At 40.8% G+C, this 144,179-nt stretch overlaps 1 protein-coding gene across 5 annotated transcripts; it reads left to right on the top strand.

The window, feature by feature from the left end:
• Nucleotides 1-27,537: 27,537 nt before the first annotated feature.
• Nucleotides 27,538-129,398, top strand: MBNL3 (muscleblind like splicing regulator 3). 5 transcript variants are annotated; one of them, XM_032843352.1, is made up of 10 exons: nucleotides 27,538-27,716; nucleotides 69,742-70,606; nucleotides 105,520-105,684; nucleotides 116,588-116,779; nucleotides 117,867-118,103; nucleotides 121,385-121,535; nucleotides 122,991-123,026; nucleotides 125,737-125,831; nucleotides 126,772-126,845; nucleotides 128,630-128,718. In XM_032843352.1, exons 2-9 carry the CDS (start codon nucleotides 70,430-70,432, stop codon nucleotides 126,826-126,828), a joined length of 1,110 nt encoding a protein of 369 aa, XP_032699243.1. In that variant the 5' UTR covers nucleotides 27,538-27,716; nucleotides 69,742-70,429; the 3' UTR covers nucleotides 126,829-126,845; nucleotides 128,630-128,718. The 5 variants fall into 5 exon arrangements, with proteins under 5 accessions (XP_032699243.1, XP_032699245.1, XP_032699244.1 ...); XM_032843354.1 differs by lacking the exon at nucleotides 126,772-126,845 and having other exon boundaries at nucleotides 128,630-128,738; XM_032843356.1 differs by lacking the exons at nucleotides 27,538-27,716; nucleotides 69,742-70,606 and adding an exon at nucleotides 97,527-97,623.
• The last annotated feature ends 14,781 nt before the right edge of the window (nucleotides 129,399-144,179 follow it).

Raw genomic sequence — 144,179 nt, 5'->3', positions numbered from 1 at the left:
ATTGCCAATATCCTCTGGGTCAGAAAGGCATGCAAAGTTGCCCCCAGTTCATAACCACTACCTCAGAGTAAACCCCAGTTCCTTACAATGGCCTGTACAATCTTCCCCGAGCTGAACTTGGCTCACCTCCCTGATTTCAGTGTGGATCATACTTCCTTATGCTCCCAATATTGCAGCCACAATAACCATTTGTTGTTTTTGTTCCTGCAATGGGCTCTAGCCACCAGGCTCTTTCCTCCATAAAGGCTAATCCTTCCTTTTGAAATGCTTTCCCTGAACATGTCCCCATCTTGTACCACCTTGGCTTACTTAAAATTTATTCATGCTTCAGATTTTAATGCAACAAAGAATTTCTTAATTCCCTAGATGGGCCAGGTTCTTCTTATGTACAGTCTCAGGTCCCCAGCACATATTCTCCTCAGGACGGTTCTCAGTGTGTGTCCCATGAGGGCAGGGACCATGGCAGATTCAGCTCATGAGTGCATCCCCAGTGAGGACTCTAGGGTCGACTGCCTGGGTACCCGCCACCCCCACCAATTTGGGTGAGATAGAATTACTATACAACATTGTATAGGTTTAGCATGTGCAGCGTAATGTTTTGCCTTACATACATCATTAAATGTTTTCCGCAGTAAGTTTTGTTGACATCCATCATCTTACATAAATACAAAAAAAGAGAAAAAGAAATTTAAATATATATTTAAATTATATATATATATATAGATATATAGATATATATATATATGAGAGAGAGAGAGAGAGAGTGATGAGTGATGAGAACTCTCAGGATTTGCTCTTTAAAAAAAAAAAAAGATTTTACCCACTTATTTGACAGACAGAAATCACAAGTACGCAGAGAGAGAGGAGGAAGCAGGCCCCCCGCTGAGCAGAGAGCCCGATGCGGGGCTCGATCCCAGGACCCTGGGACCACTACCCGAGCCGAAGGCAGAGGCTTTAACCCATTGAGCCACCCAGGCGCCCCAGGATTTGCTCTTTTAACAACTTTCATATCAATCATATAGTAGTGGTGACTTAAGTCATCAGGTTGTGCATCACATCCCTCCTAGTACTTATTTGTCTTATAACCAGAGTCTGTGCCTTTTGATCACCTTGCCCCAATTCCCTCTTCCACCACCCCTTGACTCTGGTAACTACAAATCTTCTGTATTTGTCTTTCTTTGACTTATTTCACTTTGCATAACACGTGCAAGGTCTGTCCATGTTGTCGCAGGTGGACTCCCTGGGTTCTTGACCCAGCTCCACCACTTGTAAGTGATGTGACCTTGGATATGTCACTTGATTTACTTAAGATTTACTTTCCTCCTCTGTAAAAGTGAGGCCTTCATAAATAATTACTGCATTGGATTATGTTGAAGATTAAATAAAAGCCCTTGGCAGCATATTTCCCATGACAATAATTCAATAAATGCTCACTACTATGATCATTATTACCAATCACTATCATTATCTTTGCCTCCAGAACACATGATCATAGGTAGCAACTCAGCTATAACTTTCCAAATAAATATTTCTCTTTTGGCCTGAGAGGACTAGCTCTTTTCCCTTCAAAATAAATAAATCAATTATTTCATTTTCTGATTAGTTTTTTAAAACATATAAAAAGTAATTTGAATATTTTATTGTTAAGAACAAAATAATAATAGTCAATTCAGCATGGTCCCCGCTTGGGTACAAAGTTGATTTCTTAGATCTGACTTCTCCTAGAATTTACTGTCTCTCCTTAGTGCTTATCTATCAGTTCTTTTCCTTCAGCACCAACATTAGAACAGAAGGTAGCAATTAGGTAATACTCTAATCATTTCTTATTACGGAACACTCCCAAATTCATTTTCCAAGGCCACCATTACCCTCATACCAAAGACAGATAAAGCCATTAAAGGGAAAGAAAACCCTAGACCAAACTAAAAACTTTCTGCACAGCAAAGGGAAGAATCAACAGAAGGACAATCTCTGGAATGGGAGAAAACACTGGCAAACCATAGATCGTATGAGAAGTTAAGATCCAAAATATATCAAGAAGTCATACAACTCAATAACAACAACAACAACAACACCAACCATGAAGCAACCAACTAAAAAATGAGCAGAGGACCTAAATAAACATTTTTCCAAAGAAGATATACAAATGACCAACAGGTAAATGAAAAGATGCTCAACATCACTAACTAGTAGGGAAATGAAAATCAAAACCACAATGAGATATCACTTCACACCTGCCGGGATGGTTATCATCAAAAGGACAAAAAATAGCAAGTGTCAATTAGGATGTGAAGAAAGGGAACCATCATGCACTGTTAGTGGGCATGTAAAATGGTACAACCAGTGTAGAAAACAGTAGGGGGTTGCCTCAAATAATTAAAAATAGAACTACTCTATGATCCAGCAAGTTCACTTCTGGGTATATATCCAAAGGAAATGAAAACAGGATATTGAAGAGATAGCTATACTCCCATGTTTACTGGAGTGTTATTCACAATAGCCAAGATACAGAAACAACCTCAGGGTCCATTGGGGGAAGAATAGATAAAGAAAATGTTATTTATACATATACACATACCAGAATATTATTGAGTCACGAGAAAGAAGGAAATCCTGGCATGTGCGACAATGTGGATGGACCTGGAAGGCATTTTACTAACTGCAATAACTCACATAAAGAAATACAAATGCTGTATAATCTCACACGTGGCATCTTCAAAAGCCAAACTCATAGAGAGAATAGAACGGTAGTTACCAAGGGCTGGAGGATGAGGAAAATAAGTATAAGTTGGTCAAACAGTATTTCTAACTTGCTGTTAGAAAATGTTCTGGGGAATCTGAGGTACAGCATTGTGTTTATAGTTAATAATACTGTATTATATACTTGAATGTTGTGAAGAGAGGAGATCTTAAATGTTCTCACCACAAAGGAGAAATGGTAATTATGTGATGTCATAGAGGTATTAGCCAACTACAGTGGTAATCAGATTGCAATCTCTAAGTGTATCAAATCGATATGTTGTACACCTTAAACTTACACAACGTTATATGTCAATTGTATCTCAATAAAGCTGTAAAAAAAGAACAGTCTTGATAAAGTGTAACAAAATTTTAAAATCTAAAGTTTAAGTTTGAAGCTAATATAAGACTATTTCTCATCTTGTGTCGATCAGAAAAATGTTACCATATTCATTTTTTGATTCTATAGTAAGTGAATATTATAACCTCTAAAAAACCCTTATGCTAAAAAAGCTTTGTATTGTCATTAATAATTATTTTAAGCTTAAAAATAAGAGGTTATGTAGTAGACAAAATAAGCACCCCTCCACTTGCCCAAATATCTCCAAATTCTAATCATTAGAACCAATGAATATGTTGCTTCACATGGCAACAAACTTTGAAGACATGATTAAGTTAAAGATCTTGAGATTGGAAAATTATTCTGAACTGTCTGGGTAAGCTAAACTATAGGGGTCCTTATAAGAAAAAAAGTTTACATGACAGAGGGAGACAGAGAGAGAGGAGGAGAAAGAGAGAGAGAATCTACTCTGTCAGCTTTGAAGATGAAGGAAGGGACCAAAAGGCAAGGAATTCAGGTGACCTCCAGAAGCTAGAGAAGGCAGGAAAGGGATTCTCTCCTATACCTTCCAGAAGGAACCAGTCCTGTTGACATATTGATTTCAGCATATCAAGAGGCATTTCAGACTTCTGACATCCAGAATTATAAAAGAATAGATATGTATTGTTTTAAGCTACTAAATCTGTGGTAATTTATTGGCGGCAACAGATTAGATTAAGCCTACCTTTCTGGGTTAAAATGTCAATGTACTTGAAATTTGCAGATTGAACATTTTGATTACTAAGATTTTAAGTTTTATTTTATTTTGCTTATGAAAAATTTTAAATACAGAAATTAAACAAAAGAACATAACCACCTAGGTATCTACTGTCTAGACTTAACAAGTGTTAACATTTGGCCATATTTGCTCTAGACTCTCTTCTGTTTTAAGAAATAAAATATTACTGGAAAAGTTACAGTTATACTCCCCAACTTCCCCCCCTTCTTCTCTGGAGTTTGAGATATGCAATTATAATGTATGTTGTAACGCTGTTACTATACACATATAGATTCATAACCACTTCATTTCTATGCTCAAACCTATGTATCCAGCTCTGAGCGGCACATTTCCACTTAGATACTCAATTGCTGCTCAAAACATACATGCCGAAAACACAACATAGCATCTCTCCTTCAGAATGTGCTTCCCTCATAAACTTTCCATTTCTATTTATGGCTCGAGTACACTGTCAGTTAATAGAGACCCAAAACCATTCTTTGCTTTGTCCTTCCTGACCACTCAGCCACCAAGCCACACTGATTTCAATTCTTCTGTTAAATTAATGGACATCTTTGATTTTAGTTACCACCAGTACTATTTTCATTCAAATCTTTGTTGTAACATGCCAGGATTAATCAAGTGGTCTCCTACTTACTTTCTTTCCTGTAATTTCTCCCATAGCCTTATCATGACTACACAGAGATATCAGATTTTCTCTTAAGCTCCTTTGACCATGTCACTTCTCTGCTCACAAAGCTTCAAGGACTTTCTGTTGGACAAAGTACCAACCCTCTGAGATGCAGTCATGTCCCTGTACTTTCTGGCCCCAACCTACAACACTTTGTTCACACCTCTATTAGAGCCCTAATTACACTGTTGGGTAATTATCCACTCATGGGCTTGTCACCCACACTGAACTATGAGTTCCCAGAGACCAAAAATGGCTGTATTCACCCTTGCTGCTCTAGGCCTGGCTTGTATTGGATGTTCAATACACAAAAGCTAACTTGAATGAGATCATTGTGATTTTGCATCACAGAAGTCCATGAGAGTGGGGTGGGTGGTGACAGGTTCGGTATGGTGCTCGTCCATTGTATCCAAGAGCCCCCCACCCATTTCCCACCCTTCTCCTTCTCTTGCTTTCTCAAATTGAAAGGAAACTTTAAAAAATTAATTAATTAACTAATTAATTAATTAATTAATTAAATGACTTTAAAATTACCTCTAGGCTTGGCTTTTGCTGCATTCCATGAGTTTTTGTTTGTTATGTGGTCATTTGTATTCATCTTAAAATACTTTGATTTCTAATTTCACTGTTTATTCAGTGTGCATTTTTTTCATATATTTGTGGTTTTCCCAAATGTTCTATTATTGATTTCTACTTTCATTCATTTTTGTTGGAGAATGTATTTTGTGTGATTTCAATCATTTTTAATTTTTGAGACTTGTTTTATGGTCTAGCATATGGTATATCCTAGAGAATGTTCCCTGTGTTCTTGAGCAGAATGTATATTCTGTTGTAATAGGGTGGCATGTTCTATAGATGTCCACTTGGTTTACAGTGTTGTTCCTCCCCTACTTTTTGTTGATCTATCCACTATTATTCTATTGATCTATCCTAGTTGTTATATCCATGATTGCAAAAGGGGCATTGAAGTCTCCAACTATTATTGAACTATTCCTCCCTTCAGTTCTGTCAATTATGCTTTATGTATCTTAGGCCTCTGTTTTTAGGTGCTTATTAAATCTTTTGAAGAATTAGCCTCATATATCATTATGAAATGTCCCTCTTTTTCTCCAGTAACAATTTTTGTGTTAAAGTCCATTTTGTCTGATATTAGGATAACCATTCTGGCTCTCTTTTTGTTATTATTTGCATGATATATCTTTTTACATATCTCTGGGAATTAACACAAGGCTTTTAAGAATCTGGAGTTCTGAAAAAGTTAATTCTTAAAGTTTTTGCTAGTTTTTTCGGTGGTTTTAGGAAAACCATTTCAGAGGTTCCCACTCTGTTATTTTTGCTGATGTTACTTCTTGATTCATTCTGTAAAGACATTTACATTTTTCCCTAAGTATCAAGTTTTGAGAGAATATTTTTATTAATTTCTGACATTATTGCATTAGGATCTGAGCATCTATTCCATATGAATAACTTTATTCTGCTAATTGATGGACGTTTTTCTTTTAATTTGGTATTTTAGAATTAGAAGAAACTGTAGTTAACTGTAGTTAACTGAAGTTTAAATGGAAGCCACTTTCCATTTCTGTTGAAAATATTTCTTATGTATATAAACTAACAACTTTCATGGACCACTCAGGACATAGACACTAATGTATGCAGTGGTAAATTTCTCTTTTGGCTGAGGATTTTTGCAAGGTTCAAGGGTTATCATTCAGATATGTGCTTTGATGTCAAAAGGATCTGGATCTGTGACCTTGGACAAGTGGTTTATCTTCACGTCCTTGGACAAGTTACTTAACATCACTAATCCTCAGTTTCCCCATCTATAAAATTAAAACATATGGTCTCTTTTATAGGGTTGTTGTCCAGATCTTTAAAAAATGGTGGATGCTTAGAATGGCTAGAACAGAGGATATGTGAAGGAAAAAGTGTTAAATGTTAGCTGGGGCCAGATAACAGAGATGAGCAGATAGAAGGTGTTTCATAAACCTTCAATGCTTTCCCTGTTTCCTTACACATCTGTCAGAGGAAAATTGTAGGAAATAGGGCTCAATATAAAATGAAGACACACTCTTTTCCAGAAGATTTGGTAGTATTTGTTAACTAAATTGCTTCCCCATTATTTGCTTTTTTGTTATTTGCTTCTCTCTGAGCAAAAGTTAATGACAGCAACATTCCAGTAATGTGAGAGTTCCAGTTGTTTGAGTTTCAGTTAACTGAGTTTTTACCTACCATCAGTAACTGAGTATTGAGTTAAACTAGAGAAATAGCCTCGTGATCTTTTGAGTACATAATTTTGAAAGGAAAAGAGAAGCATTAAAACTAATCACTCGCTCAAAGGTCAGTGATAAATTCCATATTTAACTTCATTTTAAGGGTCTTGAGTGGCATCAAGTATTATATTTCTGAAAAAGAAACTCATCTAGGAAAATTTTGTTCAAGTGAACTAAAATTAAGCTTCTCAATTCGTTCATTAACTTCCTTTGATTAAATGTGTTTTGTGTTGAAATTCCAGTATAAGAATAATAAGAATAAATCTTAAGTCAATTTGGGAGTAATTAGGTACCATTAGCAGTTACTGAGAATGCCTCTTTCTTTGTATTAAATGTAGTCCTGTCTTCAGAGGGTTTAACCTTTTTTAAATAGCGCCATTTGGCATTAAGAAAGAAAAAGTGAATCATTAGGAAAATTCTAGCCACCTTATTTTACTTATAATTCTGCATTCACCTTTCTGCTCTTTTAATCCATCTGAGCTCAACTATTCATCCCATGCATTTCCATCCTCTTTAGCTCTTCATCATGTTTGCCTTATAGATAAAAGACAGAAATACAATAGCATTAATTTTATGTAATGTGTAGATATGCAAATACTTAGGCTTATTTTTCTACATGACCAGACATCTTACTCTTGAATGTCCACTTTGGGGAACATAAAACGTATCCATCTACCTCATTTATTTATCACAACAGTCCTTTGTAATGACTGGTTTTTATCCCCATTTTTATCCTTAGAAATGAGAAAGCCTAGATTTTATATCCACTTGAAACTCAGATTTCTTACCCTTCCCCATTATTTAAATAACATTCCATATTTTAAACATAGAAATAAGTGTTGTCCCCTTAGGGCCGCACACTTATTCCAGTGAGATTCAGGGACTTCCAACATTTTGACCATTCTCTTTGGGGACTGACTGTCTTTGCAGCGCATTCTTATGACTCTCAGTGGTGTGAAAGTGTGGTCTTTTGAGAGTGTATTTAATTTTTGGAAAGGGCATATAATCTCCAAGAGCCAAATCTGATGAGCAATAGGGGATGGACCAAACTGAATGACACTGTTTTTGTTCAATGACTAGGTGTGGATCTGAAGGAATGGGTGTGCTTTTCTTGTATGACTCAGATACTGGCTTTAAAGGCATCTCTCCAGGGGCACCTGGGTGGCTCAGTTGGTTAAGCAACTGCCTTCGGCTCGGGTCATGGTCCCAGAGCCCTGGGGTCGAGTCCCATATCGGGCTCCCAGCTCCATGGGGAGTCTGCTTCTGCCTCTGACCTCCCCTCTCATGCTCTCTCTCACTCTCTCTCTCTCTCTCTCTCAAAATAAACAAATAAAAAATATTTTTTTAAAAGGCATTTCTCCAGGAGGAATTCCAAAATGTGACGTACTGACAACGAAGAGGCTACCTTTGAAAGATAAAAGCCACTTGGATACTGTACATGCTGACAGGTTTATAGAATCAAAATAGTCTCATTGCTTTTTAGGCAGGCAGAGTTATTCGAGGGTAGAGGACCAGCCTGTTCCCTAAATATTTAAGTATCACTGTACTTTCATTGACCACATCTTTGGCACAATGGAGCCTTCAACCACTGGGCAGGAGTCTCTCATTTTGAAAACTCTAGGCCCTACCTACTTAAATAACACTTAGCTTCTCGGTCCTCTTAGTAAGCATTCCTTTAGGATCAAAATGAAGAATGAATTGAAGGTCTTACTGATGTAAGAAGCATCTTCATGAAGACAAGTACCTCTATTGATTGGAATGAGGAACCTTGAAAGTTAGGTGAGTTACCTTATCTCTTCCAAAATTGAAGACCTGGTTGCACACAGGTTATATTGTGCGAATAATGATGGTGGCTCGGTTCAGGATCAAGAAATTCATGTCATTGTTAACATTCAACATCCCTTTAATTCCGGGTGGCCACGGTGTTAAAAAGGACTTTTAAACAAGGATCCAGTAACAGAACCATGCTGAAAAATACATAATGGGGTTTAGGAGAAATCATACTCAGGAGTATCAAGGAGTAGTCTTGGTTCTGTGGTATCTCTCTTCTTTGCTACTAAAATGCAGCCAACTCTTGGTGGCAGGGCACAAAGCCCACTTGCACATAGCACAGGGCATAGTAGGAGCGGGACAAAGAGAAGGAGGGGAAATGTCAATGTCTTTCCAGAAGGCTTCCAGGTTTCCATACTCTTGTGGAGAAACCCTGATGTCTCTTCTTACAATGCATTGTCTGGCAAGAGCGAGCATCTGAAAATTGACTTTGGTTAGGGTTCTTGGAAGCTACAAACCCAAAGCTGTCAGCTTTGGGTTTTTCCATTGCATTATGCAATGACACAGTCAGGAGTTCAGTTCTTGGACCCATATCCAGTAAAAGAGCACACAAGTACATCTCAAAGGATGACCACTTGTGATGAGAGTTTGCTGCTGGGGCATATGTTTCCTTAAAAAATGGAGAGCCCTGCTGAGGGATGGTACTGGCCAGAGAGGGTAAACATCAGTGGGTGTTTTGACTTTTGACTTTTAGAGCCAACGCTGGACTGCTCTTCTCCTTTTGGGCTTCAATCTAAGCCTTAGTCATTCATTACACATCATTGCAAACCATCGAGTTAAATTCCATTGCCTTTCCTCATACCTTTCTCCTTGGTCTGCCTTTCCAGGTTCATTAAAGGAATTATTTGATAGAAAACAGTATTAAGAGAAACCACAGTCCTTCTATATTTCCCTATTCTCCTCTTTCTCTGCCCCTTCTTCTCTCCGTCTCTCACTCTCACCACCCCCTTTTTAGTAAAATCACTTGCATTACCGAGCTTTCTATTTCTGCCTAAGTGTTTGGACCTCTCAACTTTCACATAGGTCCAGAAATACATAAGAAAAGTAACTTTGGTAATGTACCACTTAAGTATAATTTGTTTTTAAAGTTGCTTTTTCTTCTGGCCTTCTGTAAAATGTAAAGGTCTTAACAGATTACAGTCACACTCCCACTTAATTGTCACCAAGGCAACCAGAATCTACAAGCAACTGGCAGAAGCTGCAGTCACCAGGGAATCTAGGGAAGTCTATACTACCCAGGAGGCCTACACTCCAGAGCCAGCCACCTAAGCCTTCCCGCATAGTGGGAAAGGGGTTGAAGTTGCGGAGGAAAAATTCGTGTATGCTAATTGTAGCCATTGGTGGTATTTCAAAGTGATGGGATTCTGTGGCTCTGATCCACTGGCTGGGGTCCATTTTTGTTTTTTGTGCATCTGGAAAGGATGCAAATTGCAAGTTAGTTTAAAGGTGCTGCATTTACCAAAAAACCTGGCACCAATCACCAGCTGTCTTTAAGGAGTTAGAAAGGGTTGGGGAAGTTTTGTTTGTCTATTTAGTTGGTTGTTGTTTAAAATAAACAGTGGCATAAACTAATGGAGAACTGTCAATGTCAAATTTTTCTCTCTTTGTTTTAAGAAGCAGAAGAGCACGTCTTAACCTACAGGATGAAGGAGACAAAGACAGGGAAATTGGGAAGGGGCAGCATATGAAATACAAGAGATTAGTGCATTCACCTACAGTTTTCTAGGTTCTTCTGAAGCATTCTATGATCTATTCTTGACTCTGTACAAAATTCAGTTTTAATTGAGATGGGGAGGTATCGATTCAGCCTATAGTTGGGGAGATCTTGGAAGACATCTAGTCTAACCCTTTTCACTATTGTTTTATTCTTTCATTGTTCTTTCCTTCATTCATTTATTCATCAAAAGTTTTTGCATGCTCACTAAATTCAAGGGGCTAGTGATACAAACATAAGTAAGACTTAGTCCCTTTTGTGAAAGAGTTCACACCCTAGTGGGGGAAGGCAGAGATGGAACAGTGCATTAGCAGACAGAGTAGAAAGTAAAGGGACTGAGTCATGTCCAGTGTCCCGAGAGGGCACAAAAAGGGAGGATGATCACGTTTGTTGAGTAAGTTTAAATAGTAATAATCCAAAGAGCAGGTGACAGCATTCCTAATGAAGAAAACAAGGCCTGGAGAGGGGAAGTGAGCTACCTATTGTGTGTGTGGAGGGAGAATTGGACACCGTCTTCCCTTTAGCATGAAGGAATTTGGAGTCACACCACAGCACAGCAGTGACGGGTTGGCCTTGCCCCAGCAAATACTTAAAAATACCTGAACCATTTACTCAAAGAACTCCACAGAAAGAAAAAAGTCACACTCTCCCGTGGAACATGGGATGCTAGAGAGAATGATCAGAGAGAAAGATTCAGTGCTCCATCACCTTTCCTCAGGCTTCTTCTGCTCTGCCCAAGTCATCCAAGACAGCCAGGACTTTGAGTCTTCATGAGCCTCTTTCTAAGTGAGCTGTCACCAGGATTGATGGTCAGGGGGGTGGTGGGTAAAGGATTAGATTTCTAAACATCCCTAACCGAGAGCTTAGATCAATTGGTGCATATGTCACCCTCATCTGGGAGTAAGAAGGAATCGACTCTGTTGGGGCAACATCGGGAAGGACCAATTTTATTGCATACCGGGGGAAAAAAAATCTTCCCTTGTCCCCCATTTCCCAACCATGCCACCTTCTGGAAATGTTACCAGAGTTACTTACATGACCAACCTCAAAGGACTCCTCTTTAAAGGCTTCATCAGAAGTTTTATTTCACAAGGCTTGAACATTAAGAAAAATAACAATAACAGACCCAATCTGGTAATCTGCTTTAATCATTATTTGCTAATAATAAAGGCAAGGGTAAGGAATAATTAGTTCACCTCTTTCCTTGAACATTTAAAGCATATTTGTGAAATAGGATCATATTTTTTGAGAGGTAAGATATGAATATCAGAGGGAATAAGAAGGTGAATGATTTATTTAAGAATATGCAATAAATTAGTAGCAGGGAAGACAATGAAAGAGACTCTCAAGCCAGGATTTAACTTCTTTGGGTCACATACAGAAAGTAAAACAATATAATAACATACAATTAAAAAGTAAAAGTGTATAAGATATGGAAATGCACGGCACCTGGATGGTTCAGTCATTTAAGCATCAGACTCTTGATTTTGGCTCAGGTCATTTTCTCAGGGTCGTGGGATCAAGTCCTACATGGGGCTCCATGATTGGTGGGAAGTCTGCTTGAAGATTCTCTCTCCCCCTCCCCCTCTCCCCCTTCCCCCTACATTCTCTCTCTCTCCCTCCCCCTCTCTCTCAAATATAAATAAATAAATCTTTATTAAAAACATATGAAAGTGAATATGTGTCACCAATCTATATTTTATAGGAGGCCAGTGAGAGGAATACTGTACAAAAGTCTCTTTTTACATACTGTCACTTAAATGGGAATGCTAGCAGTAGAAAATAAAAGATTATGATAGTATTTATAAGGTTTCCTTCTCATTTTTAAATATTATATGGTAAACACTTTTATTAAGCTTCCTACATGCTTAAACAGATTTCTAAAACTTCTAAAAGTTGTAAACTCATTGAATCCATACAGACCTGTTGAGGTACATAACATTATGTCCCTAATCTATAAACATTAAACGAGTTTATTTGAAATTTAAATTTGTTAATAAAGGAAAGAAGCAGTTACACATTGATCTCCCATAAGTGTTTAAATGGTGTAGACTCATTTCTTCCAATAAAAATGGTTATATTCAAAAACATGTGAAAATTAAGCAACCCTCTTTTGAACAACCAAGGGGTCAAAGAAGAAATCAAAAAGTAAATAAAAAATATCATGAAAATGTAAACACAATATATCAAAACTTATGGCATGCAACAAAAGCAGCTCTAAAAGGGAACTTAATAGCAATAAACACATTAAGAAAAAAGAAAGATCTCAAGTAAGCAACCTTACTTTATATCTTAAGGAATTAGAAAATGAAGGATAAATTAACCTCAAAGTTAGTGTGAGGAAGGAAATAATTTTAGAGCAGAAATAAATGAAGCAGAAATTAGAAGAAAATGATAGAAAAGATCAATGAAACTAGGAGGTTTTTTTTTTTCAAAAGATAAGCAAAATTGTCAAATCTTTAACTAAACTAAGAACAAAAGAGAGAAGACTTGGATGAAATTATAAATGCAAGAAGAAACACAGAAATACAAGGGATCATAAGAGACTACTATGAAAAATTATCTGCTCACAAAGCAGATAATCTAGAAGAAATGGATAAATTTCTAGAGACATCTGACCTAATAAGACTGAATCATGAAGAAATAGAAAATCTGAACAGATAAATAACATAAAAAGTAGAAAGACTGAATGAGTAATCCGAAACATTCCAACAAAGAAAAGCCGAGGACCAAATGGCTTCACTAGCAAATTCTACCAAACATTTAAAGAAGAATTAATACCAATCTTTCTCAGACTTTTCCAAAAAATTGAAGAGGAGGGCACACTTCTAAACTCATTTTGCAAGGCCATCATTACCCCAAAACCAAAGCTAGATAAAGAGAGCCTGTTTCTCCCTCTCCCTCTATTGCTCTCCCTGCTTGTGCTCTCTCTGTGTCAAATAAATAAATAAAATCTTTAAAAAAAGAATGTGAAATACCAGACCGTTATCCTTAATGAACATAGATGCAAAAATCATCAACAGAATTCAACAATGTATTTAAAAATTTAAAAAAATTATTTAAAAATTAAAAATTAAACAATGTATTTTTTTTTAAAGAGACAGATATTATGGTCAAGTTGGATTGATTCTTAGGATGCTTGAAATCCTAAGGATGATTCAAATCTACAAATAAGTCAATGTGATACACAGCATTAACAGAATAAAGGTTAAAATCATATGACTATCTTAAGAGATGCAGAAAAAGCATTTGACAAAATTCAACACCCTTTCATGGTTTAAAAAAAAATCTCTCAACAATGAGAGTTAACTCTCGACTCTAAAATTATACTCAGTGGTGAAAAGGTAAAAGCTTTTTCCTCTAAGATCAGGAATAAGATACGGATGCTCACTCTCAATACTTCATTCAACGTAGTATTAAAAGTCCTAGCCAGAAGGGGGCCTGGGTGGCTCTGTGGCTAAGCATCTGCCTCAGCTCAGGTCATGATCCCAGGTTTCTGGGATGGAGCCCTGAGTCAGGAATCCCTGCTCAGTGGGGAGCCTGTTTCTCCCTCTCGCACTCCCCCTGCTTGTGTTCTCTCACTCTCTCTCTCTCTCTCTGTCGGTCAAATAAATAAATAAGATATTTAAAAAAAAGTCCTAGCCAGACCAATTGGGGGTTGGGGGAGAAATACAAGGCATCCAAATTGGAGAGGAAGAAGTAAAACCGTTTCTGTTCATAGATATGATTTTATATAGAGAAAACCCTAAAGACTCTACCAAAAGCTATTAGAATTAATTAATGAATTCAATAAAATTGCAGGATACAAAGCCAATGCACAAAAATCAGTTGCATTTCTATATACTAACAATGAGCTATTTAAAACATAAAGAAAACAATCCCATTTGCAAAAGCACTGAAACAGTAAAATATTTAGGAATAAACTTAACCAAGGATGTAAAAGCTCTGTACACTTAAAATTATAAAATGTTGATGAAAGAAATAAAAATAGACACAAATAAATGGAAATATATCCCATACTCATAGAATGGATGAATTAATATTGTTAAAACATCCATGCTACCCAAAGCATTCTATAGATTCAGTGTAATCCCTATCAAAATTCCAACAGCAATTTTCACAGAAATAGAAAAAATAATCACAGAAATATAAAAAAAATTACATGGAACCACAATAGTTCCTGAGTAACCAAAGAAATCTTAAGCACGAAGAGTGAAGCTGGAGGCATCACATATTCCTGATTTTAAATTATGTTGCAAAGCGACAATAGTCAAGACAATATGGCGCTGTCATTAAAAGCAGACACAGAGACCAATGGAACAGAATAGAAAAACCCAGAAATAAACCCCACAAATATGGTTCACTAATGTTCAACAAGAAACCAAGAACACACAATAGGAAAAGGAGAGTTTCTTCAGTAAATGTTGTTGGGAAAATTAGATATCCACATTCAAAAGAATAAAATTGGACCCTTATCCAATACCATACACGAAGATCAACTGCAAATGAATTAAAGACTTAAACTTAAGACCTGAAGCCATAAACCCCACAGAAGCAAACAAAAGGGGAAAATTTCTTGGCATTGGTCTTAGCGATGATTTTTGGCTACAACACCAAAAGCAAAAAAAGCAAAAATAAACAAGTGGAATTGTATCACATTAAACAGCTTCTGCAAGGTTAATCAATAAAAGGAAAAACAATCTATGGAATGGGAGAAAACATTTGCAGACCATATGTGTGATAAGAGGATAATCTCCAAAGTATACAAAGAGTTCATACAGCTCAACAGCAAACAAACAAACAAACAAAAACCAACTAACCCAATGAAAAATGGTCAAAACCTGAACAGACATTTTTCTAGAGAAGACAATACAGAAATTTCCAACAGAAATGTGAAGAGGTGCTCAACCTCACTCATCATCTGGATACTAAAATCAAAACCTCCACCTGCCACGGTGTGCTCTTATTAAAAACAACAACAACAAAAGGTAACAAATGTTGGTAAGGATGTGGAGAAAAGGGAATCCTGTACACTGTCTGTGGGAATGTCAATCAGTACAGACATCATGGAAAGCAGTATGGAGGTTCCTCAAAAATTAAAAATAAAACTACCCCACGATCCGACGATGTCATGCCTGGTTATAGATTCAAAGGAAACAAAACTAGCATCTCAAAGAGATACATGCATTCCCCATGTTCATTGCAACATTATTCACAAAAGCCAAGACATGGAAACAACAACCTACTTGTCCATCGACAAATGAATGGATGAAGAAAATGTGGTGTATACATTCAATGGAATATTATTCAGCTTTTAAAAAAGGGAAGGAAATATTGCTGTCTGCAATGAGACAGATGACCTTGGAGGCATTATGCTGAAGTAAAGTAAGCCAGACAGAGAACGACAAGCACTACGTGATACCACCTATATAAGAAATCGAAATAGTCAAACTCACTGAAGCAAAGAGAAGAAGGGTGGTTTTTCAAGGAGACAAGGAAATGGGGAGGTGATGGTTAAAGTGTGCAAAGTTTCAGCTTTGTAAGTAAATACGTTTTGGAAATTCACTATAGGCGTAGTGCCTAGCGCTCCAATCCTGTATACTTAAAATTTGCCAAGACAGTAGATTTTATATTAAGTGTTCTTACCACCAAACAGCAACAACAATAGCAATAATAATAAAGAGGAAACTTTGGGAATTGATGTATATGTTTATGCCCTTGATGGTAGTGATGGCTTCACAGACATATCCCCAAACTCCTCAAGTTGTGTACAATTAAATACGTACAGCTTTGTATGCCAATCATAACTCCAGAATTCTTTTTTTTTATTTTGTTAAAGATTTTATTTATTCATTTGTAAGAGAGAGAGCGAGCACACACATACAGGGGGAGCACCAGACAGAGGGAGAAGCAGGCTCCCTGCTGAGCAAGGAGCCCCATATGGGACTCAATCCCAGGTCCCTGGACTATGACCTGAACTGAAGGCAGACCCTTAACTGACTGAGCCACCCAGGTGTCCCTGGAAGTCTTTTAAAAAAACAAACCTCTATTACTTTCACAATAATAACAGGTAAAAGAAACTGACTAAGAAAAATAGTCCATTTCCATTTTTCTGGGAAATCAGTATCTATGGTCCACGATCCTGACTTATCCCCAACCTTGTCCTTCTGTGTGACAATGAAAATGAATAATCTTTGGCTTTTGGAAGTAACATGGTAACTGCCACATAATTACAGACTACGAGTCAGGAGCAAAGTGAACCTGGGGTTTCAATACTCCCACTGTCGTTTTGGCTACTTTGAGTTGTGTGAAGGAGGAAGACGGATGGATCCAATTGCCAAGGCAGACAGAGTGTGGACACGCAGTGCCAGGTTCATGCCGTAACCGGTGATCACACCTCAGTAGAACCTTGCAACACTTCTTGTAATCCCAGCTGGGCCTCCCCTGAGCAGAAGCAGCAATTACGAGTAGTGCTTTTCAGAGGTAAACAAATGTTCATGGGGGACTGACTTAGAATCAGCCAAGTCATTTCATTGATGGCTTGCATCAAATTGGAATGAAGGTCTCTGATCAGGGAAACTTAGCATATTCATTTACTGTCTCAGCGAGTGTTTTTAGAACTCAGGTACATTTTTCTTCTCCTTCAAGTGATGACTGTACAGCATATTTAAGACTCAGAAAGCACTTTAGAAATGATCGTATCTTAAAAATAACTCTACATTGCCTTTTGTACTTAGCTCAAGTACACCATTGTGCATTTGGCCATTTTCCATTGCTATTATTTCTTCTGACCCAGTGCCATGTGCCTGGAAAGGGACACCATAGAAAATTATGTTTTTATGGGAACTTTGGAGGTACCATATTGCTTCTCTATCTCTCTGATTCTATCTCTTATAAACTAAGCTTCAGCAAATGCTTTAAAATGATAGCTGAGAGGATCATACAAAAAAAAACCTAGTGAAAAGACAAGATAGAACTCCATATAGAATGAATTAAAAACCATAATATCATGACTTTCAGCCATTGGTTAGTGAGAAACAGAAGCTGTGACTATGAATGGACAGATGTGGAAAATGTGGGCTACGTCCCAAACCGGCACGGCCTGTGGTATGCTTGTCCCACTCAAAAGTCTGTAAGACCACCAGTCCACTTAAGAGCTGTGGGCAGGATTTCAGTTCAAAACACAGAGAATTGCTAGGCACTCTGGGGTGTGGAAACAAGTTAAGTGAAGTCCTTAAGAAGAGGCATCCAAGCTGGTTTGGGAAACGAAATAATGTGCAGGAAAACAATTCAAATCATTAGGTCTGCAGTCTGTGACTGGGTACGAAGCTGTGAATTTAAGTAGCAAGTGGTCAAAGAAAGTTCCCTGGGGATCTGAGGACCTCAAGGAGTTCTTGCAGAGAAGGGAAATTGGGACTCCTCCGTGGAGAAGTTAGGAATTGTGTTAGGACTGAAGGATTTGGCCTCAGCCTCAAATTCTGCCTCTTTCTCATACTCACTGCATAACCTTGGGCAAGTTTATTTGATTTACTTTCACAAATAGTCATAAAACATTCCGTATGTAGCAGACATTGTTCCAAGTGCTTTGTAAATACTCATTTAAGCCTTATAATAATTCCATGAAGTAGTCACTATTATCCTCATTTTTACTGTAGAGGAAACAGGAACAGGGAGGTTAAGTAACTTGCCCAAGACCACACAGCTAATAAGGGGCAGAGTCAAGATCCAAACCTAGGTAGTTCAGCTGCTACACTATGCTCCAATCTGCCTAGCTTTTCTGATGATCCGTTTTCTCATTTATGAAAAAAAATAGAAAAATAATTCCTTTTGGCCTTTTCATGAGCAAGAAATTAGAAAAGGTCAGTAAAAGTACCCGGTGCACAGAAGACACTCGATAAACAGCTGCTGCCTCTCTTAATTTCCTCTTGCTTTGAAACTCAGCTTTTTCCTGGCTCTTGGAATGAATCCTGCCATGGATCTTCTACCCCTGCTTTGATTCTCTCGTGCCCCTCACTATATCCCACTTATTTCTTGAGTACTTCCTTAGTACATGCTACGTCCCAGCCTCAAGCGCCTGCCTCACCCTATGCAGGAGGTTAATAGAATACTTCCCGGTCGGCCATTGTAGAGCTATACCTAGTTGTGTTCAAGATCACACATCTGGGAAGCAGTTGGAGACTTCTGTCCACTCTAGGCACTTATTTACCTAGCGGGTACTTCATAAATGTCTGTTGATTGTGTGCCTGGCCTGGTGCTATGGGATGTATGACAGGTGAAAAGAAAGGGAAAATGCAACAGGACAGAGAGGGTAGGGAGGACAGCAGGGGTGGGAGTTTTAGGGTTAGGGTTAGTCCTCAGTAGCCATCAGGCTGCCCCTAGGTGCCCCTTCTCTCTTCCTTCCCTCTTAATGCCATTTACCCATCCTGCATCTGCTGTTTTTTGGGGCCAGCTTCTGGAAGCTAAGTAACCTGATAAAAGTAATCTGTGCTAAAGTGTTCATTCAGCTAGCAGGTTAATGTGGTATTCTATCTAGGTAATTTGTTCATTTTGAGAGGGGTTTTTTGAAGACATTAAGCATGATGGCAGAAAATTTCAGGTCTCACTGCAGCCCAGTGAGGGAGAGAGTGCCTCCCACGACCCAGGCTTTCACGATTAGCTTCATTCTGGTTTCTGTGGTCATTTGCAAAGTCTCCCTGGTGCCAAAGCCGCTGTCGTATGGTTTTTTATTATGTCCCACTCCTGCCAAGAACGGCTCAAAGAGGAAACGCATGATCCGCCTTAGGCGTCCTCCCTGGACCCAGGAAGAAAATTCTCCTGATCGCAAGAACAGCTGAGAAATGGGCTATTTGGACAGTGATGAAAACAACTGCACTCATGATCTGGTAGGCAGCGCTCTTGTTAAATTCTCACCACAAACCCCATGAAGTAGGTACCATCTTCGTCCCTTTTCAAATGAAGAATCGGGACACAGAGAGGGTAAGTAACCGGCTCAAGGTCACACTTTACACTCGTGGTAAGTGAAAACAGGCAGTGTAGCTCTAGGATCTGTGCCCTTAATCACTATACTATACGCCTTGGTACCTCAGGTTGAAGTCCCCTCTTCCCACGGAGCATCAGCAGATAGGCTAGACCCAGTCATCGGCTCACAGAGACTCACCAGTGGGGCACACACTCTCGTCCCACATCCAGGATACTGCAGCCGTACCCCCGCTTAGCAGAGCACACACAGCCCACTGCTGCGACACTCCGACGTTGCTAATAGGAGCCTAAGCTACTCTTGAGCTGATAGCACCTTTTTCCTTCTTCCGGGTATCAATCTGTGTTGCACAAGATTGATAAGGAGCTACCTTGAAAACCCTCCCTTGTCCCCTCTACCCCAAAATGGAAAGGAATGCCTCACCCGTGTGGCTGCTCTGAAGGTTTGATAAGGAACACCCGAAGGGTGACTAATCCTATTTTCTAAAAGGAAAAGTAAGATTTGCCAAATTAACCCTCCCACAGTGCTACAGACAAGCCCGTCTCTTCTATGTTCCCAATATGCCGTCTGAATTTCTGCCTCTGAGCCAGTGTGCGCACCAGGCCTCCAAACCTGCCATGCCCTTTACCTTCTCTCACTAATGGGGCACTTGCTATGTGCCAGGCACTATAAGTGGTTTCAAAATCTTGTCATATGTAATCCTACCATATACACTACAAGGAAGATTCTAGAATTACCTGCATTTTATATAGGAGGAAATGGGGAGAGATTAAATGACTCACCCAAGGTCACTACATGACCAGTAGACAATTTTTAGCTTCTTGCCCTTTCCCAGCATCGGTTCATTACCCTTCAGTTTCTTCTCTGGTTCTGTGATTAAGGGTACCTATTCATTACCCAAATTACATTCACAATATCATAAATGCAAAAGACAATGAGATCATAATTATTATACCAACATGTTGCATGGAACTTAGAGCATGTTTTGGCATGACTGAAAGTCAAATATTTGAAAATGGGGCAATTGGAAGAGCAAGGGTTTCCTATACATGCAAACATGTATCTTTTACATTAATGTTTGTTGTTCCTTCTGTGGTGACAAATCTAATGGAATTAGGATATGAAGTGCTTCCCACTTGACATAGTTTAGGGCCTTGCAGAAGCATTCGATTTGGCCTTGGCCATGCATAAATAATTAAAACACAATCCAATTCAGGTGCCTTTTTAAAATAATGAATTCAGCTCATCCACTTTTAAAAGGAACAAAAGCAGTGTTTTCTTCGATAGATAAATACATTTCTGTATGATATTTTAACCATTCCAAGAACAGAAGCACAAATAGAGCTCAGTCTAAAAAGAAGAAAGGTGGAGTAAGGGGGCCGATGAAAGAGAAGAGAGAGAGATAGCTGGAAGAGAGAAAAGGGCCACAGAAATATTCATGGACCAGAAAAGAGCAGTTGTTGAGAAATGCAGGGGAAGATAGAAACAAATGGCAGAAGGTGAGAGAAATAGAAGTAGTTTATTTGAGAGGTCTAAGTCTCACACTGAAATAATTATTTCTCCAGTTTAATAGTGTTTTATTAGACAGATTGCCAAAATTTAAAAGAAAATCTTTTAAATGTCCCCAGTATTAGCTTTAAAAAAAAACCTAGATACAAAGCTTATCATTATCCTTATGAATACTCATGGATGCAATCAACGGGAAAATATAATTTTATTTTTATTTTTATATTTTTATATAAAAGTAACCTTTCATTAGTGTTATTTCCTGTACAATTTTCTGTTTTTCTACAGTGTTCAAGTAATTTTGCTGCATTAATATATAATAAATAGCTGAATCATTCCCCTATTATTGGATATTTAGGTTGTTTTAAGGCTTTTTGATATTAAAACAAAGGCTGATTTTTTCTTCTTCTTTTGAATAATTCTGTTAGGACAATTTCCCAGAATTGGGCTCCTTGGTTCAAGGACTATGAACATTTTTATGATTGTTGACCCATTTTAAAATGCCATCAGCTACTTGAATGAGTGTTTTCTTCCAGAGCCTGTACAGTTTCAGGTTTTGTAAAATTATTTTTGGCGATTACCTCAAGTACCGAATGATGCCTCCTAGTTGGAACTGCATATATTTCTTCTAGGGAGATGATACTCTTTGACCCTTTGTTCCATTGGGATCTGGTAATGGTCTTGAAATTATAGCACCTTTGTATATAGTTTAGATGCTATTCATTTATCCAGCATCTTCTTAGCATTTCCACCACTTAATCTTAGTTTTGATAATGGTTTTACATTTTTGTCTTATGTTGTGCTCTCTGACCAGTCTTTCCTTCGCAATGTTTTCTATCACTACAAAACTTTAAAAATTCCTGTATTTGGGGCGCCTGGCTCAGTGGGTTAAGCCTCTGCCTTCGGCTCAGGTCATGGTCTGACTCCTGGGATCGAGCCCCGCATCAGGCTCTCTGCTCAGCGGGGAGCCTGCTTCCCCCTCTCTCTCTGTCTGCCTCTCTGCCTTCTTGTGATCGCTCTCTGTCAAATAAATAAAATCTTTTTAAAAAAATTCCTATAGTTGAGTTATACACTCTAATCTATGGTTAATTTTTTAAAGTTTTATTTAAAAGTTTAATTTTTTATTCAGGCAGAAAGAATCATTACATATGGTAAGAGATAAAGGCTTATGTTATTTTCTCTCCATATTTACCACCAGTTACCCCAGGTGAATTTACTAAATAATCAGTGCTTTCCCCCATTGTTTTGTTAGGCTTTGTTCATCAAACGTTCAGTTCTTCTGTCTGTTGTAACCTTTTCCTGGTCTCACCACGGCCTTTACTGATGGATATTTCTGATTTGTGTCGGAATTCTGCCATTTTAACCGGTGTTAATTTATAATCCATTCTACTATTTGCTATTTCTGCTAGACATCACTTTCACTAGGATAGTCATGTGCAGTTGTTACTGAAAATTAATGTGGTAATGTTTTTGAAATAAGAGATGTCTTTATTTGAATTGTTTGCATCTATAAATCAACCAGTGAAGAAGTATCAGCTTCATACTACTGACTTCTCATTCAGAAATGGAGTGTGACTTTACTTACGTTTTTCCTGATTTCTGCCATGATGATGTCATATTATGTCTTTTTCTCACATCCTTGTGTATATTGACTTTTCCCCCAAATACTTCAATGTTTTTGCTTTATTATAAATGTGTTACTTCTCCTTTTTGTTGGCTAATTGATAGATATTTCCAAGATTACTTATCTTGTATTTTGTGAACTCTGTATCCCTGTCTAAAGGCTTCAAGTTAAGTCTGTGGCTTTTCTAGGTATATTCTAATGTTGTCTAAAATGTTCTCTATCTTTAATTTCTTCCTTTCCAATATTTGCCTCTAATTTGTTTTCATACCTTATTACCAAAATAAGAATTTCTCAGAAACACTGAACTTATAATTGAATAAAAGCTCCCTTGTTTTGGTCCTGTTTTTATAGGGACTGACTTTGTTTTTCCAACTGGTAGGAGATTAGTTCTTTCCTTTTTGAATTTACATTTTTTGTGGCGTTAAGAAGGTAGTTCACTACTGTTGTACTTAAAAGATGTTGACCATAAAAAAGAAGTTGGATTTTTATCAAATACCTTTTTTGCATTGACTGAGATGGTTATGGAGTTTTTGCCATAATATTGATTTTTTAAAGATACATTTCTTTATCTGAGGCAGGAGGGACAGGCAGAGAGGGAGAGAGAATCTCAAGCAGACTCCCCACTGAGTGCAGAGCCCGGCATCTTGATCTCAGGACCCCAAGGTCATGACCTGAGCCAAAACCAAGAGGCTGACACTCAACCAACTGAGCCACCCAGGTGGCCCCATAATATTGACTTTTGCCGGAAGTCGTCTGTACCTTCCTGGGATAAACAATACTCGATCCAGGCTTACATTTATTTTAGTAAGTTGGTGTATTTTAGAAGCAGCATTTTGATTAAAACGTCCACATTTCTTGGATCGTCTAAACCTTTCTGACAACCCAATTCTGCTTTCCACCCACCCTCCCCACCACTTATTAGTTGGAACATTTGAGTGAATCACAAACCCCGATTTCCCGACTCTAAATGAAAAAGATCTCCAGAAATGGATGAATAATCAATGTCTTGTAACTATTCACCGCCCCCCCCCAAATGGCCAGAGGTTTCTGTGTGGAGTGACCACAAATGCTGGTGTGAGGCTTCAGCTGGTCGAGACATTGCAAGAACAGAGCAGCAGCAAAGGGACTCAGCTATTTGCTATTAGTACTAAGCTGGCGAGCATAATTCTACAGGTTCAAAGGAGGAGGGAAATCCTTCACCTTCTGGGCATAGCATGACTCTGCCCAAATGTCCAATAGTTTCCATTGACAATCTTTTAAAGGGAATAATAAATAAGTTCTATGCCTTGACAGAAGTGAAAGGGTCATTTTGGTAGGATAGACTGAGAGTTCAAGAACCCCACCCATCCAGCATCTGCGGAAACACAGCAACATTCCTTAGGTTGTGGATTATACCAATCCTTCTGTTTCTAAACCGTTATGTAAATTTGAGAATTCTTTCCCGCCTCGAAGTTAATGGCATTTATTGGAAGAATGTGTCACTCGAGAGGCTGCTATATCCTATTCTGGAGTTTTAGCCTTACATCTGTCTGTGTAAAGGTCTATTACTTGATGCTCAAGCATTAAGACGTAGTGAGAGCACAGGAGCGTGTTCCCTGAGTATATTTAAATGTTTGCTTTACACACCTCTGTTTGACTGGCTGGGGCAGAGGGACAGGACTGAAAATTTAAATCCAGGTGTTGGGAGGTGCTTACCATTGAAGATCCCCCAGGAGTAGTGGTTCCGAGACTAGCCCAAAATGCAATGGGGAACCAGGGAAAGAATTCAGAGAATAGGGGCACGTGGGTGGCTCAGTCCATTGAGCATCTGCCTTCGGCTCAGGTCATGATCCCAGGGTCCTGGGATGGAGTCCTGCATTGTACTGGACTCCCTGCTTAATGGGGAGCCTGCTTCTTCCTCTGCCTGCCACTCCCCCTCCCTGTGGGCGCTCTCTCTCTGACAAACGAATAAATAAAATCTTAAAAAAAGAAAACGAATTCAGAGACTATAATGTATATACATTAAGAAGTCATCTTGTTCTCAGTCAGTGCACAACTTGATTGTTCCCAGGTCCTGCCCCCAATCATGCCTAAGGGGGAAGAAAAGAAATGTTAGGTAGCTCTAACTACTAAAGTGGAAAGTAATTCCCAAGGTGAGTCCACCCTAAAGAGCAAATAAGCCCTTTTATAGTGCTGAGGGGAGGCGACAGCAATTTCCCACTGTCTTAGAGAACACTCCCCAGGGGCCTGGTGACATGGAAATTTGCCTAGCTTCATTTACGGAGGATGTACCAGCCTGGGTACAAGGAGGACAATTTAAGGGGCTAAAATTTGTTTACAAGGCTGTCTTCCTCTCCAGTGTGGACAAGAGAGAATAATAAAGTCTCATTTGCAACTTGTGCTGGTCAGACACAGCCAGCAAAAGAATAGGTTGAAGCTATGCTATCCCTAGAGCTAGCAAATTGACCTATTTATGACCTTACGCATTTATAGTAAAACAATTATGTCACCAATGCAGTAACAATAAAATCGAGCCAGCTTGTGTGGGATCAGGGAAACCTGGAGTGCCCCACAGGAGATGTGGTTTGCAATGGTGGACAGAGGTAAATGCACTGGCGTTGACCCGGGTTATGTTCAGTATAAAGACTACTTTGTTGACTCACTGTGATAACAGTTCCTCATTTGTTACATCACTGGGTATAAAATTATATAAGTCAGCCTTGCCCTTCTCTCCAGACTACTGTGGTAGCCAACACCTCCTACTTTTAGTTATGGTAGTTCCTGGACTGCCAAAGCCACTTCCTACAGGGCAGCCAAGTTTGACTTTTAGAGTAGTGCAGGGTAATTGGCAAGCCCCGAAAGAGGTGGGCAGGGGGGTTAGGAATTAGTTTTTTCTTTTTTTTTTTTTTTCAAATAACTAGAAACTCCTGCCTTCTGTTTGACTTATGCTAGGATTCTACCCATGACTACCAAAGTATCAGACACTGTCCCGGCGCATTGTACATTTCACAGGGCTTGCCAAATGCCTTGCGGGGGGGAGGGGTGTCTCAATTATGTAAAGGGCAGTTTGTGCCAATGTTCTCCTTCCAACCATTAGGATCCCGCTCCTACTATTATCTGGCATTTAACAGACAGACATTGATTTCTTGCCTAAAATTAGCTGGGCGATTCTACCGGGTTCAGTCCCCAGAACTAAAAAATATAATCAGCCTGAGAATTCACTACGCTCTTCAACCTAACTACAACTTCCACGGCTCCTGTGATGTTTTTCTGCACTTTCTGGAGCGCACGTAGATCTCTCTATTGGGGTGAAGCAGTTCATGGCAGGAGAGCAGCCCATGAATTGCTATGAGCTTGTCACCGAGGCTCTCGCATATGCGTATGTTAACTACAATTGTCCTCATAAAATTAAATAAAAGCACGCGTTTATTATTGTGGCGCTCCAATTAAGGGACAGCTGGTGTTCCTATTACACTTGCATTAGATCGGAACTGGTAATTTGGCTGTCCAGATGCACGTATTTTAATCAAAATACAAAATTTCATCGGCTTTGTCCATTTCCCATTCACAAGTATCTGGGACCCTACATTAGGGCTCTTGCTATCCTTCAAACTCCGTAGAAAAAGGGGAGCTATTGGCACGGATCAACCTTTCCCTGTCTGGGGTTCTTAAAGGGAAATAAAGGATTGGGGCTTTTATAGAAGGGAAGTCCCACGAAGGCAGCTGGTGAGTATTTATTTATTTATTTATTGGCCTTCGGTGAGCCGACACATTTATTGACTAAGGTCATTTTTGAAATTACCTGTCTCACTTTGCCCGTATCTGCAGTGACTCTAAGCATACAGCTGTGAACCACACTGCATTTCTCATGGGCACTCCAGTTTCTGAAGCTCCAGAAACTTTGCCGCCTCCCAGCCCCCTCGCCAGGGATGTGTGCGAGCTCTGTTTGTTTTCGCTTTTGTAAAACCTGAGCGTTATGATTTGTCCTCCGTTCCCTTAATAAAGAATCGACAAAGAGCGTTTGCAGCGGGGGCTGGGCCGCCGGGTTTGGGGGGCGAGGCGCCACACCCCCTGGGAATAAAGCCCGCGCGGCGCTCTCGGAGAACCACGCACGAATGAACGGAGCACACAAAGAATACATTTGGAGACCGAGCGGCGCCCTGCAGGAAGAAAGTGCCCGCACTCGGCTCGGGAGCGCGACTTTTGGCGCTCTTTGGGAGCGGCGGGAAGGAGGCGAAGGACAGGCGCCGGTGGGCGCGGGAGCGGGGGCGCCCGCCGCCTGACTGCCACCGGGTCCGCAGCGGCCAGCCGGGGCCAGGAGCCGCGCGCGGCGAGCCAGGTGAGGTTGGCGGCGCCCGGCCCCGGGTGAGCGGGCGCTACCTGGCCGGGCGGGGCGGGGCCGGGCTGTCGAGGGCCGGCCCCGCGCTCCCACCGCCCGCGCGCCGCTCCACCGGCCGGCGGAGTTGCGCGCGACTTGCCGTTTGGGCGGCCGAAGCCCCCTACCCCCCGCCAGCGGCGCGGCTGCCGCGGCGCGTCCCGCTGGCCGGGCGCGGGGCGCGGGGCGCGGGGCGCGGGGCGCGGGACACCGAGGGGGCCGCAGGGGGAGGACCGGCGGCCGCGGCGGCGGGCTCGGCCGGGCGGGGTTGGGGCCGGGGTTGCCATGGCAGCCAGCTAGCCCGGGCGGGAGCCCCACGCCCGCCGCAGTGAGGGAGCCGGGAGCTCCGAGGTGTGCTCCGCGCGCGGACTGAACCAACAGCCCGGGTGGCGGAGGGGGGGGGTGGCCGGGCCGTGTGCCCCAGCGCGCCGGCCTGCCCTGGGTTGGGACCCCTCCTCACCGACCCCCTGCGCTGAGGAGCCAAAGAAAATCTCCTGGCCTCGGGGGCCTGAGGGGAGGTTCGCGGGAGCCCGGGAGCGGGGGAAAGCGGAGGGGGGGAGCGCAGGGATCGTCGCCTCCGTCCGGGAGTCCCCGTGCGCGTGTCTCTCGCCTTGACGTTTTACACCCCACAGCGGCGACTCGGAGCAGGGTTGCACGTCCCAGCCAAGAAGTTCTGTAGGTGGGACGGGCTTTAATTTGCTTATATCTAATGATTTCAGGAGGCTCGCTTTAAAATGGCGGCATTCAGTACGCACCCCTGCTAAAGGCTCTCCCGGCACCGGGGCCACCTCGCGCAGCGCTGCTTTTGCTTCTGCCTCTAACAGATGGCATGTGCCGCTGTCGCTGCTGCTGCCCCCGCCACTGCCGCTGATAGCAGGACCCCTTAGCTCCTGGGTTTGCGCTCGCAGCAGAAGGTAAGGCTGGAGAGGAGTTGGGGTTTGCGAGAGTGGCTGCCTTCCTAGGACGCCAGCGAAAGCAAACGCCTTTTAAACTTTAGTTTTTCAAGTGGCAAGTAGAAGGAAAAGTAATCCTGCAACTTTGTTGCAATTTTAGGGCTTTGATCTTTCTTCTTCTTCCCCTTCTGCCGTTTTTCCTTTCTTCTACCTTTCCCTGCATGTTCTTCTTCCTTTATATATATATGCATTTGTAATTTAAAGGAATTTCTTGCGTGGCATATCATCAGCAAATGCTTTTAACGACTAATTTCCCCATGTTCATGCGCTGTCGTGAGCAGCGCCGGAGCTTCCTTGCAGAACGGTGTCTTTTCCCGCTCTGGATGGACACATTTGGCATCTGAAGGGCATGAGGATAGATCTTAGGAGACTGGTAAAAGGGGGACTTTATTTTTAGCATTCACACACCTTTTATGGTAAGGAAACGCCATTAAATCAAGAGGAGTAGTGAAGCTTAACATTCAGGTGATTGATTTGTGCGGTGTTAACATCACGGTAGTGGACCTACTGTGTGCTTTTCTGACTACTGTCTTTTGATTGATATGTATAGCCACAACAGTGAGAGTGAACTTACTGCATTGCTGTAATTAAGGTAGTGTGTTTTAGAGAAGTTCTTTTTTCCTAGATGTTCCTGAATTGCTTAATTGGGCTCGGATCCCCACATGTGGAATAACGCCACAGGAAAGTATCAATTAAAACAAAATTATTGCAAGATTTAATTTTGAAATGACTGCTATTATTTCACTGTGTTGACCGGTTTAATCGATAAGTCTGGGTGATTACTGATGTAATGGTTGGAAAGCAGACTCTTGAAATAGCCATGCAGGTGACTAAGCATCCTTAATACAATTCATCCAAGGTTTTTTTTTTCCCCCTTCCTATAAAAGGCATATTGACAGGCTTACCAGAGACCTCAGATTTCTCCGATTATATTCATATTTTGTATTTTCCTTTTTGCCTATGCAAATGTTTAAATACTTTTTAAAGTTGTTTTTAAAAAATTTTCCCCATTATGCAGTACCTTTGAGAGGTGCCTTGATGTTTATGGAAACTTCCCTAAACATAGTGTAAAAGGGCTTTTGCCCATAGCCAGCTGGTATTATTCTGCCTCTGTCCACCTTTTACATCTCTCCAAGCAGTAGAATCCACTTGCCTGGCAAGACTCTCCTGCTATTAAATTTAGCCAGCTTCTGGGAAGGGGAGAAAGAGATTGTTTTGCACCTATTAAAGAGCAATGCAGTTTTCCTGCCCAGGTGATGCAGTGTGTCTAGAAAGGAAGAACTGAACTGTTTACAATGAAATTTACTATATAATAAATTTTGTATCAGTGTTTGCAGATCATTGTTGAGAAAAGTGTGTGGGAAATTCATTGCTCCAGGTCGGAAAGGAGAGCTCCCGCAGGTAGAGCAAATAGATAGCTGCATCCTGTGTCCCACCTGCCCGGGGAAGGGGGTTGAGGGTGACCACAACCAACTTCTCCTATTTTTCGTGCTTAGAGACTTAGACCCCCAGTTCAACAAACTTGGCCTCCTGATGAGCTGCCTTGTTGACGAATGACTTTGGACCAAACGCATCCTTAAAAAACAACAACAACAACAACAACAGCAGTGCAAACACTAAACCTTGGGGCCAGAAGAGACCAGCTAAACCAGTGTCAGAGGAATTAGGAGGAAATTTTGTCAGTTAGCATTCTGCAGCTTTATACAGTGATGAGATGGGAGACCCTGTGTGAAAACATCAGTGAAGGGGTTTGCCAGAAAAAAAAATATTTTGAGAGAGAATTGATACAGTGAGAGGCTAGAGGTGGTGACTGCATGTTTTGCTCTACTTCTGAGAGCTACTTCATTTCTCTAATTTCCTTTGCTGCTTTAAGCGCTCATAATGATTCCCAGGACTATTATAAAGTACCCTTTCTCCCCCTCAACTGTCTACTGCACGCATTTGACAACAGCTGCTTTTTCAGGGGGATAAAAACCTGTGATTATGAGCTGGTATCCTAAGTATCTTTGGTATTCCCTTGTGCCCACCCTTTACCTAAGCAAAGCCTCACACAGAGTAGATACTTAAGAGATACTGAATCAAAAAGAAGAATGAATCATTTGTAAACTCGCAAAGGAGCAGATTCCGTGCCCAGCTTTTAACTGCAACAGTATATTTTGGCGTACTTGCAGGAACCGAAAAATTTGGTAGTGTAGATGAGAGGGTCTGCATTCTGTTTGCTTCTCACCGAACCTCAATATTGCATTTTGATTCCCTGATATAATGAAGGTAAATAAGGTGCACACGGAGCACTTGGCCTTCTGTGGAAGTAGAGGTGTAATTCATTTTTCTGACCAGTAGGTGTTTGATTATTGGCCCAGCTCTACAGTAGGAAAAAGTAACCACAACAGCTTGGTGGGGGGTGGGGGGATGGTTTTGTCTTTAGAGGCTCTACTGCACTGCACGTGCTGAAACAGTGACAGTCTCTTGGCTGCTGTGCAGATGCTGACAGTGTAGTCTGAAATTCAGTTTTGCTTTCTACCCAGCTGTCTTTACATGTGAGTTGGAGGGGATGGGCAGAAGGGGGCAAGAAGCCATCAAGTGACGAAGATTTTCATTCCTAAAATCGTGGGTTTCTCCTACTTAATAGCACAAGACATTCAGGAAGGGGGTGGGATTTTTGTTTGGAAATAAATAATGTTGTCTGATAGGATGGCAAACAGGGACCGGGGCACAGCAGACAAGAGTAAGTTACAATGCGTGTTTGACAAGTAATCTGATCATCTAATTAAAGGTAGATAATGGTCACTGCCATGTGAAGACTATCAAGTGTCTGAAAGAGCACAAGGCTGCGGTCACCTTTCCTTCTTCAGAGTTCTTCCATGCGAGCTGTTGTGTTTCCTTAAACCACATCTCATAGGCTGAACAGGTGGATTCCCCCCACCACCCCTGTTCGCGGTGTAGGTAATGTCAGAAAACAGAAATCAGAAGTTGTGTTTCTTTGTGGGCTCTTTCTGAGGTGTGTGATACGCCTGTCACTTTGAAAATAGAAAGATATTTGTGCCTCAGATAAAACGAGGTGGCAGTTTTCTTCTTTTTTTTTTTCCCCCTCTAGGAAAATAAACTGTGTTTGGGAGCAAGGAGTTTAATTTTCATTACAAGCCAAACAACAAACAAACACAAATTATGACCAAAAAGAAACCAATTAGATCTGTATTCATGTGGGCTTTCAGATCTGAAGGAAACCAGATGCTTCCAAGGCACCCTCCTCTTCCTGAATGGTTTTCTATCGCCTCAAGACAGCCAAATGACAGTGTCAGAAAGACGACTTTGAGAATTTGGATAAATAAGATATCTATTCCATTACCAAGTGTTAATTACATCCATGTGACCTAAAAGGGATCAGATAGGTGTTTTTTTTTTTTTTCCAGCTCATTCTAGTAAAAACACAGCATCAATCTTATCATTTATTTCTACTTCGTATGAAGTGGAGTGACAGTGTTTTTAAAAGATTGGTGGGAAGCCTAAGGCAGTCTGGGAAGAGGAACCTTAATTTTAGGTGAGAAGTAAAGGTGTTCCCAAGTTGTCTAGGCACATCCACAGAAGCACACATGTTCGTGTGTACCCAAATTAGTTGTCACTTTAGAACAATTTGTACAGCTATGCATTGATTTCTGCCTGGCAGATTATGGGAAAATACCTATTCAATTCCAGGCAGTTAACTTTTGGAAAAAGGATACTCGAGAGGAAGGAAGAATGAAAGAAAGCTTGATTTAAATGCACGTGTGTGTGTGTGTGTGTGTGTGTGAACATAATGCGTATATTCACATGCATACATCTATGACACACATATATATTCGCCCTCTGTATGTACATGATGCTTTTCAAGAAACTCAAGCACAGTCATCCCAGAACTCGATAAGAGCCGTGAGAACAAAGCGTTAAGGGGAAGAAAGGAGCCTGGTTAGAGATTTAGGAATCAATTAGGCATGCTTGTTAAATACTATGTCCTCTCTCAAGGCCCACTTCCATCAGTGCTAAGTTGGCTTATGAGTAGGAGTGATTTGTTTCCCATTTTAGGCAGGAGTTTGTTTTACGCCTGCACAGTGGGTGAAGTCAGAGGACCCGGGAAGAAAGGGCCTCCGATTGAGAAAGGCAGTCTGGAGAGAAATGCGGGGGGGTTGACGCTAGAAACTTCCGACAGTCTATTTGATCTCCTGAGGCCATGGGAGCGTCCTAGAGCCTGGCAGCTTGCTGGCCCTTCTTTTCCACTTTGGATCATTCAGATGGCCTCCAAATTGTCCTCATCGGCTTCTTTGCACCCTGAGCCTCCTGGCTTCCCCTGCACTTGGTGTGAACGTTTGAGAAACATTTCTTTGGGCTTATGCAGGGGTCCCTGAATGTCCAGGTCCCTCATTAGACAGGTGGCTGGGTCTTCTGACCTCACATCCTCAGTGCCTGGCACGTAGTAGTATCTCCATCAAAGTTTGTTAAAGAGAAGGAAGTGTGGATCAGTCTTTCTAACTTGTCCTTAGGTTTGGTGAACACCTCTCCTGTGACTTCAGGTAGCATTATCTCTATCTTTAGGGTCCCCCCCCCACATGGGTAACAACAGCAGCAGACATGCTGAAGCCTAGGTGGAGTGTCCTTTGGCGGCCACAGAAGTAACTGGGATGGGTTCAGCGGAGAGCACGCAGTGGCTGAGTCCTCAAGGAGCAACCTACCAGCCCACTGCTGTGTTTTCTGTCACCTGCGGTGGCATTTACCGTCCCCGCCTCCCATTCCAGGGAAATCTGTCTTCAGCAACGAGTTCTGCAGAAATGGTTCTCCAAACCATTGCACCAGGTTAAAAAAGAAAAGAAAAAAGCTCACAATGAGAAACACTGGGACTCGATGCATTGTGCCATGCATGGTTTAGGCAGTGATGAAGTCACTGACAAAAACCCAAAGGACACTGAGAGCTGTCTCATTTGCAGTTAAACCCTGATTGCCTATTTGGAGGTTGAATTTGCATAGGTGTTTATTTACCAAGATACAGGTATGAATAGCGCCTCTTTTTACTGGCTCCGGAAAGCACTGTCTACACGGTACAAGAGACAAACGAGCTGCCGTTTCAGGTCTCCCACAATCATCTCTTGTGCCCGGAGGATCATCAGCCTTTAGGTACAGTCTTTGCAGTCACCCCTTATGTGGCAATATGAAGAGACCAAACAAGGGGGTAAGGTTTTGGGGGGGGGGGGGACGGTGGCTTATTAGCAAAAAAAAAAAAAGTGAGTAAAAGAACCAAAGAGCTTGCATTTCACCTTTTGTCTTGCAGTCTTCAACCTTCGTGAGGGAAAACAAAACAATGCAAAAGAAAAGCACTGTGTATAATATTAGCTTGGGCATATTTCCCTTAGTATAATTACTATTTTTTGCTTTACAAACCGAGACAGCAAGGTGGACACATCCTGTTGAGGTGGCTGCTTTATTGCAATTAGATGTAGGTACCATATAACACTTTTTCTGAGTTGTTAAAAAATGTATGGAGACCCATTCAACGAGACCCACAGCAAGTGGAGGTCACTCGTGTCCTGGAGAAGTTGGTGTTCAGGAGATGGTCCAGTTGCAGGTGCTGTTTGGTTACCCAGCGCAGTGACATTATTCAAAGTGCTTGCTATCTGTGATGGATGAGGGTCCCACGGAAGAGGCACGGATTCTTTTCCGAAGGGATTTTGAGAACAGTTTAAACTCTTAACTTGTTTATGCGAGCATTTTCCCTAAGTAATTGGATAGCACGAAAAAGACCTTCTTAGCTCATCCAGAAGTGTGAAGTGGACAAATTGTATACATGATAAGGTCACATTTTAGGTCTAAGGGCTTCCAAATGCAGAAAACATGGGATGGGGGTGCCAAGTAACCCAATCTGTTTCATGAATGCCCGTGGCAGTGGCCTCAGATGGAGACAGAGGCCACGGTCAGTAAGCATGCTGCCAGCTTCCCGAGAGCCAGGGTCTGGGCTCTGATTGACAGGCACCCCGAGAGAGGGCCTTTTTGAGAAGGACCTTAGGTTTGGGGTAGGGACTGACTTTTGCCTAGGCAACTCCTATGAATCCACTTCTTGAGAGTGCTAAACCTGGTTTTGCTGGGGGACTCATTTGTGTGTACTAGGAGCCTCAGCGTAGTGATAATAGGAGGGCAAAATGATTTTACTTTCTGGCTAAAACTCCTTTGTGTTGAGCTCCTTTGTATTGAGAAGCTGACAGGCTGGAACAATGTGGCATGGGGCTTGGCATTTCACACCGCTGGAAAAAGACAAGAACACGTCCACGTGTGGCAAAGATTGTGATGATGAGCATAGTAATAAAAGCATCTAAAGTGTGATCCCTTTGGAAAGCTCTCATCCACGTGCACTTCGACATCCTTGTCGGGTGGGGAGAGAGAGAGCCAGGGCAGAAAGACTGGCTCTAAGAAGTGAGTTCCTCTTCTCTGGGATGCTGGACTCTGCGGTCCTCTCCCTTACTAATAAAATAGTGGTTCTGGAAATTGATCCTAAATGAACAGGAAGCAATGGGGATAGCTAATGTCCGGTTCCAAAGGCTTATTTTACTGATGTGGTCCATTCCTATAGTCCTCAAAATGCACACGTTCAAGCGACTGTCCTATGACCTGCACTAAGTAAATTTTGGGGGGGGAGGAGGTAAATATCACATTTTTTCACTGTCAAGACTCCTCCTAGCCTTCCATCTACCCCCAAAGAAATTTCCGTATTTTGAGCCATCAAAGAAAACAGTTCAGACAGAGGCACTCTGAAACAGTGACAAGCAATGACAGGAAATGCTGGTTGCACCCCGGTCTCCTTCATAACTTCGCGAGACCACAGCTGCCTGATTTGTTTTCAGCTTCCTGTTTGGGGGGCCCTTGGGGTCAAAAGTAGCAGTGTTTTCCATATAGATTTTTTCCCTCTTTTTTGCTTTATTCTGTAAAGCCACAATAAATCTGTCACTGGACTGCATGTTTTGTATATTTTATGGACTGTATCATGTGGTTTGAGTTTAATTTGGAAGGCAGTGCTTTTATAATCAAGAGTTCCCTCCCCCCCAACACACACACGTGCAGCTTTAGGGGCTGGGACTGCACGGGGCCTTCTAGAGTTTATAGCTCTATTTACACAATAGTGATTGCCAACGAGGGCATTTCCTGCCAGTTAATGACCGGTTGGAAAGGCCAAAAGTCCAAATCCAAGAGGAGAGGACCGTTCATTAAATGCCACTAAGGGACCAGGGCTCTTTTATCAGAAGGTGGTGAGGAGAAAGTGAAACCACATTCTGCCCTTTGAAAAGCCCAGAACCTCGTGGGCAGAGGCCCCCAGGGAGGCAGAGCCTGGTGGTCTGGGAAATGGAGCCACTTTTCAGGACAAGAACCAAAGACCTGGCCCCCAGATTGCCAAATCAGGACTCGGGTGGGTAGGGCATTTCCTTTTGGTTGACAACCCAGTGGAGAAGGGACACATAAGGAGGAGGGCCCCGAACTGGCCCACGTATTAATTAACGGGGAAAATGCTCAACTCGCAGGTATTAGAGCTACCTTGAAAACCTCCAAGATCCCATGGTTGACTTTCCTAATTCATTGAATAACGGATCGTTGCTAAGGCGGACGAGAACTTGGGGATGGAAGGGATGATCTCTTTTCAAGGTCGGTTTCACGGGACACCAATATTGCATTTTGATTCTGTGATACAATGAAGGTAAATAAGGTGCACACGGAGCACTTGGCCTTCTGTGGAAGTACCTTAGAGGCTGAGGGCTGTAATATTAACCGTTGAACCTGAGACATTCCCAGGAAGCGGTTTTGTCCCCAGTATAATTCCTGCCTGCTGTAAAGCAGCTGAGGTGTGAAGAGTTTGGCATTGATTTAGAGCAAAAACAGAGTCAGACCGAGATTAGGTTCGCATCCAGGAATTCTGGACTTCCTGGCCTGTCCTTCACTCCTTTCGCTTCCTAAGCCTCCAATTTGCCCAAATGTTAAATGTTCACGAAAGATAAACATCTGTTCCCAGTTCTTTAGTAAATACCGCCGCACAGGGGAGGTTGTGTGACACCCCCACTTCTGAACATGGCTTGATCCTTTACCTTGAAATTTTAATTTCTTTCATATCTTCCACATTGTCGGGGGGGAGGGACTGCAGGGGGTAGGCTGGACCTCTAAAATACAGGCCGTCATTACAGGCCAGACCCCTGGCTTTCTTCATGGGATTGGGTCATCTGTCACGTGCACAACAAACCAAATATTAAGTTTCATTTTGGGGTCTGGCAAATGTCATTATATGCTTTTTTAAATATCCAGTAATCCAAGGATTTCTGGTCATTACCAGCTCACAAAATAGAAGAGATTTCTGCAGTTTAAAACACTCTACAAATGTACTGTATACCCATTATTGTTGTGGCTATGAGATGAGACCTCGAAGAGATTTATAAAGAGTGACTGGATGACTCCAAAATATATTTTTTTAAAGTGATTTTATTTTTGAACATTCTTGAGTTTGAATGTTAAGATATGCTAAAATTTTGCTAACTCAGGTTAAAAGCAATATTCTTGTCTACAAAATATTTTGGACTGAGAACAAACCAGGTTTTTCTTTTTTTTAAAGATTTTTTTTTATTTGACAGACAGAGATCACAAGTAGGCAGAGAGAGAGGGAGAGGGAAGCAGGCTCCCTGCTGAGCTGAGAGCCCGATGCGGGACTCGATCCCAGGACCCTGAGATCATGACCCAAGCTGAAGGCAGTGGCTTTAACCCACTGAGCCACCCAGGTGCCCCCAAACCAGGTTTTTCTAAGCAGATACTCTATTGGCCTGAAAATGAACACTCATTTATAATTAGCACAGCTGCATTTAAATAATGATCCAAGAAATGTTAGAAATATCTCATTCCAAGAGGTTACGTATATTCCATCTTGACGTTATTTTGTTTAGCAGACACTTTATAGGTTATTTAAAAATATATTCAAAAATAGATTTTTGATATATACCTCGCTCAGGTAACTACCATAGCCTGTCCCAGTAGGGTCAAAGTTAATGAAAATTTACCCTACTATATAATATATATAGGGAGCCAACATCACCTCGTGGTACGGGAAAAGTCCACTCATTCTGTTGTCATAGGTTTTTTTTTTTAAGATTTTATTTATTTGACAGAGATCACAGGTAGGCAAAGAGGCAGGCAGAGAGGGACGGGGAAGCAGGCTCCCTGCTGAGCAGAGAGCCTGATGCGGGGCTCGATCCCAGGACCCTGAGATCATGACCTTAGCCAAAGGCAGAGGCTTAACCCACTGAGCCACCCAGGCACCCCTGTCGTCATAGTTTTTAAGTGGTAGGCAACAACTCATTAGCGCATGATGAAATCCGTGTAGTAGGTTGTGACTAGCACTTTTTTAAAACAAAATTGAACAAGATAGTAGGAAAATATCAGAATATATCATGTAGGAAGGTTAGATATTTTTGGTAAGACTTTTTCACATCTAGACACATACGCACTTAAGATGTGAAATGTGTTTCTTACTGTTGCTGGCAAAAAAGTTGAAAAGTCAGTGCTCTAGTGGATGTTATTTCAAACTGGGTCGGTAATGTTTTGTCATCTGTATTTGAGGGGAAGGTAGGGTTCTGACATACTAAGCAAGGTTCGTTCACTACCTTGACAGTCGCATGTCTGTTTTGCAAACTGCGAAATGAGACATATTGCCGTTGGAATGCCTTAAGGTTTAACGTCTGTGGATTTTTAGTCCTAAGGAGATGCACTTTGTGTATTATGTATTTACCAAGTGGTATTCCTAAAACATGAGACACAGAAAAGAGTGCTAGCTGGGAACCCAAGGTAGAAAAGGACATCTTAAGGGTAAAAACACACTAAAAATCTTGGGATAGTTGGGCCTGAGTTTCTTCTAGTAGGAAAAGAATGTCAAGAAAATTTAAATGAGGGAAAAGCCCACTTTATTTTAGGATGAGTTAAATGTAAGTTAAAAGAGTTCAAAAATTTCTTTTGACTTTTTAGAAATCAAAAATGGTCCCATCCAGAGAGAACATATTTGCAAGAAGAGAGCTGATTTTTAAACAAATATAAATGTACACATTTACCATAGATTTGGAAGAAAACCTGAGCATGGTTATTTTTTTCTGCAACGAACAAACGCACACACTAAATGAATTTGAAAATTGTGGGCGGGAGGCAGAAGCCAAGCATCTGTTAAATATACCTAGGATATTGATGCAAATAATTATACAAATAGAGAAGACAACAGTCACATAGCCTTTCTCATTACTATTTTATACTAATGAGAATTAAGCCCAGTAGTAGAAAAGAAAAAGATTTACTCACAGGAAGTACTAAGTGGGGTATCTTAGGAGATTGGAAACATCCTTAGAAGCCTGGACAATCTCTGCATATTCCTTTGACTTAAATAATTGTTAGAGGGGAGGAAAATATTGCCTTCCGGGGCACTTGGAGTCTCCAGTTGGAGCCTAAGGATCTTGTCTTCACCCCTTACCCTCCTGATCCCCTCCACGCCCCCCTCCGCCGCCCTCAGCTGCCTCCCAGTGTCACTGTATCTTACTACTGCTTACTCAACTCTGCGTATCTGAGATGAAATTAGGCTTTTCATCATAGACATTTAAATGTTAAACTCAAGTTACCGCTCTGAAAATAAAATACAATCTCAGTTCTAATGAGTTGGTAACTAAATTCTGTCATTGTAAATGAGTCCTCCTCTCTCTCTTGAGATACACCCTATTTCAAACTTAAGAATAGAAAAAGACTTACACAGCTAATGGTTGTGTAATTAGCAATCAATTGATGAAATGAGATGTAAAACAAATTAAGCACAATACTAAAGTGTTACTCCATTATTCCCGCCCACCCCCAAAAAAGAAACCCACCGGAAAACCTGGTTACATACATTACTGTATTGACAATGAAAAAAACCAACACAACGCTGTTGGGTGAACCTGCGAAAATTTCCAGATCCTGGTAGTGACAGCTTTTAGCAGCTTCTTATTCTGTTCATTAAAGCTCTTTAGAAAGCACAACTATGTATGTTTTTAGGCTGGAGAATAACTTGGTTTACAGCATCGATTGCTCCATAAACAACATTTACAGAGTAGCCTGGAGTAGGTGTAATAAGGTGTGAGCATCTAGAGCATGAGTTAGTCAGGATTTCCCGCTGCAGTAAGCATATGGTTGGTCGTGTGTTTCAGGCAAACAAAATTAGTCATTGGTCTGGGGTGTCAACTCCTTTTTTTTTTTTCACTTTAGCCTTCTGGGTTTTTGGTTCTGGAATACTCGGCAAATGATTAGTGATAAGAAAAGGCTATGTAAGAAGGTATGCGAAAGCCAACTAAACCCCAGGTTCTTGTTCACGTCACGCGGCGTTCTCCCATTTCTCAGTGTGTCTGTGAAATATTTTGATCCCTCACATGACACGTCCGCCAAATTACCTTTAAAACTTTGAAGTAGACAGAGGATTCAAGACCTTCAGCGGGCGAGTTCCTTTCATTTATAGTGAGCAGAATTTTCCCTCAGAAGGCATTGAGACCATGAGGGCAAACAGACTTCTAGAACGAAGAAGGAAGATGGAAAGGAAGAAAGAAATGCTAGATTTGCTAGTCTTTTTTTTTTTTAAGATTTTATTTCTTTATTAGAGAGAGAGTGCACAAGCAGGGGGAGGCAGGCAGGGGAAGAGGGAGAAGCAGGCTCCCCGCTGAGCAGGGAGCCAGATGTGGGGCTCAGTCACAGGGCCCTGTGATCATGACCTGAGCCGAAGGCCGGGGTTTAATGACTGAGCCACCCAGGCGCCCCTAGATTTGCCAGTCTTTTGCTGGGATAATCCCTTATCACGTAGTCCTCATTTTTGTGGAACCGTATCAGCCAGAAGAAAGGGAAGACGTTGATACCGCTGTTGGCTTATCCATGAGGAAAATCCCTTGGTCTGAAGCATTGCCGCCATTAGCCGGAAGCCTGCCATGATTAGGCAGAAGGAAAGCAAAAGCCTGGTCATCTTAGTTCGAGGACAGGAGCCAGGACAGGAGCCCCAGCTCCTACTGTTCCTTCTGGTTGGTAACAATTCAAACCCAACCCAACCCTCCTGAAAGGAGAGGTTGGTTTGTTTTTAAGCGAAAATCAGCTGGGTCTCCTTGGGTTCCTATAAAGACAATAGTGTGAAGTACGCCTCCAGACTTCTGAGGCGGCCTGCTTTTAGCTTCCTAAAGCAAACCTGGTTTAGGAAACAGGAAGCCAGAAAATCAAAGCAACGACTATTGCTTTCTTTTGTGGCACTAAGGGTCCCTTTCTGATATGCTCAGGGGGAACAGTGGCAGACAGCGTCACCAGGCGACATGCCAAGGGCCTGGGACTTCCCTGGACATGTCCTCATGCTGGCAGGCCCAGACGGGGTGACACAGGCTCTCGGACTTCTTGAGTGGTGGCTTTTACTACCACCTTCACCTCCAGGAATGTCTTGGACTTTTAAATCAATCTTAATATCCACAGGCAGGAGTTTATATAGGAATAAAATTTGAACCCCCATTTTCACACCCAATAAAAAATCCTATAATAGGTGTTTATTTAGAGTCAGCTGACATTTATCAAACAATTACTATATGCCAGATGCTCTGCTAGGTGCTTTCTTTCTGTTATGACGAAATTTCCTTTAGCTCGGAAATACCATGGTTTCTAACCCGGCAAGGACTCTCCTTGGCATCTAATAGTAATTGGGCTAAAAATAGCACCTTCAGTTCCTTGCTCACTTTTCAATACCACCCCCCCCCGCCAGCACATGATCATTTCTTCTTTGTCCCTGTTCTCTTCATCTACTCCGAGTCCCATGGGCAGCCTCTTCCATCAGCGAAGGCATTTGTCTCCTGGATCTGGCACTCATCCCTGTAGAACAAAAACACTGGTTTTGCTCTCTGGTGGCTGGTGCCGCAGCCAGATAGGAAGTGTCCGGGGATGAAGAGTTAAGACATCAGGACAACTGGGGCGCCTGCGTGGCTCAGTGGGTTAAGCCGCTGCCTTCGGCTCAGGTCATGATCTCAGAGTCCTGGGATTGAGTCCCGCATCGGGCTCTCTGCTCAGCGGGGAGCCTGCTTCCTCCTCTCTCTCTGCCTGCCTCTCTGCCTGCTTGTGATCTCTGTCTCTCAAGCAAATAAATAAAATCTTAAAAAAAAAAAAGACATCAGGATAATTATGTTGAGTGAAACAGCGTGTAGAAAGCCCCAGAACAAAGTTGGTTCGAACTTGTGCGCAAGGTAGAGAAAGTAACCCAGCAGCCATGGGAGTCCCTCTCTCACCTCTAGGAGTGGCCAAGGCAGCCTAAGGAGGAACAGGAGGAGGAGGAGGCGGGAATTGGGGCAGGGGAGGGGCGGGGGGTGGGGGGAATGATAGGGAGGAGGAATCTCTGTGATTAAGGAAAGAGTGCTGTTGTGTGGTTAAGGCAGGAGTGACTTAGATCATGCTTACTGGCTGGCAGGGAGACGGAGGTGAAGCAGAATTTGATCTTTGATCCTCCTTTCGTTCATCAACTATAGAACATTAATATAGAAGTGTCTGTAAATGGCTAGATATGTATAGCATGGCCCTCTGCTCGTGCAGCGCCTGTGTTAATAAGCCCAGTAGTACTCGTGCAGCTGGATTACGCAAACCATGAGGAACTCTCGCATTTATTCTTTTTGCCCTTAAGGTATAGGATTAGGCTTATCACCAAAAATAAATAAATAAATAAATAAATAATAAAATAATAAAAATTTAAAAAATATTTTAAAAAACTGGGATGGGGTGCCTGGGTGGCTCAGTGGGTTAAGCCTCTGCCTTCGGCTCAGGTCATGATCCCGGGGTTCTGGGATGGAGTCCCGCATCGGGTTCTCTGCTCGGCAGGGAGCCTGCTTCCTCCCTGCCCCTGCCTGCCACTCGGCCTACTTGTCTACTTGTGATCTCTCTCTCTCTGTGTCAAATAAATAAAATCTTTAAAAAAAAACTGGGATAGGTTGGAACAAAACAAAACAAAGACAGCAGAATTCAGCCAAAATAATAGATAATAGATAAAATCGTTTTTAAATGTCACCTCTCGGTGCTACTGAATTCATGCATATGTGACTGACATCTTTCTTTCTATAGGTGGGGCTCCGGGAAAATGAAAGTCAGGTGGGGAAAGCTGTAAAGAATAACAACGATTGGACTATAACTGCCAAGATTGTGCTTTCCCTGTATGATTTCCTTTTAGACTAGGATCCCGTGTCAGTTCTTCATAAAGTTAGAAATTTCAACACGGGCAGCAACTTCCCCGTGTTGTGTCTGGCAACTTCCGGTTCTCGTGAATTTTCTCTTTTACCGTGTAATTCAAAATATAAGTCTCGGGTCCAGTTTCAGTTCTCCTTACTGTGGCCACCCTCCCCAATTTCCCTTTCAAAACATATCTTATTCTTTCTTTCTCAACAGCTGATGGTTATTGGTGCAAAATATCTTGAATGTAAATCTTGTACGTAATGTCTGGGTTGCTGTTGATTCTAGTCAGAGAGAGGGTTGTTGCTTTGAGGTTCTGCAAATGCTTTTTATTCTAAAGGAGAAATGATGCAAATTTGGCAACATGTTGAAAAACTTAAATCTTTGAAGTTATTGTAAAGGTACTAATTATCTAAACCCGCATTCCCCAATCTGTGCTTATTTTGCCACATGTTCCAGGTAAAAAGAAAGGGGGGGGTATTTCTTAGGTGGGATGCCTGGGAATTGATGTTTAAAATGAATACCACATCCCAAGGATTAAATTGCATTAAAGCTATACTCCCTACCCCTCTCAAAATGTGTAAATAGACACAAATGTGTATGTGATAGTGTATGTAAATATACGTAGATATAATTTTATAACTTCAACTTTTGTTTTTTATACTAAATTTCAAGTCACTGGGCAAACACTACTTGTTGATAAGAATTTAAGAATATTCTATCAACCAGCATCAAAATAGTTGCATCACATCTTCCTTCCAAGAGAAGATACTGCACAAAATCACCAGTAACTTAGATTAAAAGACACTCCTCCCCAGGAAAAAAAAAAAAGTTCATTAAATAGATTCCTAAAACAACTGGGAAATCTTTGCTTTTACTTTCCTGTTTGTGATTTCTAGTTTAAATGTCTTCCTTACCATTTAACACTGGAGAAAATAGATATCTAGAGTATCCTAAATGAAGAAGCAAGCCAGATGATTTTACATTTAAGTTAGTGAGGATATCTTTGTACTTCGTTCAAGTAAAAACATTCAGCAGATCCAAACTTAAAATGATAGCATGAATGGGCTTATTCAGTCCGTGATCAACAATTTTCAACTCCTTGCTTAGTAATTGGAAGGACTGCACAGGAAGGCAAGTTCATATGGTTGGTTTAAATTAAGGCTATTGTGTTGAGGGAATCAAACAGCTTGGTAATCAAGCTGTGAACTCTGTGCCTCTCTTAACTAATTAATTGAGTCTGATACCTCTTCAAAGGTCTTGTTCCATGTTACCAATTAACCACACCTCTTAGGTATCTCACCTCTTCCTCCAGGGTCTGCTCTCTGGTTTATTATTATTAAAATTACTTACCGGATTCAGTAAAAAAGTTGGATTTGCAAGTGGGTCCTTTTTGGGTTTGATTAGTATCGGTGATAATACCTTCTCAGAGTCCTTTTGCACAGCGAAATTGTATTTTTTTAAACAGTGAGGCTTGCACACTGAAGTTAAAATTAAAATTATTGATAATTAATATGAAAATAATTAAAATGAAAATAATCTGGAAAAGTGCCTGCTTCCCAAAAGTCAGTACCATGTTATCTTTGTGCGTATGTATGATTAACATTGTAATAAATACCGAAGAAATGATGACTTGTTTGTTGAGCTTACAGTGGGGAAAATTTCCAGCAAGGAAGACAAAAGTGAGTGATGGGAGAAAGCCTTTGCCTCCACTTCTGCCCAGCTGTGTTCTCTTGGCAAGAATTCGATTCTTTCGGTATTTGAATTGAAAACTGTAGCCTTCTACATGTAGAACTGTTGGCACAAAGGGGGAAGGAGGCCAATTTATCTGACTCCAGTCAACAAGCTACACAAATTCATATTTTTTTTAAAAAAAAGCAAATCTGCAAAAAAATACACGGGGAGAAATCAGGTATACCCATTGTGTGTGACTTTTACAATTGACTTCCTATAGCATATCAACCCTGGCATCCCTCCAAAGCAGGCTTTGACCACATGATTGCTATACCTATAACCGTGGAAAATTGCTTGGGCAATAAAATGTATCAGACATCATGTCTTCTTTTGGTTTGGAAAGCATATTTACAGGCTACGTGTTTATTAGTTTATTATAGGGCATCCTAAGTGTTCAGTGCCTTCCCTCTGACACATATGCACACAAACACACACACGAACAGTTTTGACATTCATTCATTCCTTCCTTTATAGTTCTGACTTGTATTTAAACCTGAGTTCTGTAGTAGATTGCAGTGGTGTTATAAATCTCTAACAGCTGTGGACCTTTTGCAGTTATATCGTCCCATATAATATCTGGCCTAAAATCAATCAATTATACCTTTTTATTTAAATTTAATGTGAGGTGCGCCTGGGTGGTTCAGTGGGTTAGAACCTCTGCCATTGGCTCAGGTCATGATCCCAGGGTCCTGGCATGAGCCCCGCATCGGGCTCTCTGCTCGGTGGGGAGCCTGTTTCCCCCCACCCCGCCACCACCTGCCTCTGTGCCTACTTGTGATCTCTCTCTTTCTCAAATAAATAAAATCTTTAAATTTAATGTGAACCATCACCAGTTTTTAGTACCAGAGCAGGCCTCACTATAGAATAATCTACTAGGGCAGGAAAAAAAAAGGAAAGGAGTATTAAAAAGTGATAGGAAGAGATGATATAATCTTGTGCTCCTTTTTAAAAGTTTATTTATTTATTTATTTATTTATTTATTTATTTATTTATGAAAGCTCTACACCCAACGTGGGGCTCCAACTCACACCCCCGAGAGTCACATGATCCACTGACTGAGCCAGCCAGGCGCCCTGTAGGCTTTTCTCATGGAGACAGTTCCTACTCCGTGACAGGCACTGTGATAAGCACTTTGCACACATCCTCTCATCTCATGCTCACTGGGACCCTGTGACGTTGGTGTTATTATTTATCTCCTTTTTACAGAAGGGGAACCCGACGCTCAGAGAAGTTAGTAGCATGCCCAAAGACATTCTGCTAGTAAATAGCAGTGTCAAAACTTGAACTTAACCCTGACTCCACAGTCTATGCTTAAAGTCTCTGTGGTTATATTATAGAAATATTTTTTTAAAAGATTTCACTGGGAAGTTGAGTGTGCCGTCTGTGTCTTTTACAATGCATTAGTGACCTTAGACTGAGCGCTGGATAAGGACAGTGCTTCTGGAATGAAGTAAACATCTGGAATGACCCAAAGCTGCAGACTTTCCAAGTTAGAGAACCATAAACTGTTAGAAGTGGAGGGGAGAAAGCATCATTCAATTAACAGCGCCCTTGTGCAGGAGAAGTCTGCTCCACACACCACTGTCGGTAACAGTAACCAGACTTCTAAAAGTCATATTATGGTGAGATATACTAGTATTCAATAGTGGCGGTGCCTGATATCTTTATAGCAATCTTTCGTTTAGGAGATTTTAATGTAAACTCTGCTGAACGCATGCAGCGATCACAGAATATTTTAAATCCTGGCTTGATTTTTCTGTTCTTTGACCTCCCAGGACTCTTCTGTTTCACTTTCCTTCCTATCCCACTTATTGCTTTTTTTCTGTCCCTGACTTTCACTTTCCTTCTTTTCTTTTCTTCCTTTCCTTTCTTTCTCGCTCTGCATTGGTTGCATAGTCAACATACCCTTACTGAGCACAGTCCATGAGTCATCTGTGTTTCAAGGTGCCGAGGATAGAACCCTAAGCAAGTATTCAAATAAGTTGTAATCTTAAGGTAAAGAACCTAGAAGTTATTCTACAAAGACTTTCAAATGTAAAGTAACAGCTAAATTCAGGGGGTTGTGGATCTATTTTCCAAGAGAGGCAAAAATAAATAAATAAATAAATAAATAAATAAATAGAGGCAATGGCTTGAGACAGCTTTGGACTCCCACTAATTCTGTCACCTTTAAGGAGGAAGTTGATTTCTTGCATGAAGACCCACACTCACCATCTCTGTTCTTTGTGGTACCTCCCTTAGTGGTCCCACCATGTACTGGGCACTTTGCCATGGCGCCCTGCATGGAGACCAAATCTTTGTTTTCCCACCAGCTAGCTCAATGTCTTGCATACAGCAGGTGCTTACTACTTCTGTAGTTTAACAAGTATTTGTTGAGAATTTAGTACCCATAAGGTATTGAGCCAGTGACAAGATGAATAAGACATGTCCCTGAGGTGCTCACGGTGAAGCAGACAGCTGATCTCAAGTTCTGCTATCCCATGACAAGGGTTGATCTGGACATGAGCAGACATGTTTGATGGGGATGCTGAAACCCTGAGCAGAATTCTGTGCTGGATCTAATTTATGTGCTCATCTGATATGCACATCCCTTCTGCGACATTGTCCCCTGCATCTGAACCCATCCAGTAAGAAGGTACTCATTTCCTTTTTAACAAGACAGGGAAGTTAATCTGCATTTTCCTGATCTCTAATGTCTGCATACTTGACTTCAAATCTATGAATACCATGTAATTATAGATTTCATTTGTAAATAAGACTTAAGTGGAGCTGTTGTTGATAATGCTTGGCACCTCCAGAAATTATATCTTCATGGAACTTTGAATAACCTTTACAATGATTTATTTATTTAGTAAGCTCTACACCCAGCGTGGGGCTTGAGCTCAGGACCCCGACATCAAGAGCTGTATGCTCTACCGACTGAGCCAGCCAGGTGCCCCAAACTTGACAGTTTTTTAAAAATTACTTCAATTCATTATGTGCCCAAATCCCTAGTAACAAACCTATAACTCTCAAGTGATGTTTATGCATTTTTGTGCCCACAGGAGGCAGGACAGAGTGGAGATGGGCAGCAAGTATTCTGAATTTGATCTCCGCTTTACTACTCAGCCACCGTGTGGTCCTGGACCAAGTTATTTAATCTTTCTGTGTCCCAGTTTCCTCATCTGAAAAATGGGGACACTAGAGGTGCTTGGGTGGCTCAGTCAGTTAATCATCCGACTCTTGGTTTTGGCTCAGGTCATGATCTCAGGGTCATGAGATCAAGCCCTACAATGGTCTCTACACTCAGCACGGTGTCTGCTTGTCCATCTCCCTCTGCTCCTCATGCTTTCTCTGTCTCTAAAATAAAGAAATACAATCTTAAAAAAAAAGAAAATGGGACAATAACAGTACCGGCCTCACAGGATTGTTATGAGCAATAAATGAATTAATGTATGTGAAAAAGATAAGATTCGTGTCAGACACATAGTAAACACTGTGTACATTTGCTGTTATTATATTTTCAGTTCGACTGCAATTACACGCTCTATTCTATTTTTCATAAATCATATATACTCCTCTTTAAATGGCATACAAATCACTGGAGATAGATGTGAAGGTTTCTCTTACATGGAGCCTCTAGTCCTTTGAGTCTTTCCATATGAAGAGCCAAGTAAGTTCACAATTCTGTATACTAAGAAATGAGAGGCCAACTTTGACATTCTTTTCTGCTCCTGCTCCATGGCCATAGAGTTTGACAATAAATTACACGACCATCTCCTATCGGCTTGGTAAAATCTCCTTAGCTCACATGTTATCCCATGCTAAGGGATCAGTGCTTTTCTAAAGTTCGATGTGTAGCTTAGAAGCTACAAGAAATAAAGCACACAACAGAATTGGATTTACACTTCTTGACTGCATCGATGCCATGCTGTTTGCCAGCCTTGTGATTTATGTACCTGTTTCTTTAGTCGACCAGTAACATCTTTGGCAGGATGCTGTCTGGGGGCCAACATTTAATGGTGAGTTTCAGTCTCCTACTGATGGTAACTGTTTTTGGCAGTGTTCCAGAATTCTGCATGGCCAAGACAAATTGACAAATACAAAGTCATTTAGAATAACAATGAATTAACACTGAGATTACTGTTGGCCTTTCATCTTTCTGTATTGTTTTCCTATTTATTATTTCCAGGGCAGTGATGATACAGTCATTTTCAGGATTAAGCACAGGAGAAAAAATGCTGAAAATGGCATGGAGCTGTGAAGCCTATGCTAAGTGCAGCTTAAGTAAGCAGTTAAGTTGGGTTTAGAAATTCACCAACAGGGGCACCTGGGTGGCTCAGTGGGTTAAGCCACTGCCTTCGGCTCGGGTCATGATCTCAGGGTCCTGGGATTGAGCCCCACATCGGGCTCTCTGCTCAGCAGGGAGCCTGCTTCCCCCTGCCTCTCTGCCTACTTGTGATCTCTCTCTCTCTGTCAAATAAATAAATAAAATCTTTAAAAAAAAAAAGAAAAAAAAAGAAATTCACCAACAGCCTTTATAACCTACTGTAATTATCCGCAGAAATCAACATGTGTTCAGTGACTAACTCTCCAGAGCTTTTATTAAGATAAATAAACAGAAGCAGCACTAACCAGTTCCCTTGCATTTCCTAATCTTTGGCATGCCTTTTGGTCATATTTTAGACTTAAGGAGGGCTCTGTCTCTCCCGAGGAATCCAAACTATGCCTTCTCCTCTTTGGCTGGCTGGAAAATTTAAATCTCCCTCTCGCTGATCAATTTCAGTCCCAAGCTTGTCTATATCCCTTTACATTGTGCATATGTCAAGGGATCTGAACATGTGGTATGTGTTAGCGAGCACCTCGCACAAAATAACAGTGTGATAGTCCAACAGTATGCTCGGTAGATTAAGATACTTACCGGGATACTGCCTTACTGGTTGGAACATAAACACTGACCAGAACACCCTTTCCACCGCACACTTCCGGACAACCCCCCGCCCCACAGATTCAGCAACAAAAATGTAACCAAGTGCCCAACATATCCTTCAAGACATGACTGGTGTTTCTAACCACAACCCAGAATTATTAGAAAAAGCATTTCAGAAGAGATCTACTGAGCCTGATTAAAAGAGACAAATATTAATGTTTAAAAGTTCTGGTTTTTGAAATCTCATTTTTATTTATCCCCTCCTTGTCTGACTGTTCCAATAAATGAGGTGTTAATATAATAAGACCTCAATGTGAATTTATGGACTTTTGTAATATTTTCATAGGCCAACAGTATTAATAAAAATTACTTGTCATTGAAATTATGGTGTTGAGCAAATATATTTTGGGATCAGAACCAGGATTGTAAAAAGGTAGATACTTTCAGTGAAAGTACTTCCAAAGTCATAGAGTTGGGGGGCAAGGGAAGAATATAGAATATTAATCTCCTGTGTTCTCTTTTTTAATGAAATCTGATTGAAGAATTATTTTCTCACCTAATAATAGTCTAAGGGAGTCTGGTGTAGAAGAGTCTAAAAGGAACAGGCACCACCACTGAATTTTTGCATGCACGCCTTTTTTTATTTCATAAATATGCATTTGTATCTGGAGGGAAGTTATTTTCTTTCATCAGTATCCTACATGCTTCAAAATACTTCTGCATTATTTAGAAATAGCAATGTAGACCAAACGGGTGAAGATGAACACTCTAAAATGTTTTTTGAAGTTCAGTTTGCCAGTGGAAATTTTTCAAATAACAGTAACACTTTGCTTATGCTGCAAGGATTTTCAGTTGGCATGTGGCTGCAAATGTTCGCGGCTACCCTGTGTTAGAAGTTGTAGTCTCCTGAAAAGAACACTGTTTGAATGGGTATGTTGCTTGTGTGTGTTAAGGGAAAAGCTACATCATTTTCTTCGGAAGCATGGCTTTAAAAGTTAAGGTCAGCTCCCTACTGTTCAGTGTAATGAACAACGAATATTCTAATTTATTTAAAAGAGTTACCACCATCTTGGCAAAATACAGAGTAGCTTACACAATGTGCCCCAAGTAGAGTTTTCTACGTGCAAATATATACACTTAATTTACTTGAGGGAAGCTTTTTAATAGGCTCCATATTTGAGTCTGATATTTATGCTAACATGTATTTTTGAAAACCTACTATGTACTCAGCCCTGAAACTGTTTTGGTTCCCTTTTTTCCACATTACTCCTTTTCCATTTGCTTGGCAATCCTCTTTTATCATTTCAGCTCCTGTGAACTTTTAGAAAATGGCATTTCAGGTGTATCAGATGGTTTTTAAAGCATGCTCTTCTTACCCCTGCTTAGCATAACGAGTGTGTTTGGATAACAAACGCAATAGGACATTTTTTGTGTGATTTCATCTTTAGCTGAGACACTACCATCCCACTGATGACTAATGGTTTTCCCGATTTTTCTATTGACACAAATAACCTGGTAAAGAAATGAGGTACGGAATTATCATTTTCCTTGGGTTTGTACTCTCATTTCTGTACTCTCACTTCCACTAAATGTGAAAATGGAGAATCCCTCCATTCTTTATCTTACCAACCTTTGCAAGTGTAAGAAGCAGGCTTTCTGGATTTTAGCTAGGTGTATAAGGTATACTTAATTTGGGATTTCTATTGGAGCATCATCTTGTTTCATTTACTATGAGTTGCTGACACAGTTTCTCAAATACACTGAAATAGTAATTAAATGGAACTCAACTGTCTGATACCCATAATCAATAAGAACATTTTATCTGTATTCGATTGTTATGAGAAATGAAATATGAATTTACCAGGGATTAAATATAAGAAAAAATAACCTGTATTGTAGCCTAAGGTCAATTCATATTGAAGCCAAACCCCAATAGCTTCTATTAACCTTAATAAGAATTGATGTCCAGGGATGCTGGCCTTAAGGCACTATAATAACTCTAGTAATGAGATAAAGATTAATTAGGGTTATTTTATGTTGTTTGGTAAAACAAAAACAGATGGTATTGAGAAGATTTCTACTAAAAGTAATTTCTGGTTACCACGATTTAAAAAAAATTCTCCCAGTAGTTTCATTAATTCAGTATGTTTTATATGATCTACTGATTTTGGACAACAATGTGCTTTCTCTTTTTATAAAACCGATGAAGGAAAACTATGTCTTCTCATGCATCCAGTCATTATGTTCGCAATCTCATGCCACATTCTTCTTCTCTTATCCCTTAAAAAAATTCAGCCAGCCTCTTTTAGTACAGTGAAGGCTGAAACTTTGTTAAATTTGCTATCTATACAGATTATATTTGATTGATTATGCGTGAGAAATCCACTCATTTTCTAAACATTATCCATTGTTACGGATTGATATGCAATTGATTCAGCTCTAATAAATAATCTATATATTTTAAATACGACCAAGGTGAGAAAAGCATGGTTTTAGCTATTTGGAGAGATTTTATAGGGTACATATTTCTTTTTTTTTTGTTTGTTTTTTGTTTTTTGTTTTTTGTTTTTTGTTTTTTTGTTTTTTGGGTTTTTTTTGGTTTGGTTTTTTTTTTTTGGATTTGATTTTTTATAAACATATATTTTTTTTCCCCAGGGGTACAGGTCTGTGAATCGCCAGGTTTACACACTTCCCCACACTCATCATAGCACATACCCTCCCCAATGTCCATAATAACCCCATCCCCCCCAACCCCCCTCCCCCCAGCAACCCTCAGTTTGTTTTGTGAGATTAAGAGTCACTTATGGTTTATCTCCCTCCCAATCCCATCTTGCTTCATTTACTCTTCTCCTACCCCCTTAACCCCCCATGTTGCATATCCTCTCCCTCATATCAGGGAGATCATATGATAGTTGTCTTTCTCCGATTGACTTATTTCGCTAAGCATGATACCCTCTAGTTCCATCCACGTCGTCACAAATGGCAAGATTTCATTTCTTTTGATGGCTGCATAGTATTCCATTGTGTATATATACCACATCTTCTTTATCCATTCGTCTGTTGATGGACATCTAGGTTCTTTCCATAGTTTGGCTATTGTAGACATTGCTGCTATAAACATTCGGGTGCATGTGCCCCTTCGGATCACTACGTTTGTATCTTTGGGGTAAATACCCAGCAGTGCAATTGCTGGGTCATAGGGTAGTTCTATTTTCAACATTTTGAGGAACCTCCATGCTGTTTTCCAGAGTGGTTGCACCAGCTTGCATTCCCACCAACAGTGTAGGAGGGTTCCCCTTTCTCCGCATCCTCGCCAGCATCTGTCATTTCCTGACTTGTTAATTTTAGCCATTCTGACTGATGTGAGGTGGTATCTCATTGTGGTTTTGATTTGTATTTCCCTGATGCCGAGTGATATGGAACACTTTTTCATGTGTCTGTTGGCCATCTGGATGTCTTCTTTGCAGAAATGTCTGTTCATGTCTTCTGCCCATTTCTTGATTGGATTATTCGTTCTTTGGGTGTTGAGTTTGCTAAGTTCTTTATAGATTCTGGACACTAGCCCTTTATCTGATATGTCATTTGCAAATATCTTCTCCCATTCTGTCAGTTGTCTTTTGGTTTTGTTAACTGTTTCCTTTGCTGTGCAAAAGCTTTTGATCTTGATAAAATCCCAATAGTTCATTTTTGCCCTTGCTTCCCTTGCCTTTGGCGATGTTCCTAGGAAGATGTTGCTGCGGCTGAGGTCGAAGAGGTTGCTGCCTGTGTTCTCCTCAAGGATTTTGATGGATTCCTTTCTCACATTGAGGTCCTTCATCCATTTTGAGTCTATTTTCGTGTGTGGTGTAAGGAAATGATCCAATTTCATTTTTCTGCATGTGGCTGTCCAATTTTCCCAACACCATTTATTGAAGAGGCTGTCTTTTTTCCATTGGACATTCTTTCCTCCTTTGTCAAAGATTAGTTGACCATAGAGTTGAGGGTCTATTTCTGGGCTCTCTATTCTGTTCCATTGATCTATGTGTCTGTTTTTGTGCCAGTACCATGCTGTCTTGATGATGACAGCTTTGTAGTAGAGCTTGAAGTCTGGAATTGTGATGCCACCGACTTTGGCTTTCTTTTTCAATATTCCTTTGGCTATTCGAGGTCTTTTCTGGTTCCATATAAATTTTAGGATTATTTGTTCCATTTCTTTGAAAAAAATGGATGGTACTTTGATAGGAATTGCATTAAATGTGTAGATTGCTTTAGGTAGCATAGACATTTTCACAATATTTATTCTTCCAATCCAGGAGCATGGAACATTTTTCCATTTCTTTGTGTCTTCCTCAATTTCTTTCATGAGTACTTTATAGTTTTCTGTGTACAGATTCTTAGTCTCTTTGGTTAGGTTTATTCCTAGGTATCTTATAGTTTTGGGTGCAATTGTAAATGGGATGGACTCCTTAATTTCTCTTTCTTCTGTCTTGTTGTTGGTGTAGAGAAATGCAACTGATTTCTGTGCATTGATTTTATATCCTGACACGTTACTGAATTCCTTTACCAGTTCTAGCAGTTTTGGAGTGGAGTCTTTTGGGTTTTCCACATATAGTATCATATCATCTGCGAAGAGTGATAGTTTGACTTCTTCTTTGCCGATTTGGATGCCTTTAATTTCTTTTTGTTGTCTGATTGCTGAGGCTAGGACTTCTAGTACTATGTTGAATAGCAGTGGTGATAACGGACATCCCTGCCGTGTTCCTGACCTTAGTGGAAATGCTTTCAGTTTTTCTCCATTGAGAATGATATTTGCGATGGGTTTTTCATAGATGGCTTTGATAATATTGAGGTATGTGCCCTCTATCCCTACACTTTGGGGTACATATTTCTTAAATTACTCTTGCAAATGTAGCCTTAAGCCGGGGAATCCACTATGCTTGCAATTCTGGGAGTTGCCACCAGGCGGCACAATTAACACCTTTCTCTCACCATCTTTGTTATCTATTAACTTCCCTATAGTCTGCTTTGTAAAAGCAGGCCATTACTCTATTTCTCCTGAACATTTGACAGCATTAATTTCAGCTTCCCTGAAAGCTGATAATAGTCAAATAAATAGACTTGGTTTGGAGTCAAGACACAGTGGCTTCAGGTCTCGTGATCACATGTCTTCTCATGCCATGGAAATTAAGAGTTTAAATGTGAAGAGAGAGTACAGAAAGAGAGAGAAAGAATAAATCAGACACTAATAAAGGGAGGGAGGGACTGGTGGAGGAAGGGAAGAGCTATTGAGAGACTGAGTTTAAAGCTTCTCCAAGGTATAGAACTAAGGATTCAACTCTGGTTATTAGAACTGAGCTCTCGTGCTGCCAGTGTTACTCTTTGTAACTGTGACCAAGTCATTTCTTCTTTATAGCCCTGTTGTCTGGTCTGAAAAATGAGGGCATTGGCCTGTGGCTCATCACTGCCCCTGTTGTCAGTCTGTGACTTAGGCTCATATTAAAGCAGAAATGTGGGGAATGCATCTTTGCTTGAGATCTTGCTTGGGTTCATGATTGAACAATTCAAAGAGCAATAAAAAGTACAGATCATTATACATAATGAAAATGTATATGTTCATTCTCTTCCTGTTTATGTCGTCATTTCCTGGTCCTGCTATCAATAAAGCACTCTGAATTTGGGAGACACGGGTAGACAGAACACTTCCGGACCCACATTAAAGGAAAACTAGACCTCTACGGTGGGTCTTTCTTTCCTCCACTTGTGTAGACCCAGTCACTGTGATGGACAAGACATACTACTTTTTTTTTTCTAAGTGGACACAGCTTGTCATTCTAGAGTTCTAGGAGTTTGTAGTTACAGAGCAAGGGAGATTCAGAACTTCCTTGCCTGCTACCTCTAAGAATTTGGGGATGTGAGATTATCTCCCCAACTAGAGAATAAACTCCTTGAGAGAAGAGAATCTGTCTTTTATGCATATCATGTCACCGGAAGACCAAATGCAGTGCTCCGTACACAGCACACAAGTTCACAACACACTTGCTCACTGATACCATGATAAAAAGTTACTGACTCACAGCATCTTAGCCTGACATGGTGATGTGGGTGTTTCTAGCCCAGTTTCCCAGGCCATGTGACAGAGACCCAGAGAAGAGGATTGTACCATATTGTGAGCCAGCTCAAGCCCTCAGCCAGCCCTCTGCTGTGCCTCGCTATGACTCTCTATAGTTTTCACCCAGAGATCCTTCTTGAGAAACAGAAAACAAGTCAACCTCTTGCTTTCATTTTCTCTTGTTCCTCTCCAGCGTTCCTCATTTTTCAAAGTATTTGTATAGGGAACTTGCTGGCTTCAGAGTGAATACATTGCTAAATATTTCAACGATTTTTTAATAATTATTTTAGAGTAAGGGAATGAGGTGTGTCAAATTCCTCTTCCCATATTGAACACCATGAGGTGATTTATTTCTGAAGCACTTAATGATTGCTTATTTTGTGTCAAGCGCTGTTGTAAGTCCTTTATAAATATTAACACATTTCAATCCAGAAAACAACCCTATGAGATGGATGCTATTATTGGCACCACTTTCTGGGTGAGGAAACTGAAGTCATATGGTTTAGGTAATTTGTCCAAGGTCTCCCAACTAGTAGGTAAGAGGATTGCGAGCAAGTCCTTCTGATTCCAAAATCCTGTACTCAACCACAGTGCTATGGTAGGATAATTTCCCTGTGTTTATAAAAAAGCAGGGACATTTCAATGTTTCTCTTTTTTGTTCCTGTAAGTAAATACTCAGTTGCTGAACGGTTCCCATTTCTCGTGGCACTTTATTTACTAATTGTCAAATTAACTTTCCTTTTTAAAGATCTGGGAAAGGTACTGTTAACGATCTGGAAATCATCTATCCTATTTGTTTTTTGCCACCTGGAAGCACTATACCTTTATTTGGATTATATAGAACTTTTTCCCATTTAATTAACTGATGTTGCTAATATCTGGGTAAGTTTTACTCTAGCCTCTAAGGTGCTATTACATCAGCTCTGTTTTCTGTCCCGAGGGCATCTCTACCTTTTTTTTTTTTTTTTCCATCTAGGTCCTTTGCCCTCTCCCACACTGGATTTCTTTAAATGTTTACTTTGGCTAAAGTCAAGCCCGAAACATCAAATAAGTACTGTAATTTGCTCCCTTGTGTATTTTTTTCATTGTCTTCAGATTCCTCACAACCCACATGCCACGTCTAATACAGTGCTATGCCGTGAACTGGGACCTGGGCTTATCATCTTCCTCCCTTACACCTGGGGAGTTCATGTCTGCGGTATGATTTAATCCGCTCGGGAAACCGAGGGGCTGAGGCTAAGTATCTTGACTGAGGTTCAAATGCAGGTCTTTGGGCCTTAGTGTCCTCATCTGTGCAATGAAAGCAAATGGGCTGAGAGCCCTCTAAGTGTCAGGCAACAGCCTAGGTCCTGCCCTGAAGCAGTTCTCAGAAATAGCTGCACAACTATGACCCAACGGGCTCGGGGTGGAGAGTTCTGTTCGAGCACTGTCCAGAGAGCCCCATGGTCCCTTTTCCTCAGTGGAGTTGAGAAGCTGGCTTTAGGAGAATGGGATTTCTCCCTTTCTAAGGGAGGCACTGTCCAGAAATCTATACAACCCTACAATTACCTGTCTTTTAAAAACAAATGTATGTGTGTGGCATTGCAATTCTATTTGCTGGGCGATTCAAGTCCATGAGAATAGGAACCATGTCCAATGTCTTGTACATAGTAACTAATACATATTTGTAGAGCAAACAAAGCACAACTCAGTTTTCGTATATGCAGATTCTTTCTATACACGACTGACCCTTCAGGATCTTTAATGGGCAACTCCTATGTTATGCATACTTACCCTTTTGTTATTTATGTTAATATTCAACTCAGCTCGTATTTATTGAGAACCTAGTTGTGTCAGGTACTATATACTAGGGGAGTTAACAGTAAATATACCTACGGTTCTAGCAATGTTTAATTCAAATTCGTGTTGTTCTTGAATGAAGTCATTGTAGCTAGGATGGTTTGGATAGGATGATGGAGATGGAAGCCGTATTATAGTCCGTGCCAGAGTGATGGAGAGTGTGGAAGAGGAGGTAGCAGGGGAAGAATTCCTGCAATGAAGGCTTAGGAAGCCTTCCTTGAGAAAGAGGCAGAGCTGAGGTATGGAAAAGTCACATCACAGAATTGCAGCTTAAGAGATAATAGAGACAATGGGAAGATACTTGAGGATCTCGGTCAAGGAATGGGTGAGTTCCTAATGATAACCGTGGTTTGGCTTATTCATCAGAAACCCCTGTGGGCCTGAACATAAGGTTTTCAAAAATGAAAGCTATATAGCATCTGGTTTCTTAAATTATGTCATCCTCTAAAATTATCTTTGGGAAATTTGTTTGAAATTTTGAAAATAAAATATACCACGAAGGGGCTATTGGCTTATCCATGTTTATGCCCTTGACATCTAGTTATGTGGCCCCAAGTTAGTCCTTAATATATGTTTATGCATGGAGTACATTTATGAAAGGGAAATTATAGAGAACTGTTATCGATATGCGTTCCATAAATGGATATGAGCCGTTTACCCCAAGTGGGTTAAGGTCATTTACTTGCCTGAAGGTAATGAGCTAGATTGATCTTTCAGGACTACTTGTAATTCTAGTATTCTCTAAAATCTTTATCAGTCCATAAAAGAGTTCTGTCAGACTTTTGACAAACATGATAACCCAAGTTGTGTTGTCTCAGTGATTACTAACACGGAAGCTGAATGTTTTTGGTAAAACAGCGTTTTGCATCACACGTGATTGATAATGCTGTCCGTATTCGGACCCCGGAAACGTAAGCTCCATTTTATGTCATTGTGAATGGAAGGAGTTTCTCTTATCCTGAGCACCCTTATGATCTTTTGTGGGATTATACTATTATTTTAAATAGAACCAAGGCATTTTGGTCTCCTTCATTGCTATAGTAAATTACAGGGCAGTCAAATGCAGCCATCGCAGTCATTCAGTACTACTCCGTGACAGAGACGTGGTAATGCTAACTGTAGTTTTCTGCCGCATCCCTGTAAGGTGTATTCACAGGGTTGCATAACACAACATGGTAACTACAGTATAGACTTTCACCAACTTTGAAGGACATTCTGTTCACCTTGGTACAAACCTAAGTGTTCTCTTTAGCTATTGGGCCATTTCTCCTCTTCCGCTTTTGCTTGGCCATTTAAGCTGAGTTGATTTTTTTTTTTTTTAATGATTGTTGCTTTATAGGTATCTTCTTCCTTCCCACGTGTGTTGGTGCCTACCTCAATGCGCTGACTTCCTTGCCGGTTTGACTTCAGCATTTTCCTGGAGTTCTCTTTTGAAATCCCTGCTTTCTTCTCCGGTCCTTCCTCAGATCTCATCCCAAAACCCTCACGTAAAGAAACCTGTCTATTTTTCCTTCTTTTTATGATTGGCATGCCCCAGATTTTGTTAGAGAAAGCTTAAAAAGGAGCGACAGAGAGAGGAGTTTTTGGAGGTGCTTGCTAACTTGTTGTAGTAGGATAGCTTCACAGTTGCTTCAGAATTTCTAAATCTTGCTCCAAAGTTTTCGTTTTGATTTGGATAACTTTTTTTTTTTTTGGTACAGAGTTTTTATTATTGGAGAAGGGATTTAGTATGCCCAAAGGCTTTCATGCTTCCCTTCTGTCAGCTGGATGCCAGATCTCCGGGCCACATGTTTCCTTGAATGCATGATTTTAAACCCAGCATATCAAGCATTTTCTAACTTATTTGCCAAACATGCATGAGAAGATATATTCAAAAAAATTATAAGCAATTCAGGATTCTCTGGTTTCCATGGAAAGACAGTAATTAGCTTTCACATTATAATTACAGGAAGCTGGGAAGAAAATTGAGACACTGGAGGTTTTTTAATTAGTGTCCACGACTCTATTATTATGACATCTGAGAATTTTGAATATGGAAAAACTCAATACCACTATTTGGTGACAAGTGGGGACTTGAGATTTGCAACAGATTTTGTTTTGAAATTAGACCTAAACGTTGCTCCTTCGTATTGTCTGCTTGACATGGCATCAGAGTGGTTGAATGAGACAGTGTCTGGTGCAGAGTAGAAGTTCCATAAATGTTAATGATTATTTACATCAAGGAATATCAATTGCTTAATAACCAGGATACTGCTTTAGAATACATCATGAAATGTGCTCAGCAAAGCAAATTTGTCTTCCTCATTGTGTTTTTGGTGACTTTTTGGTGAGCCCTGAACTATCTCTTGGAATTTTTACTCAATAGAATGCCCCAGTGTCCCAACTGATGAGAAATGGATGCAGAGAATATTTTTGTTTGTTTGTTTTATGCAGAGACTATTTTTATGGAATATTTTGTATGTATGTTTATCCTGACCCAAGGAGAGCAGGAGAAATGGGCTCCCGTAGGCAGAAGCAGGAAAAGTGAAGCCCAAACCAAACATTTGGTTAAAAGAGAAACGGACGAGATCATATGTTTTGGCTAGCAGCCGAAGTGGCCTCAAGCGTTAGACAGTTTGAGGCCGGTAAGCAGAGTCTGATGCTAGAACATTTTCAGAATTAGAGAGGATCAGATAGAGTGTGGTAGAAAAGCAGAGTCCACAGTTTAGGCAACCTATAGTAGAGAGGAAGTTGGGACAAAATTGCGTGTGTAAAAAAGGCGGTATTCTCTGACTCTGAAAGAGGATGGCAACGCAGTTGTATTGAAATTAACGGGAGACACAGACTCACAGGGGTCAGTAAGTCTTTGTACTCTCAGAGGCAGGGGCCTGCCTTTCCCCAGGGAGTCAAAACTATGGACAGTATCCCTCTGGTTTTCAGTAGTGTGAAATGCCTCCGTAGCCACAAATTCAAGTCCACTATGGTTATGAGTTGCCAGGGGGAAGAAACTAAATGAATCAGGATGGTGAAGTTCAACTTCTGGGAACTCTGCCTACCCATTCTGATCACAGATCGCCAAGATGTAAGATACGATGTAATTGGATCACGAGCTCTTCATGTGTACACTAACAATTTCAGGCATTTAAGCCAAGTAGAGGAAACTTTCTGGGCCTCTGTTCAAGGTCGAAGTAATCAATGCGTTACTTTGTGCCTCCCTGGTTGTGCTAACTGTTGTGAGTTCATTTAGAGTTACTTGGAGCATTGTCATTTTGATGTGAACTTGATTTTCCACACCCTCCTTTTTAAAACCCAAAATCAGGATTTAGATCACGCACCTTACAGGGGGAGGCACATAAGTTATTTCCCCATTTTTGAAGCCGACTGGAATTGAAATTGATAGATTTTCCGGAATTGTTCTTATCGAAGATGAGTATTACATTTCAGAGTTAAGGTGTTGCTTTCCATTCTCATGGCATAAACTAAGCTTCTCTCCACATCCCCTCTACTGGTTGAGGTTGACCTCATCTTTCTTTAGTGTTAGCAGAGGCATTGGCTACTTGTCCAAAATGCAATGAAAACATGTTAAAAAGCCATCCTAGTTTACCTTTCCTCTAAATTTTTCTGTAAAGAAAGGCCCCTGACTCCCAATCCAGCAGAGATCTCTGAAATATCTAGAGAAAAATGGAATTCTTAATTAATTAATTTTAAAGATTTTATTTTAAAGTAATCTCTACACCCAATGTGGGACTTGAACTCCTAACCACAAGATCAAGAGTTGCACCCACTACTGGCTGAGCCAGCCAGGGGCCCCTGGAATTCCTATTGTAGGCTTTTAAAGAAGGATACTCCCAGGTCCATGTGAAGGTTGGGAGAAGTTGAACTTAAGATTCTGTCCTGTGTTCCCAACTCTAAAGCAGCCCGCTTCCCTATCAGCTCCAGGCTATTTGTTTATAGAGATATATTTCGGTTGGATAGGATATGAATGAGAAACATAATGCTTCCAGCAGCAGTCACTTCAGACACAAAGCAGGAATCACTTCAGAACACTCGGGTAGAGGTGCCTAGAAAACTCCCTTTCCCAGAAAACTCCCTTTAAGTCTACTAGAAGTTTTGGCATTGATGTGTTAAACTACTAGGTCCTTGAAACCAGGATGCATTTGGTTCTCTCCCAACATTTTCAGCCACAAAGCTTTGTCCCCCGTCCTTTCACTAGTTTTATAAGCACTTCTAATAAGGAGCAGAGGTTTTGTATTGACACTGAGAACCTTAATTTATTGGCTGTAATACCAGCGATGAACTCAGGGAGGGCAGCCCTCACGGGATGTTTCCTAAATAAAGCGATGAATTCCTTTACACCATTAAATCGCTTCGATGCAACTTGTTTGTTTCTCTGACAAACAGCCATCCTTATGTGACTCATAAGGCTGCCTAGAGAGTTACGTGGCCATTTATAAGTATTCGTGGATAAATAAACATTTGGTGATAGCTTTGGATCATTGTTTTGCAGTGTGTGTGTGTGTGTGTGTGTGTGTGTGTATTGATGAACAGTGAATGTTCAACCAAGTCTTATCAGTGAGTAAATTGGCCCCGAAAATGCAATTGAATTCAACTCACTGTGTACTTTGAAGTCAGACCACTGGGGTGCTGGTTAAAGTCCTGTAGCAGGAATTTACAGGACGCTGGTAGGGCCAAAAAAGTGGCTATTTATTATTTTTTTAAAGATTTTATTTATTTGACAGACAGAGATCACAAGTAGGCAGAGAGGCAGGCAGAGAGAGAGAGAGGAGGATGCAGGCTCCCTGCTGAGCAGAGAGCCTGATGCGGGGCTCGATCCCAGGACCCTGGGATCATGACCTGAGCCGAAGGCAAAGGCTTTAACACACTGAGCCACCCAGGTGCCCCAAAAGTGACTATTTAAACTTAACTCCCCGCCTGAGCTTGTTCTGTGACAAAATGTAACTGAAAAAAAAAAAAAATCCTCGTGGAGCTCTCAATTAAAATTGTAATTTTAAAAGGAATTTCCATCATAGAGATTAAGATTGACAAGTATTTGAGTCAGTCTGGAAAATAGGAATATAAATTCTGTGTCCGTAATGAACTGGGGTCACCCATAAATGGGGAGTTGATGAAATGCGGACAAGAAGCTGCACTTTTCATGTTGTTTCTCTCACTACTTTTCACGTAAGTCTGACTGGAATCCCTGCCAGGCTTGGCCTAATGTGGCCTAGGAGCAACAACCTTCCTCTACCTCCCTTTCATCTTTCGTTCAACACTGGAGAGTGTTGGGTACACACTCTGACTGTGTGTTGTGGGCTCCTTAAAGAAAACCATTTTAAAACGGTAGATCATTGTGACCACACCACGTTCATGGCCACGAGGTTTCTACTCAGCTTAAAATCTGTGAGTGAGGCCCCTACTTCCATAACAAATATATATTCCTTGGGCCACTTTCCAGGCCCTTTGGAAACTGCCCAATTATTTGCCTTCGGCGGCGTCAGTGGCCATCCCAGCCGGCCCATCCCTGCTTGCCGTCCTGCGGCAACTCGTGTTCTCTTTTCCTGCCTTCTCCCACCCAGTTTCTGTTTCTTCATTCATTTATTTTTTTAAGATTTTATTTGTTTATTTGACAGAGAGAGAGAGCACACAAGTGGGCAGAATGGCAGGCAGAGGAAGAGGGAGAAGCGGGCTCCCTTGCTGAGCAGGGGGCCTGATGCGGGGCTCGATCCCAGCACCCTGGGATCCTGACCTGAGCCACCCAGGCGCCCCTCTTCATTTGTTTTTTAAGGGCCTGCTCCACGTGTTCCTCTTCGAAAGTTCTGGTGACAGACTCCAGACCTGAGTGACATTCTCCCTTCAGAATCCTCCCTGCATTTGTTGTTCATGTACCTGAAGTTGACTCTTAAGTTTATCTACATTGTTGGCTTTTCTTTCTCAGTATGTTGTTCTTGCCTCCCCAACTCGAGAAGCTTCCTCAGTGCAGAAGTGGTATCTTTCACCTCTTCAGATTCCCCAGAAGCTTGGGACACAAGTCTGTGCATACAGTTGGTGTACCATAAATGTTTGTTGATTGATTGATATTCTCACACATGAACATTTTTAAAGGCGGAATTTTAGGGAGTGGTGATAAATATTTGTTAAATGGATAAAGTGAAAAATGGATATGGGTTTTTGTTTATTTTTTGCTCCTCCCCTTCGTGGCCAGCCTACATCTATCTAGCACAGTGCCTGGGTCATATTAGATGCCCAATAAGTATGTGTCAAATGAATTTTCAGCAAAATCACCCTGCATGGTATTAAATGCCATCAGTCTTATGACTCATTTTGTATTTCACTCCTCTCAAATGTTGGAGTATTATAGGACTCGAATTGCTCGAATGTTACATTCTCATTGACTTCAAGTTCAAATCCAGTTCATGAACGAAGAGCTTTTAATGGCACTGGGACTTATGTCCCATGAACACAAGGACGCAATGAACCAGTGTTGTTTAACAGTAACTGTGTCTAGAATCCAGGTTTTAAGGTATATTTATATTAAATCAGATTTGTTTAAACTCTCTAAATGGCATTTATTAGCAAGTTTTGTGTACTATTGAAAAGAGCGATACCTTTTGTTAAAAAAATAAATAAATAAACTTGGACAGACACAGCCAGTTACATATGTTCATAAAGTTACAGTCAAAAGAGACACGGGGAACCTGTAGGATTTTTTTTTTCCTGTGACCCTATGTATGAACTGAAGTGAGGGGGTTCTCTCTCTTTTTTTTTTAAGATTTTGCTTATTTGTTTGACAGATAGAGATCACAAGTAGGCAGAGAGGCAGGCCATGGGGGGAGCAGTCCCCCTGCTGAGCAGAGAGCCCAATGCGGGGCTCGATCCCAGAACCCTGGAATCATGACCTGAGCCAAAGGCAGAGGCTTTAACCCACTGAGCCACCCAGGCGCCCCTGAGGGCGGTCTCTTAATTGCCTTATGAAATGGAATAACTTGGCTTACCTGTTTTTTGTAGAAAGTATATTGAATGTATTACCCTAGGAGTAGTATGGGGGAAAACTGCAATGATGCTTTAAAAAAAAAAACTTAATGAAAATGTTCTGCACATAGGCAGAAGAGCCTTATTTGTCTGGCCTTTTTTCAGTCAGAAAAGCCCATTTTCCATAGGATGCCTGTGAAGTCATCCGTGGTGCTGAACACTTCTCCTGAGCCTTGAAGAGCATGTATTGGTAGACCACTAACCAAAACAAGTGGGGGAAAGAGAACTTGAAGCAAAATCAAAAACTTGAAAGCTTTTCAACTTTGTCAGCTTGCCAACTCAAGCAGTGTGGGGCAGGTGTGTCATATATTCGTGGAGCCAAAATAAATGGTCACTAGAAATTGCGAGCTAATACAGATGTAAGAGAAGCTTAAAATGGAAGGAAAGCAAACATTGTTTTCGTTGTTTATCCAGGAGCTTGAGAAATGCCACTTCAGATAGTGCTTTAGGTGCCAAATAGTATCTGTGTGATCTTCGGGACGAGGTGTTGGCAGAGTTTCCGTGTTCTGTGCTGGCTTGTGCAGGGAAGGTAAAATTGAGGACAGGACACGAAAAGTGTAGGAAAAATGGCCTTGCAACCGGCTTTGGAACAAGTTACTATTTCCATTAGATCAGTAGAAAGTATTTATTCTTTTGTTTTACCATCAAGGAGACTTCCATGAGAAAAGGTATGAATCCTTCAAAAAGCCGTAATCTCCTTTTTCTAAGGAGGCACTTGATAGTGAATCTAGTGTGTATATAATTTCAAAGTAAAAACATTTATACTTTATGTCTTCTCGAGAATTCTTTTTTTTTTAAGATTTTATTTATTTATTTATTTGTCTGGTGCGGGGAGAGAGAGAGAAAGAGAGAGAGAGCACATAAGTAGGCAGAAAGGCAGGCAGAGAGAGGGGGAAGCAGGCTCCGTGCTGAGCAAGGAGCCCAATGCAGGACTCAATCCCAGGACCGTGAGATCATGACCTGAGCCGAAGGCAGCAGCTTAACTGAATGAGCCACCCAGGCGTCCCTTCTCAAGAATTCTTACAGATGAGCATTAATGAACAGTCAAAAATGAACCCTTATTTTCCAGGAAGAAAATGTAAGCAGTGTTTCTTCGTGGCTCCAAGGGAAATCACCAACCCCACTCCCAGCTCAGTTTCATCACACTGGTTATTGGGCAAAAACATTCCAAAGATTAACCTACTCTTTGAAGATACAGACAGAAATCTTTTGCATGCCCTGTATTTTTAGTCTAAACCCAGGATGAGATCTTGCTGCAACCAAATGAGCAGGAATAGACCATTCCTGATGACAACCGAATGTTCCATATATCAAGAATCCCAGGTCCTGTTTGCATTTTTCTTTTCCAAATGGGATTTGAAAGCCAGAATTGTGAGAAAATACTCAACTTTACAGGGCCAACTGATTCAAAATTGACAGAGTTGGCCAAAGTTCAGCCAACCTAGACAGAGTTCAACTGACAAAACTTGCCAGCAAGGTAAACAGAGGGTTAATGTTAAATTCCCATTTACCCTTTGACTTCTCAAAATAGGAATCCTGAGGAATGCAGCACGGCTCCAAATTCCCATGAGAAGACTGAGCCAGCAAAACTAAGTAAGACATGATCTCTACCCTCAAGGAATGTACAGTCTAGTAAGGGAGAAAATTTAAGGGTCTATAATGAAGAAGAGTGTTTACAAATGCACTATGTGCCCTAAGACAGACACAGTATCGTGATGTGGTTAAGAGGGGACTCTGGACTCAGGCTGCCTGGGTTTGAACCATGGTTTGGTCATCTACAGGCTACACAAAGTTGTACAAATTAAATGAATGAATCTTCCTCTACCTCTCTCCTCCCCATCTGTAAAATGAGACAGTAGTACCTCCCCCACCAAGAGGAATCCAGGGAGCAGTACCACCTGGTGTGAGTAATTCTGAGGTCTTCCTTCTGGGGCTGTACTTTGATGCAGTAGTGTTTGAGTGTATGCTTAAAAGTCTTCTTAAGTCATGGGGCTTGATGGCCCATTCATGGTGAATTAGCCTCCGCCACAGTTAGAAGACCTAGCGTCTGCCTCCAGTCCTTCATAAACTCTCACAATCATTTCACTTCCTGGTACCTTAGGTTTCTTCTCTAGTTAAATGAGCATAGGAAGTCCCATGTCAGCAGGGACCCTATCTTGTTCAACATCTAGAACAGCATCTGGCTCATAGTAGGTGCTGGCTAGACATTGGTGCAGCTCAACTCGGGGAAATGAAGATGTTGATACAACAGACGTAAACGTAATTTTGAGAAGGAGTCATGAGTACTACGCAAAAATGACTGGCTTTCCATGTTTAAGGTTCCCAGAGAGAGAAGAGATAAGACATTTCTCTGCCAGGATCTAAGCATGAGATTTGGGAGCAGGAGATCTTGCCTCAAGTTTTGGCTCTACCACCTAAGGCTTTCTAACTGTAGAAACTTTTTAACCTGTTTGGGTTTCATGTCTTCATTGGTATTTTTGGGTGATCACCCATGTTTCAGAGTGTTCTTTAGAGCTCCCAAGATCAAGGAAATAAAACTAGCAAATCAAATACCACACAAGTATAAATATACTAAGAAATGGTAGTTCTTCATTCTTTACATTAGAGGACGATCAATCATAAAAAGAAAAATTATATCCCTGTTACTCAAGTGTAAGGTAGTGAAGATAGAGCTGTATTGTCCCCCTGACAAAGTTGACCTTCTTTAAAATACAAGGGAAAATGGCCCACTCCCTGTCTTGCATACATAGCCAGACAAGTTGAGCTCCTCGAGAGAACTACTCTCCCTGTAGCTGCTACGCCTCGCTGCTTCTGCACCAGCTCCAAAACCTGTTCCAAGTCTGCAGGAAGACATGCGCTGGCTAGGACTGTTTCTGAAGTATTGGCCAGGGTCCCATCAGAGGTTGCAGGCCAATTTCAAACAAAAAAAAGAAAATTCCTTCTCCCACTGCTCCATCTTACATAAAATACATGGCCAGAGTCCAGGTCTTGTTTGCATTTTTCTTTTCCAAAAGTTCAAAATTCAAATTTATTATTTATTGCCTGTTTCTATATTTGATGGATTTCTGTAGAAAAATCTTTTTCCAGACCCTCACTGTTTATGTTCTTAGCGAATTTTACATATATATAATATATTATATGATATATATGTTATATGTTATATATTATATATATTATATACATATATATTTCTTTTTGGTTGTTTTTCATTCACATGTATTCAGACAGCCTATATAATTTAGTTGCAGGACTAAATTTGAATATATCTTTAAATATAAACTTACAAACTTGCAGAATGTTCTCTTTTAGAGTATTTTCCATACTACACTAAGTCAACTACCGTATGGAAACTAATTTGCGCTTGAAATTCCACTTAGGAACACTACGTAGAATTTGTGTCTAGGGAGAATCCAAAAAGAAAGCTTGGGGTAGCCAGTCCTATCACTCGTGAGGCTTTTTTGGTGGGGAGGGGGATGCAGTGTTTCTTTAGACTTTTTTTTTAATGTATGTAATTCACATACTATCCAATTCACCCATTTAAAGTGTACAATTTAGGGAACGGGTTTTAGTATATTAAAAAATTGTGCACCTATCACTACTATCTAATTCCAGAATATTTTCATCACTCCCCAAGGAGACTCTGGACCCATGAAGCAGGTACTTCACTTTCTCCTCTCCCCAGAGTCCTCACAACCACTCATTTGCTTTCTGACTCTGTGGATGTTTCATCTAAATGGAGACATACTATGTGGTCTTGGTGACTGGCTTCTTCCACTTAAGCATAGTGTTTTCAAGGTTCATCGATGTTGTAGCACATAGTAGTACTTTGTTCCTTTTAATGATGGACTCACTTTGCAGGTATTATTACCTCTTGCATATCCATTCATCTCTCTGTGGACACTTGGGTTCCGATTTCTCCAAGTTTTCTGGTTCTCACCGTAGCCATCCTAATGCCGGCAAAGCGGTATCTGACTGTGGTTTTCATTTACATTTCCCCATCTGGCTATTTAAAAATTATATGGTAAATATTTTCCTAGAGGTCATTTGCCTGACAACCTTAACCCTCTAGGACATGAGCCTGTATGGAACATATTGCAAAAGGCCCCCAAACCAGAAAACCTTGCACTTTGCCCCCCCGAGGCCCACCATTCAGTGAGTAACTCTTATTCAACATTCATGATTGGCTGTTATGTTTTCCAGAAGGGAGCTGGACACCTATGGCAGGTGCTGTGGCAGGAAGACAAGTGACAGTAGAAGTGGCCATTAACAATCTGCCACCAAAGGAGGGAAACTGTAATACTTTCTATGACGTTTATGACCCCAAGTCTTCCACTAGAGGTCAAATGATGTTCAGTATTTTGTAAGAAGACAAATCTAGCTATAATACATTTTAGAAAGGGTTCCGTGAAGGATGACTCAGAGAAATATGTATTTGCCCTTGGATGGATAAGCTTGCCTGAATTTTCTAGATATTTAATTTCCCAATGATATTAGGTGGTATTGAGTTTCATCTTGACTGTGGAAAGACAAATGGAAGATTCAGATTCTGTAGAGTTGTAAAAGATCCTATTCAGAAATTTAAATGAAATGGGGCACCTGGGTGGCTCAGATGGTTTGGTGTCTGTCTGCCTTTTGCTCAGGTCATGGTCTCCAGGTTCTGTGATCAAGCCCCACGTCAGACTCCCAGCTCAGTGGGGAGTCTGCTTCTCCTTCTCTCTGCCTCTCCCCCTGCTTGTGTTCTCTCTCTGTCTCAAATGAATTGCTAAATCTTCAAAAAAATTTTAATGAAATGTTTTTAAGAACTTGAATTCTACTTTTTTGATGACATTGACCACTGGTTGATTTGACTGATACTCAGAGCTTACTTTTATTTTAGAAAATTCCTGTTATTTCGATACGCGTTGTGGCATGATGCCAATAAATTAACCTTTTATCCGTTCTCTCAGCTGAGTTGCTAAAGATTGTTGCCGGTTGATGCTGGGTTAAACTGCAAACCTTAAAGCTGCCTGGTATTCAATGTATAACTGAAGACTGCTTTCTGTCTCGCTTACTTGTATATGCTGAAACTTCCTCCTGTGTTAAGTTGCAGTATCCCTCTACAGAGACTAGGAACTAATGGGGCATACACAGAAAAAAAAAAAAAACCCAGGGGCATCTGGGTGGCACACTCTGTTAAGTGTCTGCCTTCAGCTCAGGTCATGATCTTGGGATCCTGGGATCGAGTCCTGATGCAGGGATTCTGTTTCTCCCCCTCCTTCCTGTTCATACTCTTCTCTCACTATCCCTCTCTCAAATAAATAAAATATTTAACCCACTGAGCCACCCAGGCACCCCTAAATAAAATATTAGAAAAAAAAAACCCTAGCATCTTCTCAGAGAATTTTTTTTTCTTTATCTGAAGCCCATTTTATATCCCCTCCCCCACCTCATCCAAGGTCGGAGTCTGGCCAGTTACCTCCTGACCATTTGTTGTGATCCTCAACAACTACATTTCAAAATGTAAGAGCAACTTACATTTTCTCAGCAATTCCTATGCTGGATTTTGAGAGCAGATAAGCAAGCCTTCGATCAGACCACAGCGAAGTCAGGTTAATGACAGGTCTTCTCTAGCCTCTAGAAACTGAGGGGCTGTCCTGTCCTGTTCTGGCATTTTCTGTGCGGTGAACCCCCAAATGAATTTCTGTCCCGAAACAAAATGAAAACATCTTTTCTCCTTTTTAATTGGGCTTGTATTTCTTTCTCTTTTTTAAGATTTATTTATTTTAGAGAGAGAGAGAGAAAACATGTGAGCCAACGAGCAAGGGGAGGGGCAGAGGGAGGGAGAGAACCCTTGAGCAGACCCTGCTGCTGACCGCAGAGACCCGCACGGGGATGGAGGAGGGGCTCCATCCCAGGACCCTCAGACCATCACCTGAGCTGATACCAAGAGCCCGCTTAACCAACTGAGCCTCCCAGGTGCCCCAACTGGGCTTGTATTTCAACAGTAAATTTATGTAGCTGCCTTCTTTTACTCTACACTGGGAAATGCTCTTTTTATTCACAAGGGTTGGCTGTATTGTGTTGCACTGTCAATATCTAGACGCTTCCTGTTTTAAACAGGATAGGGTACTTCGTTTCCAAATCTGGAGTTTAAAACTGAAATATTGCAATCTATTAGCTAATTTTATTTTTTTTTCTTGCAGATTTCTGAAAAGTGCCTTTTCTGAACGCTGCTGCTTCGATTCCCCTCTAGAGCTGTTTGCTTACAAACCCCTCTCCCTCCCCAGCCCCCAAACCTGGTTTGCTTGTAGTTCAGTCTCAACAACTTGTCCATTCTCTTTTCCCTTTGATTCCCAGTTTTCCTAGTCATTTTCCCTCCTCCTGACTTTGCAGCACGTTTTATTTTTACAGTTGTCCCATCCTTACCAATCTTAATCATTAAATCCTAGAAATAGGGAGAAAAACATTTCTCCCCTTGATCTGAGACCATTCCACAAATTGAAGGGCAACGAGCAGTGTATGCTTTTTGCAAGAATAATTGAAAACATCAGCTAAAAAGCACAGAATTCTTTTGAAAGCCTGCCAGTTACTGGAAGTAACTTTGGCAGAGGAACAAATTAAACACTCAATATCTTAACCTTTCTGGTTGCCTTCTTAGGAGTTGGTCTCTCATTTAATTTTTAGCTATTCTGATACGAATTTTATTTTGCAATTGGCTTTTTGTTTGATCAGGCCAAATTTTGGCTGGGACGAAAACCTAAGTGCTAACAAAGAAGCATTTCAGCAAAGCAACCTCATCACTTCGCATCTAGCTTGAATTCACTTTTAACCTTTTAACAGCACTGAAACTGTCCTAAAGAGGGTGCACTTGATTCTAACTTCGCTTTCAATATGACGGCGGTCAATGTCACCCTGGTTCGAGACACCCAGTGGCTGACTTTAGAAGTCTGCAGAGAATTTCAGAGAGGAACCTGCTCTCGAGCCGATGCAGACTGCAAGTTCGCCCATCCGCCGAGAGTCTGCCACGTGGAAAATGGCCGAGTGGTGGCGTGTTTTGATTCCTTAAAGGTGAGTCCCATCTACACGCATATGTTTTGTTTAAATTTGTTGATGTCTGTGTGTTTTGAAATATGATGTGCCTTGAAGTTAGTGACGTTAGTAACAGCACAGAAGTAGTAAGTTTTGTTTGTTTGTTTGTTTCTTTGAAGACAGGATATAGACTCTGTGCTTGTAGAACTAAGCCAGACTATAGCTCATCTCATCTCCTCAAAGCCCGCTGATTAAGATAGACTTGAAGGGAAAAAAAATGAAAGAATTTTTGTAGGAATGAGAAATTGCAGCCTCGCCATACTTTACTTTTTTGTATAGGATTTAAATGTTGAATACAGTGATCATAATTCTTGTAGAGCCTAAAGAAGCCGTTTACTGAATTATAGCCCTATTAACTATGTTATCAAAATAACACTTGGCAGGGACCAGGCAGCCTTCAGAGGACAAGTGAAGTCAAACTCAAAGAGTATAAGGTGGAAATCTCACCATCCAGGAGGAAAATGGCCTTTAAAGTTTATTTATTTTAGTCATCTCTACACCCAATGCAGGGCTCAAACTCACAACCCTGAGATCAAGAGTCACACAGTCTACCGAATGAGCCAGCCAAGGGCCCCCAGAATACTTAAAGTATATTTTGAACCTTTAACTTGAACCTGGGTACCAAACTAGGTTCACTGAATTCTCTTCCTGAATAGATTAACTAATTTCAAATTTCTGAGTACCTTTTATAAGGTAAGTCTTACTGCCAAGGTCATCAAACCCAAATATTATGTACTAGACTATAACCAAAATACGAGAGCAAACGAGATATTATGTAGAATAGAACATATGTGATTGCAGAACAAGAAAATGCACTGACTTTCATGTTTTATTCATAGTTATCTTTAAATTAAGGATAAAGATGTATCAATTAAAGCACAGAAGAAAAATGGTAATTGATTCCTAGTTTAATAAGATTTGCTACAATGCATTTGAGAATTTTTTTTCAAAATACATGAAAGTGAATAATAAGAGATATATATATATATATATATATATATATATATAATAAGCCTAATAAGAACCTGTTTAATTTCTTGATATTGTTTTAGCCTCATCATGACCAGTTTTACCTCATGAACGTTTTTATGTATGGCTGCATTGGCTGACAGAGATGTATTCCTTTATGTGATCATTTCTTCAGAAAACGTTTCATCAAGTGACATTCTCCGTCGCTAGTTAATTTAACTTATTTTGTGGCTACTACTTTTCATTTGGGATCCTCCCAAGTTAAGAATGGAAACTTGTTATTGTAAAAAAAAAAAAAACAGTAGTTTTTGCCATTGAGAATGGCAAATTAATGAGAATGGCAAACTAATATAATTAACTGAATTGCCCTTATTTGCAGAAGATATGATTATAGGGCTTATTCTCTACATCTCACTATCATTCGAGTTTCATCTATAATTATTTTGTGTATTATTGAAATCTCCTGCTGCATTACCCAGCAATGCCTTGAAGAAGAAAAGAGCCCTGGGCTAGTTGGGGTGAGGGGAAACAGGAGATGTCTTTCATTCAGTCCAACAAGAGGGTCTGGGATAGCACGAGGCACTGTACATATGTTGTTTCAGGAGATCTGGGGGACAGTCCCAGCCTTGCTACTGTGTCTGACCTTAGCTACTTTTTCTGATAAGGCTTACGTTCCTTTATCTCTACGTACTTTCCAGGATTATTATGGAGAAAACATGAGGAGGAGTATCTTCAAAACAGCTCTATTTAGTTAGGGTTTATTGTTGAACTCTACAAACTCATGTTCCAAATGGACATACCCAAATCCAGTTGCCATGAGTGTCATATTAGTTCTTCAAGCTAAGTATCACTGTTTTTATAGATTTCTCTTTGTTGTTGTTCTTTAAAGATTTGATTTATTTATTTGACAAAGAAAGAGACAGCGAGAGAAGGAACACAAGCAGGGGGAGTGGGAGAGGGAGAAACAGGCTTCCCACGGAGCAGGGAGCCCGATGCCGCTTCGGGGCTCCATCCCTGGACCCTGGGATCATGACCTGAGCCAATAGCAGTTGCCTAACGACTGACCCACACAGGCGCCCCTATAGTTTACTCTTTGATCGAGAGTTCCTTGCAGGCTTTGTAAATTCTTTCTGTGCAGACATCCGGTGAAAGGAGATAGGCGATCCTCCCAATCAGTGGTATATTTTAGGTCAGTTCTTGTACTTAAAGTGCCATAAAGGAAACATTTTGAAGAAAATAATAAGCAAAGGAATTGTTAACAAAACACATGCTGCACTACCACTTTGAAGGTTGGAAAATGTTTAATTCAGAGACTACATAGATAATGGCCAATGAATATTAATAAGCCACTTAATTATTTAACTATACTGTCTACTCACTGCATCCAGTGTTTTTAACATAATTTTTGCATTATGTTGATATCTTGATGACCAGTCATACAGGATAAAGACAATTTATATAATCCTCACATTTTCAAATTTTAATGAAAACTTTAATATTTCAAATACACAAAGCCTTTCAAACAGTTAATTAATTTGCCATTTAGACAGCACATTCATCCCAGTTCCATGTCTGCCCAAAAGCTTTGTGGTTCTCTGCTTTTATATTATTCCTTATCCACAATATGCATGAACGCTATACTAAGCTGAGGGTAATTGACCTGTGTGGATTGTATGAGGACCCTGTCTAAAATACACAAATAACATACCTCAATGTTTATTGCAGCATTTGCTACTCTCCTTGAGGTTGTATCATTGAAACACCTTTGAAATCCATCTGTGCACTCTTTCTATTTCCGTGAGTGGTTAAATAATTGAAGCAATCATTTGATGAGTTTTGGGCTGCTGCTTTTGCTGTTCCATGTTTTGTTTTTCTAAGGATTCCATTAGCACTAGGTACGTTACCAGATGATGATGGTTCTTTGCCTTCATAATAGGCACAATACACACAGTATTCTATACTCACCTCATAATGAGGAATTGTTGTAAAAAAAAGGAGGGCGAGCTCGATGGCTAATCGTGCATTGTGCTGAAGTGAATGTTGAGTGTTCACTGACGAAGGCTGCACCATCTTCAGATAGAGCTCTAGACAGTGCGGCCCACAGACTGATTTCCAGCTACATAAAAAGGTCTCATGTCATGTTGATATGCAGCTGTTTTTGACTCAATTGCCTAGCCTGCTTGGCATGTTGATTTGAAAATTCTCTCCAAAATATTGCTTAACCTGTTCTTTGCCAATTTCTCAATATGACAGTTTGCCACTGACATATCCTGATACTTTCAGGGCATGTCCCTTACATTTAACAAAAGATCATCCCTAAAAATACCACACTAGAATCTTTGTGATCATTTCCGTAGCCAAGATTGTTATTGTCGTGTATTCTGCTTCGACGATGTCATGATGTCTTGCTCTGTCCCCTCTGTACTTGAAGCAGGGTGACATCAGCCACGTGTTATCCAGGAAGGATGTAAATGCTGCGATCATTTCATTATGGGGTATCGACGCCCATTACATCTGCCTCCTCTACTCCCCACGCTGAGTAGTTTTGTAACAAAAATTTCCTGGCAAAGGTCTTGGCAGCGGACATTGTCAGAGGACAGCCATGTCAACCCATCTACATTCCTAAAAGATGGAAACTGGGTCCAGAATGCACATAAACTAGCTCCACGTGATGTCTTCAGACATCGCACATGATCACAAGCGTAATCACATTTTGACAAGTGGAACCTGTCGTGTCAGCGCACGGATGTGAATCCACCCTTGTAGGTCAGATTGTCCTGAGTCACCTGTATATTCTGTACTATGTCTCACTAGTCACAGTCATTTTCACCAGTTTAAAATTTGACTGAATATTTATGTCATCCCTGTTTGCTAAGGGAAAACTTGCTGGGAGCAGAAGACATAGCAACCTAATCCCAAGGGTCACTGGATTATGCAAGACTCAGAACCATTTCTAAGCTTTATCAGAGAGATCTGCTTGCACTATAAAGATACATAAATAGCACCTGTCATCCTCAGATTCCAGGAAAATCATATTGTACCTGAGGATCTCTATCTTCAGGAATACTGACCTTGAAAAGGAAATATCTTTGGTAAAAGTCAGTGCCATTTCGGATGTTTCAAAAACTTTTTTTGAAAGAAAAGTGGAATTACAATTAGAACCAAAACAAATACACACTGTTAGCTCAACCTAACTTTTTTAATATTTTATTTTGGAATAATTTGAGGCTTACAGAAAAGTTGCAAAAGTAGTACAAGGATTAGGGGCACCTGGGTGGCTCAGTGGTAAGGCAGCTGACTGTTGATTTCATCTCGGGTCATGATATCTGGGTCCTGGGATTGAGTTCCCCACTGGGCTCTGTGCTCGGTGAAAAGTCTGCTTGAGATTCTCTCGTTCTCCCTCTGTCCCTCCCCCGGCTCACTCACTCTCTCCCTAAAATAAATAAATCTAAAATAAAAGAAGATAAGATAAAATAAAATAAAATCTTTAAAAATAGTACAAGGAGTTCCAGCATACCTTTCACCCAGCTTCCGGTAATGTCAACGACTTACCTTATGTAGCCCAGTTATCAAAACCAGGAAATTAACTCTAGTACAATATTATTAACTAAACTAGAGACCTTATTTGAATTTAACCAATTTTCCCCCAATGTCCTTTCTCCATTCCAGGATCCAATCCAGGATCCCGCATTGTACTTATTTGTCCTATCTCCTTAGTCCCCTCCAATCTGTGACAGTTCCTCAGTCTTTCCTTGTCTTTACTGACCTTGACACTTTGGATGTGTACCAGTCAGTTAGTTTGTAGAATGCCTCTCAATTTGGGTTTGTCAAATGTTTTCTTATGATTGGATTAGGGTTGTGCATTTTTGGCAAAAAAAAAAACAAAAAAACACAGGAAAGATGTGCATGATATCTGAGAGTACCTGATGTTGGTGTATCTTATCACTCGTTATATTAACCTTAATCACTTGATTAAGATGGTGTCTGCTGGGTTTCTCTGCTGTAAAGTGATCAGTTTTCTTTTTGTGCAAATTGACAAATATCTTCCTCATTTATTCATCATCTCCTACAATATGCCGTTGATTTTAAGGGGCATCCTAATATCTAAGCTGTTAAAATGTAAATGAGTGTCTGTCTTAGAAGTGATTGGGTAGTGCGTTTCTATAATTACGGTCAATCAAGAAGGGGAGGGAAGAGAAAATAGACCAAGAGCATGACAGGAAAGGAAGGAGTGATGGGCCCCCAGAATGGCAGAACCCTCGAGGATGAGAAGCCCAAGAAGTTTTGGGATGTGTGTGTCCCTATCATGTGCTACTGCGGGGTGGAACTTGTGTGGAATAAAATCAGTGCGCCTGGCCCCCTTAACTTGGGATCCTCCTACATTGGGAAGCAGGTGTTCTGCCTTTGTTTCCAAGATAATATTTCCCCCGATTGTAAAAGTTATCCATCTCTATGAAGAGAAAGGAAAAGACAAAAAGCAATCTTAAAAATCATATGCAAGATGATAAAAATAAAATGTAATGAAAGGTAGGTAAAGTGTAAACATCATCCCCGCTGTGCCAATATCACCATTAACGTTTCTGTGTGTTTCCGTCCAGTGTTTCCGTCCTTTATATGACTGTCCATTTGTATCATAAACCTTGCCTTACCTCCTGTGTCCTCACAGACCTCTCTCCCTCGCTCCCTCCCCCACCCACCCTGGACAGCCAACCTCTCCCTCCATTTACACTTCCTGCTAGTCTCATGTTCCTCCCAGGGTACAAAAAAGGAAAAGAAAGAAAAGAAAAGAAAAAAGAACAGAAAAGAAAAGGGAAGGGAAGGGAAGGAAAAAGGAAAGGAAAAGAAAAAACGAAAGAAAGAAAACAAAATCTAGATACTGCCGGATCTCTCATTCAGAGACTTTTAAAAAATATGCCATTTATTGTGGCAATTTTTCTGGTTAGAAAATAAAAATATCATTTATAGAAAACTATAATATAGAGACAAAGATTTCAAAAAGACCAAATCTGTAAGTCTGTTACCTGACCAACATTTTCAATACATATGTCCTTTCAAAATTTCTTTTAATGACAACTGTTTCCTAAAAAAAAAAAAGTTTCAGTCATTCCATGGAATTCCAAAAGCTTTTCATACTCGTGCAAGAATAGTATTTTAGAAACAGACTTAATGTAAAAGATTCTATTTTTCAAATAGTATGCAGCCATCAGAAATTATGTTTGTGAGGACTATGCAATCATAATAATAAGCTTTATCTTCTAGTGAGTGCCTACAATATTCCAGAAACTTCACACATGCTGACTGTAATCCTCACCACAATGCAGTGTAAGCTTTACCATGGATGGGCCAGGTTTTGCCAGCTGTGTGGTCTTGAATAAGTACCCAACCTCCCTGTCCCTACCTTACCTCATTTGTGAAAACAGAGAACCTTCTAGCACCTGCCTCTGGAGTTACTGAGCATTCAAATGAGGTGATCCACATAAGGCGCTTGGAACAGAGTGCTCATTATCAGCACCCAAGAAATGTCTATGTTCACCAAATAAATTTCAGGTGCCCTGACAATTTAAACATGAAAAATAAAATTGAACCATGACAGTAGTAGAAGAAAGTGTAGGTGAGTACTTTTGTAATCTTGGGGGTGGGCAAGACCTTCTAAGTGCATTATCAGAGGCAGAGGCAATCAAAGCAAAGGATTATTAGAACTGAACACATAATACAAATCATGGCTGAGAGACAGAAAACACCAAAAAGCTAGAAGATAAGCAATAATTAGGGAGAAATTTTTAACTAATTTGACTGATTAAAAAGGTCTTTAAGGGGCGCCTGGGTGGCTCAGTGGGTAAAGCTGCTGCCTTCGGCTCAGGTCATGATCTCGGAGTCCTGGGATCGAGCCCCGCATCGGGCTCTCTGCTCAGCAGGGAGCCTGCTTCCTCCTCTCTCTCTGCCTGCCTCTCTGCCTGCTTGTGATCTCTCTATCAAATAAATAAATAAAATCTTTTAAAAAAAAGGTCTTTAATATTCAACGAGCTTTACCGTAAAAAAAAAAAAAATACGATGATATTTTCCTGGAAAAGTAAAGGATAGAAAGTAAGAAGGTAAAGGATAGAAATAGTCAAGCAAGACAGTCTCATGTGGCCAGTTTATGCCTGAGGACATTTTGATGAGCCCTCCTGGCACGGCTGCCCTGACACCTGACACAGCCACCTGTTTCCACTGTCCCCAACACAGCGTACCCCTCATCCTCCCTCTCTCCCCAACTCCGGTCCAGAGAACTCTCACCCTGTAATTTAATTCTTTCTGCATTATTTATGTGTTCTTCAACAAAACTGTTACTTCTAATAAAAAAAAATTTTTAGAGAGGGCTAACCTCCCAGGGGAAACTGAAATCATCTTTATAAGAGAAGTTTCATGATATTAAATATAGTGTTTGCATACTCAAATCCTGAGGAAAAAAGGTTGAGAATTTCATTGAGCATTTCCTCTACATTCTGGCATTCTGGAGCTGCGAACAAGGCATCTTACATGTTCCAAATACCTTCCTTCTTCCACTCCACTCAGTGTCCGTAGACAGGTAGATAGATAGATAGATGGATGTGATTTATTCATCCATTCACTGGACAGGTACTTCAGGAGAACCTGTTGGGTTGCAGGGTGTTGTGCTAAGCAGAGGAATCCAACAGTGAACAACAAACAGTCCCTGCCCCATGAAGCAGACAGTCTAGTTGGGGGAGGGGCAAACAAAAAGGAAGTCGGTATTCAGGTGAATGACATCTTCCGGTATGAAGAAAAAGGAGGCAGGGAAAGGACACAGAGAATGCCAGGGGCTGCTGTTGTATATAGAGTGGTCAGGTGGTGGTATTGGAGGAGAGGCCTGAAGGAGGTGAGTGGGCGGGTTATGAGGATTTCTGAGAACGTTCCAGGCAAAGAGAACAGCCACAGCAAAGGCCCCAAAGCAGGAGTGAGCCTGGTGTGTGTGTGCTGAATCTTGAGGTCACCAGGATGACTGGAGCAGAGGGATGAAGGGGGAGAGGTAAACGGGAGTGAGGAGATCAGGTGGGGCTGTGTCTATCATGGTAAAGGCTCAGAGCGTGTCCCAGATGAGGAAGGATCCTGGAAGCCCGTCTTAGGCGTCACTGGACTCTCCTGATGTAGATCTTTTCCCTGCTGCTTTTGCTCTGTATTTTCTGGTGTAATAAATCTTAGCCAGCGAGTCTTAGAAGTCCTCTGGCGAATGGCCAAGCAAAGCTCTTCTATACATTGTTCTTTTTCATACATTATTTACTTGATGATTTTTTCTTTTACTTTTGACATTTTAGAAAAATGTGAAGTGTTTTCTTTCCCTTTTGGTTTTTTAAAATTTAATTTTTGAATGGATAATGTATTTTAATCTTTCAAAAATTTGAGCAATTGGCCATGAATTGATGAATAGATAAAATATGTTTTCTACATGCCATGGAATAGTATTTAGCTATAAAAGGGAATGGAGTACTAACACGGATGACCTTGAAAACGTTATGTTAAGGGCAAAAAGGCAGTTCAGAAAGATTCCATATTGTATGATTCCATTTATATGAAGTATCCAGAGTTGTCAGATCCGTAGACGGAAAGCATATCAGTATTGCCAGGGACATTGGTGGCAAGGAGAGAAAAGGTTGAAGGAGCAGTAGGAAGCAGCTGCTAATGGATAGAATGCTCTGGAAGTAGACAATGGTAACTGTTGCACAACTTTGTGAATAACCTAAAAACCACTGACGTGTACACATTACAAGGGGGAGCTTTATGATATATGAATATCTAAAAAAAATTAAAAATTAAGTATAAGAGGTTTGCATTAAAAAACCAATAAAGGGTATGCAATGAGGTTTCCCTCTCATTTTTTTTTCTGCAGCTAACCTGATGACCTCACAACCAATGTATTGAGTTTTCTCTCTCCCATAAATATTTTATGAACAGACATGCAAATATATATGTACATATTCTCACTTTTTTACACAAATAGTGGCATACAGTTCTTCTCTTTGCTTTTTTTTATTTACAAGTGTTAAAAGGAGAGGAGAAGATATACCATGCTGACATTAATCATAAGAAACGTGGAGGTGCTGTATTTGTATTATCAATATATAGATTTATATTAAGGATAAACAGAATTGCACACAAGTACTGGGTTCTAGTTAGTAAATCGGTTACTCACAGGCACATATAAGTACTTTATATGGATGCTGGGGTTGAACAAGTAAGTGAATAGAGAATAGATCGAGATAGCCGGCTTCCTCACTATCAGAGAAGAGTTAAAAATAAGGAAAAGGGGAGGACTAGAACAAATCCTGTGGTGTGGATTAGAGTGGAAGCATCAGTATGTTCATTTTCATATGTCCATGGATAGATGCAGAAATAGACATGGAGGTGTGTATGCGGGGATCACCATACATGCTTATTTCTCTCAGCTCTGTCCTAGGAGGACCTACAAGCAAGGGCACCCCAATAGTAATAAACACACCTAGCACCCGGATTTTGGTCTCTACCATTCTTCCAGAAAGGATCCAGGGCTCCTTGGAGTAATGGCTGATGCTGGACTGAGGCAGGGAAAGTAAAAGTGAGCCTGTAAGTGTCTTGTGGTGCCAGAAAGTAAGTGCTTACAAAAGAGTGGGGCATAAGAGGTCACGGGAGCCAGTCTGAAGGAGCTCCCACTGGCCAAAGTGTCAAGGTCATGAAAGACAAGGAAAGACCAAGGAACTGTCACAGATTGGAGGAGACTAAGGAGACATTGACAAGTTAATGCCATGTGAGGTCGTGGAATATGTCGTGGAACAGAGAAAGGACACTTGGGGGAAAATTGGTGAAAATAAATAAGTCTCTAGTTTTGTTAATATCATACTAGAGTTCATTTCCTGGTTTTGCTAACCCTGCTATGTGTGGTATGGAAGTTGCTGACATTATGGGAATCTGAGTGAAGGGTAAGTCATGGACTCTCTGTACCAGTTTTGCAATTTCTCGGCAAGTATAGAGTTATTCCAAATAAAATGTTTCTAAAAGTTAGCTTTTATGTTCTTACATGAGCACCTCCTGTCCTCTGATGCTCAGAAATACAGTGGGATATTGTTTCTTTTCATTTTGCCTTCTTTGACCTCGGGTATGGTAATGAGAAAATGCTGATATCCATCCAATGGCTCATCCTGGGCCTGACCCCAAGCAGCTGGATGAGTCAGAGAGTGAACTCCTTAAGAAAGCATTCCTACCCAGACTAGCACTTCACAAATGGAGAGGAAAATCAAAAATTTGGGCTGGAGAAGGAAGACCACTGAGTTTAGACTGTTAGCATTTCCAGATAAGGAAACTGGAGACCCAGTATGGGAGAGTTGCCGGCTCAAGATCCCATAAGCAGTTGTTAGAGGGCCCGGGGACTCCAGGGTTCTTCTAATCATTTCTGTTTTTCCCTCTGCGGAGAAGAAGGAAATAGCGATAACATCAATTGGGCTATTATTTTCCTAGACCAGCCCTTAATCATCCAGCCCTTACCTTGGTCAGATTGTCACATGACACTGGAGGTGAGGTTGTGGTTCCCTTTGACTTTTTGAACTTCAAAAGGCGGGCGGGGTGGGGGAAAAGCCAAGGTTGCCTTTCCTAATGCCTCCCTCATTTATTGTTTCATGACACTGTATTTAGAGTAAGACTTTTTTTGAGAGAGAGGGAGAGAGGGAGCCTGAGCTGGGGAGAGGGGCAGAAGGAGAGAGAGAATCGTAAGCCGGCTCTGCACCCGAGGTGAGGCTCAATCTCACAACCCTGAGATTACAACCTGAACCAAAATCAAGAGTCCGACGCTCAACTGATTGAGGCACCCAGGCTCCCCACATTTAGATTAAGACTTTTTATGTTAAGGCTCATATTTAGTTCTTTGACAAGAGTCGGAACATCGAGCTGTCTGGACTCCCTTGTCCATCTCTCTCCCCAGAACCCTGTGTTGCTAAGTTAGTTAGCTAGAGTTGGGGCCTGTAACTGGCTGTGGATCATGGACATCTCGGCTGCATGAAACTCTGGCATCTGATTCTGTTGATTGTATCAGTTGCAGTGACAGTTCAGCTTTATTGTGAGTCAAATATTCTTCCGTCAAATCACTTGGAGTCTAACCCAACCCATTTAAAATGTTTTATGGGAGCATAGCTCAAGATCATTTCTCTCCACCTCAAAGCCACGGTTGCCATTCGTTTGTATTTTTCAACCACATTTGGTGCCATGACGACTGACCCCTTGTCACAGGACCCCCAGATGAGCGTGTGAGATCTGAAAATCAGAAGTTGGAGAACTACTATATGCCAACTCTTTTGTTCAGAAGAGACTCACGTGTTAGAGAACTATATACCTGATCCTACTTGATCATTAAATAATTCTCTTCATGTCCTGGGGCTGTCTGGAGTCGTTACAAATATTGTCTTTTTCTCTATTTCAAGTATTTGTGAAATGTTGATGCTTCTGTGTGTCTGTACTTCTGTGCGTCTGGAAATAGCAATTAGTTTTTTTGAGAAACCTGACTTTATTCACAGAACATCGTTTACCTACTGCTCTCTTTTGCCCGTAGAGATTAGCTTTCTGTTTGTAACGTCCCTGAGCTTACCCTCTTTTCCTCTGTCTCAATCTGCTGCTTGATTATTGACCTACAGGGTAAGACTTTCCAGAGGAATCTTTTTTTTTAAGATTTTATTTATTTATTTGACAGAGAGAGATCACAAGTAGGCAGAGAGGCAGGCAGAGAGAGAGGAAGGGAAGCAGGCTCCCTGCTGAGCAGATAGTCGATGCGGGGCTCGATCCCAGGACCCCGGGATCACGACCCGAGCCGAAGGCAGGGGCTTTAACCCACTGAGCCACCCAGGCGCCCCCAGAGGAATCTTAATGGTCCGTTCTTTTCTTCTGTCTCAATCTGCTGCTTGGGTTAGATATTCCAGAGGAATCTTAGCGTCTGTTCTTTCCTCATTATCTCTGAGTAATCTTTTCATTTTCTTCCATATTTTCTCCTCTCTGTAATCAGTCTTCAGTTTCTTAAATTAATGTTTTTGGGCGTTTTTGTTTGTCTTTTTTGTTTTGTTTTGTTTTGTTTTTTCTGTAGTTGATGCTGTAGAATCCAGATTCTCCATCCTGCTTGGGTTTTTGAAACAATGCTTTTATTTCTGTGCCTTTGGTTCCCAACCACAGGGTCAAGTTGTACTGCTAGATGTAATTTGAAGTTGATCGGCTCATTTTCCTGTCTTTCTTAATATTGCTTTCTTAAAAGTCAGTAAATGATTCCATTTATTCTTCTACCTTTTATTCTCTAAACAATCTCCACTATTTGGACTTGGCCGTCTTATCTCCAGAGTCAGAGTAAATCATTTCTTTTAATATCTTGTCCATAATGAGTTTGTCTAATATTGCTTAATCTAATCCACGATTTAGTTAAGTACAGTGGATCCATCAATTTTGTGGCTATAGGATCCATCAATTTTGGCAGGTATAACTTGGCCACGGGCATTTAAATATTGGCTGGAAATTGGATTTTGTTTTCTATCCTACGTGGGCATATGTTTTTTGCTGGAATTCAAATTTTTATTTACCCACCGGAAATTGGTAGAAAAGAAATTTGCCCCTACCCATGTTCTCTTGGGTATGCGGTGGACAGTGAAGGCAGTTTCCAAACTGTGAAAACCATCCAAAAGTTTGAAAATGTCAGCTCCACAGTGCTATAACTGTTAAATATGCGGTATATATGACAAATTCCCTCAGCTAAGACAGATCCTACGTGTCAGCCATGATTTGCTAGCTAACTACAGAGTAGTAAGGTTCTAATTTCTGTCTTTAGCACACGGCAAGGCAAACAAGAAACCTTTCTCTCTGGGACTTGAGACACTTACCCATCTTTTATATGCATCTAGGTATGCTGCGTAAGCAACAATGTAGTTAGGACCAATCAGCTCTTACTCAGTTCCAAATGCTTTTTGGAGACTCCATTTTTAAAGATGATGGTCTTTTTAGACCAGCCACCTTGCCACGTTGCTTAACATTTTTGTTCATTGTATTTGTGAAAGGGTAACACTAAAGTAATGCTTTGAGAATGTTTAATATCTCAAGAACTCTGTGTTCTTGTTTTAAACATTTGGTGATTACCCATCTCAAGCTGTTTCTCTGTTGTTAATGTTCATGCTTATCACGCACTCCATGAAACAAACAAAGGAAAGTTTTGCAGCTTTTGTAGGAACATGACCTCTAGAATTTTTGCAATTTCTTGGTTATTTCACTTTTTTATTACCTAGCAAAGCATTCTATGTGGAAACAAATGAAATCTTAAAATACAAATAACTGCAACATTTTAAAACTTTGTGTCTATTTTGCCAGTCCTCCCATGGAGGAAGGATTTATATTTTTTCCAGCTTTATTAAGGTATCATTGACATACAACATGGTGTAAATTTAAGGTATACAACATGATGATTTGCTGCAAGTATATAGTGTGATATCATTAGCAACATAGGGTTAGTTAACCACTGTCACTTCCATAAGTACTGCTTTGTGGGGAAAATATTTAAAATTGACTCTCTTAGCTAACTGAATCAGTTCACTAAAGTCACCAAGTGTCACATTAACATGCCCAGAAATTATTTGTCTTATAACTGAAAGTTTGTACCCTTTGACCAACATCTCCCCATTACCCCTAACCCCCGGCCCCTGGTAACCGCTACTTGGTTCTCTGTTTCTGTGAATCCATCTTTTTTAGATTCCTTGTATAAGTGAGATCATATAATATTTGTCTTTCGGTGTCTGTTATTTCACTTATCATAAGGACCTCCAGGTCCATCCATGTTGTTGCCAAGGGCAGGATTTCCTTCTTTCTTGTGGCTGAATAGTATTCTAGTGTGTGTGTGTGTGTGTGTGTGTGTGTGTGTGTGTGTATCCTTTTTTTCTTTCAAAGAAGCCTTAGAAGTTGTCTTGATAAATGCCTGTTTCTTGGGTGAACTACGGATGTAACCATGGAAATATCCGAAACGAAGCATGGTAGCAGCAAGTAGCATAAATAGAGAAAATGCCGCCTTTTAATAACATCTCAAACAAGGGCTCCTTGTGTGGCCTTGAGCAGGACACAGGAATCCTCCTACCTCTGTTTCTCTTCATACAAGAACAAGCAGCCCCACTCAATTTGTAGGGCTATTGGTTGTGGTTTACTACAAGCATTTTATAAATGTCAGGAGTCATTTAATGCTGAAAGTTCTGTTAAATCCATTAAGAATTCTATATATGTTCAATTTCCCAAAGAAATGAGTCATTCAACAAACATTTATGGAAACCTATTACTTGCTAGGCTCAGGGCTCTGTACTGTGCCGGCTACAGTCATGGAAGACTTGATCCCTGCCTGACCCCTTCCGATGAAGCCGCCTGTGATCTTCTGTACCATAACCAAGGTACAAACTAACCACTAGGAGTCCAGGGGGAGAGGCAGGGGCTGGGATTACATCCAGCTGGGGCTTTGAGAAACGCAGTCATGGGAGAGGTGCTGTCTGAGGTATTCTTCCAAGGAAGGATAGGAAGATATTTCGGGTAGATGGCATAATCTGAGCAAAGACAGAGACGGAAAGATGGGATGTGTGGGGAAGGAGTTACGCGGGAAATCAGCCTGGCTGAAGCTAGAGGTGTGTTGGCCGAGGAGTAGCCTTAAAAGCCACGGAAGAGTTTGAACTTGATTTCATAGCTCTGAGGAGGCTGACCGGTTTTAAGTAGGGAAATGACATCATCAGCCTATTTGAGAGGAGTTGGGAGAGCATGAGAGACTGGCAATTTGATGGGGGGGGGCATCCTCTTAGAAAGTGGTGAAGTATTGAAGGTACGAAATGGTAACCATCTGAGCCAGGTGTGGCAGGGGGAAGAGAAAGCCAGGGATGCGCGTGAGGCGTTGCTGAAGTCAACACGGTTAATTAAGGAAGAGGGGTTGATGTTCTTCTCCAGCCCATGGCCACTGTGTACCCTTGAATATCTGATCTCATTCAATTTTAAGTGAACATCTGCCAGATTTTTCTCAGTTTCACGTCAGATGCCATCTTGTTTACCACGTAGCTTCTGTGCCTAGCACATGTATAGCCTGTATCACAAGCTTGGAAAGTATTTGTTGAATGAAACGCGAGCTTGTCGAATCACTTGACAAAGGGAGAATAAATACAGGCTCACCTGCCTGGTGCCCTGTCGGCTCTCTTTCTGCATCTGTACTTCCACCCCGCCATTTGGTTTTTACTTAAATATGAATGAAAATTGTATACACGCATGTGCTGACTCTCCTCTCTCAACTACATTTTAACCTACGTTTGATGGCTTACACATTGGTGGTTTTTGGAAATTTAATTTCATCCCTTAGCATTATAGAAATGTTCTTGGCCGCATGTTGTTGGATGGTCTCCAAATGTTGCATTTTGAATGCTTTTACCCTGTATATGGATTTTTTAAAATTTTGCTGAGTGGCCCCTGTTAAATATTATTTTAAAATAATTAGTGTGATAATCTAGTAATAGTCAAGCATTATTTTTTTTGGCCTTAGAATGTTTGAAATAGAATTTTACAGCAGATGGCTAGCTTGCAAATCAAAGTATTCCTGGAAACATGATTAGTGCTAATAAGGTCATTCTGAGTCAAGTACAAGGTCATAATGTGCAGAAAGGGGTTCTGTGTAAAAAGTGGCTGCCTAGTGCAATAAAAAATACATTTGAAGCTTAATTAATAACTTACTCTGAATGTACAGTGATCTTTTAAAAGTCCAAAGAGTTTGAGCATAGAAGGGCAAAGAAAAATTCACAGAGAGGGAGCCCATGCACTGACATTTTTAAATAAACTTAACTAGAGCCCTCAATAGCTAGAACTGAGTCCAAGTAATCGGTTTTTAAAAGAAATGGGAAAAATGATTTCAAGATGTGTTTTTAAAAAGGTTTTCTAGACTTATGAGCTGTACCTTGGAATTTGTGTAGTCAAGCTCAATCTCTTACACGTTCTCCATCTTGTGCTCCTTTCTGCATGGTGATACCTGTTTTTCAGGACAGAAAATGCTGTGGGTGTAATCCTCAGTAATCAAGATATAATTCACATTTGGCACCTAACTCTACTTTCAAGCACAGGAAAGATGCCTGGAATATTTTAGAAAAATGTCTCAATGAAAAAGGAAACTTTAATAATTTTCAGGATTTAGCAGCATTCAGCTGACATCATTGATATCTTGCAATAATATCCGTCATTGTGACTTGCAGATGTTATTAGGCAACTGATGGTTAAACCAAAACTGAGACTCTCTCATTTCTCCCCAGTTCTTAAGGTCTCACTCTGGGGGCACAGGACATCTAGTCCATCTTTGAAGTATTAGCTATAAAACATATTTAATTGTATTTCACTTGTTGCTCCCCCTAACTTCCTATTCTCCTTCCAGATAAATGCATGAGAAAAAATGACATTGCTTCCCAGTCAGAGATTGTAGAGAAGAATGAAGGAGAGGAAGGAAGGGAGGGAGGGAGAGAGGGAGGGGGAGGGAACGGGAGGGGAGGGAGGGAAGAAGGAAGAAAATTCAGAGACACTTCTTGGGAAAGGTTTTTCATTCTGCAGTACTTCAGCTCAATAATAATGTTTTTGAAACAAAACCAGAATGAAGGTGTAATGAATAAAATAACACACTAATGACAAGGGAGTTATAGAAAAAGTAAGACTCCCCCAGAGAGAGAATTATTTGTGCCATTTTTCATCACACATTTTCCATTATAAACTCCTTGGCTTTCCTTGAAGCCAAAATGAAGAGCTGTGATGAATTCCAGCTCGGAGAAGTGTCCTTCTCCCTCTCAGACGCGCTCCTCCTTCTCCAGGGGGCATCACTACATGGAGCACCTCAGTGACCTTTGATTTCTACCCTGTGGTTTTTCTGTGGTTTCTACCGCCATTGTGTCCCGGGCTAGAGCCCCTCATGCCTCTGCAGTCCCAGGAGAGATAAGATTTGCAAACTCCTCATGGGCAGGTTCCATGTCCTATTCTTCTGTGCCTTCCAAGGTATCCAGCATTCTTTTTTTTTTTTTTTTTTTTTTAATAAAGAGATGCTCTTTAACCAGTATACTTTCTTTTTTCAGGCAGTTCAATCCATTCTCCTATTTACTGGGGTTGCCAGAAAGCCCCAAGCTACATTTAGGGCCCCACCGAAGCAATTAGCCCAAGTCTAGAGTTTTGAAGTTTTTGATGTAATTATTCCTATCGCCCCACCTTCCCCATTACATTGTATCTCTCTTACTCTTTAGGCTTATGATAATGATCTTGCTGGCAATGTATCTTTCTTGTAAGTGCTTTCCAAGTCTTTGGGGGAAGGACGTAGTTGTATAACTAGTGAGAAAGCAAGGGGGCAAGGGAAGGGGCTAATTCCAGCTCTGAATCTAGTATTTGCTGCTTATTAAGCTATCTGGTTTTCATTTGCATGTGTCCTTGTATCGCAGTCAGTCCAGTATTGCAAACTGGGGGCCCCGGTTGGAAATTGACTTGCCATGATACTCAGAAATAAACTGAGTGCAGTTGAGACTACGCATCCTGACAGAAAGGGAAAAATTACAAATACTCGACAGCTGTTACCCTGGTGTTTATTTTCTTCCCGTGAAGAGGATGAGAAGTGTTGTCTGAGACGGACGGTTTCCATGGATGAACTTTGTGTTCGGTGCTTGCTTTAAGGTTTGGGAATCTATCAATACCTCAGCTTTTGATTATTCATGCTGAAACACTGCGGTCAGCATTGGGCTGTTTGCTTATTTAACGCCAAAAGTAGTCCCTCCTTTAAGCTTTCTTTTTCCAGATGTCTTTTCAGGGGGTGAGGAGAAGGGGTAATGCTCCCAGATGAGTGCGCTTTCTGCAGTAAGTAAAGATGCTTATTTATTGGAGAGCTAAGAAGAATTCACTAAAAAACACTTTGTGGCTTAAACTTGGGTACATAGCAAACCTTTAGGGAAACACTCTGGGGAGGCTTTAGAGCAAACTCAAGCAACATGGAATAAATACACAGCTCTCAGTACACTCACCTTTAGAACTAATAACACTGCTTTGCAAATAGAAGATGAATGTGTTTTCTAAGAGTAATAGAATAGAATTTCAAGAAGCCCAATCCTTCTTTTCCATGACCTGGGCTGGCCTTCTTTTAAATCTTTTTTTGGGGGAGGAGGGGGCGTTTTAAGCCATCTCTCCAGCCAACGTGGGGCTTGCAGTCACAACCTCGAACTCAAGAGTCACATGTCCCACCAACTGAGCCAGCCGGGCACCCCAGGGCTGGCCTTTTGTTTTATATGATGGTTAACATCATTACTGGGGTCAGAGAGGTGGAATTCCCCATATCCAAATCCCTTCAGTCTGACCTTTTAGAAACTGAATTATCAGAAACATAAGACAATGCTTAATAAATAGCTAAATCCATTGTCAGATAGGACAGTATTTCCGCAGAGCAGAACTTCTCAAGGCTCTTGTTGGCACACTAGCAGCCCCGGCTTCACCTGGAAACTTGTTAGAAATGTGAATTCTCAGGCTGGGTCAGCAACTCTAGGAGTGGGTCTGACGGTGTTGGAAGAAGCCCTCCCAGTGATTCTGATGAATGCTGGGTTCGAGAACCGCTGGCTCAGAGAATTCTCAGTGCTCTGCATTGTGCCCTTCATGCTTCTGCCTTCCTTTCTGACCACTTTTTTTCCCAATGACCTCAGACTTGGGTTATTTGTTTATATTCCAATCCTGTGGAAAGAAAGCGGCATCTTTTCTGGAAGCCCCCTATATCTCTGGGAAACTTACTCTATTTCTCCCCTCAAGGAGCACCACGATGCTTATTAGCGAAGATCAGGCTCTGAGTCATACTGCCCCAAAGACGGCGGTTTAGTTCTGTCAAACCCAACGTGTCTCAAAATTCTTTGACCACAGAACCCTCTTTTTGTGGAGTTTCTAGAACCTTCTCATTGGTGTCTGAGTGTATGAAACCAAAAAAGAAAAAGAAAAAAAAAAGTTGGGGACTTGCTTATCTAGAGAAAAAGGACATATATAGTAAGGGTGGGAAAGTTTTCCCTTCTGCCCTTCTGGGTTCTCTGGCTCAGGTAGACAAATAAAGCAGGCAGGAGACAAATAAAACACACATGAATAATGTGTGTTTCTCCTGTGTATGTGGGAGAGACCCAGGAAAACTGTCATTGCCCCAACTGGCCCAAGCCATCACCTGACCTACCATATTTAGCCAAAGACAAAAGGCGACCAGGGAAAGCACAATAAACAAGGGTCTGATCCTTATGCAGACTTAAGATTCACAGATTTAGAGTCACCTCCCTCTTCTTGGTCCATCCAACAAGACATCCCCACAAATAGGGTGAAGCTCTGAAAACCTGTGTCTGCTCTTTCTTGAAAACAGCCAGTTTAAAATAATCAGAATTCCAAAGAGGCATAATTCGGGGTGGCAAAATCTGCTCCCCTCCCATATGTGCCTCTATATATGCCTATAAGTAATATACATTATATATTCAGTAGTTCTTTACAATAGCAATAGATCTATCACATATTCAATCTATCACATATTCACGTATTTCACATTTCTATGAGTCAATCTTGGCTTCTAAGAGGTCAACTTACTGAGATGAAAAATAATAAAAATGAGAAATGAGCTCAAACCTAGTTAAAGGGTTTTAGAACAAGATTCAATTTTGTTATTTATCAATTTATGTAAATAACATTCAAAATCCCTTTGATTGGGGCACCTGGGTGGCTCAGTCAATTAAGCATCTTCCTTCAGCTAATGGTCATGATCCTGGGGTCCTGGGATCAAGCCTCCCCCCACCTCGGGCTGAAGAAGTACTAACCAAAAGTGCGATGCTCCAAATTTTTCATCTGATCGAAATGACTTTGAATGTTTTATTCATTAGGATTCTAAAGTGAATTTGTATTCCACGAGATCTTCTGGTAAGAAGCCTGTGATGGTAGGAAGGGGTCTCTTGAATGGATAAACTGGTCTCACAAGTAGGCCCTGACTTATTGTCAGTTGAAAAGGGAGCAGTAACTTTTCTTGTTTCAGTTATTTACAAGGATAAGATTAAAGCCCGGATCTTGTCTTTTACCTCCTTTCACTTGCCTTACCACTGAGCTGTGAGAACAGCAACTGTTTAAAGATCTCCAGTTCTGAAAAAAAGAAGTATCCTTGGCTTTTTAACATTGTATATAAATTTGGCCCCGGGGCACATGATAATTTCTATTACTCACAAAAGCAAGGATTCCCCATAAGATAATGCAGCATCTTTAGTGGGGGGAGCGAAATGCTGAAGCATAGCTTGTAATCTGTAGTTTTTTTAATACTGAATTCACAGTTTTATTTAGAATTTAGAATTTTAGTTCTACTGTAAACAACTAATAAAGAAGAATAACCGTAATATTTTTTACACTTTGTCATGATTTTATTTCCAAGGTATACTAAATTGCATTTTCTTCCTTTATTCTCTCCAAGTACCTGTGAGGTATACATGGACAGGAATTATTCCTAGCCAACCTGATTACTGTAACTGGAAAATAATTTAGCCATGATCTAAAGATAATCAGAATTCAGAGCACTTAGATCCCAGTCTAGAATTCTTTCTGCTAAAATACTGGTTTAGTCTTAAAATTTAGATGTATTACTACCTTGTCTAGTAGCAGATGCATTCGAAATCAAAAGTAGGAATAACCTGTAACCTGATTCCAAACAGCTGATTCTGTGTCAGCAGTGGATTTGTTATCCTTACTATTTTCCCTATCATAGTCTTTTTATTTATTTTTTTATTTTTTAAAAGATTTTATTTATTTATTTGACAGAGAGAGATCACAAGTAGGCAGAGAGGAAGGCAGGGGTGGCGGGGGCGGGGTGGAAGCAGGTTCCCTGCTGAGCAGAGAGCCAGATGCAGGGCTAGATTCCAGGACCCTGAGATCATGACCTGAGCCGAAGGCAGACGCTTAACCCACTGATCCGCCCAGGTGCCCCCATGCAGTCTTTTTAAAAAGATTTATTCTTTTAAGAGAAAGGGAGTGCAAGAGCAGGGGAAGGGGCAGGGGGAGGGCAAGAGAGAATCCCCAGGCAGAGTCCCCATTGAGTGCAGAGCCCAACTCAGGGCTCGATCCCACGACCCTGAGATCACAACCCCTGAGATCATGACCTGAGCCAAAACCAGGAGTAGGATGCTTAACTGACTGAGGCACCCAGGCATCCCCCTATCATACTGTCTTTGAAAGTATAAGTATTCCCTAGTGTCATCAGCAAATACCTGTAATACATTGTCTTCTAAAAGCTGTGGAAAAGTCTAAATACTAAGTTATATTGAATAGAATGGGTATGTTCATATTAATGACGTGTTTACCTGATGCATCTAAATATTGATGTGCAGTTTGAAGTCTTTAGTATTCTAGTTCACTAAATTCACAATTTAGTATTGTGAATAATGTGGTTAACCCAAAATAAATTGGCAATATAGAGAAGAAATAAACCTAGTTCATGTTCAAAGGCTGCAGCTGGAGCGTGGAAAAAGTCAAACCCTAGTTCCCAGGTCAACACTTCATCACACCGCTCTGCACGGTCAGAATATAGACACACCCTAATCATTTAAGTCAATTCCTGCACTAAAACTGAGCTTTACGGTGGCACAGACTTTCGACAGACTTTTTTGAGGTGGTGTGTGTTGCATCTGTGGAATGAAATGCTCCCGAAGAACACTTGGGGACTGCCTTGCCATAAGGCTGATCTTTTGTCATTGTTTGGAGATTTTCTCTGCTTTGTGATAGTGGGGAACCTCCGACACTCAGACCTTTGTGGTCTGAGGAAACCTGTTTCAAAACAGCAGTAGTGTGCTTTTCCAAGATTCTTCTCTTAAGGTGGTAACGGTAGTCACAAAATGCCCACCAGACACTCTCTGGCTACACACATTTCCATCCGTTCGGGGTCCATGGGGTTTCTGGTGGACTATTGCTTAAACACACTCGACTGTGGCTTAAACTCCTTTACCCCAACCCCTGATAATAGGACACTGCTCTCCCTTAAACCAACTGGCAAAAATTCTACTGTGCAAACATTTACTAAAAAGCTGTGCTAAGAGAGGATGTGTATGTATTAATTGTTCTGCTTCGGTAAGGATGAAAGACTTAATAATGCGTATAAAGCACTCAGTACAGTGCCTGGTGCCGGGCAAATACACAATAAAGTTAACTGTGATTATTCACATGGACGTTCGGTGACCTTCTCTTACTCATTTCCAAGTCCCTCGAGATCCCTCCCTAGGTGCTTAACAGAACATCCCACCGCCCTACGTTTATCTGTTAAATCATTTCAGGGCATGCCTAAAGCCAGTCGATGTGCAATCTCTGGTACAATCTTGGAGGGAAAATAGTGGCCCGGGCAGCAGAAGTATTTGAACTAGCTCATTCCTCCGTTTAACACATGCCAAAGGATTGCAAAGCGATATCGTCCTGATCAAGAATGTGAGCTCCCGACCCAGCGCCCCTCGGTTCATATCCTTGTTTTGCTCCATTTGGTCTGTCACTTGCTGGGTGTTTCTTCACCTTGCTGCGCCTCAAGTAAAACACTGACCCAGGGTTATTGTGAAAATTACACGAGGCGACGCACGTAAAGCGCTTTGAACACTGTCCAGCACCTGGTAAATACACAGTCCAGGCAGCTGTGACTCAGGTGCAAGCACTGGGGGAAAAAAATGCAGACCAGACCGCACTGTGTTCCATAAATCTCCCAAATGGGTTTTGTCGTTATGACTGCTTTCAAGATATTAATGGAAAATATAATTTTACAGGCCCTCAACCTGGTCTCCAAATGTGTGTCAACAATTATCACACGCTGAGTAATATGTGCTAAAACCAGAGATACAATTATTCCCCCAGCACCCTCGTAAATGGTCAGAATCCTTTCACATCTGAAGGATCATTTGACCTTCTGTACTCGAGTCTAGTATATAAAGTCGATGTAAAACATAAAACAAAGCTAATTACATGCGCCACTTATCTTTAGTGGAAAAACAAGTGTAAAAGATTGGCAGGCTGATGTGTTGTGCCATCTACTTTATTTCACTCTATCACTTTTTTCTGAAATATTTTTTCTAGAATGGAATTTGATTTACCCGATAAGAGAGACACAAACTGAACTTTTTTTTTTTTTAAGAAAGCCACATTTTCTGAAGTTTTCTAATTTTATTCTGATTTTCAGGGAAGGCACAATGAAGGTAGAGTAAATTTCTTTTCTTTTATAAGAATTCCAGGAATTAAAAGGCACCAGCTGGACTCTCAGCATGATTCTAGAAACCATGTTGTGCTTAATAGAGAGGGTACACATAGTTAAAGAACATGACACCCTTGCAAGTGTACTATTCCCCTAATAACTCTTGTTCCAGCTGTTTAAATTGACTTGGGGAGCACCGCTAATAGATTTTAAAACTAATTAATTTGTGCTGTTCTTTGCTTTGTTTTATTTTTTTTTTCCTGTTTTAGATCTGGAGATAGGCATTGTTTGGCTGAGGTCTTATTTTAGCTTCTCCTCTGTAAGGATTATGAGACATTTACGGTTGAGGGATTGATTTATTTGAAAATATAAAACCTCCATTTATCATTTTATCTTCTTTAAACTAACCCCATTTCTGGTTACATTGTTTGTGGATGGCCTTATTTGGTTCTTTAAATACTAGGAACAGTTTCATCATCATCAAATATTAACCAGTTGCTGTATTTACTAAGAGTTTCATCTGGAACTTTCTCAATTCTGTTCACATCTCTGAAACACATTTCAGATGAAGCTTAATACTTGGTAGATATTCAGGCCACACAGAATAGATCTTCATTTTGAAAAGAGAAAACATTTGTATCAATAAAATTGCTTGTTCTTATGTCTGCAGAGCAAAAACAGGAAGTTGGCCTAGTTTTCAGATACTCTTAAAAAATTACTTGCTTTAAAAAGGCCACTTTCTTTAAATACACCATGCATTTGGAGCTTGGAGGTTTCTTTGGGGATTTGTCTGATACTGTAAAATGCCTACAGTTTTAATAACAAGTTAGCACAGAGTTTTCATTAAGACTCTTGTTGATAAAAATATATTACCGTTAACAAAATGTAAACTTCGTCCCTGCCTCAAAATATTTGAATGGCAGTGGGCACCACTAAGACTTCCTGTTTGGAAATTGCATATTTGGTATGAGTCTGGTGGTTGGGTGGGTGTGTGAGGAAAATGCTTATTTCAGGTGGACACATTTGGCCTCCATTTGGGATTTGAAACGGGATTTCACTTTCGTGAAGTTAGCAAGACCCTGCAAACAGCCATTCTGATATCATGCTTTTAAATTCCTTTATCTGAAAAAGGCCTTAGGTTTAGCAAAAGAGGGACTGATTGTCATCTTTGTGCTTCTAATTTCAGAATGCAAAAGGTAAATCAATAACTATACCTGCCCTTTGCATAACCTCTGGGTGGAAGGATTCCTGGCTGGCGATAGAAATGTAATTATTTAATGTATTCTCAGCGGCATACTGAGCCCTGCAAAGATAAATTGTTTAAATCTGAACAATAATCAGTGCCTTTTCCACAGTAAACTCTTGGTCGATGTTTGCGAGCTATTTGAAACTTTATTTCTTTGAAACCTTCTTTTTACTCAGAGACAGGAAACTTCATTTTGCCAAGTGGAAACCCCAAGGTTTAAGTCAAGTGCAAAACTAAGACCCTTAGGAATCAAGGGATTGCCAACCACCTCCTTACTTCCCAAGTTTTAGTGCAGTTTAAACTCACTCGAGACCCTTAAGTTTTAAGTCATGGAACACCTAAAGCACATGGTTTCATGGGGCAGGAGTCACAGTGTAGGGAAAGCCCATTAGAGAAGTCCCAAAGTTGTTACTCCGGACGTTCTCTGGCTGAAGCATTAAAGAAAGGAAAAAAGCTGGGGAGATCAGCTCCGGATCTTTCTTTGTAGCGATCGTAGGGAAAAATCTCCATCTTGTTAGCTGTTGGTACATCTGGTATAGACAAAAATGTTCAATGTCATTTCAACGGACCACCCGGTTCTTGGGACTTCACTGTATTTTTCTAGTTAGGAGAAGAGAAATAGAACTGAAAAGTATGAAGGAAAAACTAACTTGACCCATCGGTTGCCATGGTTTAGCTTTAGTAGGAGGAAGCATTAGTCCGGCCTCTTCCTTAAGGACATTCTAAAGAAAAACTGTTTGTAAAAGGTGTTTCATGACGAAAAGAGGGGGAGGTTTCTGCGATTCGGCTGTGTTGGGATAGCAGATTTCCTTACTGTGGGACATATAGGACAGGGATCTTTTGATACACTCTGGTGTACTGTCAGGCTCTAAGAGAGGAATGTAATATGCCATTCTTACAAGAATTCCCCCAGGAAACTGGGCTTTTGAGGCTCCTCTCTTGGGAGCACTGGTCTATGGTACACACTTTGGCAAATGCTTTTGCAGCTTTACTCTTTGCGTTTCCATCCCTTGTTCTCTACAGACATGTAAACCTCCCCAGTGTAGTGTGATTTCATTCCTTCTGAACTGACCTGTTCTGAATCTTTGATAATTCCAACAAAGGCATCTGCATCTTTTCTTTGAACATTTAAGACGGATTTGCTTTTATCCTTTTAATTTCTCCATTTAAAAATGCAGAAGTCATCTATTACATTCTTACTTCTGTTGCACTCATGCGATATGAATGTTTTGGAGTGCACCGTGCAATTAAAAGCATTTTTGTTTCACAACAGCGTGTAAACAAAGTTACAGGAAAAATATGGGAAAACTTAAATGAAGTTTATGAGGTATTGAAATTTGGGGGTCAAAAATCAGTCGGACGAGCAATCACTTGCCAAGCTTTGCTCTGGGCCAAACACTAACTTCTGCGCTGGGACTAGAACATGCCTAGAACACGGCTTCTGCCCTCAAGACAGTTTACAGACGAGAGAATGCTCCTTACACCAGGGATCGTTGGGTACTTCAAGGGATAGCAATACTCAAAGTGTGGTCCAAGGACTCTAGAGCATCACTAAAACCGTTTCTGGGGTCTGAGAGATCGAAACTGTTTTCATGATCGTATTAAGATCTCATTTGCTGTTTTCATGGTCATTCTCTCGAGAGTGGAGTTTTCCAGAGACCACATGATAGGTGATGTTGCAACAACTGAGTGCAAAAGCAGGCAAAGGGGGAAGCTGCATGCCTAATAACTTAAAAAAAAAAATTCAGGACCATGTCTAGTAACGGATTCCTAAATGTTCACAATTACCACTTTTGTGATATGCATTTTCTGCCACGTGGGGCTATTATGGATTTCCATTTTTCCTGAATATATGATTTTGTTCATTAGAACTAACCATGCCCCTTACTTCTCCCTCTCTTTTAATATAAGTAATCAAGAGTTGGCCGGAAAAGACATCTATGCAAATAATGGCTATTCGTGCCATTTTTTGCATGCTTTGAATATGTATCTGCATAGATCTTAATGTGTGCCTATGGTAACATGATGCTTAAGCCATCATTTTCCTCGGCTTTAATGGATGACTTTTGCTTGAATGTGAGGATTTCGCAGACGAGGCTGAAGAAAAAAAAAAGCTTACCCCCTCCCCTGTCCTCACCCCTCCCACCCACAAATAAAACCTTCAAAACACAAAAGCCTCATCTTCCTGTAGTAATTACTATGTTCCAAAAATGTGTATAAATTCAGAGTCAGGAGTTAGGAGTGGTGGTCACTGACCATGGCCCTCTTTGTCCCTACCTCAAGGAGGAGCCCCGGGCAAGCACAAAGTCATTTGAATAGACGATTGCGCCACTGTGGGTGGGAAAAGTAGAGTGGCTGACGGGTAGGGAGCTGTGTGAAGCTTTTGGTGGGAGGAGCCATGGATTAAAAAATTGCTTTCTCCAACAGCCAACTTCCTTAAATTCCTTGCAGCTGGTCAGGTAAGCTAGGTCTGGGAGCGTCTTCTGCTTTGCTTGGGGCAGTCGAAGGCCTAGTAGTAGAGCCTGGGTGGATTCCATGGACAGAAATCCTTTTGTCCTTAAGGTAAAGGGAGTAAAATGGGTTTTGGAGGATTTGACTCAATTTAGCTCAACTCAGCAGCGTAGAAGAATGGATAGGGAGAGGGTTGCCAGATGATACAGGAAGTGGAGCACGTACTTATCCTAAAACATTGTTCAATGCCTGTCTGCAATTCCAGTTCAGTTGGGGGTTCTGTATTCCCGGGAAGAAAGGGAGCAAGCAGCTGGTGCCCTCTTTGTCCTGGGTCTGTATCACTACAGTAGGTCACTAGGTGGGGTGTCTTAAAAAAGGAAGGTGAAGGAACCCTAAGAACCCAACATTTGACTGAGAGAGGAGTGAGCCACCTCTCTTATGTTGTTTCATGACGAGCCTATGTTGCGTGATTTTGTGGGGATTTTATTTGTTGGAGTCACAAATTGAATGCCGTTATGTTCTCTTTCCTGTTTTCTGTATTTTAATGACATTTTATGCTGGCAGCCATCAGACTGCTTTAAAAACAGCCTCCATGAATACTTTTGGTGACTTGGTACCGACATGCTTTCCTTGTCTTTGGTTTTCATTTGACTCTGATCAGCTGCTTTGTAAACACAGGGGGTGCGTTCTTGAGCAGCTTACTATTGAACAGATAACTCAGTTAATATTTTTCTAGCACGATTGAAGGTATTTGATGAGACTGGGGCAGGCAGACGGGGTGGGGGGTGCGGGCAGTGCGGACTTAGAGGAGGGGGCAGGAAGCAGATTTGCGGTATGGGTGAGGCAGGCATGGTTTCCCTGTGACCAGCCACTGTGATTTTTAGTGTTATTTGCTCTTCGGAAAATTTCACGGAAAAATTTAAGCTCATGGTTATTTGAAAACAAGTGCTTAATGTGAATACAGTTGAATGGGGGGGTGAGCTGTGGCGGGGGGCAGGTCTTGAATTATAGCGGGGACAGGTTTCTTATAAGAAACCAGTGTGTGCCATAGAGATCCGCAAGAAGGCCCCACCCGATGTGACTGCCCTAAAGCCACATATTCTACCTCTAAGTAGGTAGCTTCAGGGATTTTGACTTGCAGCCTGTGCACAGAAATGTGGGTTGGGGTAGAGTGGGGGTGGCGGGGAGGTGGGGGTGAAGGTAGCGTGCTGGAAGCTGGCCTTGGGAATGCAGTGTTCGCCTTGGGCGACTCAGATGCCGATCGCACATGAATCTGCTGCAGGTTCCTTTATTCGGCTCTGTGGGGCCCTGTGGCCTGGGGGCTTCTTGTGGCTGTAGACCCCTGGAATTAGACCAGGGTTTGTGTCTTTGTGCCTCGTGGATTCCTGACGCTTCTGGCTTCGTTATACTGAACTACCAGGAGAGTTTTCAGCCATCATGATCACATACACTCCGGAGTATATATTCACAGCAAAAAAAAAAAAAAAAAAGAAAGAAAAGTATGAATTTGCCGTGTTCTAGACCTGAATAGAATAACCAGTCATTTGGGGCAGACTACCGGAACAGCCTTATTTATAAGTTGGCTATGTTCTCTTGTTGGAGGAAGAAGAAAGAACTTAATGGAAGGAAACAGCTAGAGAAGCAAGTAGGCTTCTTAAAAAAAATGATTATTTGAGAGACAGAGCACAAGCTGGGGGAGGGACAGAAGGAGAGGGAGAAGCAAACTCCCTGCTGAGCAGGGAGCCTGACATGGGGCCCGATCCTGGGATGCTGGGATCATGACCTGAGCCGAAGGCAGATGCTTCACCAACTGAGCCACCCAGGCGCCCCAGCAAGTAGGCTTCTAAGGCAGACTTAGTGTTGCTCCCTATAAAATCATTCTCATAAACTTTATTCACTCACTCAGCAAACTTATGGAGTGACCACTCTTCTCCAGACACAGAAACATCCCTGGAGGTTCAAAGATGAGGAAGATAGAGTCCTGCCTTTGGATAAGCTCAAAGTCTAGTGGGGAGATAGGCATGCAAACAATTTATCGATGTGCACAGTGATAAGTGCTGGGATAAAACTGCAAGATGCAGGTGGAGGCTCAGAAGAGGGGGAGGTACATGAGAGGCGGGGTGGGGAGAGAAGTCCAGGCAGAGTCATTTGAACTGAAAATCCATGTTGGGGAGTTCGAGCCTGGGAACTTGGCTTCTGCCCTTAATTGAGCTGCGTTTGAAGTAGGACGAGTCCTCTCACTTTGCTCTTTGCTTTCTCGGGAAGAGAAAGGCACATGGGTTGTTCCTTAAAGTCCGGTTCAGCCCTAAATGTTACAAGCTGGTAATCAGGCCATCTCAGCGGACTGTTTGAGAACAAATTGTCAATGCTGAGCCCTACTCCCTTCATCTTTTTGGAGGTCACCATTTGAAAGCTTTCTTGAGGCCGATAGGCAAGAAAGTTCTTCTGCCCTCCTCCCAGCTTCTTATCTGAATTCAGACTTGGTGTCCAGTTTGTGCCAAAGTCATTGCCCAGTGTGTGCGTAAATGGGACCTCAAGAAAGCAGAGTTCAGTAGCGTAAGGAAGTGAGATGCTGGGCTGACTGCAGGGGACGGGGGGTGCTTGGCTGGCCTTCTCCATGGGGGTCTGTGTTCAGCCTCATTAATCTTGCCTTCACTATTTTCAGGAAATGGTTTATTAAAGACTTTTAAAAAATAAAAGCTTTCTTGTCTGCATCCCAAATTTAAATTACAAGTTATATGTAAGATTTAAGGATGCTCTTTATGCATATTTATCAATGTTCATAGATGCTATAATGTTGGAGGAGAAATTGATGCAGATTTTATCCATTTTTAGAAAGACAGAACCCTAAGAGGAAGAAAGTGGGAAATTAGCCATTAGTATGCTGACATCTGGCTAATACTCCGTTTATGTTGATGTCCCCTCACTTTTAGCTCCTTTAGATTGTTCTAGCCTTTAAATAGGTCTTGATGGTGGTAGGAACCAGGCAACCTCAAACATGTGATTTGTAATTCTTGAATCACTGTTACTTCCTCTGAGCAGCTGTGTCTACGCATGTAAGTATGTGTCAGTGGGCCGCTGTGATCTACAGGATTTTTCATTTAACACACGATCATTAAAAGGAAATAACATAATTTGTTTCATAGAACAAATCATCTGTTCTCTGCCTGTATTTAGCTTTTCACTTTCATTCTTGGTTGCCTAGCAGAGCTGTGAGGTGTCTTTGAAAAGGTAACCCAGTAATCATTGTATCTGAGGGGAGGGGTTCCCCCCACAACCCCCTCCCTGTGATTCCACATGTATTTGAAGAAGCCAGTCATTCTGCAAACAGCTGTTCCTGTTAAGATACTGTGACTGACAAAAGGTAATTTTCAGCTTCCTAGGGTCCTTTTCTTATTCTGATGGATGGTAGAGCTTTCTCTTAGGAACATTAAAAAGTACATTTCACAGGCTTTTTCTACCACCAAGTGCATGGGAAATCTTGGATCTGACAGACTCACCCTCATAACTCCCAAGACTTAGGTGGGATTTGAATCTCTACAATGCTACTTTTCTCTCTCCGTCAAAGGCTTTGTACTCATTTGTCAAAAGCCTGAAGGTAGGAAAAAGGAAAGAGATTGAATTGTGGAGGTTTTACAAATGCTCAGCAACTTTTTCCTTTGTCTGTCATCAACTTTTTGATGCAGATGTATTTCAGAAGTTTCATTGACCATTTTCTCCCCCTGCTGCTTTTTGGGTGCAATTTCAAAGCAAGTAGATGGGAAGGGGGAACTGGAAGGTTCATGGGTGTAGTGTGGCTCTTATTCCAGCTAAGAACCACTTTCCTATTGAATCACTTTGCTATTTTCTTAACTCAGGAACATAGTGAAAGGCCAGATGAGAATGGTTTGTTTTTAAGGCCAAAGGAAATGGAAAGGAAGTGAAATTCAGGCGCGCATACATGAACTGGCATGCTAATCTCTGTCATTCTTCTTTAATTCTCCATGTATATGTAGGGGGAAGCAGAGAGAGAGTTCTTTATCTTTATCTTTTTTTTCTTAAGATTTATTTATTTATTTTAGAGAGAGTGAGAGAGAGAGAGCATGGGGCAGGGGAAGGGAGAGAGACAGAGAGAGAGAATCCAAGCAGACTCCCTGCTGAGCTTGGAGCCCCATATGAGGTTCAACCCTGTGAGCCCAGGAGCCAGAGACCACGACCAGAGCTGAAACCAAGAGTCGGCAGGGGAAGCCTAACCGACTGTGCCCTCACCCTCCCATCCCCCACACCCCCTCCCACCCTAACCCAGGCACCCCATAGAGAGTTCTTTGTCTTGACTAACCTTAGCTGCTGTTTTCTGGGTAGAGCCAGCTCTGCTAGAGGTTGGCAACTGTCAAAGGTACAAGATTGTAGAGTCCTTTTTGACATGGTCCACTGGGCACATGGCAACTCTGAACCTGTGGTTCTAGAAGGAGGACTTGGGACACCTTTGACGTGGCTTGGGAAACCTGAGGGGTGTTTGTTTTTTGTTTTTTTTTCAGACCAAGATAGTTTCTGGGCTGTTAAAGACCCAGTGTACTGGTAAGATATCTTGTGACCCATTCAAAGTGCTTAGCTGGTCGAAAGAAAACGCTGGAACCGTTCTAGTCTTTAATTTTCCAAAGTCCAAGAACAATGGGTGATTAGATACTGCGCTGGGCAGTCCCTCCCCTGCCTCCACCCCAACCCATCCCCACCTGTTTACCAAAGAAGGACCAAAAGCAGATGTTAGTAAATGTCAGAAACCAAGTTTATCCCCCTACGACTCCAAACTCCAGTTAAAGTATTTTGGCCTATAATTAAGTTTGCGCCTCTTGAAGAATGAGGACTGTGCAGAAGAGGTTTGTTAGCACGGAGTGTTGTGCCTATCAGTGTGTTAGCCTGAGTTCCAAAGTCATCTTGAAAAAAACTTAAGAGGCTTGGTTTTCTTGGGAAATATTGTGTTCCCCAGGTAACATTGATATTACATTATTTGGTCTGGTCATCTATTGTTTGGATAGAAAATGCAGATATTTTTGTCTTTTATAAGCTTTCTTTAACATAAGCAGCAGTTTCTGGTAAGGTAGTATTGCTATGCATTTACATTGTTATAGAATTAAATTATGGATTCTGTCATTCAAAAGAGAATGCTTTATAAATCAAGTAAAAATCTCATAACTAAGACAAATAAGTTGTGTTTAAGTCTTCTGGGGCCTCATATTCCATACTTTCCGTTTTACAGCTCAACTTGATGTAATTATTAAAGTGTAATTCTCTTTTCTTTTTCTGTGTACTGTTTTTGCTTTGTACAAATGTCATTAGTTTTCCGAGACAAAGCTTAAGAAAAGTTATTATATGTAAAGGACAGTAATATAAAAGTACAAAGGCAGGCGGTGATTCTTTATCTGTAGATTGGCAGAAGATGTGCCAAATACACGGCACTTTAACAAATGATGTTAAAACTTGAAATTGTAACAATGGTAAAAAAAAAATCCTAATGTATTCCTTTTCTTTTCATTGTTTAAACTGATCCATTATTTGGAACTCCTGACTTTAAGAGACAGCCCTCATTACAAAGCTTTTTCGGAAGGGGTTACAGACTGCGTTCTGTGCAAGCATCTATGGTTGTGTTTGCCACAGGAAGAGGAAAGATCATTCACAGAGAAGGAAGGTCAGGAGTAAGTTATTGAGACCTGGCGGGGTTGGGGGGCAGGATCTCCAAATGCAGCTGCAGTTAGTGATGGAAAGCCCCGAAATTCCAAAGAGGGAGCAGAAGTAGAGACAGAGATTTACGATCTGAGCCAGTGCTGTGATAGGTGAAACTTTACAAGAACTTTGTTTCTCCAGGGAAGGGAGATTAGAGAGGAGAGCAGAGGATTAGGACTGAATCTTGGAGAAACCTTAATGATAGGGCGTGGGAGGAGGAAGAGGAACCCCCAAGTATAAACTGGCATGCTTGGCCAGCAAGCATCAGAGCTCCCCGCAGGGTTGTTAACTCTGAGCCAGAGAACCTCGGTCACACTGGGTGGAGGGTGGAATATCTAGGGACTAAAATCCTTGCGACTTTGCTTCGGTACAGGTTGTGGTAGGCGTAAAATGAAGCTTATGTTTTCTCATAGGAGGCACATTAGTGGGGCGGGAGGAAACTCTCCACTGTTGTGTTTTTGAGCGCATAGAAGGATTTCCTGCCAGTCCTGGTATGTGCTGAAATGATGTAGCCGTTCCTAAGCTACTTTTACAAAATCAGAACGATTGGGTTAGTAACAATCTCAACTCTTCCTACCAATAAATGCTTCCTTTTCCAGGATATGCAGAGGAATGTAAAGGTACGTGGAAAGTAAGATATGATTTGATTTTCTAAATCATTTGATTTGGTTAAAATGAAATTGGTCATCAGGAGAAATGAAAGGACGAAAATGACAGAAAAAATCATGGCTCCTTTCATTTCTCAAGCTCTGTTCTAAGTTATATTCAGCTTCTTATCATGCACGCATCCGGGTTTGTGTTCAATGTAGCTCTAGAAAATTTGGAAGGCCACACCTTGATTCGCAGTGAAATTATAGGAATGCCTAAATGACAAGATAACTCAGTGTGGAGGCGTGATTGTGGAAAGGTTTAACCATCTGAAGTAAGGGAGGTTCCTAGCATGTGTCAAAAACGCTTGATGAACTAACCCGTTTCTCCTGCGGATTCAGGTGGCCTCAGAGCTTACATTACACTCTTGGGTACCTCCCCAGAAAAGCTGCTCTTTTTCTCCACCCCTCTCTCCAATGTAAAGAATTTTAGCATCGGTGGAGAGAAGAATTGCTTGCAGTTGTGCTTATCTGGAAAAGATTATGGGTGGCCTGGTCATACGAATGAGAGGTTCAGTAGCCTCTTTGGAGAGTGCTGTTAATCGAACACAACAGTTAATCGAACACAACAGGTCACATTTGACATTGTGATAGATCTCTATCCATTGATGTCCTTTGGTACCACATAGTAGACACCATAATTAGCAGCCATGTTAGCATTTAGGCAACACCAAAGGCATATTTGATTGCCCAGGACTGACATATTATCCTGTCTGGAAGTTCGTAAAGCATCAATTAAAAAAAAAACAAAAAACATTGAAAGAGCCGAGGCTCCAAAATACACTTTGGTCTCAATTATCCAAGTGATCTAGGGCCATTGCCTCTGGAACCTACGGAACAGCATGACTGTCTTGTATAAAGTTGTATTCTCTGATGAACAGAATGCCAGGGGATTTCAAGATGTTTCTCATGTTGTATGGATTCAGGAAAAAGAACTTTAAAACTGCCCAGAAAAATGGATCTAAAATTTATCAGGTATATTTATGTGTATATAGTTCTCTAACATTTTCCCTTAATTTTCTTGATGGTTTCTGTATGCAGATCCAAATCCCAAATCTTATTTAACACACATGATTTTACATGACAGGAAATTTTTATTTAATCTGTAACATTATGAGAGTATCATAGTATTCCTAATATTTTATGTTTAAAAGATTTATTTATTGAGAGAGAGAGCGTGGCCGTGGGGGTTGCAGAGAGAGAGGGAGAGAAAGAGTTTCACGCAGACTCCCTGCAGAGCAAGGAGTCCGCCCTGGGGCTCAATCCCACAACCCTGAGATCACGACCTGAGCGGAAACCAAGAGTTTGGCCCTAAACTGTGCCACCCAGGTGCCTCCTAATATTTTATGTTTTAAATATAATTTGATGCATATCAAAATAGGGCAGAGCAGAGTGGCTAAGAATCAGACCAATCAGGTTTTAGTTCGAGTTTTGTCACTTTCTAGCTGCGCCGGCTTCTCTAAGTGTCAGTTTCCTCACCTGGAAGGTGGAGCTTAAAAGGGTATCTATCCCAGGGGGTTGGTACGAAGACTGTTAATTCGTGCGTGCAAAGTGCTTATTACAGGAATCCACACATGCTTGGGACTGCATAAACTTTTGTTACTTTGTTGCCGGATTTTGAGAAATACCAATGCGCATTCATCTAATTCTTCATTTTCAGGGTCGCTGTGCCAGAGAGAACTGCAAGTACCTTCACCCTCCTCCACACTTAAAAACTCAGCTGGAAATTAATGGACGCAACAATCTGATCCAACAAAAGACCGCCGCGGCCATGTTCGCCCAGCAAATGCAGTTTATGCTCCAGAATGCTCACATGTCATCACTTGTAAGTCACGGCTATGTCTTTGAGAAACTGCCTATGTGTGTCTTTTTTTTTTTTTTTTTAAAGAATATAGATCTATGCCGGAATCCCCTTGCTGGGCTTTCGGGTGTGTTGGGTTTAACACCTGGGTTGCATTTACCGTGAATTCAGTTTCTAGAAGAATAGCAATAAAGGAGCAGGGGCATTTTGAGATGAGGAGGAGGTCTGATTGTTATTACAGGTAAACCGTTGAATTCTCGTGTATTAAGCCAAAGAAATTTCCTTGCTCTTTCATGGCGGTTTTGTTACTTTTTAATGGCTTCTTATTTTGAAATAATTATAGGTTGAAGGAAAAGTTGACAAAGACAATACAGAGAGTTCCCATATTACCCCTCGCCCAGCTTCTCCCTCTGTTAATTTCTTATGGCATATTTGTCAAGGTGAAGAAACCGACATTTTACGCATTGCTATTAGTTAAACTCCAGATTTTATTCAGATTTCATTAGCTGTTTTTTTAGGGTCGTCTTGCTGTTCCCGTGTCGAATCCAGGGTACCACGGACATTTATTTGACTCCTGTGTCCCCTCTCTCTTTTGGTCTGCGACCGATTCTAGGTCTTTCCCTGTTTCCCATGACCCTGACATTCTTGAGGAATCCTGGCCAGGTATTTGATGGTGGTTTAGCTTAACCCAGTCACAGAGTTTCCCTCTGCAGGAATTAAAAAGATGATGTCGCCATTCTAGACCAGCATCTGGTATTTTTATAGATCAATGAGTTGAAATGGATCCTTGACAAAGTAATTTTGTCCTATTGAAAATTCATTTTGTCCTGATACCTTACAATATAAAGTTGCAGTTTAGTCTTAGAACTTCCATTATTGAGATACTAATTGGAAAGGGGTATGTTGTCTTCATCTGTTACCCATTTGGTCAGTGACTATGTAGTAAACTCACTGAAAGCTAAAGACCATGTAGCTTCTCTGCTATGTCGTATTTAGATGGGTACAATGAAAATGTGGTCTCAGCAAAGCCTATTTCATTATAAAATCGATTCTCAGAATTCGAGGAAATCCGTGTGGACAGGGCAACCCCTTCACTGGTACATCTTTATAGGTAGTCGGGGCATTGATGAGTCGTTGAAATTTTGCACCATGATCCTCTTTTTCCAGAAGGGCCAGACAGCTTTAAGTAAAATGAGTAGATTTCATTCCCCATACTAGAAGTTTGCCAAAAACATTTGCCTCAGAACTCAGTGCCGATTAATTACATTGATAAATTAGTTCCCAGAAGGTCATCAGTGAGCTCTGAGCTCTTCTTTAACCTTTCATAATGCTTCATACAGTTGAACTCCTTCTTCCAACCCTTTTGTTAGCTTTCACACAGTGAGCTGTTTTCGCTCCTCCCTGTTTCTAAAGGGGTAAGGAAGAGAAGGTGTTCTAGATTCTGGGAATAGTATGAACAAAACCACAGAGAAATGAATGTGCGTGGTGCGTCCAGAAAAACGTGAGCAGTAGGGGAATAAAGCAAGGGAGCTTTTCACCCACCGTCATTACCACTCATGGCCTCTCGTGGATGTCCCAATTTCAGAAGGAGTGAAGAATAGAGGCCAGATTGTATTACACACCTGAGCCCAGCATGTGTTTTTTTTTTTTTTCTTCGTCAAGAGATAGCCCCGGGGCATCAATCAAATGCCCGGTTTCAGCGAATCAGAGAGCAAGGCCTGGGATAAAGTATGGGTAAAAGCAGAAGGCAGACACTAGTCATCTTCTATTCAGCCTCCAGGAGAATCTTTCCGTTCCCCATCTCAACCATTCATGCATTATTGATCATGCCGGCTCACCCTGGAGACGAGGGAGTGGCTTTTTATTAGAGTCCAATAAGAGATCTGTTGAGTTCTCCAGCCTCTTGTGCTTTCTAATTGAATTCTCCATGCTTTCTATAATAGAATACATTTCCCTTTTTTTTCTTCCATGAGGGTAATTTCCGATTTCAGACTGCAGAATATGACTGCTATGACTCACAGGAGTACAGTTTATTTTATAGCATGTCGTAAGATACAAGACATTACTTAGAAGACCCCAGGGAACAATTGGAAATTGCTTTTCTACCTTGTAGATTATTTAACAATAGCTGTTGTGATGTGATAAACTGATAAAAGATTAATTTCTGCCGTTATTATGTATACAAAAAACTAACCCCAAGATGATTGATATGATCCTATTTTGTGGTCTAGAAAGCTTTGTAGGCGTGTTGTAATTGCACTAGTGTGGGCAATTTTAAGTGACATTTACCAGTCTGATTTGAAAGAAATGTTCTTTATTATGGATCTTGATATTACCGTGGAAGTAACATATGATTTTACTTGACTTTTCTGGTACCTTCGCTCCCCAAACAACTCTCTATCCCTTTTAACCCCCCACCACCCTGATAATCTGATTCTTCTCCCTAGAATAGTCAAGGCTTTGTTTAAATTTCCAGTCCTGATATTTAGATGCAACCATGCCCCGTTTGGTATCACTGGCTTGAACTTCACGTCTTTCCACAAAGCATACTTTGATCTGTTTCTAGGATACCAAGAGAGCACATCTGCTTTCGGAAAATTGAGTATGGTTTGCTTATTATGAGCCCCAGATAAAGGGAATGTCAACCTAAATGGGATGTTCAGTGTGACTGAACAATGAATAAAAGCCACACCTAGTCAATTTCGGGGAATGCTTGCCGTAGCAGGCAAGTTTGTTCACTGTATTTAACAGGTCTGAATTGACATTTGCTAGTATAAAATTCTACCCCTGAAAGCTTTTGTTAGCTTTATTAAGGAAGTTTAGCGAGTGAGACAAGGAGCGTGACTCCCCAGTGTTTTTCGATGCCATTAAGAGATAGTTTCTGATGTTCACAGAAAAAAAAAAATCATGTATAAGAACTCCCCCTGGCATAATTAGGAGGCAAACCGGAGCCCTGTTGAAGAATGTTAAGGAAATCAGACACACTGGATAGCTCTCAGGCAAACTGATGTTTTTAAATTTCAATTTCACAACCGGAAATTTTCAATACGGGAGGAAGGGTTCTCACGGATGGATGTAATGTTTGCATATGTGAAGTGCATATGGTGTTGTCAGCCGATTAGAAACACTTCTGATTTAGACGTTTTGCATAGTCTAGATCTATCCATGTCTAGTAAACCCCTTTAGTTTCTCTCTTTGAATGTGGTGATGCACGTGGAAACAGTTCTTTACACGCAGGTGAACTAACCTGATGATTTATAATAGAGGTTATGGTTCAGCCGTTGGGGTGTGCCAAGTCCCCTGGTCTGCTGTTTTTCGTGACTTGCAGTCCTGCGGCCAAGTTAGGGTGTTTCAAACCACAGAGCCTATCAAAAAACGGGTTCCACTCCAGACCTGTCCTTCATTGCAAATAGTATCATCTAGTGTATGTCTGAACCCTCCCCACCTTTTTACATCCTTTCTATAATTCTCTGTACCAGGTACATTTCCCATAAACAAGCTCATATGTTTATCTGACATTAATATAGCAAGGAATGAAGGTTGAGGTAGCACCTCAGAATATAAAGTTTTGTATTATTCCACGGGACTTTGGACTGCAACAGTGTTAAGCAAATAGAAGCTGAGTTGCAAAATAATTTATTTACTTTTTCATTTTAGAAAATGTTAAGTACTTCAGTGTTTCAGTCATTAAAGACAAAGAATAGCATCCCTCCTTAACCGTGGTACCTTCTACATTTTGCTGATTCCCATCAGAGTTACAGGTTTTCTAGTTTATAGAGTTCACATATGGTTCATACACAAAACTAACTTCAGTGGCTGAAGCATCTTCTATCTCCCTATTGTCATGGCTCTTTTATTAAAGGTTATCATGAGGGGCGCCTGGGTGGCTCAGCCGGTTAAGCATCTGCCTTTGGCTCAGGTCATGATTTCACAGTACTGGGATCGAGCCTGCTTCTCCCTCTCCCTCTGCCTCTGCCTGCCCCTCCCCTTCACACATGCACGCACACTCTCTCTCAAAATAAATAAAATCTTCTAAAAAAATAAATAAAAGTTATCATGACAAAAGGTGGGCAAGCCATTTTGTAGACTTAGTGGAAAAGGAAACCATGTCCACATTCCAGATGACCAGTCTCATGATCAGTACAGAAATTACAGTGCATTTTAATGAAGGTTCTCAAGAGGACTTTTCAGCTTATCTACTCTCTATAGGATAAATGGCGACATTTTGTTCTTTCATCTCGATATGCTTACATGTTTTGTAAAGTGATTTTTGCAGAAAGTTTAAGTTGGTGACGACAGGCATTATGTAATTATTAGATGAATATGTTCCTAATATAATTATGACCGTCGTTATCATGTGACGTTCCACGCGGACTGAGGTTGACTACATCACACCACAGGAGTGTGTGGAGTGCAGCTAGCCCCAAATTCCTGTGGATTTTACCATGTTTGCTAAAAGGTTAGCCAAGATTTCACTTTCAGATACTGCAACTGAAGCCTAACATCATTTATTTGTTCAGCAAATTGTTCCCACGGGTATGCTTACCTTGAGGTTAGTGAAGGCTCAGGGCCCCTCATTTGCATGGTCTCCATCCGAGGCCCTGGGAGGAGCCCTACCGGTGTATTTACAATGTGTTTGTAAAGTTTGCAAAATACATTTGTGTACTCTTTGTTCTTAAGGCTCCCCTCCCGCACCCAGCTGCCTAAACTTGAGGCTCTACAGATCCTAGATTCACTCCTGATTGCAATTACTGGTGCAAAGTGGAGTCATTATTCCGGTCCTCTCCCTAGGCTGTGTATGTCACACAGCTTGAAGCTCCTTTTATAGTCAAGCAGAGTAAGTCCCACCAGCAGTAAGTTCGCGGCCTTGCCCCAGCTATGTTGATACACAATGTGAAACCTTGTTTGTTCAAAGGTGAAATGGAAATGCTGCAATTTTGCAGCTAAACAGGGATCATTTGTACATGATTATCTTTTATGATGCCCCATTGCTCCTATAGTAACAAATCGCAACATTCTTCCGTTAGCTTCCCCCATATATTCTCATGGGATAAATGCAACATAATCTCCTCTCCGCCCATTTCGTGTCCTCCTCCTGGGGCTGCTGAGCTCCAGTGGCTAGAGCCTGGAGCTAATGAGACCATGTGGGCCCGTTAGCATCTCTGTTCTTGATCACAGTCTAAGGCACAGCAAACTATCCCAGAACTGCTTGTTGATCACAGTGAGTTGAAGGCAGGAAGTTTGGAGGGCTCTGTGAAAAGCTTTTTTTCTGACGGAAGATAAAACAACAGCAGTGGCCAACAAAATCAATGCCTGACAATCTCACCCTATTGGGGATAGTTTTTTTCCTTATCAAAACCATCCCCTACAGAGTTCACGAGAGACGGCCATTAGGAGACCTCGAGTAAAGCCTGTGGTTGCCCCCAGCTCCTGATCATGATCTTAAACTGGTTCCCCCCAAACGATCCTATTTTGCCGTAGTATACTTTATGCATCTATTAAAATTTTTTAAAAGATTTATTTATTAGAGAGAGAGAGAGAGCACACAAGAGCAAGGTGGGGTGAGAGGGGCAGAGGGAGAGGGTGAGAGAGAACCTCAAACTGACTCCCCACTGAATGTGCAGCCCGGTGCAGGGCTCGATCCCACAACCCTGAGATCATGATCTGAGCCAAAATCAAGAGTTGGGCATTTAACCGACTCAGCCACTCAGGCACCCTACATCTACTAAACCTTTTAAACTCTTCTTTAGCTGGTCTCTGCTCTTAAACCATTCTGCGGATGCCAGTCACATTAACAATTTGCTAGTCCCCTGGTACCACACATTTTGTAGTAAGAAGTTGCATCTTTTGGTCTGTAGTATCACTAAGCCATTTTTCCCAGAACTCTGCATTGGATACCTTCTGCTACTGATGATTTAGCCACTCCAGTTTAAAAATGCACACATGGGGGCACCTGGGTGGCTCAGTGGGTTGAGCCTCTGCCTTCGGCTCAAGTCATGGTGTCAGGGTCCTGGGATTGAGCCCCGAATCAGGCTCTCTGCTCGGAGGGGAGCCTGCTTCCTCCCCTCTCTCTGGCTGTCTCTCTGCAGACTTGTGATCTCTCCCTGTCAAATAAATAAATAAAATCCTTTAAAAAAATAAAAATGCCCACATACAGGCACCTGGGTAGCTCAGTGGGTTAAGCATCTGCCTTCAGCTCAGGTCATGATCCCAGGGTCCTGGGAGTGAGTCCCACATTGGGCTCCCTACTCAGCAGGGAGTCTGTTTCTCCCTCTCCCTCTGCCCCTCAACTGCCCCCCCCGCTTGTGCTCACTCTCTCTCTTTCTCAAATAAATAAATCAAAAATCAATCAATCAATCAATCAAAATGCACACACACATATATTTGCGTTTGTTTGCACGGGCAGCCACGTGTGTATAAAGTATCCCGTGCTTCTCACCCTGTTTTATCCAGCATTTCCCATCTATGTGAAAAGACAGTTTGGGAGCAGCCTTCTGCTTAAAATCTCCCTCAGCAAAACTGATGGATTTATTCAATCTCTGTGTTGCCATTTCGGATCCCTGAGTGTTTCTTTTGTACGGTGATGTTTGAATTGGATTTTTCTAACTGGTAAACCTAAAAGTAATCAACGGCTTAGGAATCGGTTTTCATTCCACTCAGTAAATATTTATTGGGCATCTACTCCGTGCCAGGTATTTCAGAGGGTACGAGGTAGATCAAAAGATAACCTAGAAACAGTCTCTACTCTCTAGGAATGTATGATCTAACAATAGTAAGATGGTGAATTCATGTTCTTGTGATTCTCTTAATTTCTGATTTCTACCTGATCTTCTGTATTTTTTTTTATAGCTTTGGCCTTTTCTTCTTTTTTTTCCCCCTCTATAGAGTTCTCTTTCTATTAGCCATGCAAGGTTTTGCTTTAATTTGTGTTGGTGGTGGTGGCGGTGGCAGTGGAGGTGGTTTGCTGAACTGTTGATAATCCTAACCCTTAGCATCCATTTATCCCAGACTCACATGGAAATGCTTATAGTCTTCAGGCTTCTTGCAGCTTCTTTGCTTTTCTCAGCTCTTGTCATCACCCCCGCCATCCATATTTCCTTCAATACCCTTTGTTAAAATTGGGCAACACTTGATCTCTTTATACTTTTCCTTTCCTAGTGGAGTACTGGTTAATTGTCGCTATTATTACACGGTGGTTCGCCAACAGGTAATTTTTAGGTCAGCCCTTGTTCACTTTTCAGGAACAGTCAAAATTGCCTTGCCTGTCTAAAGAAGAGGCCATTTGCCCTCTTGCCAGATTCGTACCTGCAGTAAGCACGTGGTGTCATGCAGACCTGTGTCTAGGCGCTCCATTCTAAGTGCTGGCCGACTTAGCAGCTTCTCTTCCACCAAACACAGGCAGATCCAGACCACGACATCCTCCCTTGCACTCTACATTTTACACCTTTCACACTCACACTGCTTTGCCTGCCTGCCTACCTGCAGTGCTTCCTCTTACTTGGACACTTCTGCGATTAAGATCAGAAAAGCCAGACCTAGATGAGAGCAACTCTTCACTTTTGACCCTTGAATTTTTTTTTTTCTCTAGCTCTCTCTTGGGCCACAGTGACTTATACATTAACAAGTGTGATTAGAACATAAACACCACTATCAGCTTGTGTCTGTTTGCAAAGTCAAGTCGCTATTATTAAGGGACCAATTAACTAGTCTGGAGGTTCCAAGGGCCTCCTGCAGTGTGCCTTTTGGCCATCTCAGTCCCCGCAGAACATCACTCGGAGAGCGTAGAGACGACCCAGCAAAAATCTGAAACCAAGATTATTCAGTTGTGCTCCACGTGAAGTTAGTCAAGTCTGAGGGAAATGAAAATGGCACATTTCAGTGTGCTTGGGGATTATCTAAGGACAGAAATTCATATGGTGACAGCAAACAGGGCTTCCTTTTATACTATATAAATGCTTGCCAATGAACAATAAAATTTAGGTATTATGAATGTTAGTCAAAGTTAAGAGTGTTATTTTTCTGGTATTAAAATCAAGTCAACAAATCGTTACCAAATGTTTGCCATCCTATAAAAGAAAATGTTTGGTCGTCTACCTCTAGACAGGAGCTCAGAGAGAGAATGCCTCAGTTACGTTGACTTCAGGCCAGGATTAGCCTCAGTGAGTTAAAGTATTTTGCATTTATCCAACGATAATTGTAATTGACCGTGGATATTATTGAAGTAGCTACAAACAGATCTAAGCTATTGGGCAGACACAAAGATTGCTTTAGCATAGCATTTCACTTCTATTTCTTTGTACTAGATTGAGGGATAACCCAATTTAAATAATAAGTTAACATTCCTTGAATGTATTTCAAGCATAGTCTTTTATTAAATTCTATTACAATGCAAAGATTTTTCAGAATCCTTTAAGACCCAACACGTGGAGCAACGCTCCTTAAATTTTACCTTTACAAGGTTCCATCTATCTTCCCATTGTTAGTTACCAACTAGTTATCGTTGTATAAAGAAATAGTTAAGAATCCTAATTTAGTAACAATTAAAAAATATTTTAGTGAATCCTGTAGTATTAGTTTCAACTTGCAGAATCTTGCCAAAAGTATGAAATTTCTATACATGCACATACAAAATTAGTGCTTTACTCCAGAGACTGACAGAGTGCTTTACTCTTTGGAATCCTCTAGAATGAGGGTCCGCAGTGGTTTCTGTAAATAACAAAATTGTAAATATTTTTTTTAAAGATTGTATTTATTTATTTGACACAGAGAGAGAAATCACAAATAGGCAGAGAGACAGGCAGAGAGAGAGGAGGAAACAGGCTCCCCACTGACCAGAGAGCCCGATGTGGGGCTCGATCCCAGGACCCTGAGATCATGACCCAAGCCGAAGGCAGAGGCTTAACCTTCTGAGCCACCCAGGCGCCCCGACAAAATTGTAAATATTTTAGGCTTCATGGGACAAGAGGCAAAGTTGAGGATATTATCTACAACTTTTTGTTAATACAAGTCTCCTAATGACAGTGGAATTTATTTAGGGATGGTGAAATATGGATTTCATATAAATATACATTTACTTTTTATGTGTTACGAAATATTATTCCTCTTTTACTTTTTTTCAACCACTTAAAAATGTAGAAAGCATTCTCACCATCTGGCCATCCAAAAACAAGCAGGCCAGATTTGGCTCAGGGGCTGCGGTTTGCCAATCCTTACCCTAGAACATAAGCTCTTAGATAGTGGGTAGTCCAGAGCCCAGCACCAATGGTGAATTCCGCGAGGGCTTTAAATTTCCTGAGGAGTTTCATAGACTAGTCCAAAGCTTTCCAGGAAGTCCAGGATTAAGGCAGACTAGGGCCCACCATTCTAGAGACAATCACTGACTTCTAAGAAGCATTTCCTTAGGCTCTGGTCATTCCTAGGGACTGTGCATTCACTCTTGGGAATTCCTACCCTAGTAACTAATACTGTTAGAGACACTGAGGGTAAATAAGTGTCTAGATGATCTTGTTATTCATGAATCAGTTGTGTCCACCATTCTTGTTGGCTTTTTAAGATTCAGAGGAAGCTGAAATTCCACACCTCTGGTTCTCAGAGGGAAAACCTTCTGATATTTTCAAATATTTAGGAAATAATTTAGGTTCGAGTGAATATCTGAAACATATTTAAGTGTCTAGACCATTTCAGGCTATAAATAGAAATCAGATTCAATCCACTAGGAATTTTTTTCTTTAAAACCCCATGGATGGGTTCTTGTTAGCTCCCCTGATGGGAAGGACTATAATAGAGGTATAGGCAGGATGAAAGAAAAAACTGAATGTGTGGGCCATCTGGGTGGCTCAGAAGGTTAAAGCCTCTGCCTTCGGTTCAGGTCATGATCCCAGGGTCCTGGGATCGAGCCCCACATCAGGCTCTCTGCTCAGCAGGGAGCCTGCTTCCTCTCTCTCTCTGCCTGCCTCTCTGCCTACCTGTGACCTTTGTCTGTCAAATAAATACATAAAATCTTAAAAACAAAACAAAACAAAAACTGAATGTGTGAGCTTACAGGCTGCTTAACAGGTAGCTGTTAGCCAAAGCTAAGCTGTTCAAATTCATGAAATGGAGTAGTTACTCTGGGGCAGAGGTGGTGGTGGGAAAACCAAAAATGTCTATTTGAAAGTAAATAAGGGTGGGCCCGGGTGGCTCAGTTAAGCATCTGCCTTCAGCTCAGGTCATGATCCTGGGGTCCTGGGTTCCAGCCCCAGGGCAGCCCCATGCTCAATGGGGAGTCTGCTTGAGGATTCTCTCTCCGTCTCCCTCTGCCCCTCCCCCTACTCAAGTTGCTTTCTCCCTCTCAAATACATAAATAAATCTTTTTTTAAAAATTCAGTAGTTTTTAAAGAGAATTGTAATAATGGTTCTCATATTTATAAAATGCAAAAAAGCAAAAAGTATCCAGAAGAGAGAGTGCGGTAACTTCAGTGGGAAATTTACTATGAATGTCAGAGAGAAAAGAGACTTAAAACGGAGTACTCTTGTGTGGTTCAAATACAGAGTTTTTACTCTGGGAAGGAGGAGAACCTGAAGTCGGCCTGCAAGGCACATTGCCTGCATGTATGATATCATTGGTGGCATGGTTTTTAGGTTAAAAACAGAAGCACAAGGGAAGACACCTTTCAAAGACATTCCATCAAGAAGACTTAATGTGGCTAATTCGTGACTTAACATTGTGTGCCTGGTTTGACCAGTTTACCAATAAATTTGTTACTCAATGAGATTTGTTGGTTTAAAGCAACTCCTATGTGGGAATTAATACGAGACGACAAAGAAACCAGAAGAAACAACGGTAAATTTGGATAGGACTTAGGCTTTTCAAAAGAATGTGTCCTTGTGTAAATAACAGAAAGAAACTATTTACCTCTAATACCTTTTTTCTCTTTTAAACATACAGACTTCTTTTCCTATGAATCCATCACTTGCGGCTAATCCTGGAATGGCTTTCAGTCCTTACTTACCTCATCCTGGGATGGGCCTGGTTCCTGCTGAGCTTATACCAAATGCCCCCGTTCTGATTTCTGGAAACCCGCCTCTCGCATTGCCAGCAGCTGCTGGTCCCAAACTGATGCGTTCGGATAAACTGGAGGTATTGGAGAAATATATAAATACCTATAGGGTAGATACTAACCTCATGCACAAAGCAACATACTCAGAGCCCAGGGTTGTGAATGCCTAAAATAAGTGCACCTGGGTTTCTAGCTTAGGGAGTACAGCCTCAGGAAAACGGTAAAGGTGTTCCTATGCAGTTGTACCCTGCTGTGAAGGACATTGATCCGCTTGTACAACAGGTCAAACAATGTTTTAGCGTGCCCAGCCGCGGACTTGCTGTGGAACAGGAAGCCTGGTGGGAACACTCCTTTTCCCCAGGCTTCTGCTTTAGAGACTGCAATGAACTGTATTTTTAATGAGTCTCTACTTGCTAGAATAATCAAACTGGGGGGATAAAAAAACGTAGACTAACTCTATGAATGCAGAATGTGAAACGAGTATCATAGTGTCTAAACCTTTTTCTCCATCTTAAGAATGATGGACTAGATAATAAATCTCCTCCCACCCACCCCCCGCCTACCAAAAGGCAATGTAAAAGAAACTTCAAAGAGCATTTTGATTTAAGGAAGTCCTTCAGTCTTCTCTTGTCATTCTTGATAGATTGAAAGAAATAGCTAGTCCGTTTCCTACAGAGTCAACGCCATTAGCTGAACTTGAGTGCCTGGCAGTGTATCGTAGCACAATCTGATTGGACACGTAGCTCAGTCGTGATCCACGATTTTGCTGGGGAAGATTGCGTGCTTGTGTGATAAAGACTCATCTTGGACTTGAGCAAAACAGCCCCCTCTTGCAAATTTGGCTAATTACACTTCAGGCTTTGAATTAACCGGAAGATTATAAAGTGGTTTTCCACAGTCCTTTTAAGCACTTCTGTTTCAATGTAAGGAAAACAGACAACTTTCCTTGGGAGGGAGCGGAGTGATTTTTCCCCTAGGACTAGAAATGTCTAGGTTTATACCCCACAGTGACTATGGCTTTACCTTATCCTTCAGCTTTGTAGATTTTTCCTAAATGGATGACAAAATCACGTAGACTACTGCTATCGCACTCGCTGGCCAATAAATAAAAGCTAATCACCTTCCAGGCATCAGTGTGATGTGTGTTTTGTTTTGTTTTAATTTCAGGTTTGCCGAGAATTCCAGCGTGGAAATTGTACCCGTGGTGAGAACGATTGTCGCTATGCTCACCCTACGGATGTTTCCATGATTGAGGCAAGTGATAATACTGTGACGATCTGCATGGATTACATCAAGGGGCGATGCACCCGGGAGAAGTGCAGGTACTTTCATCCTCCTGCACACTTGCAAGCCAAACTCAGGGCAGCTCATCACCAGATGAACCACTCAGCTGCCTCTGCTATGGTGAGTAGGAAGGAGGCAGGTGTTGTGGGCCATTGTCGGGTAATGATAGCATGTTCCCCAGCTTGTCGAATACCCTTGTAACCATGATCTTGGATGGTCATGAATGGATCTCACTCTGAATAGGGTTATGAGCTGGAGAAGAGAGAACCTGTTTATTCTGCTTTATTCACTGAAATTTTCTCAAAATAATCATTTCAAAGCTTTACTAATGATTTTTCATCAACTGTGCTTTTTTCCCATCTTTAGAGGAAGGCTAAATTATATAATTTAAACAGGAAATTATTTTTGAGTGGTTTTTGATAGCCTGACTCATTCTAATAACCTACAAAGGCAATAAGTTACCTCTTGACCCCATGAGGGATGCTTTGCTAGTAAGGATGCTTTGCTAGTAACGCACAACACTCCAGTGTGATGGGTTGAGAAATAGGAATTGGGGTTATTTAAGTTGGTCGTAGCTGTCCGTGACTTTGATAAGCAACTTGCAGTTTCTTTTTTGATGTGAGCCTTTCCTCGTGTTATAGGGTATAATAATCCCAATAAGGGACCAAACCCTGATGAAATCTCATGTTTCTGGGCTGTAGAGGGGAGGAGGAAAATACTCACCCACATGATTCTGAAGCCCATGACAGGAACTTGCCTCTTCCTAAAAGAGATATATTTATTTTCAAACATCTCTATTTGTGAAGAAGGTATTCCTCACATTGAGTCAAAATCTACCTTGCCATCACCAGAACTTAACACTTATTTCATTATACAAAATAAGTCAGTCCCTATTCTGTAGGAGTGGGACTCTCGTGTCTTTTTTCTAAAGCAAATACTCCAAATTTCTCTCAATTTTTCCCAGGGAGGGTAGATGGAAGGACACAGCACCAGTTCTCTCCCTTGATCTGGAAATCAGTCTCTTGATGAATTTTGAAAAAAACTTTACCAAGTGGTTTTTGTCTTAAATTCTTTCAAATGAAGGGATTTTAAGTTACGAAAATAGCAAGGTCTCCAGAATGTTCAGGGCAGGTTTCAACCCTCCCGTTCTTTGATCACTTCTGTTGGTGGCATAGAGTTTAGAAGCAGTGTGGCTCTGTAACAGAAAGGAGGAATGCAGTAAGCCCACAAGAGGAAAGGTTCTCATATGCCTGGGATGTACAAGGAACTTCTTGCTTACACCATTGAGCACCTGTTTCATGCTCAGTCATAGGGTCTTCCTATGTATGTGTCTATTTCTCCTGACTTGGGTGTGTTTGGTAGAAGACATAGAAGTCAGCCCCAAATTTCCATGTAGAGAGTTAACTATTTATTACCTGATAGGCCTTCATTTAGTACTCGTGAATATCAATATAAAATTCCTTTCTGAGTAACTGATCAGAGAAGAATCTTAGCAGTAAGGGCAGATTGGCCACCAGAATTGGTTTAAGGTAAGATCAAGTAAAGGAGGCTTCTTGAAGTAATATAAGCTTTCTGGAATACTACTCAGTCAGCAAAAAAAAGAGAAAAGAAAGCAATCTTGCCATTTGCAATGATGTGGATGGAACTAGAGGGTATTATACTAAGCAAAATAAGTCAGAGAAAGACAATTATCATGTGATCTCACTGATATGTGCAATTTGAGAAACAAGGCAGAGGATCATAGGGAGGAGAGGAAAAAATAAAAGAGGACGAAACCAGAGAGGGAGACAAACCATAAGAGACCCTTAATCATAGGAAACAGACTAAGGGTTGCTGGAGGTGGAGGGATGGGGTAACTGGGTGATGGGCATTAAGGAGGATGCATGATATAATGAGCACTGGGGCTTATAGAAGACTGATGAATCACTAACCTCCACCTCTGAAACTAGTAATACACTATATGTTAATTTAAAAAAAATAAATTTAGGGGCGCCTGGGTGGCTCAGTGGGTTAAGCCGCTGCCTTCGGCTCAGGTCATGATCTCAGAGTCCTGGGATCGAGCCTCGCATCGGGCTCTCTGCTCAGCAGGGAGCCTGCTTCCTCCTCGCTCTGCCTGCCTCTCTGCCTACTTGTGATCTCTCTGTCAAATAAATAAATAAAATCTTTAAAAATAAATAAATAAATAAATTTTAAAAATAAATAAAAGAAGCCAGGCATAAAAAAAAGAAAGAAATGTAAGATTTCTATATTTTTAAAGATTCAAAGCTGAAATGCTTCGTAAAGTTTTTTTTTTTTTTTTACCTTCTTCATGTTCACGTGCGTAGCTCAGCTTGACTTCACCGAAAGCAGTTTGCATGCATTTAAAAGCAAAAGAGGGGAAGGGTAAATATTTAGTTCCCAAAGGAAAATAGAGATACCTTTAGACTTTGAGATCCACAGGAAGAAGGAGATCATGGCTTGCCCTCTTTTTGGCATATAGAATGCTAGTCACTCAACACAAGGGTTCCTGTCTCCTTAAGAATTTGGAGCATACCTGAGTCTTATCGCCGGGACATTTTTTTAAGTCACGTGTAATTTGCTGACAAAAAAATAAAATGTAAAAAGTCATGTCAAACTTCTCCAGTGAATCTGATCAGGAGCAAATTTGACTGAGTATTATAAGCACAGTGGGATTTTGAAAGAAGTGTAGACATGAAAGAAGGATTTTAAATTCTAATGCATTTTAAATTAAACCTGACAAGGACTTAATGAAGCCAGTGATACATCTTGAAATGCACAGCGAGCATCTATAAATGAGAATTGCATGCATTTTGCTAACTGTATCACCTGGATGAGGTGGGTGGTGGGGAAGAAAAGAATTTATTTGCTTTTCCCTTACATGTTAGTTGGGACAAGCACAGTTCTGGATTTGGACCCGAATCTCTTCCATAATTTGGATTTTGTTTTATGGAACTACAGTATCAGGCTCTGACCTCCCGACATCTGTTTTATCACCTATATACCATTGATCTCCTAGATCCATGTTGGAATTTGAGCTGGCAAAAATCCCTTTCCTGCTCTCTCTGTTGCTTCTGCTCATCTCATTGTAATAGATTCAGGAATGAACATCCCCGAGGTATTAATTTCAAATGATTATTTGCTGTTAAGCTTCAGGTCACATCTTAGTCAAATGAGGAGGCTGCTTTTTATTTGCCTAAATGAGTGAAGTTGAAAATCAGGATGTTTCCCCTGTATGTTTATTTCCCATTTAGAACTAAGTACTCATCTAGTCAGTTGCTCAGTGGATAGGCTACCATGGCAAAGGGTTCCCGGGCCATGCCTTATCTAACTGCTGCTTGCTCGCTTTGAGTACATTTTTTACTTTCTCTGGTGCTATGTATTAATCCCTCCCTCCCTCACAGGCCCTCCAGCCTGGTATGCTTCAACTGATACCAAAGAGATCGGCACTTGAAAAGACCAATGGTGCCACTCCGGTCTTTAACCCCAGTGTTTTCCACTGCCAGCAGGCTCTGGCTAACCTGCAGCTCCCGCAGCCAGCATTTATCCCTGCAGGTGAGAACAGGGCTCTGGGCCGCGCGAGTCTAGCGATGTTGTGAATGTGTACAGTGCACGCCAGCTGCCAAAGAGCTTTAAAGCGAGCACTGTCAGCGGGAGTTTGGGTTGGAAATAAAATAAGGCTTTTAGACTTGATCTGCCAGTCTATAGGACCAAATGTTTCTATGATTCCTTAAGAGTAATGGTTTGAAATCAAATGAGGAAAAACTGTCAACATTTTTCCTTTTAGCATTTCTTAGTTTTTGCTTCTGATGATTGTTTCACTTGGTTCGGTCTCAAACTAATTCCTTGACTCTTAGGTATCACTTGAAAAGACACTGGTCACCCCTCAAAAAAAAAAAAGTGTTTCCCAGCTTCAGCGTTGCAATGATACATAATCTGTGTATCTTTGATATGCCAAAGATAGTGATAATAAAACTACCCTTGAACTTATAATGTAGTTATAAGACAGTATAGCATGTGTGTGTGTATGTGTATATATATCTCACATACTTTTATCCTTTAACTCTTATATCAATTAATATAAAAAAGTAGAGCAGTTTAACATATTTTCCTGATACTATGCAGGAAATTTTGTTACCTTCTACATTCAAATGTATGTAATAACATAACAGTTTTGTACCAAATTGAACAGAAAATTTTGTTCAAATAAATAACATATATAAGGGGAAATACTGTTCTTCCTGTGGTTCAGTACTTAAGAATGATCATATAGTCTCTTAGGAATAAATTGAAAATACTAACCACTGGGAGTACAGTAGATTTTTTTTTTACAAGAATCATAAATGCCCCAGTTGGGAAACTATTATTAAATGAAGCTGACATACTTTCAAATTAGGTTAGAAAGCCTTATTAATTACATAAACATACTAAACACATGGCATTGTATACCTACACTTGAAAACACCCATTGGTTAATTGGTAAATTAATCAGCTAATTAATTTAGAAGGAAACCATAGAAACCCAGTCTTTAGTTACTAACCACAGTAGTTCTTTATTTTAAAAACAGAAGTTTTATAATTTTTATACTTTTTTTTGCTGGATATGGCTAAGGTAAAGTCTAGACTTAGGAACGATGTATCAGAAGAATCCCTTTCCCCTCAATTAATAACAAAATTAAAATCTGTCAGGCTCAGTGCCCCCTCTTGATTAAAAGCCTATGGTGGACGAGGCTGTGGTAATTTAAATGCAATTTAAGCGAGGTAATTCCTTTAAGGAAAAAAATTAATGTTCATTTTTATACCTAAGAATCCAAGAATTACTTTGATTACCGGGGTTGGGGAGCTTAAAACTAAGCTGTAATTGTAAGCATGGGGTTTACTGGATTTGCATGTGCTCATTAATTAATATTGCAAAGAATATCTTTCTAGTTAAAAATGATTTCTCTCTGTAAAGATTTAATAATGAAATCTCTCTCCTTTACTTTTCACGCTTTTCTGCATGGTGTACAGGGCCAATACTGTGCATGGCACCCGCTTCAAGCGTTGGTAGGTTTTGTACAAACATTCTCACCTTTTTTTAATCCAAAAAAGTGTTTTTCTGTCATGACTGTGAAAGAGATGAGTGATTGGGTGATGTGGTTCACGGGCCACTGGCTTGGGAGGAAGGGTCATTTGAAAAGCGTCAGGGCACAAAGAAGAGAGGAAACAACGTCAAGAAGCTTGGAAATGGTCTTGTGGTCTGCCTTTGCTCTATGGAAGGCCAAGCATATTAATGACAAAAGTTGCAAGAAGGTACTTGCTTCTCACTCTAGTTTCAACACTGTGGCTAGGGACCTTTCCCTCTCCTGCTATTATAACGCAGATAGACCTTGATTGGAATCATTTATATGTATATACATCCTAGAAAACCAGTTGCATGCTAAGCTATAAGCAGGTTAGGGTACTTCATCCCAAATAGGAAGAAAGTAAGAGAATTCTGCACTTTTGTATTTTAAAGCTGATAGTTTAGCACCGTTTGAACATTTTCTGGATAGTGAAGATTTAATAGGGTGCTGTCTATTTCACATCTCTGTAGAATGACAACAGTGCTACACTCTTGAGTCCTAGGTGATCTCCACTGGAGCCCAATATGGACCCTGCCATTTCTCTCCTTTCATCCTAAAAACTGCAGCTGAAATATTTTGAAGCATTTCCTTAGCCAGCCAGAATGGGAAGTTTCATTCTTAGCTTTACATTGGTTGCTTTCAACGTGTAATTTGTAAAGTCTAACAAAACAGTTCTTCCCCTCCTACTCCCACCAAAGTTATCCAGGAGATCTTAATCATTCAGTACTCTAGGTTGACAAGGGATGAGTTAGGCAAAGCTAGAGCCTTCTCTGGTGTTCTGGGATGAATTCCATGGTGTTCTGGGAGGAAGTGCCAGGTGCATGGGAACCAGGCACAACAGAATCGTTTCAAAATGACTCTTTGGGGATATGTGATTCTTAACAATCTACCCACGGATCCTTTAATCAGTCACCAATACATCTGGTAGCCGTCTCAAGACCATTTTTACCGTCACTAACACTGAAGAAGAGAAGAAAGAGACTTGTTTGCATTGTAGGAGTTTGCAGTTCCCCAGCCCATGGGCACAGACACAGGGAGGAATTGTCCCACCACACCCCTCACCCCCCATGTCCTATCCATCCAAGACTTTTCATAGTTTTTGAGAGTTTGCCACAGCCTGACGTCTGTCCTGTTGGTTGACCAGAGCAGATGCAGAACCCCAAAGGGACAATCAGGTTTACTGAAACAAAAAGATCAAAATGACACACAGTAGTAGCACTCACGAACATAGCAAGGGTTGACCCCTGGCCTTGGAGGTGGGGCCTCAGTTATGGAGCGGTTGGCTGTCCCCTGTAGAAGGTAAACCATGTCCACTGATACTAACAGGAGCATCCCACGCGTATGATTAGAACAGACTTCTGCAAGTTGGTAAACTGCATCTCTGTCTTCACATTTTGTGACTCTGCCCCCTATCTTTTCACCTAAGAGCTCTGTGTAGGAATGCAAACTGCATGCTTCAGTGGCGCTGCTTCTGGTATAGTTGGTGTGCTCCGAAAGGGAAAACAAGGGTGGTTTTAGAATCGGCAGGTGATACACTAAGTGATGTCTGTAGGTAATGGGTAACTGGAGATACGCTTAAGGGGTGACTGCAGGATTTCTGTTAATCACCGCTTGGGGTACATTTGTGGTTTCTGTGACATTGTTGTATATTGATTTTCCTCTCTCCAGGCCATTTACTTACTCTGTAGACTTTCAGAAAATCTGAATTCAATAGATGTAGACATAAATTATTATATATGCACACTCGCCATTCGCACCGTACCATTCACACGTTAATTCCTTAGTTTGCTTTCCAGAATGAGCTAGAAACGAGAAAAGCATCCCAAAAGCTTCTAACATGAGATACAAACTAGAAAAAGCAGGAAAAAAAAATCCTGAAAGAGACGTGACAGCTGCTAGCCCTACAGTCCTTGCTTTAATATTTGCGATGAAGACACGGTTTTGTCGAATGTTTACGAGGAAGGACCCCATGTGTGTGTTTGACAAGCAGCCTACGTTTCCAAGGGATTTGCCAGAGGTGTACTTTAAACACCTGTGTGCATAGCCCACTGTATTCTTCATATACTTGCCCACCATATACCACCAATCAAACTGCCATTTCTGTGTGTGTGTATGTGTGTGTGTATGTAGATCAGGTAAGTCTACCTGTAACTGTCTCTTTGCACTGCCAATCTAGTGATGATACTCAGGTCTCTAAGTTGGTGAACCCGAGCACCAATTCATACTTTCCCACTCACATTTCAGATGTGCCTCCCAGTCACTTGTCTGCTTGACTAGGTATTCTGATAGCTAGCCTTGGTAAAATCAGCTTTTGTCATATGCGCTCATCATAACCCCTTCCGACAATGTGGCCTTTTAAGTCAACTATCTAACGGGAGTCTGCTGAACAACGAGCTGTTGAGAATGATTCCATTTCCTTCAATGGTGACTATAATTGGCTTTCCCCTTTTCTCTTTTTAAATTTTTCCCCCTTCTGTGCTGTGTTGCTTTGCACTGACTGTGATTGCATGTTGCACCCCGGTGTGTCCATTACGATGATGTCACATGGCTTTTTGCTGTGGTACCTACCACGCCCCATCCCATCGTTTCTGTCCTGGTTGCATAAAACCTCCACCCTCCCGTGTGTTGCTTCCGTGGTTTCCTACTGAAAGTGCCCATGATGCACGGCGCGCCTCCTACCACTGTGTCTGCGGCAACAACACCTGCCACCAACCTTCCGTTCGCTGCAGCGGCTACAGGCAATCAGGTTTGGCTATTTCTTTTACCTGTTCAGACCTAGACAACGACCGTATGTTGGTAAGGCCCCGTATATGCCTTTGGGATTGGCGAGAGACATTGATCCGTCCTCCTGTGTGTTTCTTAAGGAGTCACTACATTTTGTGTATCTTCCTGCAACGAACCAGCAGTTTCCTCATTTTGAATTAGTTACCAGAGGTCACTCTTCCTATACTATGCTCACGATCGCTGCTGTCACACCAATCCTCAAACACATATACGAAGTACTCCTTGAATGCTTCCTCATTGGTCAAGAGAAGAATTTGCTTTATTTTATTACCATTGTTTTGGTTATTGTGTTTGAACTTGCACTTAGTACTATCATCGCCTTTTACCTTCACACCTCCTGGAAAGAAAGCCAAATAATGCACTTCTTTCCAGGGCTCAGATATCCTTACCATTACCCCGTGATGACATCAGAGATGTCACACTGACACTCTGACACTCGGTGACACTCAGTGATGACATCAGAGATCTCACGGGCATTAGATGTGCCTGGGTTGTTGTGATTTTCATTTGCTTTAGGTATTTACAGGCAGAGTCCCAAAACAAATTTTAAACTGGGGGGGAGTCTCCAAATTGTCATGAGATACATATAACAATCATCATGTAACATGAGGGCCATTTTGCCTTATTAAGGTGGTATCCGCACTTTAAGACTGCACATTCCACCGGTGCTTCAATTACAAGTGTGATAACCACACAGCACACAGAGCATTAATCCACTGGGGGAATAAGCCACATTCTAATCCATGCTTTGCAAAATTAACTATTAGTGGATATGGTTAATATGTCTCAATTTTTCTGCAAAATTGATTATGCTTTTTAATTGCCATGTCCAAACAGTGAACAAAATAAATGGGATTCTTTCAAGAAACTATTTTAATCTACAATCTTTTTCACTACTATAGATACCCCCATTATCAATAGATGAACTGAATAGCAGCATGTTTGTTTCACAGATGTAGAAGTTACCAGTAGAACAGTAAGTTTCTTTAAGTATTAATATGAATATTATTTATAGATATCTTTTATTTACACAATTGCATTTGTTAAAGGCTTTGGTAAATATTTTCATTAATAGGCATTGCTTATAACTTAGAGCTTGAGTTTAGCACTCCAAATTTTCCAAATTGAAATGTGGAGAGCAAATACACAATTTTTTTCTGTGAAAAAAATGACAGCCAGTACTGTTTTCCCAATGAGCTTACAAATTCTGAGATGTTTTCCTATTATTAAAGGAGTGTGAGTTGTCAGCCCAAGGCACAGATCACTTTTGAATATTAATTCCTTAACACTTTTCTAGCTTCGTTGTGTTGCTGTTGTTGAAGCAAAGTAATTTTGTCACAGTCTGACTACAATGAATATCTTAAAAGACAGCAATATGCTTCTCCCATGATGTCGTAAAAGATCGTGCTTTTTATGCTCTGCCATTTTGTGTTGCTTTCCATGTAAGTCTATCAGAATTGCTCCAGCAATTGATTAATGATTAAATGATTAATGATTAATGATTAAATGATTAAAAATAATCATTATTTTAAATGATTAAAAATAATCATTATTTTCATCAAATTGTGGCTTTTTAAAAAATTGTTGTTGTTGGATTCCCTCCCCACCCCCCACCCCTTTGATCTCCCATTTGCCGGGTCCAGAGCCAGGCAAAGCACACACTTAATTTAAGCAGTCCTTCACTTGGAAATGTGACTTTTCAAGCCAATTAGGACTCCTAGGTATCTTAATTAATGACTGATAGGGACTTATTAAGCAAGTGTATGGATTCTGAATTGCATATATTAGTCATTGAAAGTTTGAGGTTCTCAGGGCTGGAGTGTTTCGTTTAATCGACAGAGGTGATGGTTCTATTCTCTTGGTGAACTAGTTCCCCAGAACCTGGCTTAGAACATGAACTCCTGGACAGAGCCTATGGCTGACTGCACATTAGACCATTAGACAAACAAGTCCTTTCAAGCATAAGGAATGTTTTTAAAAGATACCTTTGAATACATGGAATAATGGAATTAGCTATAAATCGTAGTTGTTTTCAGGGGAATCATCTGGGATGGTGGCAACTTGGGATTAGCATCCAACATGAGCAAACAGGTTTTGCAAACATCTGCCTGATTCTCATGGGCTGCGCTACAATAAAGTAAACAAAAGTTGTCAAATATAATGACGAGCTTTCCAACAGCTCCTGTTTGAGAATCGTGATTCCTTTTCGCTAGATTCCATTGGAAACCTTAGATGTCTTTGGCATACCATAATCACTTCCATGTGTAATAGATCTTGAAAATTTCTCCAGAGTTCAAAAACGTAGTTTTGTAAAATGCTATATTGGCTTGGCTATTTCTGCATGGCTCCAAACCATTCAGATAAAAAAAAGTTTCAAGTATATTTAATATTTGCGTGTTTCAAAACGGTGAGTATCGAACATGTTTTCCCAATGTACATTTGAAGAAAGTGGAGAGATGGGTGGCTGTTCATCCACACATTCAGGCATTGTGTGGATGACACCTTAAATGCCTGAGCACATGTCTGTCACCTTAGGGCGATTCTGAGCACTAGCACTCAGTGAGGCCATGAACTGTCATGCCGTATGACTCTCTGTGACCCTTTCCAACAGCCCCATTTTCACAGATGTAGGATATGAAACTCGAAGTGGGGGATATACAGAACTCGCGCAAGAACCAAGTATCCCGACTCCTACTTCAATAACCCCTTAATATTTCTCACTCTTTCTTTTTGTTTTGTTTTGTTTTTTTTCCATTTCAGTTGAAATTCTGAACAACAGAGTTACGGAGTATCAAGATCTCTCCATGAGAACCTCCATATGGCCTTTCCATGTATATTCTCGTAGGTCCTCTTCTACCAACGCAACAATAAGTGTGGTGCGGTCAATATATTAAACAAAATGCATCGACCAACCAACAGATTCAATTGACAAAACCAGTAAAGCATTAAACAGTCAGTGGAGATGTTAAAACAGCATAGAAAATGAGTAACTATCATTTATCTTATTTGAATTAGTAGGTAGAACGTGACCGTAAAGTTTTGTAGTTTGTTGCATTATTCTTTGTGATTTTTCCAATAACCATTATGCTGAGTGAATCTCCACAGTGGGTAAATGTTCATCTGTTTTGAAGTGTTACCTTACTGTTTTGTTTACACAATAGTCTATTGGGTTGATTTAGAATGTAACAAAGGTATCCAGTACCATTTTCCTCACTGTTGTATTGTATTGTATTGTGGTGTGTTGTGTTAGATTTTTACATACTATAGTGTTTTCCTCTAGATGTGTGGTGTTTGATTTCAACTAAAATATTACTAACGGGAAACAGAAATATGTGCATTTGAAAAACATAACAGATTAATGTTAATATGCTTTCTCTCTCTTCAGAACATTTCTGTAAGTTTCTTGGGGCAGACATTCATTATAAACATGCATGTGTATAATTTGTACCTGCCGAACTGACCTTGCATAATACAATAACATGACTAGGGTTTTTTGGGGGAGAGAGAAATAATTATCTGCAGAAAAAAACAGGGAACTTCTGAAAACATGAACCCCTAATGTCACTCCTCAAAAGCTTACAGAATTACAGTTCACCCTTAAAGGAATTTCTCAGCATTTATGTGAAGTGCCCATTACGTTTCTTGTGGTTCAAGGATCCTATCTCCTAGGTTAAGCATCTAAAGCTGAACCATTTGTCAACTTCAGCTGAAGACTGGTATTTGGAGCTTTAAAAGTATGCTTGATTGTAGGTTATAAATTAAACTGGAAGGTTAGGGCGTGGAGATGGTTTTCACGTTATTTAGAGGAAAGTGCGGGAAAACCATTGCAACGTGACCTTTTACACAAGTGCCATTCTCTGGCTGAAAATGGTGCATTCTCTTCAGACTACTCTGAATAATAAGAGGCAATCTTGCAAAAGTCAGGGTGAAAGGGAATTGGTTCCAAGTGAGGCCTTTCCTTCCCAAATGGATAGCCTTCCCCCGCTGATCACAGCTGGAGCGTGAATATAGGTCTGGAGAAACAGTGGGGGTGAGGAGTAGGGTAGGAAGGCATTTCAAGTGAGTCTTTGGTTTACTCACAACTGCTAGGAAGGCCGTCCACAGTTGACTTTAGCTTCTGTTCACACGAATTTCCAGTCCCGTTGAACACTTCAACAAGGGAGCCAGCCTCTGTGTCGAGTTGCCTTCCCCAGGCTTTATTGACAACAGAGCCATATTGTAACCAAGCCTTTTTTTGTTTCTTCATTTAGATTTGTTTGTTTTTATATGTATTTGAAAACTGTAATAGAGAACTTCTCAGCACCCTTTGGTTGAGACAGACCAGCTGTGCTCCGTGGAGCTGAGCTGAATTCACATTACTAATCCTCCTGAAATAATTGTGTGACCAAGTAAAATGGTTCCCTAAGATACTTCACATCAACCTAGGTTTAATATTTTCTACTAAATACATATTCTTTCACTAGAAAGCATACAGTCAGCAAATTTAATACATATAGCGGGTTTGTTTTCCTTCGTGAAAATGAGAAGCCAAGAGAAAATCCGATTTAGGATTCCTTAAGCTGGCTAGCAGCATTTGAATCACAGAACAATGGAGTTGGCACAACCTTCTCAAGAGGGATGAAACTGGGGCCCGGGGCACGTGACCTGCCCATGGCTACCTACCTAATCGGTGGCAGCAAGACCCAGAAGAACCTCCCAACTTTCGGTTGTTCCTCTGTTTCGTGCTGTTGGTGCTTCAGAACATTTGAGACTCTAATCCCAAAGTAGATCCATTCTGCTCAGAATACGGAAGAGCAAAATCAGCTGCACGGGAGCTGATATTCTGTTGTTCTTGATGATCAATCCCGAATCACGGTCATCAGTCCTTTCTAAATGGTCTTGCTTGCGTCAAGACACTGTCATCTCTTAACAGTATTGCCTGGCATTAGAGAACCAGAGGGGTCCAGACTTTGACCTGTTGATTCTTTGAACCACTTCATTTCTGTTTCCCAAAATCTTAACCTTGTGAAATAACTTGTGTATAGATCCTGTGCCAGTGCCTCTCCAGAAAGGCAGAGCTAATCCCACAAACCCAGGAAGGAAGCACCCAAGCTAGTCTGGGCTTCTTCCTTAAGGGGGATAGAGATGTCTTCAGTGCAAAACGACTCTTTTGTGTAGTTTTGATGTTTTGATACAATGTACTGTCTCATTTAACCCTTTAAACTTCTGAGGAAGATGTACATAGACCAGAAGCGTAGCGTACCGTGGTTTTTATGATGCTGTGAGCACTGGAAGACATCAGTGGTGACTTATTTTTCAGTAAGAGGTTCAGTGAAGGATATTCAGGTAGTTGGAGTTTTGGGTGCCACAATATTTGAAAGAGTTGGCATTGTAAAAGTTAACTTTGTAAGTGAATTTAAAGAAAGAAGATTCAAGGCTCTAAAGTTTTGATGAGATGCAAAAGAACGTTGACAAAAATGCAATTGTAAGATAGCACTCTTTAAACTAGTTGTGCAATGCTTAATGCAGATTCTCTTTATTCAAGAAAAGAAACGAAGAAACGAGAGTCATTAGACTATAAATTTCCAGTTAAAAAGCCAAGTCACAAAACTAATCAGTGACTCTAAACAATAATTTACTGGATGAGTTGTATATATAAAATTCTAACCACTTGTGATTCTTAGTTGACATTTTATAAGCTTTGTATTGTACAAGGGCTTCTTATTTATCCAAAATTATTGTTTTTGTCCGTTTCTCTCAGCCTTTTGCAAAAATAGGCAAAAAGTACTGAAACTTGGATAAAACAGGTCAGGTATACAGAGAAAACAATCTAATCTAAAAGTTACCTGTTAAGAAGTTTTTAGTAGTTCAAAAAAATTTTGAAGGCACTATGTGAACAGAAGTATATTTTAAAGAGGGATTAAGATGAAATTAAAACCAAATGGATTCATAAAATCGCTATTTAAATACAGTATTTACTTTTGCAATTGGAGCATGATTCTCTAACCAGCTGTTGCATTTCATCTCACTTGTCTAGACTAGAGTCTAATTTGTAGTTCATTGTCAAGTGAAAAGCCATCTTCTCCCTCCTCCATCAACCTTTGCCATCCGTTTTTGAACATGCGAAAGCACTTTGATCTTGCCATTAAGTGTTGTCCTGTACCCCGGGGCTGTGTTCACTAAGGTTCCGACTTACTTTAGTCTGTAGGGTAAGCTGTAATGCACAGTGTGACTAGAAACTGGAATCCTTTTTCTTTTTGTCCCTTCTCCATTTCTACACACATTGAAATAGAAGTAGAGAAATAGGCTCTCTCCCAGTTGTGTTGACTAGATGTAGGAAGATAGTGACCTCATTGTTAGTTTTACCAGTGCCTGTCGAAGGCACCAGAATGAATAGTATCTAAAAGAGTATCACAAATTTTTTTGCAAACTTAGTTGATAGCATCATCAATGTAGATAATAATTGCAAAGATAGGTTCTGAGCACCAAGTCACTAACTGGTGCCAGGTTTTCATTTTTCTTTTGAGTTTTTAAGGTTTTTATTAGACTACATTTTTATATCTCTAAGTCACTAACAAATTTAACTTTGCAGGAAAGTTAGAGAAGAGTTTAAGATTTACTACATATACTCAACCCACCTAGATAGGTTCTAAACTGACACCGAAACATGACAAAATGTAGATTATAGTCCATAACTATTCTTTACAGTTCACAGTTTAAGAACAAACTTAACTTTATATACAAATAATAATTTTTAACTAATTATATTTAGTTGTTGCTTTAGCAACAAAACTACAACATGGCTACCTTTAGACACGTGGTTTTTTGTGATAATTTTACTTGTTAACTATACATGGTTTTTGACAGTATGAGCATGTAGAAGGTACAGCTCAAAACTCAAGAGAACAGATCTGGCTGAATTTTTCTTTAATCCCACCTTGCCATGCAAAAGCTGATTTTGTGTCCTTGTTTGACTTTCTCATCAAAAAGTTTACAACACATGGATTCTAGAGTCAGGCTTTATAGCTAATAGAATTTGTTGTGTGGATAGGGTTATTCCACAGTATTTCAACTTCAAAACGTGATCATTGCACTTCTAATCTATTACATGACCTTTTTCCATAACATTACTTACTCCAAATTATTCTGTGCAGGAGGCATAGCTGTCCCAACAAAAATTCTCTTTTCTGGAATTACGTACCCACCCCAACACATCCAAATGAGGATTAGAGAAAGATGGATGTGTATTTTGAAGTGAATTCATTCATATTTGTAAAAGCTTGTGTAAAAGTACTGTGGAATGACCCCTTAACAGTGTTTGAGAGACATATGCTGCAGTTAACTGACGGTCTCAGTTAGGGTGCGACTGTGTGAGACACACCTTTTTTGCACTTCTGTACATAGTCCATGAACGCTATGCTTGGAGCTTTTGTTTTTTAAATATAAGAGATCTGTGATAATAGCAAAAAAGTTAGTAAGATAGAGTTATTTCTAAGGCCTTGAGAAGGAGGGGGGTTTTGCTAGAAGACTTAGCTAAAGCACGATGTTGCTTTGCTGTTGAGGAGGCTTTCTGGTTTGCTATGGTTCACCAATAGAAAAGACTGGTAACAGGTTAGGGTCACCATCAGCTAGCTAACAGCACTGACCAAGAGCGAAGATCCCTCATATTTTTTGCAAAACCAGTAGGAAAGATTGTTGACTTTTTAGATTAATCTCCACTGTAAAACACACACACACACACACACACACACACACACACACACACACCAGGCAGGATTCTGACAAAGGTTTTCTTTTTTCAATGGTTGCAAGCACTGAATTACCCTCTCATTTTGATCAACTTAGATTTCATCTTTCACAGAAAATTACCAATTGAGAGGTATTCCTTACATAAGTTAATATCTACTTAAGTGACCATTAAAAGTGTTAACGTTCATCACTACTTCTTTAAAACGCAGATCCCAAAACCCAACTGGCAACCATTGAAAGACTTAGTTTCACAGTTGTGTACGGCCAGCCCGGGGCATTTCATTCCCTCCAACAGAAGAAAGAAATGCTCCTGGCTCAACTTTATAAATGTTTTTACTTACCTTATACCTGTTCAGTGGAAGCAGTCCTCTGACTTGCCTTTACTGGATTAGAAAGTGCTTCACGGTGCCATACAGCCTCCTACTGTTTTAACTAAACAGAAGAGAACCAGCCCAAATCTCACATATGTAGGAGTTGGAAAAGGATGTTTCAATCAGACCGTCTCTGTCAATTTCAGCTCCCCGATCACCTATCATTCCCCCATCTAACTTTTTGTTGCCTCCAGGCAATGAGGTCAGAAAGGTATGAGGATAGGTCACAGGAGGAAGTGAGAAGGAACACAGGTTCCTTCCTTGGAGAAGGAACCCACCCTGGGATCAGGGGAGCTGGTATCAGTATCGCTACCCATCTTGCTGGTTCTCCCCTACAGAGAGAGGAAAACGAGCCAAAGCCAGAAAGCAGTCCAAGCCTTACAGTTGTGTAATAGCTCAGGGCCAGTTGGTTAGAAATTTCTGTCTTTTTTTCCTCCCCTTCAGCCCTTAATCACTCAAGAGTCAGCTCTGCAACTAACAGCCTGACCATCTGACCAGCGTCTGCGCTGGTCCACTTGTAAGCATTCACACATTCTATAGTTAGGGACTCCAACTTCCACCTCACCACTAGCATATTTTCCCTATTCACCCTGTGTTCTTGTTTTGATAGTCCCCTGTGAACCTATAAGCCACAACAATATATTTTCATAAAGCCAAGAGAAATATACAATTTTAAGTGAAGAATCATCTATAATATAGTAAGTATGAACCTAAAAGCATCACAAAGGAGAACCAATTAATTGATGACACATTTTCCATGCTGACCACCATTGGGTCATACTCTTTGGAGCTGAAACACAGGGGCTCTTTCGGTGAGTCAGATTAGAGAAGGAAACATAACAAAAGGTGAATGACTTGAGGCCCAAAAAGGACCTCTGCTATTAAGCCCAGGAAAGGGCTTCGTTGGACTAGTCCGTACAGTTTCCAGCCCCTCCACTTGGCTTTGCCTAGGAAAGAACTACCCAGTAATACTCCAAAGCAGGCTGATTCCACAGAAATTTTATCTTTAAATAGAACCCATCCTCAATAATAGTAGACCAAAAAGAAAAAAAAATGTATCACTTTAAGTCCCAACTATTTGAAGTTATTGTAAAAATTCTCACTAGTCACCTTCTACATCATAATCCTTTAATTTTTTTTTTAAAGTACCTCTGTAACAAGACCTAAAAGTAACCCCACTTTAGGCCATGCTTTTTCTCCCAAAACACACAACGTACAGATTTATCTGTCATAGAACTGCATGGTTGCAAAGCTTTATTTCTGTATATGGATGCTGTCTGTTCATGATGGAAACCAAATTATTCTGTGTTGCTGTCTTTTGTGTCTAGCAGTTGAGAGAATGAGACGACCATCCTATTGTTGGGTTCTGGGGTTGCCCTTTGCAAAATAAATTTCCTTTTATTATTGTTGTTGCTGCTTCAGTTATTAGCAAATGAACCATTTGTTATCATACCCCCAAATTACAATCATTTAAATTTTAATAAAAGAAGTTTCTCAATGTATTCTTTTTTTTAAGGGTTAACATTGTGCATTTATGTAACAAAAATCCAGTACAATGTAGAAAATGAAGCACAAATTTGGGACAAAAGAATGTCAATTAAAAATACCTGTAGGTGGGAAAATTATTAGCCATGTGCAACAATTATGGATTTAAATAATGACCATGATATTTTACAGATGAAAACTCTTCCCAACATATTTTGCCTCCAAAATGCCATAGTTCATTCCCTCAACTGCTATCAATAGGGTAGATGCTTTGATTTTTTTTCCATCCCCACCCCCAAGTTATAGTGCTGTACTGCTCATTTGTGTTTAAAAGTGTGCGTTATGCGAGTCATTTTAGTATGCTACTTGTGTTGTTTATTTTTTGGTTCTTTTAATAAAACGCATAAATTTCATGGTTCTGTCTTTTTTTTATGAATCCGTACTCATACATTAGGAGTTTACTTAAAAGCTATTCCTGTTCTAGTAGATTAATCCTAATATTTAGTAATTCTAGTATAAAATTTAAATTTATGACTTGGTCCCAAGTTCTATTTCATACATAGAAGTTTATTTCCAAATATACCTGAAGTATTATGAATTATATAGATAATACACTCATTGTATTAGATGTATTATTTCTCTGATATTGAAGTTACGAACGCAAAAAAGGCACATTTGTATTTTAGTAAAAGAAAACTAAACATTTTGAGATAATGCTTGCTGGCTTCTATTGTGCTTCAGAAATTCTGAGGCATTTCCTAAGATATGTTATTATAAGTTCGTATTTTCCAGTTATTTGTTTCTATCTTGCATCTTCAGTGGAACATATGAAACCCGAGTTGTTCATTCCATTTTCTTTTCCCCCCAGATGGGCATCAATGGTTTTGTAACAATGAGATGCGTGAATTTTTCCATCACAATGTTTTCTCTCATTTAAAATTGCTTTTCACTAACAAATGGCACTGGAAGAAAAGATAATCGTTTTTGTTCTTTAAGAAAGCAAAATGTAACTCGGTAATACTTTATTCTGTCAGATTTCTGAATACTTGAAAACATTGGCCACTATTTGGTAGTCAAGCTGATAGAAAACAGAGGTGAAGAGTCTTTGGAATACGCGAATCTTTCTTCACGTGTCTAGAACTGTGCCGGGGGCCAAGGAGGAGGTCCAGTGTCGGCTGAATCCTACAGAGCTAAGCGCTCCCTTGTCCCCCCTGCCCCACTTTACTCTTTCTGAGCGTGGTTCCCATGGTGGCATTTCCCAATAAGCCAACTTGCAGCCCTCAGGTGTATTGTCCATGTTTCTGTGAGTCTGTGATAATCCCAAAGTGAAGACCAGTTCAACATATAGACATTAACAAAAGGTCTTTGGCCTCTTCGGAATTCAGTTTATGTCTTCTTGGAAACTGGCGCGTGATAGGTAAGAATTCAGGGCAGGCATTCCCAAACCCCATCAAAATGGAGTTTCTATCAGGCCGGAGGGAGGTTGACCCTCAGGCAAAACTGGCTGTACACTGTTGACCTTGGCAATTTTCAACCTCTATTCAGCAGCCTTCTAGGAGCCTCCTTTTCTCATCCCCCATGGTGGTCTCTGGCTCTCTGGAAGCTCCATGGTAGCAACTTATCAGACCTGCTCACCCAGACAGATCTGGACTTCATTCCTTCAGAACTTCCCCGTTGGGCATCTCAGGCTATGGAGAGCAGCTCAGAGCTGAGATCTAGGAGACCATTTGCACCACAGTGTTAGACTGGCAGTGTTCATGGGCTGCCCCCTGGGAGTGTTTGTATTTAAAAAGTCATGACTCAGGGCAGCTGGCTGGCTCAGCCAGCAGAGCTACATGATGCCTGATCTCGGGGCCCTGAGTTCGAGTCCCACATGGGGTGTAACGTTTACTTAATAAATCGAAAAAAAAAAAAAAAGGCATGACTCTCCGGTGGCCAAATACCAGAAGGTCGCATGTCTAGATAAGGGGTATATGTTTTTTACCAGAACAAACAGCATTTAGCAACTGTCACATTTCCTGTGGATTAGTGGCACAGTCATTCACCACCTCAAGAAGGCCCAAAAGGAAGATTCTTGTAATTTGGTTATTGTCAGGAAAGTTTTGATAGAATAATGAACCTAAAATACTGACCAGATAGTAAATGTTCCAAAATTCCACAGGCCAGAATCCGCTCCTGTGGTCAGTGTCTATGATAAAGAATGTGACACAGGATAGGCCTAATCCATGATCCCATTTCTCGAGGAGTCTAATGCTGACACTTGGCTGATATTCAACAGAGGGACACACAGATTCTGAAGTTTTTCTTTACTCTTTCTTGTACTGGCCATGCTCGTTTAACTGAGTCCACCCAGATTTTCCTTTCAGTGCTCAGACTTAGCTTTTTCCCTTAGGCAGGAGGACTATGGTATGTGGGAACTAGGAGCTGAGAGCTCCAATGAGAGCAAGGACAGCCACCCGGATGGAAGGGTGACGTTTGTGAGAGGAACAGTGGGTCCGATTCCTATCCTCACAAACAGATGCCCGACGCAAAGGGACAGCATTCCAAAATGGAACTCAGAAGAAGAAATCCGTGTGAGAAGGAAGTTCTGGTCAGTGTAGCCAGCATTTTGGTGCCATGCGTGGAAATGGGGTGCAGTACAGAGGCAGGCAGAGCACCTGGGGCAAAGTGGAACACATGCAAGAAAAACTGTAGGTTTTCCTGATGAGAATGAGGGAGGTTGCCTCCCCTACCCCATGAATGATTCAGCACATTGCATGTATGTATAGGTACAAAGAGGGAGATGGGTGAACAATCACAGGGTAACAGTGTGCCCCCAGCAGAAAGCAGTGGCGACCAACACTGGCTAAAGCAGACACCTTGGCCATTACCAACAGGACCCGAGAGAGTGCCGAAGGAATCTAGAGAGTCTCTGCAGTCAGCCTGCTTCTAGAGATGCTATGGCTACAGAAGGTGATGGTCAACTCATTGAGGGTCAATGTCGGTCTTAAGGAGAGGGTAGAGAAGAATGGGACTGGGACTGAAACATTGCCTTTAGCCTTCATGAACTGAAGAGTTGAACATTTCTTTTCTTGGGGGAAATTGGCAGTTAAGAAAGAAACACATCTGTGTTAAATATATATATATATATATATATATATACACACACACATATATTTATGTATATGTAGTGAGTAGTTATTGATGTGCCTTTGTCAACGATTTAATAAACATATGTGTAACTCATTCAACATGTTTTGGCTCTTGTCAATGTCTATTTACAAGCCCCATGTTAAAGAAATCTTTTGATGCGTTGTTAGAGTAGGAAAAGCTAAATTCACATGAATGCAGACATTGAATGGTCAAAATTTGGGGCCCCAGGTAGGGGCTGCTAATAAATGAGACTTTGGTGCCTCACTGAATCTCAAGAGAGTGTTCACCATAAACTGAGCACTAGCCAAGGGTAGAGACAACTGTAATAAGCAACTCCCTTCTCCTGAAGGACACCGTCAGAGATCTTATAGATCTTGAAGACGCTTGGGATTCCAGAGTCACTGGGATGAGATTGTGGGGCCAGAGAGGCACATGAACCATTTGGGAAAAATGGCTCAGGAGGGGCAGACATGCGGCTACAATCACAACTTTTGCCCTCTACTCTCCACATCCAGGAGAGAAGCCCCTCTGGTGGACATAGACATACACAGGTCTAGATAATGTTATGGGGCTTAGGGAAAGTTCAATCCAAGAATAATCTTTGAGTAATAACAGACTAAGAAAAACCTTAAATAGTATTTTAAGATTATTATCTTGCCCACAGTTAGTGCTGTGCCACTTGACCCTTCTCCCTCCCAATCCACCCTCCGCATTACTACTGGGGTCATTTTTCTAAGATGGAAATTCATTATTTCTCTTCCCTGACTATAAATCTCCCAGATCTCTTCACTGCCTCGTGGGATAAAGCCTACACTCTTAACACAGCAATCTTCTGTGCTCAGGCCTTGGGCTTGCCCTCTGTACAACTCCAGACAAACCAAACCACTGTTGGGGAAATATAACAAAGAACAAGACCTTCCAAACAAAAAATCCTCTCCACAAAGGGGACATGGGGACATGGGGACACTGGAAAGCTTAGGCCAAAGGTAGTAGTGAAAGAAAACACTTTTGTTATTGGATGAACTTTGAGCCAAAAGGAGATGCACACCATGGGCAATCCACTAAGGAAATTGCAAAGGCAGAAAGGAATCACCCCCTTATATGGCCAAGTGGATGGAACCCAATACATCCATGTTTACAAGGTCAATAATTACTTGTCCTCAGGTAAGAAGACTTGACAGCACCTTTTGCCATTCGTAGTTGGTTCTAACTTTATCCTGTAACTGGGGAGACCACCGGTGTTGACTTTATCCATAGGAGAAACAAACTTTTCATATCTTTACCCCTGAGAGATAGTTTTACGAATTGAAGCAAGGTGTCCAGGAAAGTTAAGCTGTGACCCTCCTACAGGAACAAAGATCTGGGGTTCTATAGCCCTTGATGTTTGCATTTCAAAGAGGGGGCTCCCAGGTCCCTGAGGAAAAGTGGGGGATTGTGAGGCTAGGGAAAGACTTGTTTAGCCATTACTAAGATTTATGTACACTTGACAAGGACAGAGGAAGAAATTTAGTCAGAAAAGGGAGGGGTGAGGAGAAGTCCCTTCTCTTATTTCCAGCAAGGAAAACTAAGCCTCTTCTTTTTAATTTGTATTTGCCCTCTCACCACTCACGTTTCCCAGACACATACTACAGTTTCCCATACCTTTGTGCAAATTTCTCTCTGCTCGAAACACCTTCCATCTCTTTCCCCTCTTTCGAAACTCATTATTCAAGGTATAGATCAACTCTCAAGTCTTCCTTGAAGTCTTCTCTGGCCTTATCAGATATCACTGAGATGCAGCTAATATTTACTTAGTGCTTATCAAGAAAACTCAAAGCTCAGTAACCCCCTTCTAACGTTGTCTATATTCATCCTCCATTAAACTGGGCTTCTCAAGGGCAAGAACCAAGCCTCGTTGATCATGGTATCCTCTATGATGCCTTGAAAAGTAGCCGTGCAGTAGATGCCCAGTAGATTTTTGGGGAAATTATCAACTAGGGAATCAGAGCACTTTTACTGTAAAACAAGACAAAAAACAAACCCAAAAAACCCTCATTCAAATAAAAGGGATTTGTGTAATGATACAGGGAAATTTTACAAATTCCTATCACAGGAAGAACAACAGGACCTCACAGAACTGGAAAGTCATCACGTAGCTTGTTTCTTCTCTCTCTGTCTCTCTCTATACATCTGTACCCGTCTCTCTCTTCTCTTCCACTCTCTTTCTCTCTCTCTCTCTCCCCCCAACCCCTCCAGTCTCCTGCTTCTCTGAAAACCAGCTTTCTCTGCTGACTTATCACACTCAGGGCTTCTTCCAGAATCATGGTCTTATCCTAAGGGTCCATATCAGTGATAGCCTGCGACAGAAGCAGCTGGAAGGCTTGTAAAACATAGGTTGCCAGGACCCACTCAGGAGTCTCTGATTTGGTAGTTATGAGATGAGGTATGCAAATTTGCATTTCTAACAAGCTCCCAAATGGTTCTGATAATCTGGGGACACAGCATGAGAATGATTGATCTATGGGAACTTCAGACTTGGTTCCACACAGCTGACTCAGTCACCGGGTCCCAATGCCTGATTCTCATGAGAGAGAATTTGATTGATGGGTCAGGTATTCATGCCGGTAATGTTCCAAAGTTGTGTCCAAAAGGCTGCAGTCACATGGTACCTATGAAAGGCTGCCTGTTTGAAGCTGTGGGCTGGGAAACATTTCGAAGGAGGTGGCTCTCTAGCACAACCACTCCCATGGTTCCTTTCAAAGCTATAAGAATTTCCACACTGAACTAACTCCTGGGTCTATACGGTTCACGTTGCTGTAGCCAATAGAGCCAACAAGGACATGATGACCATCTATTGCATCTCCAGCCACTCATCTCAAAGTAAATCTTTACCTCATCCCTAAATGCATAATCTCCCTAAACATGCTGCTCTCCCACCCAGTTATCCGAGCAAGAACCTGGGAATCTCCCGTTTGACTCCCTGCCCCCACATCCTCTCTATCAAGTCCTACCAATTCCACCACTGAGGTATGTTCTCTCTCCCCAATATACCTGGTTAGTTGAAATCGACACCCTGCCTCTGGTGCTGTTTTCCTACAATGCATCCTTCATCCGACTGTCACAGTGATCTCTCTGAAACCGCTTCACAATTTCAGCCCTCGGGCCAGCTGTGTTGGGTCGGAGGCAGCAAATCCTGGGCTTGTCATTTCCAGCAACATGCAGCTGCAGGTCTACTTACCTCCATGCCCTACAAGAATTCTCATGCTGTATGTACTTTGATGGAATAAGAAAAAAGATTGGGAAGCTCTGGTCTAAAATCCAAGTTTGACGATGTTAACTCCTCTCCTTAAAACCTTTCAATCACTCCCCATGGGTCTCAGGGTAAAGCCTAAACACACCTTACAATAGCCTCTAACATCTGGCATAATCCAGTCCCCGTCTGCCTCTCCAGCCTCATCTCTTGCCACTGCCTGCCTTGGACTTGCTTCTTCAACTGCAGGTAGATGCTTGTACTTTCCAGAACACGCCCTGCTATTTCATGCTTGCAAGCCATTGCTCATGGTTTCCTTTCTGGCTGGAGTGTTCACCCTCCCTCTTTTTACCTGCCCAGCATCCTTTGAGACCAGGATGGTGTTAAAGCACCATATCCCTCAGGACAACTTCCCTGTCTGTTGCCCACTAGCACTAGTGTGTCCCTCTTTGAAATTCTCATAATACCTTCACTATATAACTGTCATTGGATTTACCACACTGCATTAGAATATGGTCCACCTCTCCCACTAGCCTGCAAGTGTCTATTTCCAGCACCTAACACAGTGATGAAAAAGTATTATCATACAGCTCAACAACGACAACAACAAATAAATGACTGGATTCAAAAATGGACAAAGGATGGATGGCCTTGAACAGATATTTCTCCAAAGAAGATACATAAATGGCCAATAAACACACAAAAAGATGCTCCATATAGTTAGTCATTAGGGAAATGCAAATCAAAACTACAATGGGTGACCACTTCACACTCATTAAGATCGGTATCATTTAAAATTGGAAAGTACCTAGTGTTGGTGATGATATGGAGAAATTAGAACCCTTGTGCATTGTTGTAGGTGTGTAAAATGGCACCACCATTATGAAAAACAGTTTACCAGTTCCTCAGAAAGTTAAATATAAAATCCTATGAATCAACAATGGGAATAGACCCTGAAGAATTGAAAGCAGGGACTTGAACAGATACTTGGACACCCATGTTCATAGCAGCATTAATTACAATAGCCAAACTGTGGAAACAATCCAAGTGTCCATCAACAGATGAATGGAAAAATAACATGTCGTGTATATATAATTTATAAAATTATATAATATATAAAACATATAAAATGTGTGTATATATACATATATATGTGTGTGTGTGTGTATATATATATATATATATATATATAAAAAATGAGATATATTCAGAGTTTAATAGGACTGAAATTTTGACACATAATACAACGTGGATGAACCCTGAGAACATGATGCTGAGTGAAAGAAGCCAGACACAAAAGGGAACATACCGCATGATTCCACTTATAGTCAGCGTTAGAACTGGCAAATGCACAGAGACAGAAAATGTTATAGAGGTTGCCAGGGGCTTGAGGGAATTGGGAGTTACTGTTTAATGGGTAGAGAGTTTCCATTTGGGATGGTAAAAGAGGTCTGGAGCTGGATTGTGGTGACAATTGCACAACATTATGAATATATTTCACTGAATTGTTAAAATGGCTAAAATGGTAAATTATATATACATATATATTTTATATATATATTTTATATATATATATAGCCAATTTTTTTAATGTAGTATGTATTGAATGAACAGATCATAGAAATGCCCTTTTGTCCTCTCTGGCTGCTTTAGACTTGAGATTTGTCACAGATCTCTCTCTCTCTCTTGTTTTGTCACAGATCTCTTAATGGTGTTTCATACAATTAACCTTTTTTGAATAATTCTCCTAGAGAGAATAAAAAGAAATTATTCAGACTTAGATTCTGTTATAAAGGAAGTTAAAAAAAAACAAGAGAAGAGGAAATATGTTAAGATTAAGTCTCATTTTGTGGCAATGATAGAAATTTGGTTAAATCAGTGCAGATGCTATGAAGATACTCCACAAAATGGGTCTATTATTTCTCCAATTTAAATTAAATTTTCTCTGAGTGTCCACCTGATGGATTGACTTGCAGAGGATTTGAAGCCTTTTCCTCTATCTCTCACCAGATGCTCATTCAAGGAGGTTGAGGGTTTTACACATTCATAAACATTCTAAGAGAGGTATTCTGGTTTTATGTTCATACTACTCAATATGCTCAATGTCCAAACTTGCATGTTCCTTTACCTTTTTAAAGGCTTTATTTATTTATTTGAGAAAGAGAATGTGTGTGAGGGAGAGAGAGAGAGGGAAGGAGAGAAAGTGTGCCCGAGTGCGCACGAGCCAGGGTAGGGGCAGAGAAGCAGACTCCCTGCTGAGCAGGGAGCCTGAGATGGGACTGGATCCCAGGACTCTGGGGTCATGACCTGACCTGAAGGCAGATGCCTAACCGACTTAACCACCTAGGTGCCTCAAATGTTTCTT

Source organism: Lontra canadensis, unplaced genomic scaffold, assembly GCF_010015895.1.
Source record: "Lontra canadensis isolate GAN:19392208 unplaced genomic scaffold, GSC_riverotter_1.0 scaffold138, whole genome shotgun sequence".
NCBI classification, from domain to species: Eukaryota; Metazoa; Chordata; class Mammalia; order Carnivora; family Mustelidae; genus Lontra; species Lontra canadensis.
This window is presented reverse-complemented; position numbering and strand designations above follow the sequence as displayed.

Bases quoted from the DNA above. Each gene is read 5' to 3' on its own strand.
- MBNL3 (XM_032843352.1), top strand. From the start codon at position 70,430: ATGACGGCGGTCAATGTCACCCTGGTTCGAGACACCCAGTGGCTGACT. The intron at 116,780-117,866 runs GTATTGGAGAAA...TTTTAATTTCAG, and splicing joins TGCGTTCGGATAAACTGGAG to GTTTGCCGAGAATTCCAGCG. The intron at 118,104-121,384 runs GTGAGTAGGAAG...CCTCCCTCACAG, and splicing joins ACTCAGCTGCCTCTGCTATG to GCCCTCCAGCCTGGTATGCT.